A 144,179-nucleotide genomic window follows, 5' to 3' on the forward strand; every position below is an offset into this window, starting at 1 on the left:
GGATTTTGCCTCCCTCCCAGGGGTGAAGTATTCCTGCGCCAGATGGTGAAGTATTACAGACCACTGACATAATCATTTGCAGTGCTGTTAAGACAAGGCAGTTGTCTCTACATATTCATATGCCAAAATGAAAAAAAAAAAAAAGAAGAAGGAAGATCCATGAGCAGAATGTAGGCTTGGCCCCTCTATCACTGTCACTGAAACTGATATAAATCAAGTACATGAAATAATTAAGATAAGAACAAAGAATGGTCTTCTAGAAGGGAGATATGTGATGATCAACCTCATGAAAGCAAGCTTCAAGCTAAGGTGTTTCATCTGCTGTTAATGGATTTAGAGCTTCTGAAACCTCCAGACTGATAAAGTACCTGCCAGCTGCCTCTGCAGCCCTTTGCCGCTCTGCTGCCCTCAGCATGAGGAGGACGAGGCATGCATGCAAGAGGGTACAGCTATTTGCATGTGTGTAGGACTCCTGGTAGATGTTCTGGACTAGGACACCACACCTGCTGAGACCAAGATCTGTGGGATCTGGGAGATATGGCTCTGTACCTGCTTCAGGAGGCTGCCATGTACCTGCTATGACCAGCAACCACTGTAAACTTGGCTGTGGTATGACTTTTGCATCCCTTGTGGCAGCACAGGAGCTAATAGCCAGAAGCTGATGCCATGATGAGCAGAAACGTTGTAGATATCCAACAACGAGCATAATTCTGGTGGGACCAATTTCTAAGGGACTGTGGAGAGTTTACCATCACAAGGAGTCTTGAAATATTAGAATCATAGCATCACCCAGCTTGGAAGGTACCTCCAAAGGTCATCTAGTCCATCTCCCCTGCAGTAAGCAGAGACATCCTCCACTAGATCAGGTCACCCAGAGACCTATCAAGCCTCATCTTGAGTATCTCCAGGGACAGGGCCTCAACCACCTCTCTGGCCAACCTGTTCCAGTGCTCAACCATTCTCGTGGCGCAGAACTTGTTCCTAACATCCAATCTAAATTCCTTTTCTCCAATTTCAAACCATTGCCCCTAGTCCTATCACTGCAGGCCTTAGTAAACACTCCCTCTCCAGACAAATCAAAGCTAGTGTTGTGAAGCTTATTTTTGTGGGACCTATTTTCATTCAGTCACACATTAAACTGGTGTTTAATCCCCAGTGACACCACCAATGTGGTGTTCTCTGTTGCTTCATTTGGGACGCTCTAAAAGTCTATTACAACATTCATAAGTCCCCTGAGAGCAGCAAAGGGCAAGGGTAGGGCAGCTGTGTTTCAGAGTTAATGGCACACCACACAGCCCAGTAGAAGAACAATGCCAATGTTCTACGTCTGAGCACCTCGGTGAAGAAGATTCAGGAAGTAAAATGCCAGTTCTAGCCCAGGACAGAGCTGGGTGAAAGAAAGAAAAAGAAATCACTGCATATGCAACTGAAAGGAAAGTGATGGGCGGTAAAGTGGCAAACACCAGGTGAAGCACGTTCCCAATTAGCAGGTGAAGTTAAGCAAAGGAGCAAGCGTTTTCCTAAATGGGGCAGCGTATTTTTCTGAGATCAGATGAACCACCCAGATATCCTGCTTGTCTGTCAAACTCTGCTGCCTCCTGATTGAAAATTAAGTCTGAATTTTGTGCCCGACTATCTCCGCTTCATCTGAGAACTGGCCCTTGCTGAGTCAGGAAGCACATTTTATTTTTTGCACAGGCAAGTGCACATTTATTTATTCTCTACTAGACTCTTAAATCACTGGTGATTTGAAAATCCTCAGACACCAAACCACACAGTGTATTCGCAATGAGATGCTGCCTCCCAGAGGTGACCAGGTTCTTCTTAAAGAGCTGGATAACGTGGCAGGTTCCTTTTTTTTTCACAAGGATATTTTGCAAAGGTTGGAGATCAGATCCTTACAGCCAAAACTATCTCTCTAGATGTGTTAAAGCTACAAAACCAGGAAATTCAAGAATTACGGTTCTATGGTTCAAGCTTTCGCTCTACCCACTTGCATGTCTTTAGATCTCCAAGTCCAGGATGACATTACCATTTTACTTCTAAATGTACTCTTAATAACTTGCTGATGAGATGGGCTCTTCTGTGGACTGAATTGGGATTATATACTGAAAGCAGATGGCTTTTATGTGTGTCCCTCTCCAACGAAGGAGTAGATAAAGGAAAATAAGAGCACAGGCTGCTGGCTGAACTTATGGTTAAGGAGCTGAGAATATACACAATAATTACACGTTTCTTTCTCTTTTTCTATACACTCAGCCTGGTACCTTGTGGTCCGATTTACACAAGAGCTAAGTGCCTGCACTGTGTGGTGTAAGCATTCTGAAACACAAGCTACATTAGGTCTGTGGGGGGTAGCACTGTGGCAGAAAGCCCAAAGAGGCAAGCAGGGATTTGCAGCAGGACTTGGAGGCTGTGTGTCTTCAGCTCTCCTGCCTCCCTTATTCCATTGCCTCTCAGGCAACAGGTACCACCGTTACTGCAGGAGAAACTTTCAGAGAAATCCAGACCACTGTGGTTTTCACTGCAGTACAAGCAGCAAACTAGCAGCAGAATGGCCAAAGCAACATTTACTTTTGTGTAAGCTGATTCTGTGTTGGGAGCAGATTGACTTTTCCTCAAACCTTTTGTGCAGTTCTTGCCTCTCCAGTATAAAAATGGATGTCACTAAGCTGGGGGAGAAGTTCACAGATAGATTGGAAAGGATGCTTGAAGGTGTTGGAGAAGCTTCTGCATAAGGAACAAACAAGCAAGCTACAGCTCCTCAGTCTGCAAAAGAGATACTGCACTGCAATGGTGTGCTAGGGAAACTGGCTAGGAATGAAATTTCCCCATTCCAGCCAAAGAACTGAAAGAAAGGTTCAAGCAAGATCCAAGTGCAAAACAAGCAAGGGAAAGTATCATATACATTTGCTCAGCTCTAGTGTGCTTTTCTAGGAAGCCACTACTGGTGCCTGTTGAGGCAAGACCTCAGGGTCTGAGTGGCCTGTGGTCTGACCCTGGATGGCTGTTCCAGGAGACATCACATGCTGGATGAATTGTGCTTTCTACATCGTTTAGGTAAAAGCTTAAAAGCTTCTTTTTGGAAATGTGATTTTGAGTCACTGACTCATACCAAATGGCAGTTCAGAAACAGCTGTCGGCCACTTACTCTTTCTTGCCACGTTCTTCTTCAGTCTCAAGAGTTTTCATGTAGCACCTCTCCCTGTCAAAGAGGCACAAGTAGGAAGCCACAGCAAAAAATCTGAGACCTGATTTGCTCTGTCTAGTCCCTTACTGTGCTCACTGGGGTCTTTTGCCAGGTACCCCCATCAGCAGAATCTGCAAGTACTTCAACAGTGGTAAGTCTTAGTGCCAAACACAGAATTAACAAATTGTTTAGGCTGGAAAAGACCTTTAAGATCATCAAGTCATAGAATCAGCCAGGTTGGAAGACACCTCCAAGATCATCCAGTCCAACCATTAGCTAAGTCCATTGCTAAACCATGTCCCTCAGAACCATACCTACAGAGCTTTTCAGTCCTTCCTGGGATAGGGACTCCACTACTGCCCCAGGCAGCCTGTTCCAGGTCTTGATAACGCTTTCAGTAAAGAAATTATTCCTCACATCTAAACTAAGCTTCTGCTGGTACAAACTGAGGCTGTTTCCTCTCATCCTGTCACTTTTTATTAGGGAGAAGTGACCAACCCCAACCTGACTCCAGTTGTAAATAGCAAGGTCTCCTCTCAAACTCCTGTTTTTCAAGCTAAACAGCCCCAGTTTGCCCAGTTCCTTATCAAGTCCTTCATAGAACTTGTTCTCCAGACCCTTCACTGCCTTTCTCTGGACATGCTCCAGCATCTCAATGTAGTAAGAGTCCCAAAACTGAACACAGTATTTGAGACGTGGCTTAAATAGTGCCAAGTACAGGGGGACAATCACTTCTGCAGTGATTTTTGTACTGTTAAGCAGTATCAAGAACAGCACAGGAACAATTTTCCCTAAGACAAATTGCTTGATCCTGTACCTTGACATAGAGACAAAGGAAAGAGCAGAGGAAATCATTCCAGATAAGAGAGACTCACAGTTTCTCATTCTGAAGTTGAGAAATGTCAGGATACACATGTCAGACCTTACAAACACCCTTAACAAAAACAGCCTTTTCAGCAAACAGCCTCCAGCTACCAGGACAGACACCTTCCATCAAGTTTACTGACAAACAGCTAAGTGCAAAGGCTGACATGGGTTCATGTTTATGATGTGACCTCCCTACTGTGCCTGCCTCTGAAATACCTGAGAGCAGTAATAGGTTTTGCAGGCTGCAGAAATCTGCTATTTTTAACTTTTCAGCTCAAGATCACAGCAAGATCTGATCTCATCCTGATCAAGTTTGAGAAGTAATTGCTCCCCAGAATCAGTGGTGTCCAGTATGGAATAGAGCAGCAGGCCTGTCACAACTTGCACTCCAGCCAGCACTGTTACTGACAGTTTTACAGTCAGGCCTAATCAGAATGATCTTGGGATAGTCATCACCTTTAGGACTTTGGCACTTCCATGGTGGGCCTTTGCTAAGTAAAACAGTTATGGCGAAGAGTGAAAGTCTTACTGCAAATTCTCTTACCTGACCCAGTTGTTTCACTCTGGTTTCTGCAGTCCCTACTCCATTGCTGTGCTTAGACTGGCCAGTTCAATCTGTCCTTTTTTTCCTGGACATATCTGTGATTTTTGAAGCTCAGTTATATCCTCCCTCTACTTTTATAAACCCTTCCCTCCTCTTTATCCTTTTATTTCTGTATGTTCAGTTTGGAAGTCTTCTCTTGCCCTCATCAAGCATCAATTTTCTACTGAGAGAATAGATATCACTATATTGTATCTCCACCATTTTCACTGTGCTATTTCACAGTTTACAGAGCCCATACCAACATCTTACTGATCCTCAGATGGGACATCTCAAGTTGACACTTATGTCTTCTCTCAAGAGACTTCATATGAGCTTTGTCACAGTCACACTAAAACTCACAACTTCCCCATCCAAGTTGCCTTCACCATTCACCATCTTCTGCCACACACTAGTTACATATTAAATGCCCTCATCACTCAAGCCCATAAATCTCAGATGTCCCCATCCAAGCATCAGGCTGCATCTTCTTAACCAGTGCCAGGCTCTTCTTGCTGTCCATACAACTTCACTCCTCTGAAGTACCAGTTCCACTAAAGATGTTTCCTGACACTATCAGGTGAAAATACACAATTAAGATTGGCAGAAACAGAAACACTCAGGTTGGAAAAGACCCCCAGGATCACCAAATCCAACCCAGATCCCTACTCTACAAGCGTCACCCTAAACCATAGCCCCAAAAATCACATCCAAACGACTTTTAAACACATCCAGGGTTGGTGACTCAACCACCTCCCTGGGCAGCCCATTCCAGTCTCTGACCACTCTTGATGGGAAATAAAATTTCCTAGTGTCCAGTCTAAGTCTACCCAATTGCAGCTTGATGCCATTCCTTCTTGTTCTATCACTAATTACCGGTGAGAAGAGATCAGCACCAACCTCTCCACAATGTCCTTTCAGGTAGCTGTAGACAGCCATGAGGTCTCCCCTCAGTCTCCTCTTTTTCAAACTAAACACCCTTAGCCCCTTCAGTCGCTCTTCATAAGATCTATTCTCCAATAAGATTTATTCTCCACTCCACAGCTCACTCCAGAGCTATGATTGAGGAGAGGAAGACTATTTTGTTCCAACAAAGCTTAAGCTTTGCTTTTCACCCAAATTGTGACAAAATACATTAATCTTATGTCAAAATTTCGGTCCAAAGTTGAGACACACTTGGTAGCAAGAAGGAAAGGTTGCTCCTGTCTCTGGAACAGGAACAGTTGTGTAATCTTCAAGGACTGCACGGCTAAGCGTGTAGGAGAGACAGTTGCCTGCGGCTTCTTTTCCCAGTCTGGCTAGTTTGTCACAGAGCAGAACACAGAAACTACACTCTGATTAGATTCAGAGGCTACTTCTTTACTTAAAACAGCAATGTAAGTGGCCTAAACAACCTGAAAATCTTGGAAGGGTCGTTCCAGTCACAGTGGAATACACAGTCACTTCTGGAAGCTCCTCAATCCCCTTCTTCTCATGTCACGGGCAAAAAGACAAGGCAAAACGACATCAGTCTCTGCACAGTGTGGTGCTACACACACCCCTCATAATGTTATGCTCTGCCGTCAGTTAGATGAGAAGGAGCTCATATGGACTTTACTTCATCTGAAAGTATATACTTATAGCTTGATCTTCTAAACCAGCTCTCTGGCATCTCATGAGAAAGGAGAAAACCCTTTTGCCTCTGTTTCCACAGAACAGGATCAGTTCCAAACATGGCAAACATCTTTGTCTCTTGGCAAAATCAGAAATTGAGCTTGCAGAATAATCATAGAGTTACATCAGGCTACAGCTACCAGGCAGCAAATTCTGCCATGCTGCACTGCCAGCACAGGACAGCTTGTCACCACTGCCTCTGGTGGCACTGTTGATGGGTAGGGAAGACTTCATTTAGGAACAGGCCTCCTTCTCCATGTCCTGCAATCTACGGAAAGGTGAGGGGCAAGGAAGACAGATGAGAAGAAACTACTAGCAAGCTGAAGGTAGAGATGGCAGTGTCCCATTTTCTCCCCAGCTTTTTTCCCTTCCAGAACTGGCCAGGTAAGCACATTCAGACACAACTGGAGGGCTGCTGTACACTATCAGGATCAGCCTGGTGTTCCCCCTGCCTCCACAAATTTACTTAACAGAAGAATGTACAAACACCATACAGGCTCCAAATGTACGCAGACCTTCATTCCCAGCTTCAGTTCCTGCCATCAGGAAGCAGAGCTCCAAGTTCTTGGCAGCTTCAATGACACAGGGCAGGAGAAGTCCTGGAGAAATGTGGCAGAGCCCCTTCACCCTTGAAGTGTGGGTGGAAGTTGATGGGGATCTCTTTTTGGTGGTGCACAGTAATTAGACAAGGAACAATGAATACAAAATTGAACATAGGTTTCACCTCAACATGAGGAGAAACTTCTTTACAGTGAGGGTGACAGAGCCCTGGAGCAGGCTGCCCAGGGGGGTTGTGGAATCTCCTTCTCTGGAGGCTTTCAAAACCCACCTGGAGCCATTCCTGTGAGGACTACCCTGGGTGATCCTGCCTTGGCAGGGGAGATGGACTCAATGATCTCTGGAGATCCCTCCCAGTCTCTAATGTTCTGTAATTCTGTAACTACCAGCAGGACTTTGGTCTGGGAAAGGAGACCAAGGGGGAATGACCCATTCTGATGTGATCCAAGAGGATATGCACTCCAAGTGTAACAGTGCCTATCACTGGAGAAATACCAATGGCTCCCTTTTCCTGGCCTTGGTTTGTTTCCTCCAGCAAGCAGCTGACAAGAAAGGTGTGTGTGCAAGCAGCAGAATGTGAGGAATTGAAGTGAAAATGCTGTTTAATGAAAGGCTACTCTAGATCATCCTAGAACAGCAGTTACACCATCTGCTACATCAGTGATACACTGGAGTGTGCAAAAGCTATCTTTTTCTCATAACAGCTCGTAATTTGGGCCAACTGCCTTCACTGCCAGTAAAGAACACCCCCATTAGCTTCCATCTGTGAGGGCTTTAGTCAAATGGAATCACAAAATCATAGAATCAGAATCAGTCAGGGTTGGAAGGGATGACAAGGATCATCTAGTTCCAAACCCCTTGCCATAGGCAGAGACACCTCACACTAGATCAGGCTGTCTACAGCCTAATCCAGCCTGGCCTTAAACACCCCCAGAAATGGGGTTTACACCACCTCCCTGGGTAACTCATTCCAGGGTCTCATCATCCTCAGGGTGAAGAACTTCTTCCTAACATCCAACCTGAATCTACCCCTAGCTTTGTTCCATTCCTCCCAGTCCTATCACTACCTGATAGCCTAAAAAGTCCCTCCCCAGCTTTCTTGCAGGCCCCCTTAAGATACTGGAAGGCCACAAGAAGGTCATCTTGGAGCCTTCTCCTCTCCAGACTGAACAGCCCCAACCCCCTCAGTCTCTCCTCATAGGAGAGGTGCTCCAGCCCTCTGATCACCCTCGTGGCCCTTCTCTGGACATGCTCCAGCACATCCATATTCCTCTTGTAATAGGGGCTCCAGAACTGGATGCAGTACTCCAGATGAGGTCTCACCAGTGCATAGTAGAGGGGGGAGGATCACTTCCCTCGACCTGCTGGCCACACTTTTCTTGATGCAGCCCAAGATCTAGTTGGTTCTCTGGGCTGCAAGAACACAGACAGCTCATGTTGAGCTTCTTGTCCACCAGAGAATGCAGAGATACAGAGTGCAGAGATGCAGGTGGGCCTGCTCCTGTGAGGACCTGCAGGTCATCACTACTGCTGTCCAGTGAGTTGCATGATCAGGAAAAGGTGGCAGAGTACTGTGATACTGTGAGTTTTCCTGTTTAATTGGGTAAAAAGGTTAAGTTGATAATTTGATACATGCACTTTTATTTTCTGTCTGCATTTTACAGTTGGGTTTTTTTTTTCAGCTATGTCAACCCCCTTAGTGCTCATTTCTTTGCCAAACCTCAAGAAACCAGAACTGCAATGGTCCTAGAGTAGAGCCATAATTCATCTAATGGCAGGTCACAGAGACTGTCTCTATGGCCCTCATAAATTCTTGGAGAGATGAACTTTGCATTCTCTTCTCCTTTTGATGATGGTCCAAAATGAGTAACACATGGGCCTCTCTCTCTTCTAGATCAGCAAAGATTATCAGAAGAGAGAAAGTGATAAATACTCCACCCTTCTCTCCCCTGCAGAAACCAACAGCTTTGAATATTCCACATCACCAACGTCTTCAATTTCCTACACAAAGAATTTACTTACTTAAAGGAGGAATACAAATATCCTCACAGATCCTGTTTATGACATTCCTTATCAGAGATAGATGGCAGATACATGTAGAAATGATGGGACCAGACCTCTAAGCAGAAGCTTTCTCAGAGTGCTCAACTCACACTGTATCATCTGCAGATCCACAACAGAACCATTCCTGCAAGAAACCAGAGTTGCAGCTCCTATTTTCCAGTACAAATAAATGGTTTTCCTGCATTCAAGCCTGTGAACTGAGAGCCAAAGCTGAGTCCACCAAGAACTGCAAAGACCAACCTGAAGCCAAAAGCCTAGGCCTGAAAGCACTCAGACTAAAGTCTGGCCACGCACACTTCTGATTACACAAATGGAAACCAAGTGACCTACGCAGACAGAGCTAGACTTTCCTCTCCCATAGGAGACCTCAAGGCAGCCTCTGTAATATATTTCCACCGCAAGTTCTCTAAAGAGAGGGGTGTCTCCATCAAGCAACAGAGAGAACATTAAGTGCTTGACACATGGTAATAGTGGGGGTAATGTGGCTGTGTCCCATTAACATGTTCAGTTAACTGATGGCAGAGTCACTGCAGATGAGTGGAAAGAGAAGCCCCTTGGAAGCTTTTTCTTTAATGTAATCACAGCTGTAGGCCAAGGTTAATGCAGGCACAGCTCCCCTGGGAAGCATCAGGGATGGATTGGTCATGGTTCAGGTAGCAGTCATGCTCAGTTCCTGTTAGGTCTCCTCTGCCCCAAGGGAATGGTGAAGGCACCAGACTGGCATCCACCTCCTCCCAGATCCTTCCAGGCCCTGTGGTAAGAGATCCTACAATTCCTGGGTGACCTGAAGCAAAATTCCTGGGTGACCTGGAGCAAACCAGTGAGACACTGGAACAGGTTGCCCAGGGACGGAGTGGAAGCACCATCCCTGGAAGTATTTAAAGCCAGGCTGGATGTGGCTCTGAGCTCTGAGCAACGTGATCTAGTGTGAGCTGTCCCTGCCCATAGCACAACAGTTGGAACTAGATGGTCCTTGAGGTCCCTTCCAGCCCTGACAATTCTATGATTCTATGAAACCATAGGAACCATGGTTTCATAGAAACCCCCACAGATGTGGGAGAGGGTGCATGTGTGTGTACTCATTACTCATTCAGTCCTTATTTCCTTTCCAGATGGGAGTGCTGGAAGGGTAAATCCATGGCAATTTATGGTGCATTCCAACATGTGGATAGCAGGAGCCCTAGAATGCCACAAAGGCAGAGGGTCCTTGAGGAAGAGGCACCTATCAGAAACTGCTGAGCGGACGAAAAGAGGTTTTCCTGTGACAGATGACACTTAAATCTTGAGTTGTAGGTAGAGCTTTTAAAATGTGAATTATTTCTCTGTAAAAGCTACACTGCTGCAATGAGAGGCAAAACAGGTGTTCAGCCCAGACCAAGGCTGAGCTGTGCAAACCACCCCAGGGCTTCTCTGTCATCATTGTGCAAGAAAACCTTCAGCTTCCCACCTACTCACTCCAACTCTGCCAGTGCTCCTCCACCCTCCCTTACAGCAAACCTGCTAGTCCACTCATGTGCCCTTTGTCCCCAGCTCCAATGCAGTATCCGGACACTGCAGGTCCAGCCCAGGGCCTCTAGCCCTGAGCCCCCCTAGCCTGGCTGTCTGAGACCCACTGAGTTAACACACTCATAACAGACAACGAGCAAAACAAAGCTGGTGGCTGTCCTGTCACAAGTAGGAACCCATGCTGCCATCTCTCCAATGTCAATATTGAGTGACTGGAGAGCAGATCTCTTAGGACAAGGCAGGGGCTGCAAGAGCTATGCTTAACTGTTCCTAAAGTGCTTTTCTCTGGATCCAGCTAAAGCCAGAAGTAGCAGCAGAAGGTGTGCAAGCTCTCCTGCGCAGGAGGCTTGAGAGAAGCTACAACTTACCCTCCCAGAAGAGGAAGCAAAGCCATATGCTAACTTGGTCAACAAGTGTAATTCATGGGAGTCTCACACTGCCCACAGAACTGGCATTCATAATTATACAGTCAGACTGGAAACATGGAGAACCCCTCTGAAACATTCAAAACTGCAGAGAGGACAGTTGTGAAGCCAGCAAGTGAGTGAAAAGCAAAAGGAATTACAGAATAACAGAACTTTAGAGGTTGAAAGGGATCTCCAGAGGTCATTGAGTCCAACTTCCCTGCCAAGGCAGGATTACCCAGGGTAGTTCACACAGAACACATCCAGGTGGGTTTGGAAAGTCCTTATAGAAGGAGACTCCACAGTCTCTATGGGCAGCCTGCTCCAGGGCTCTGTCACCCTCACTGTAAAGATATTTTTCCTCATGTTGAGGTGAAACCTCCTATGTGCCAGTGTGTAACTGTTGCTCCTTGTCTTATTGCTGATGACCAGAGAAAAGAGTTTAGCCCCATCCACTTGACACCCACCCCTCAGATATTTGTACACACTGATCAGATCCCCTCTCAGTCTTCTCTTCTCCAGACTAAACAGCCTCAGGGCTCTCAGTCTCTCTTCCTAGAGAGGATGCTCAAGTCTCCCAGTCATCCCCCTGGCTCTCTGTTGGAGTGTCTCCAGCAGGTCCCTGTCTCTCTTGAACTGGGGAGCCCAAAACTGGACACAGTATTCCAGGTGTGGTCTCAGAGTAGAGACAGAGTAGAGGGGGAGAAGAACATCCAAATACCTGCTGGGAAGCAGATGAGCAGCACAGCCAGCCTTTCTGATGAGGTACAAAGGGAAAACCTGTCAGTGGAGTGCAGCTAGCTGATGGTGATGGCAGAGTATGGGAGGGTATGTGCTCCAGGGTGAGAGACAATGGCTGGGATTACCAGTGGACTCTATCGACCAGATCTGTGTACCAGGACAGCAGAGGTGTGCTTTTCACATACAGTCAGCTCCTGTGCATCATCTCAGAAGCACCCATGAGGTGTGTTTTGATTCTCTTAGTTATATCACCAAACCAGTGTTCACCAAGGTAACTTCCATGGCATGCTTCATGTTACCAAAAGCTGCCTCTCTCACAGAAGATAAAACCAAGCCCAAGACCTAGCTGGCATTGCACAACCTGTCACAAGGAAAGAGAGACAGGAGGCCTCCCCAGAGCTGTACGTGTGCAGCTGGGTGTGATGGCATGTCTCCCTTCCACAGGCAGAGGGACCAAAGATAACCCCAGGCACTGCTCCAGCAGCTCAGCACATTACCCCATTGCAGGGATTCCTTTGCAATCAGCACAACATCGTTCCGCAGGCTGGAAACATCATCTAAAACCTTTGATCCCTCCATTCTTCACCTAAGGGCAGCAGACAAATGAGATGGCTTCTTCTGACAGCAGAAAGGAATTTGTGGTTTCTTTCAAGACAATCAGAAATTCATTACTAGAGTTGTCCAAGTTCCAGTTTCATCACCTCCACTCCTCTCCCTCAACTTATGCAATAACTGGATGATTACAAATGCTAGTTTAATAGTTACTACTTATGTTTCCCTCAATCACAGAATCACAGAATGTCAGAGGCTGGAAGGGACCTAGAAAGATCAGCCAGTCCAATCCCCCTGCTAGAGCAGAATCATCTATATATGCATCCAGGCAGGTCATGAATATCTCCAGAGAAGTCTCCACAACCCTCCTGGGCAGTCTGTTCCAGTGTTCTGTCACCCTCACAAGAAAAAAAATCATCATCCTGTTTACATGAAACTTCCTATGCCTCGACTTCCACCCATTGCCCCTTGTGCTGTCTGTCATTGGCACTCACCCTGCACATCTTTATAACCATGAACGAGGCTACCCCTAAGTCTTCTCTTCTTCAAGCTAGAGAGACCCAGCTCTGTCAGTCTTTCCTTGAAAGAGATATTCCATTCCCTTAAGCATCTTTGTGGCTCTGCACTGGACTCTCTCAAACAGTTCTATGTCCTTCTTGAACTGGGGGGCCCCAAACTGGACACAGTTTGGCCTTGAAAGATGATTTTGAAATCAAAATCATCCTCGTTTCAACATTTGCTTTAGAAGTGACCATGTTCTGACTTACCCAATTGTGACTTTACTGGGTTTCAGTTTTGCTAAATGCTTCTTTTTCTTTGGTAAAGAACAATCTATCACAAAATAATAAACAAAACCAAACATAATTTTCTTTATTGTCTCTCTTCTGATGACAGACTGAAGATCAGAGTTCCTAGGTTTGGCTCTTTTAATAGAAATCAATATCCATAATATAAAAATCAATAGTGACTAATCAATAGCACTCCAATGTTCATCATTTACATGAGTTCTCCAACAGAAGCACTGCCCAGACTGGGACTACGGATGGAGCCAGTCACTAATATTATGAAGGATGTGTAAGTGCTCTACCAAGGACTCTGCAGACCATGCAGATTCATTGCTATAGATGGTGTTAGCAAGGAGATGGGAATTCCTCAAAAGCCTCTCAGAAACTGGAAGCACAATGGAATATGAATAGCAATCATGTTGAGCAACTCCAGATCTTCTCTGGGAGGTAGGATCCAAAGAAGTTTGGAGAGAACATGAAGAACAAGTAAATATACAGAGGCAACAAGTATGCTCTGAGTGTGGGAAAATAGCTTCTGACTGCACTTTGCCTTATCTAGAGTCGTCTTTTATGGTACATGTCAGTCAAAAGAATGACATTCAATTGAAGTCTGTGATGGCTACCTATAAACCCCTCAGGAACTGCCAGCGCTTCAAGAAGAGCCACAGTCCTCAAAGTGCAGTGTTGGCTGAGATGAGTTCACCTGAAATTATCCACTTCCCATCGCTGCATTGCCAAAAAGGTGCAGGCCATCCTGGAAGGTACTAATAATGTGATTGTAGAACCAGGAAGAGTTGAATTACAAGAAGACTAAAGGGGTGAAAGTCCTTTAAGCCAGCACTGAAAAATCTTGATTTATATTTGAGAAGTATCTGACAATAAAGACAGCAGAGAAAAGGCCCCAATCCCTGTGTAACAGTGTTCCAACACCTGGAATTGGTGAGAAGGAGGCTAAAAGGCACTGAGCTGGAAGCAGTGTGTGGAAGCAGACTCCCTCGCCAGAGAAATGGGGTTCAGAATCAATGAACCCATATGTGAAACCAAAATTCCTCTTCCAGATCAATGTGAGACAAAATACAGAGATGATGCTCAAAGCAGACATTCCTGAGAGATGATATTGAGCAGTTCTGTCCCAGTAATACATTCCTGGTCCAGACTTCCCATAAACCCTGGACTGTAAATGGAATTGTGTGATGTTTACTCATGTGATATGGACCTACAGCAACTGCAGTTCTGCCTTGTGGACATACCACTGCTTCAATGGTTTGGTAAAGTCAGGTGACTTTAAATGTTCAGGTTTTTGTGACATCTTACTATGAATTGAGGATGGTGACAGAAATGTGTCTGGTTGTATTTTTGGCTGCATTTTACTGCTTAGCAATGAGCAGCCAGTAGTTACAGAGGTCAGCAGTTAACTCTTAATAGTCATTTTATTTCTTTTTGAGTAACTAGCTCTTGATGATTTACATTACATTGTGGGACCTGCTTACACTGAAACACTCCAAAGGGAACAGTAATTGCATAACACATATGACTAAATGGCACAGGCCTGAGCTAAATCCGAACAATGGCTACAGAAGCATTGTGACTTTTAAACATCTGCTGTTTTGGGTTTTGCTGCATACACTCTACAGAGCACTCTCATATGCAACAGAAAACAACTCTGCTCTGTCATAAAGCCATAGGATTATTTTGGCTGGAAAAGACCTCTAAGATAATCCAGTCCAACAATCAACCCAACACCACCATGGCCATTAAACCATGAAACAAAGTGCAATGTCCACATGTTTCTTGAACACCTCCAAGGATGGGGACTTCACTACCTCCCTGGGCAGCCTGTCCCAGTCTCTGACCACTCTTGCAGGAAAGAAATTTTTCCTAATACCCAACTGAAACCTCCCCTGGAACAACTTCAGTCCATTTTCTCTCATCCTATTACCTGATACTAGGGAGAGAAGACCAACCCCACCTCACTCCAACCTCCTTTCAGGGAGTTGTAAAGAGCAATTGAGGTCTCCCCTCAGCCTCCTTTTCTCCAGGGTAAATCACAGAATCATAGAATCAACCAGGTTGGAAGAGACCTCCAAGATCATCCAATCCAACCTAACACCCATCCCTGTCCAATCAACTACACCATGGCACAAAGTGCCTCATACAGTCTTTTTGAACACCTCCAGGGACAGCAACTCCACCACCTCCCTGGGCAGCCCATTCCAATGGCAAATCACACTCTCTGTCAAGAACTTACTTGTAACATCCAGCCTAGACCTCCCCTGGCACAACTTGAGACTGTGTCCCCTTGTTCAGTTGCTGGTTGCCTGGAAGAAGAGACTGATCCCCACCTGGCTACAGCCTACCTTCAGGTAGTTACAGACAGTAATAACCCCAGGACCCTCAGCTGCCCCTCATAAGATTCGTTCTCTGGACCTTTCACCAGCTTTGTTGCCCTCCTGTGAACATCCTCCAGGACCTCAATGTCTTCCTTGTAGTGAGAGGTCCAGAAGTGAACAGAAGCCTTTTTTTGTTCTGCACATAGGTCTTCGCAGAGCAGTCTATGTCCTCAGGAATAACTCCCAAGTTGCACAGAGGTCTTTCAGGAGTAGTGCACTTTTTGCAGGTTATAATACTGTTCAAGTCATTCCTGATATTTGGTTGCTCATTTTGAACACCTGCCAATTATTGTTCCCAGCTGCCAAATCTGTACGGTTTCTACTGCCTACCAGGAAGTGGGACATATAGATAGAACTTGAGTCTGCCCAAATTCCCTATGTGCTTTTCTCCTACACATGCAGACAATTTTTCTTTGTGACGCCCTAGTTTGGCTCCTGAAGGGTGAAGACAATCCCTGTGGGTCTTTGTTTGCCAGAGGTACCAGCTTCACTGCATCTGGTAAAACCTCTGTCCAGTTTTTGCAGATGGTACAGGAGCAAGAGTCCCTCCTGCTCTGGTGGCATGCACTATGCCACATTCTTGATCCAACCAGCAATCTCCCCTGTCATTATGAGTGCCTTATACTTGTTGTTGTGCAAGGGCTGGGTGCTAGGTTGGACTGGATGATCTTGGAGGTCTCTTCCAACCTGGCTGATTCTGTGATTCTGTGATTCTGTGAGTGCCTGCATATGGAACATGTGGCATGTGATCTGTCACCATATTAGCATGCCCAGCACAAACTGGGCAGCATCCTTTTCACCAGCCCAGCTCCCTCTCTCTTTCCTGAGCGTGAGCAGTTAATCAGTCACTCAGAAGGCTTAGTATTTTCCCAACGACATGCTACAAATATGCTGAGGTTACCAGCCTACCTGAATTTTTAACTTTGTTTTATTCCCTAACTCTGGCCCTTCCTTTTACTCCTGGACTTGTTTTTCCTGACATTTCATTTTAACTCTGTACTCTAATGGAAACAGATTATACACAAATTCACTCTGCAGTGTCTTTTTTGTATGGTTTTTGCATAGCAAGGCACCTGGCACCATGGACATTTGTTTTGCCCTGGAATTGAGTGAGAAACCTAGAGAACCATTCCAAAACAAGATGTTTACCCCCATGAAACACAAACTTGAAGAAAGGCATTCAGCATTGCCTAGTGCAAGCATTTCTGCACAGAGAGGACACACAAACTGCCTGTGTCAGCAGTCTGACAATGGCTGCTTGAGCTGGTTTTTCATGGTCACAAGGGCCATGTGCTACCCTACGTTTCACCACCTGGTGCCCAGGGCACACCATACTTCAGCCAGAGGGCAGGGGCAGAAACGGAGAAACAGTATTCCCCTGTGCTGTCTCCCTGTGGGGTAATGACAGTTGATCCCTGGCCTTTGTCAGTCCAGACCTTCCTCAAATACTCAGTAATGTGTGAACTTCCTCTCACTGAAATGAAGAAGAACCCCCCCCATGCAATTCTAGTTATATACCATGCAAATCCTAGCCTTCACTAGGTATAACTTGGAGACAGATAGATGGAAAGCCCTCTGCTGCCTCTTGACTCATCCACTTACATCAGTAACTCCTAGAACACCTTCTTCAATGCAGGAAAGAAGGAATAACAGCATGAGTGAATTTAAAACTTATTTGGCAGGTACCTGAGCACTGGCATGGTCTAGAGAGAACCTGTGTAGTCTGTAATTCAGCTCCCTTTTCCCTGCATGGGAAATGTATTCTGACACAAAATGAGTGTGCATTGGAGACCAAGCAATTCTCCAGCTACAGTACCTTTAGCAAATGGTTCACCAAACAAAGCTTTGCTGCAAGAAGTTGCTGTGACAGGAGGCTCAGTGGCTGGTCTACCTCCTAGAAGCATTTCTTGCTCACTGCCTCCCACATCCACTTCTGGACAAGTGCCCTCCAGCAAGCAGCAGGTCCGTTGAACATTCTCAAAGTGAGCTAAGTGCTTGTTACACTGCTGCTGTCTTTTTTCTCCTTTCCAACCACTGGTCACAAAGCTGACCTACAACCATCAGATTGACAGAGACTGTGGAACACAGGAAAAATACAAAACACAAAAAAGGAAATGAAAACCCTACTTCCAGAACCATAAGCTGAGCAGATGAAGGAAATTGCCTCAGGGAAGACACATACTGAGTGGTGATGTATTGTACATTCCACAGTAAGGTACACCTGTGCCTTCTGTGCCATAAATACAAATGCCACCTGCCACCTGAAATCCCAGCAACACAGTACACTGGCAAGTTATCCTGGAAAAAGTTGGTCCTAGGTGGTAGCAGCCAAACTGAGCACCTCAGGAATGCTCCTCCAAGAAACAGAAACAGCACAGGTATGAGGCTGATCAAGCTACGGACAGTAGTGACTGATGACAGTATGAAGCCAAGGGATGCTGTAGGTCCCAAATCACTGTGACAGTGACAGCACAGCATCAGGATATGCCCAGAGGCTAAACTAGCTGTTGAGGCTGCAGAAGTTTTTCCTCTTGCCTGGATTGCCATTGGCTGGTGCTGGTGCCTCAGCCCTGGCAGGGCCGGCTCTGCTGGTATATCTAGCAGCAGCCCTCCACCATGGGCAGAGATAAGGACCTGAGCTGGAGCTCTCTCAGGCCTGAAGAATGGATCTGAAGATGTTCCTAGTCTTTGCTGCATTTCTGCTGCATGCTACCCTGAGCTTCCCCATTCAGGTGAGAGCAGTTCCATGCAGCCAGGCTGTCTTCTAACTGACCTGGGATGAAGCTGCGGAGACTCATTCTGATATATTCTGAAAATTAGCAATATAATATATAGCAAATCTCACACCTTAATGCCTCTCTTTGGCCTGATACTGACACTCTTGTTGCTGCATTTATGAGCTATGGAAGAGTAATGCCTTTTACCTCTTGGTTTTGCAGGACAACTATGAAAACATCACAGCAAGTAAGTAGCATTTCTCACGTATTTTAAAGGCAACTGTTAATTCTTGCTTGTGTACCACACACTTTGTTGGGGGGTGAGTGACTTGGTTCTGCAGCATGTGAAAGCACTCTCAGGCCTTTTGGGTAACATGCTTCCTCATTTGTTGCTGGAGTGAGCACTGAGGTGTTTTACACATACTTTGAGGCATGACTTCTTAGATTGAGATGTGCTCAAACATCCTTCAAAATAAAACTGTAATAAGCTGTTTTGATGCCTTTCCATTAAGCTGAGTGTTACAAAAGACTGCTGCTCATTTGCCTCCTCAGTGCAGGAATAAAAGGTGTCAGAGGAAGCTCTGCCTTGTGCTGGGACAGAAAACAAGTAGTACCGGCTTATCTGAACAGATTGTGTCAGCTCCTGAAATGGAAAGATAGAACTGCAGATCTTCAGAGAAGATCTGTGGAAATACATGTGGAGGTGTACTTAAACCCCAGCAAGAAAGTGAGGCCAGGGGTGATGTGTTGTGGGAGGAAGAGGCCATGGAAAATTTTGCTTGACTTAGGGAAAACAAATGGCTAATGAGAAGTCATCAGTTCTTCTGAGCTGTCATTCCGCAAGTGCGGAAGCAAAGGGATGGTGTAAAATCAGTTCACTGTATTTGGAGCCAGCTGAGGGACACACTTGCTCAGGTTCAACGTAGCTGCTGGAACTCACGAGTTGTAGACTTGCTGGGTATGCATTGAGTTTGCAGGCTTTGTGTGCTTGGAACCTGGGGGTGAATTTCCACTGACTGAGTAGTCAATCAATCCAGTGCCTCTTGGATGCATGAATTCTGAATCCAGCCAAGCCATCTCAAAAACCTGCTTCCTTGCAGAGCTGTTTTAAATGCCACAGATCTCTCTGATGCAGCTGGTAGGAACTGACTGAGCTTCTCTACCATAAATCACCAGCACTGCTATGGACTTCCATTGCCATGTAACCAAAGAACAGTCTGGACAGACAGACTGAAGCCTTCTTGGCTTAATAAAACGAATTCTGTTGCAGGTTCTAGATAGAGTGTGGCTAGAAGTAAGTCCACTCAGTATGTCTGGGCAATAAAGCAATGTGAAAAGGAAAGGCACTGCAAGGTGTCACAGAGCTTGGCACATCTTCTCAAGGGAAAACAAACAAACAAACAAACAAACAAACAAAAACCACCGTGGTCAAAGAAATAAGAAGCATGGACAGACTTAGAAACAAGAACTACTTGCTTGACTGTTCTCGAAGTTAGTGACAAGGAGGCCTGAATTAGTGGCAAGCTGGAAGAGATTGCCATAAAGGCTTGCAGCATATCCATCATATGTCAGAAGAGGTCTAATTAACTGTGGTCAAAGAATAACATAGATAAAACTGCTTCTGCCTTAAGGAAAGCAAACAGGATAACCTCTGGAGGAATTTCTTGCACCTTCTAAAAGTCTGATAATGGTTACGATAAAGTTTCTGCTCAGAAAGTTATATATGAGGACAGACTTTCCACTTCTGTGTCTGTATCTAGAAATTGACATTTGGTAGAAGAGACCTCACACTAGCAAGAGACTTCAGGACTCAGAACAGTTTCAAACTGCAAAGGTTATTTACCCTATGCTAAATTAGGGCTTTCATCCATTTTATAGCTTTTCACTTTGACACCGTGAAACCATAGAGGGCTGTAGAGCTGGTTTACCTGCACCTGCTGCAAGGAAATTCAGGTTTCTTTGCCATTTTCCACACTGGAGCCGACAAAATCCTTTGCTGAGTCTCAGACAGTGAATAACCAGGATCCTGTCCCTCAGCACCATCTACTGGAAATGTTCAAAGCTATTGCTCTAAACATCACTTCAATTTCTGTGTCTGTGCAATGGTTACTGCATCTGCTTTTCCTTCAGGCAAAGAGACCTGCCAAAAGAGTTCCCATGGCTGAGGGGACCTGTGCTATCGAACACTCTGCAGCTGCATTCAGAATCTAACTTGTCCCTTTCTCTTGTCTTTTTCTTCCTTCCTTTTTGCAGCAACAGAAGCTACTGAGGTAAGGACAGCTAAAGCAGCTCTTTTGATCACTTTGGGGTTCAGGACTATGTAAATTGAGGTCAAGACTCATACTCTCCCCTTACCTCCATCTGTGTAGGAATGTCTTCTGAGATCAACAATGTAACAGGGAACAGTTTCCATCCCCATTGCTCCCTAGAAGCAATAGTGTCCTGGTTTTGCTGGGACAGAATCCCAAGTCAGCAATGGGCTGCATCCTGGCCATTAGCAGTTTGGAGTCAGCCAGGACAGGTGATTCAAGCTGGTACTCAGGACTATCTCATCCCATAAATCTCCCATTCAACGAAGTGAGAAGTTTGCTGAGGTCATCCTGCCCTTGCTCCTCTTCCTCCTCCTTTCCATTTAGCATGACCAATGTACCTTTGCTGGGCTGAGTATAATTTTATACACTGGCATTGGTGTTAGCTTTGCTGTTTCATTAAATCTGTTTTAATTTCAACTCACGGTGATTTTTCCCCCAATGCCCCTTCTCTACTGATGAGGCACTGGGGAGTGACAGAGCAACTCCTGTAGCTTAGCCCCATGTATGGCCTATGCATAGACAAGTATGAAACACAAGGCGAGGTGATACTGAAGGACTTCACTGGTGAGTTCAACATTTCATAGAATTACAGAACAGTCAGGGATGGAAGGGACCTCAAGTACCATTTAGCTCCAACCCCCCTGCCATGGGCAGGGACACCTCACACTAGATCAGGCTGACCACAGCCCCATCCAGCCTGACTTTAAAAACTTCCAGGGATGAGGCTTCTACCATATCCCTGGGCAACCTGTGACAGTGTCTCACCACCCTCATGGTGAAGAACATCTTCCTAACATCCAATCTGAATCTACCCACTTCTAGTTTTGCTTCATTCCCCCCAGTCCTGTCACTACCTAACACCCTAAAAAGTCCCTCCCCAGCTTTCTGGTAGCCCTCTTCAGATACAGGAAGGCCACAGTAAGGTCTCCTCGGAGCCTTCTCCTCTACAGACTGAACAGCCCCAACTCAGTCTGTCTCCACAGGAGAGGTGCTCCAGCCCTCTGATCATCCTCGTGGCCCTTCACTTCTGCTAGTGAGGGCATTAATAAACCTGAAAGATCTGAAGCTCACTCCACACTTCAGATTGTGTCTCCAGAGTCTCCTAGGCTGATCCCTTTATTATATCCATATTTGTGATATTAAAGAAGAGTATCTACCACAGCAGATAGTTACACATGGTGCAGTATATAAAAGCTCAAGATCGCACAGGTAAAAGAGACTTTCAGTAGTAGCCTGCACAACATGGATCCTTTGTATAGTTATGTTAGATAACATTTATGTTATGATGTAAAGTGTGAGATAATCCTAATCCAAGGTAATTCTTGCAGGTGACTACGCAAGAGGATGTATATGGTATGTATTACTCAGTGTGGATGCAGCAGTTATTAGCTACCCAGTCACTCCAGAAGATAACTCACGATTTAACCCAAACTGATCTTAAAGAAGACATGTTAGATGAATGTACTCTCCACAACACTTTGTGCAAAGCAGTCTTTTGGGTCTAATCAGTTGCTCACACTTGCTAAAAATCCTGTTAACTCTTACTAAAAATACCTCTGCTTAGATAATGTTCTGACTCAAGTCACTTCCAAAAGTTAGGAAAAGCCCAGAAGCCACGTGTTTATGCTTTTTATTGAGGTCAAGATTCATGCATAACACTAAGAGCTGGATGATTCTGTTCATAATGCCTATAAGCTCTGGACTCTGGACCTAGCTGAGGACATCAGTCCGACCCATGAAATAGGAATGCAGTTCTGACTTAATTGCTTTCAAGGGGTTTTCAAGAGGCCAAGCACATCCAGCAGCAAGCAGCAGGACTGCTCTCCATCCTTTCTTCTTCCTGGTGATTTATGTTGGGGGTTTAAGTGTCAGCTGTGTGTGCAGAAGAGCTGTGCTGTCTGAGTGTGTAAAAGGAGCCATGCAGTAAGCTGGGACAACACCGACTTACAAAAGCCAAAATATCAGGGATGGCTAGGGTAAAAAAAATGGTGAGAGGCTCTTGGCACTGGATTCATACCAAAATAACTGCAGCCAGAAGGTTCACAGGATGTTTACATGACTGGGCATTACATCACTCCCGAGAAACAGGGTCTGTAAGCTTTACCTCAGCTAAGGACCTGATCCAAGTGAGCTCCTGGAAACTCAGGTTAAAAACCAGGATTCCTCTTATGACAAAGTGTCACTCTTGTATTTCTGCACAGAATCTCCATCACCTACGGAGTCTGATTTGGAGGATGAAGTAATTTTTAACAGGATTCTGGAGGCTAACAAAGGTAATACCACAAAAGCCCGGCTTACAGTGGGGGCCTTTTCTTAGGGGTGATGCAGGAGGCACAATGTCTTGCCACAATCTGTGTAAATATTTTGCTGATGTTACATACTGTCATGTAAAAGAGACAGGCCACAGGGACTACTGCATGGTCTGCTGAAGGCCCATGCCATCTCACAGTGTCAATTCTGAAGATGATACCAGCTGTTGAAGCAACTGAACTGTCCAGGCAGCTCCTTCATCTTTAGTTTTTGACATCTTTTGTCACCCTTTGGACATAAAAAGAGAACAGGGATATCTGGATGCTTTATTTTTTAACTGACTTTGTTCTGAGTGCAAGCATCACTTCCAGTCACATGGCTGTGTAGTACAGACTTACAGATAAGTATGTGGCCTGCTGCAGACTTCCTGTTCCTTGATGCTTCCAAACATTCTCTGCTCTATCAGCTGGTCTTTTTCCCATTTCCCCCTTCATCAGCCACTCAGGAAGTTTCACTATTGTCTATAGAGACAGAAACCAAATATACTTACAGATTTCTCTAGACGATACTCATCCTCTCTTTAGTTTACTTGCATTCTTGGTTTTCCATCTTGGCACCTCCTGCCTTTGCCCCAGCACCCTTTCCCAGCAAATATTTGGTGCCACTTGTTCAGTGCCACCTAATGGACAATGTAACAGGACCAAGATACAGCACCTTTATCACTATTGCTATTGCTTTCAGTTGCTCCCTATCTTCCCTCAACCCCATCCCACAGAGCTCCTCTTAGCTAAGGACACAGCAGCAAAGGTGGGGAAGCAGACAATGTTGATAAAGCTCATGCTAGCCAGAAGCAGGTGCTTAGGGACAAGCAGAGGATAAGAGAGTGACGCTTCTCCAAGGGCACTTAGCAAGCACCTGGCAATCTACAGCTCAGACATTTTTCTCCACTCTCACCACAGACAGCTCTATGTTCTTGCAAGAAGGTGACATAGTTCCACAAAGGACACGCAGTGCCATCAGCTGTCGCCAGTGCAACTGGCCCAAGTCCAGCGATGGGATTGTTCGTGTTCCCTACGTCTTGGATCCGACCTATGGTAGGTATAAATGTCAATCTTTTTTTAGAAGGCATATTATCCAATAAGCTTCATCTAGAAACCTACTTCTAGAGGCCAAACAGATGGATAAATCAATTCTAAGGATTTCCTTGTGCAAGCACATGAGATTTGTAATTTACAAAGACCTGAGCAGAAAAGAGAAGAAATTAAATTTCCCTGAAATCTGCATCCATAATGGTTTTGGTCTGGTTTCCTGAAACCAAGAATGGCCTTTCTCTTTACTGGTACCTGCCAGAGTCCCTGCCTTTATAAGATTCTTGTCTATAGCAGTGCGGTTTCAATGGACTTCATTAGCAAAATAACTTCCCTCAGCTGTCTCCAGTGTCCAGTCAGAAGATACATCAACAATCACCACTTTAATTTAAAACAAGAAGCTGAAGAGAAAAAAGGCTCCCACTTGAATCCGTTTGGACAAATATCTGAATAAATAGGACCTTGTGCCAGGCTATCTGACATCTTGAATGAAATTCATTTCTGAGCAAAAACCATGAGAGAGTCTAGGCTGTCCCTCATCTATCCTGGTTTTGAACCAGAATTTAATGGCAGCAGCCACTGTCCTTGTGTGATCCCCAAAATGAACCCTTTCTTCTCCAGAGGAGAGCCACATAAAAGTGATCCAGGATGCCATGGCAGAATTTGCAGCACTGACCTGTGTAAGTTTTGTGAAGCGCAAGGCAGAGCGTGACTACCTCAACATTCAATCTGCTGATGGGTGAGTTGAATGATAAATCAACAAGTTCTCTCTGCAGTGTTTTTCTGTTCTTCACTCATTCTCTGTGACCTTAGAGTGGAAAGCAGAATGCATTCGGAGGGCAAACTGTATCACAGTGCTTTGGGTACCTTGTTGGTGCAAGGATTTGGCAGTAACATCAGAGACTCAGCCAACACACCAAAGTGATACAGAAAAAAGCACCATTAAGGTGGAAGAAGTATCTAAGATTCTGTATTCAGAGGTAACTGTGAGTCTTATTTGGACAGGTGAACCCAACTTCAGCTTATGAAATAACCTGGCTGTCAAGATCAGAACTAAAGCCTATGAGAAAAGTGTTCAAAACCTATTGGCTCAAAAGTGCTATTCATTGTAGCTCCAGCTCTGCCACAGTGTTCAGTATTGGTGATGAGGAAAATTACTCCAAGGGAGTCAAAGTCACTGCCATGAAGTCAGAATGCAGGTGCCTCCATGCCAGTGTCATCTAGTGATGACAATATTGCTTGTGATTCTTCATGCCACAGTCACTTTTGCCCTTCTGTAGACTCAATCACAGTGGGTAGGAAGAATTCCTTCCACTTCCACAAGACATGCAAAGCAAGATCCTCGGTACTATCCCTTTGCCTTCTCGACAATAAATATCCTCTAAGTCTTCTCTTGGTGTGCAATGTCTCCCTCAGCTGCTGGTCCTACTATGGGAAAGTAGGAGGTGGACAGATTGTCTCTATGATGAAAGGAGGATGCACATGGAAGGGAGTGATTCAGCATGAACTGGACCACGCTCTGGGCTTTTTGCACGAGCATTCTCGAAGTGACAGGGATAAACATGTAAAGATCATGTGGGATTACATCAGTCCACGTAAGTACCTCTGAACTCTTCAATGTAGAAAGTGGTGTAGATACACTCTGCTGTTCCCAGCTCTTCCTTCTTCCATGGAGGGAGTGGATAGGAAGCATGTTCTAAGTACAATGTTATATATTACAGATGACAGACCAGACTTCAAGAAATTTGAGAACTCCAGAAATCTGGAACTTCCATATGACTATGCCTCAGTAATGCACTACGGCCCGTAAGTAGCAGCACACATTGCTTGTGTTGAAAATCAAATTCCAAGCTAGAATCAGTTTCTGTGACTCTCTAAATTCCATTTTCCCTTCTGAGAAAAACACCAAAACAGTTCAGACAAGGTACTCGCTAAGGTTAACTCACTGTCCTTTAGCTTTCCATTTGGGAGACATTCATAGCTGAGCTCAGATGCAAAGAAGGGAATCTCGAGATTGGGTCTGCTTCCAGTATCTGAAGAGGACTATAAGAAGGAAGGAGAGAGACTGTTTACAAAGGCCTGTAGTGATAGGATGAGGGGCAATAGTTTCAAAGTAGAGAAGAGCAGATTTAGATTGTATGCTGGGAACAAGTTCTGCATCATGAGGGTGGTGATACAGGTTGCCCAGGGAGGCAGTTGAGGCCCCAACCCTGGAGATATTTAAGGTGAGGCTTGATAGGGCTCTGGGCAACCTGATCCAGTGGAGGATGTCTCTGCTGACTGCAGAGGGGGTTGGACTGGATGACCTCTGTAGGTCCCTTCCAACCCAGACCATCCTATGATTCTATGATCTTAATCAAACCTATCTGAACAGCACTGTTAGCCACAATTCATGTGATACTCTTGTTCTCCCTCCAAAGCATGGCATTAAACTCTGAAATAATTATACTCAAAGAACATAATTCTTCATGTGTTTTTTTGCAGATACACATTTTCTAATACCACTGGAAAAGCAACTATTGTCCCAATTCCTGATGCATCAGTCCACATTGGACAGAGGCAGGGACTGAGCAACTTGGATGTGGCCAAAATCAACAAACTTTACAACTGCCGTAAGTATCTCAAAGCCCTCTTTCATTTTCCACTCAGATCCTTCACAAGGATGTTTGGACACACTGTAGAGACAGCAGTTTCTCACCCAACCCCCTGAGATTATTCTCCTAAATTCATAGCATCTGCTAGAGTTACTGTGGGAGAGAATGGAAAGGTGAAGCAGAAGGCATGTTGTGATCAGTGAGAAAATGTTTTCTGCTTCCAGATTAAACCAAACACATTTACTGTTGGCCTACACAGCTGCCATGCAACTGGCCTAGCTGCATACCATGTCGTACACTGCACTGCAGTAATCTGGTTTCTTACAGCTCATGAGACAACTATCGACCTCAGAGGGCTGGACACCTCTGTTCCTCATTGCAGTCTGTACTTAAGGCCTGAGTCAAACCAGCTGTAGGCTCCTCTGAACTGGAAGTTTCCTGATGCCTTGCCCCGTTTTCAAATACTGAAGCTATTGTTCTAAATTTGTATTTATCTTTACTTCTTTAACCTTTGCCAGAAGCTCTACCATACAGTCTCACGGAGTTTATTCAAAGGGGGAAAATGGGATGAATCAATACCACCTTTTGCAAAGAGCAAAGCCCAAGTCCTCTCCAGCTTAAAACACTGCAGAGACATCATATCTGCACCTCACTCTTCAGACATCACTTGACTTCTCCATCTCAGTCACAAGCACCATCACCATTTGCATTGAACTGAAACCTCTTACTCCCTTTCTGGAAGTGCAGAAAGATCTCTTGCTGAACTATAGAGCTAATAATAAAAGCTAATGCTTTTTCCTAGCACTGCTTGTGATGCAGATACTTATGCATCATGCAAAGATGAAGAGCACACTGCTCTTCATTTTTATTTAGATGTACCAGTACTCTGGCACAAATGCTGGCAGATCAGCGAATCAAGACAAGCCTGTTCTGTAACCGTGTGAGTGGGAGCTTCAGTAAGCTTGGCTGCTGAAGCAAACTTTGTTTCCTCCTCAGGTCGCTGCAGCACTATTCTTGATGCAGCATCTGGATCACTGAGCTCTGACAATTACCCAAGAAATTACACAGATAACACCAACTGTGTCTGGCTCCTCCGAACCCGATCCAGAAAGGTAAACACAGGTTAACAGTGCCCCTGGAATATGGCTCAACTTCCTTCTGTGTAAAGCATTTTGCACTTTGTCTGCATGCCAGTTGCCAGATAAGATCTTTTCCATGGGAGAGATTTCAGAGCAGTCCGTTTCATGTCCTTAAGCAAGATATGGGCAAAGACAACTGCAGAGCCATGATGTGGTAAAACCTCCTTGTGTTTGGCTTCAGGTTTACAAAATCAAGTCAAAGAAACCTGAGCTTTAGAGCATTCAGTCATAGGCCGCTTAGATCTGACCCCCACAAGCAAGATTGGACAAGCAGTTTCACTTTGGGCTGAGATGCATGCTTGGATTCTGTCTTAAAATACACTCCATGAAAGAAGTCACATACACGATTCTTAAAGGCTGGTTTTTCTCTTCCCTTCTAGATATCCCTGCACTTTCAAGCCTTTGAACTGCAGAAAACCAGTGATTGTCAGGGTGACTATGTTAAAGTTTATGATGGATCTAGCAAGTCTTCTCCAGTTCTAATGGACAAGACCTGTGGATCAGAAATACCCAAAGAACTGGTTGCTTCAAGTAATCTCATGCTCGTAGAGTTTGTCACAGATGATGCTAATACAGCTTCTGGTTTCCAAGCCACCTTTACTTCTGGTAGGTCTGAGGAGAATGGCACAGAAAAACAATCTGTGTCATATTAATCTTCCTCTTCACAGAGGAAAAACACTTTCTGAGGAACTCATCCTCTCTACAAGACCCATCTCTTCCTACTTTGTTTTCAATACAATGGATCATACCTTACAGTGAAATCATTTATTCATGCAGGCAGGTGGGGCCACACTCAGGGCAAGGGTGTTAGTCAGGTGATTCTGTTTGCCTTGCCTCTCAGATACCTGCCATGGCAAAGTACAAGCTACTGAGTGCAGCATCAGTTTAGTGCTGCTGATAGTGAAACTGTATTTTGATTTATTTCTGCTGTGCTGTTACTTAAAGAGATTGCTCCTCTGGAAAAGATGCACTTTGTAGAGACACGGTTAAGAGGGTGAACCAGGTCACTCATCTTCATGACAGTATTTCCATGATCAGGATCCCCACGACCACTTAAAAAACATTCATTTCAGTCTCCTTTGATCAACAACTAAGGCCACGGTTACACAAGTTATCACAAGCTTCCCAGTTAGTATGAATCAGCTGGAATAAGGAATGTCTGTGTGCCTATCTGCACAGCAAAGCAGCTTGCCCTAGTACAAAAGGAAGCCCAGCTATGTCATAAAACTTTGTATTTGCCATGGGACAAAAGCAGGCACAAAGTTTACATAAATCCAACAAAATGGAGTGACTTAACTCTATACCCAAGCAGCAATTTTGCATTGCCACTATGTAGTATCTCTGTCCATTGTAGCTATGGAAGGGAAGACCCTTCCATCCCTGTACCAGTTTGTTTTAACAATCAGTTGTTAACTAGTGGTCTTAACAACTATAAACCAATCCTAAAATGTGATTTAACATTTTCATATTTTAGAGATACAAGAGTTTCTTCAGGGAACTCTGGCAGCTAAATCTTCTCTACTTTCACTTACAGTGAGGATCCAAAGAAAACCCAGCATCCACAAGTGACTTAATGCAGAAGAACCGATCCTGTGGTATCAAAATGATGTGTTTTCTACTTTGCTCTTATCCTGGCTTGGATCAGTATGAAATTTAATTTTAATAAGAATCAAAGTTTGCATCTCCCTGAAGGGTTATTCCCCAAGCCATATAAATGTATGAATTCTCTACATTCAGTTTGCTCATCTTTTTGTCTGCACAGTTAAGTTATTGCCTCTTTCTATTTAACAACTGAATAAAAAGCTTCATATTAAAAAACAAAGCCTTTCAATTTCTGTTTTATAGCAGTCTCTTTCAGTTATACATTATGACCTCTTCAGTATCACTCCTTACTCCCCTCCATTTAGCCACAGGGGTATGTATCTCTTTAGCATACCACCAAGGTCATAATGGGTTTGGTTAGTTGGCTAAGGAGACCACCTCCAAATTTTGCAATTCATTTCATGATCTTCAGAGTCTTGAGCATGAAAAAGTCTTGGATACTTAGTGAAAAAAATATTTGACTGTTGTGATACCTGAGCTCTTACAAAACAAAATGTGATGAAGTAACACTGCAAAGCTGGAATCTCTTGATGGACATATAAGGACCAACATTCAAGAGGCTTTTTTTGAGAGGAATTTCAGATGGAATTCAGCTTTTCCACAGAGTGATGATAAACCAGTTCCAGGTGATCTAGGCTCCTATACTTGAAGGAAGCACAGTGATTTCAGTAGATGAGCTTTGTGAAAAGAGCTCTGAATACCACTGATGATGCCTGAGAATTTACTAAGCTGTGATTATCTATGCACTGCTAAAATAATTAGGAGGTTTTCTTTGTAAAAGAAAAAAGTTAGTGCATGTTAAGATGCGGCCATTTCCCCTTCTAATTCCTCTGGAAGAAGAGCCAATTCCCTGCCAAGAGGCAACCATCAGAGTTTAGACTTGTGTTTTTCTGATCTCTGGGTTGTCCTGATCCCTGTCACACAGGGCAGAGATAAACCTGGTCACAAAGACTGCACTAAGGTTCAGCCTAAACATGTGGCCATTCACTTGCTCCAGGACAACTCTTCACCGATACCAAGGAGCTCAGGACATTGTGAGCAGTCCAGAACAGCCCTGGACCAATTCCACCTAGCCTGGGTAGGAACACAGGAGTGTGCAGCAAACCAGGCAACATGTCTGTGTCTGGAAATGCTTTCATGTCTAAAGAGTTTCACATGCCTTTGCTGTGGCCATAAATGTCCTCCACCCCAGAATGTACTGTGCTCAGAGGGATCACAGCTCTATCTATTATCCTACAGCATATCTCTCTATCACCGATACGCATTAGTCTACAGATAGGGCTGCAGGACTACCACTGAATATCTCAGACTAGGAATGCCTTCATGAGACTATTTACTATTGAGTGGGTCAAGCTGTGGATCCAAACACACCATCAGTCACACACACAGAGCCACGTCTGCATCCTCTGGCTCATCCTTGACTTTCTCCAGAAGAAACATCACAGACACCATCTAGCCACAGAAAATGCCTGCTGGGCAAGGAAGTACTTCAGTAGGGCCAGTAGCGTTATAAACCACAGCCAGGATTACTCCCGACAATCCAAATCCGTATCTAAGCACATGCACAGGCTCCTCTGGGACAGCAGTAAGCATCTCCCTCAAGCAATCCCAGCGTGGAAACTGTTTCAGCAGGACAGTGCACCAGGCACACTGTGAGCTTCCCCAACAAGTTTTTGTTTCTGAGGTGCTGCCCCAGAGGAGACTTTTGGTGCTGGGTCAGATCCCCTTTAGACATACAGGACCTTCACCTATACAAAGTCTCCCGGGGATGTGATGGAACATCTGTCTTAATAAACCAGCTCTTCCCCCAAACTACATCCACAGCAATCCAGTCAAGCCGGGCCCTGTGGAGAGATTCTTAACAGAAATACAAAGATTGGCAGGAATGCTGCAGAGATGGAAATGTGCACGTGTCAGAAAGCACAGGAAGAAGCAGCTGAACAGGGGCTACCAGAACAGCCTGTATTGATAACAAGGGACACTGTTGCCGTTACACTGCTCCATTACACTGCACCTAGGAGGATCACAGAGGAATGCGTTGTTTAGGGCATGACCAGAGGGTCTAGACTCCATTCAGGCAACAGTACAGACACCTGTCAGTGGAAGAACCTGCACTCACGTGCAAGCAGGTTTGCAGCTTCTGCATGTGCATTCCTTTTTCCAGTTAGGCCAGCAGGAAGACAGACATATTTTTCCAGCAATGATGAGGAGGTTGTTTCAACACAAGAGGAATGCAGAGAGCTGTAATTCCCATGCTTACTTCAGCAATAGTTCCCCCTCATGGTCTGAACTCTTCTTCACCAGGCACTATACAGACGCAGGACGATTATACTGTCATTATGAACCCCATACTCCTCACTGGGGTCTTCGAGTTCAGAGTTATGTTCTGCATACAAAGAGCTTGGGATCCCTCATTTACACCCTCAATTCCTTTCCTACTTGGGTGCTTTGCCAACTTCACTGCCTTGCTCTTGTTCACTACCCACCCTCCTTACCACTGAGCTCTCTGTGAGGTCTCTGCAGAGTGGGGGGTTGCATACAGAACAGTGTAGGACACAGAGCTATGTTCAAATCAGGCCTTGAGCACATGCAGGAGTCCCCAGAGCGGAGGCATCAGCCTCAACCAGATCCCTCCAGCCCTCTCCCCAGGTGGAGAAGGGCCAAGCCCCCTGCAACAGTAGCAACACTTTTGCAATTCTCCTTTCCATTCAATTAAGTTAATGCCTTCATTAAATTATGCCTTTCTCTGGAAATTGTTACCTAATTGAAAGCAAATCTTAAGAAGCTGCTACTTGGGTTAAGACATGGTGCTCAAAGGGGAAAATGAAATACCACTTTGTGGAAATGTAGTGTAGTGCTCCATACCTCAGCATCAACATGCAGAGTATTTCCATAGAACTCCAAAAGTTCTGTACTACAAATCAAAGGCTAATCTTCTGGTAAAACCCTTTTAAAGCTAACTGAACTAGGAAAGAACAAACACTGCTCTGATTCATCAAACTGCCCAAGGGATAAAGAAGCCCCGTAAACACAAGAACTCCCTGTAAAACGAGAACTGCAGCAATCTGGATTTCACAACAAAAACTAAGATTGATTCTAAATATATAGATTATATTTTACTTTGAGGTTATACTCCACTTTCTCTGTAATCTTCCCCTTGATTTTTTTCTTGTTGGTACATATTGATGCATGGTGATAGATCCAAAAGAATTTTAGCATGGCCACTGAGGAGAATTTCTTTTACTGGCTCACAGGCTTCTTCCTGTGCCAGGGAGGAAAATTTCTTTGTAACTATTATGTGGAGGATAACCTTTTTTTTCTTCATTTTCTCTCTGGAAAGCACTTTAAGTCTTTAGTCTGCCTTTCTGCTTTTCATTCTAGCTTCAGAGCAATTGGTACCACCCTCTGTCAGGAGAATAAGAAAACAGCTACAGTTCAAAGGACATTCAGAGCTTCATTAAAGAATAATGTCACTCTATAGCTTTAATGAGTATCTGTCCATTTAAATGAAGCGATGGACAAAAGAGTGAGACACTTGACAACGAAAATAAAGCATTAATGGGCAAAACAGATGTTGCTTGAAAGCCAGAATTAGAAGGAATACTCTCCTTGTTTTTTTTTGGTGGTGGTGGATTTAATTATGTTTTCCTTGCTTATACTTAAAGAAATCCCAAACATTTAAATTCTTTTGTTCTTATTTCAGCCTTGATAATACAAGATAGAACCATTTAATTTGGTATAACATACTGCAGGCTAAACAATATTTTTGAGTGACTACTGCTCCTGAAATCTCATAAAGATGCTTAGCCTGTATGCTTACACCTGGAAACACAACTAGAATTATGTGACCAGCAAGTGCTGTAATCCAGAAGCAATCCACAAACTACAGCTGAGAACTATTTTATGAGTGTAAGCTTCATACTTATTTATAAACTCCTGGGGCAAGCATGCAGAAAATTGCACATTTTAAAGTTACCGAGCTAATTCCATTATATTTATCATATATTACTTTTATTGTTCAGTCAAGACACTGTGGTTATACAGTATCTTGACTAAACTGTAGCTCAGCAATCAAAAGGCAAGTCCAGTGAAACAATGGCAAACCTTTTCCTTCAAATGGACTCTTAAAAAGCTGTAAACATGGACGAGCCATTCTGTACACAAAAGATTCTTCTGGAGAAGATTATTTTCATTTTCTTCTGCATTTATTCTTTTTAATAACCTGAAAGTTTGGCTTCTTGGGTACTAGCAGTGGATAAAACGTAAAATCCTTTTCCTGTTACTTTTCAGGAGGTATGTGGAGATGATAATAGGAATATGGACCAATGCACACATTCAATGTCACCTTAATAAAATCATACGAAGTGTTACTTGTGGAGGGTACATATAGAAATAGACAGCTATTTGTCTAAAATGATACAAGCAAAAATTAAGCAGCTATAGGCATGCTAATTAACAAGCAACCAAGACTTCCACACTTGATGGCCACTTGTGCAGAAACCTATTTCGCTGTTTTTAGGATAGAGCTAAGAGCAATCACCATGTTTGCCACCTTTTTTTTCCATTCACACCAGCCTGATGGCACACTGCATGCCACCTGTCCCTTTGCAGGTTCATGTTCTTTACAAGTACACATAAACATCACAATATTTTCCTCTAAAGGTGATTTTTGTGCCCAAGTCACTGGCAGCTTCTCTTCCCCCACCGCCTTGCAGCTGCCAGGGAAAACCTACTTTAAAAATCAAACTGAATTCCACTTGTGGCACAGGTTTCTCATCCCTAACTTCTGCAACATTAACCATGCAGCATCCAATTCTAACCCCTGATCTAATTAAATCACACTGGAAATTACAAAAATACTACTAAAACATTAAGTGATGGGGGGTTTAGGCAGATTTAAACCCTTTTCCAGATGGATACCTCTGCCTCTCTGGGCTTCTGCCCTGCCGCTGAAGGTGTTACTGGCCCCAGTCCGCCCTCACTCAACGCTCCTCACCCAAAACCTTCCATTACGCTTCACGCTCACCTTTTTTCCTTCTTTCTCCCACCACTCCAGCTTCCCTATCAGCTTTGCTTCCCATGGATGCCTGACAGCCAGCGCGAAACTCCCGACACAAGCCGCCCCACCCGACGGCGCTCCGGTGCCGCCATCCCGCGTCCGTCCTCCCTCACAGGAGGGACGCTGTGCGCCGGCGCTCCCCTCACAGCTCTCCTCGAGCGCACAGCTTGGGCCCAGAGGCCGCACGAGCCTCCGCGCTCGGCCCCTACGCGCCCGACTCGCTACTGCCCCCCTGTCATTAACACCACACCGCAGCCACCCTGCGCCTCTCGGCGCCATCTTGGCGAGGGAAGAGCGCCCACCGGTCCTTGCAAGTTTGGGAAGCTGAAGTTCTGAGGTAAAATGAGGCATTTGTGAAAAAAATATTTTATTTTAGTGAAGGTTTTCGTCTAGCTCCAGCCTTTCACGTTTAATTAGCGTATTTTAAGGCTCATCTTTCACTCTAGCAAAGTGTAACTTGCTCATTCCATCAAGTTCTGGCTCAGCACCAACAGAAAGATAGAAACTTCCATACTGTTCCAGTGCCCTGAGCTGATTGTGAAGGGAGCAGAGTGCAGCCTTTCTGCTGACAAGGTCCAGACCCACAGAGCTGCATGGTACAAGGAGGACTGACCCAGAAATGGCAAGCCCATGGCATTAGTGAGGATCATGGTGACAAGGCAAGGCCAGGAGCCCAAGTCAGCAAATCAAGGATCAAATATGATAGCTGCAGCCATAGTCAGATGCTGTTGCCAAGGAAGTTCACAGTGACAAGGTACATCCAAAGTCAAGCCAGGAAAGCATCCACAGGTCAGAATAGAGCTCATGACACAGCTGTGACAGTACTGGAGATGGATTCACCTGCCACATAACCAGTGCCTGAAGGTGTTGGGTTTGAGCTTCAGTAAGGGTCCACAAGCAGAAGGCTTGCAGGGAGGCCTCAGGTGAGGCTGATCAAGGCAATTAAGGCCTGTTAGTGCATGCAGAAAATAAATGGTGCTGGAGATGTTGCTGTTCCTGAGGTAGCAGGGGGGCTTGGGACAAGCTTAGGCTGGTTCTGCAGCTGGATACCAGGCTGACCAGCCAGCAAGTGCCACATTGATTAATGAACACAGAAGTGCTATACTAGCAGCAAAAGAAAAGCTTTTAACACTTACAGGAATGCTTAGGCAGCTGTTTGTTTAATTCTAATGCTTTCCATCGCTCTCAAACTGAAGCCTGAATTACAGGTCAGAGCTGTGAGGTTTTGTTTTAGGCAGTAGCTATATGACAGGAGTTATTTTTTATGACAGCTGAGTGCTATACCAGTATTGAGAGTTAACCTGTGAACATCAACAGGTCATGCCTGATTCTTCTGTGATGTTCTGCTGCCTTGTCCTGCTGGCATTTTGCATGCCTATCAATCTTACTTGTTTTGACTCTTGTATGTCAAGCCACTTGATGGAAGAAGCTTTTGCTTCTTTTTCCAGTCCTTTGCTTTAATGTATCTGCATGATTTCTTCTCCTATTATACAGTTGTCTTCTAGCGCATCTTTTCTGCTGATTTTAATGTGTAGCTGTTTCCTTTTACATCACTGTGTTATGGGGATTGTAATAATTGAATTCAGTCATACTTGCCTGTGTATGATCTGTTTAAATTGAAAGAAATGTGGCTGGAGAGAACATACATTTGGGGAGATTCGTGTTTATAATTATCTTCTGTTGACTTTTAAGCTTCCATTTGCAATATAGTTAATTGTCCTTCTTGTATATGGCAGTCTTAGAGAGGCTTATCAATTTGGTTTAGCCAAAAGGAGTTATGCATTTTAGGCATTTTAAGAAGATGCATCTTATTATGGAAATTCAGAAGTCATTTTATAGCACAAAACAATGCAAAACTGGCTGAAAGCCCTCAGCTTCTAAATATCAATGTGTATTTTTGTCTTGTCCTTTGCCTTAACTACTCTGTATAGATCCAACTGTCAGATGTACTTATGAATATTGTTAATTAGATTTCCTGACATTGGGAGTAATTTGGCACATTCATAAATTACTGCTTATGGGAAAATGGGATGAGGATATAGACCCGTGGAGTGCAAGTGTGAAGTTAGAGGTGGCTGCTGGACTTGGCTTGTGGGAACCCACATTCAGTGCTGTAAAACACAGGATTGTATTTTATGAGTAAAAGGAGAAGCTGTTCACATGAACACACAAAGCTATGTGAGACTCCAAGCATTGAACTATGCAAGGTATTGCAGGTTAGGCTTGAGAGATGTTTCTAGAATCTGAAATATTACTTGTTTGTAGCAGTGCAGTGTGAAATGCCCCTAAGTGAGAAAGAATTGGTGTTGTGGTTACATTTAAACTTCCAAATGTAATCCTTTTAAGATCTTGGAACTAAAATAGCTGTTGGTAGGAATGCAAATGTGCAGGAGAGCTTAAAATACCCTTTTGTTAGCAATACCTAGTTTTAGTTTTCAACAGCAGCAACGTCATCAATATGTTTTAAAACCAAAATAAATAACCCATTAAATGTGATCTGTTTTTAATCCTGCCTCTTTCCACAGGAATTGGCAAGATATTTTGACAGATGTAACACCAATAAAGTAAGATTCAGTGTCTTCATTGACTTGATTCCAGAAGAAGACATTGTTGTGATTATTTTTATCTCAATTTTGTGTATTTTTAGCACAAATCTGGAACTGTACCTAAGCAATACACAGCTCTCAGCTGATAGGCAACACTCCAGTCCAGCGTGTTCCAGAGACTGCACTTGCTAGTTATGTTAAGCAGCCCTTCCTTGGAGGTCATACAGTTCTGCTCCCCAGTATTTAGGAGAGGGCTGCCCCAGGGTAGTAGCAATAGGTCCTAGTCAGCTGTGTAAAATTAGGTAGACTCACAGGTTACAGCACTCCTACAATCTGCATGTTTCCATTTAAATCAGTTGTCTAATGAAATGCTGGTAGCTGGTCCCATTAAACCTTTTGATATTGTTGCTAATCTAGTTGGTGATCGCAAGATAAGAGGCTATTTCTGATGGATGATTTATACATTATTTTCTTCTCTTCACAAAATGCTCACATATCTTTATTGCCTGAGTCTGTAAGGAAATGTTTTCCCTGTGTAAATGTTTTATGAACAGTTTGTGGTGGATATTGGTGATGCAAATGAGAGCATTAATTCAGTGCTGGAGAGGTAGGGTGCCCAAGTCTTATGGGTTCTGCGCTGTCATTGAGACTTGTGCAGCTTACTCACACTTTTCCCATTTAGAATATAAAGTGTGAATTATCATTCTAACATCTATTTGGGGGCTATTTAAGCTTTCACATTTAAATTTATTTGTGCAAGTTAAAGTAAGGTATGGGGTTTTTTTCGTTCTAATGAATATTAGTGGATTTTCCCCCCTTGTTTACTCAGCTCTAGGAATTTTGCTGACCTGGATTTTCCCTGCAGTTTCAGCTGAGGACAGCCTTTTCTCTTCATCTTTTACACTGCCATGAAAAGTTCTTATGGATGAGGAAGGATTTGTTACGGTACACTGCAGATATCTTCATTCCAGTGATATTTTTTTATCCAGTGAAGCCCTTTGAGATACTGGGATGAAAGGTACTCAAGATGGGAGATTTTTTTCCATATACTTCCTGAAGATGACGATCATCCTTCCTTTAATCTAGAAATTTATTGCTCTAAATGACTCATTTCTGGATATATATTTGTATGTATTTACAGGGTTGAACAGAAATATTTCTTTAAAGCAGTGGCTTGACTTTTGGTTCCTTTAATGTTAGTGACAAACATACTTAATACTTGCTAATGTCAATGCAAATTCATTTTTCTAAATGCTATTTAGGAATGTAGTCTTAGCAGGACTGTGTAAATTCCACATGTCTTCATTTCAAGGTAATGGGAGGCTTAAGTTCAAGTGCATTGAGATAATCAATACCAAGGTGGCTACAGGAGTGCAAAGCAGATGCTATAAACATTGACCATGGGCAGAAGCTTTATTATCTACAGTAATAAATATTAATGGTCCTCATGGATAATCCTAGGGCCAGTCCTGTTTGATAGTTTGATCTGTGATCTGGATGCAGGATTGGGCTGGACCATTAACAAGTTGGCTGATGACCCCAAACTGAGAGGAGAATCATCTTGCCTCTTGAGGGACAAGAGAAGATCCCTTGCAGAGGGATCTAGACAGATTGGAGCATTGAACAGTGATTATGGGATGAAATTTAATAAGTCCTAATGTCAGACAGGAGTTCAGGTAATTTATTTTTTGATTAAGGTTGCAACATACCTTCCTAGGCTAGTATGATCTCTTGCAGTACTAGAAATAACCTCACAGGAAGGGCATAGGCTGAAAAGTGCAATTGTACTGAAATTGCCAAGTACAGACCCAATTTACCTTTGATTTCTTTGAAGTTTAACCTGGAATATTTTTGGCCTTTTGGTGAGGGTGATGTAAGTAAAAACAGTCATAGAATCATAGGATGGTAAGGGTTTGAAGTGACCTCTGGAGAGATCATAGAGTCCAACCGCGCTGCCAAAGCAGGATCCTCTAGAGCCAGCCACACAGGAATGCATCCAGGTGGGCCTTGAAAGTCACTATAGAGTAACTCCACAACTTCTCTGGGCAGCCTGCTCCAGTGCTCTGTCACACTTACAGTAAAGAAGCTTTTCTTCAAGCTGAGGTGGAACTTCCTGTGTTCTAGTTTATATGCATTGCCCCTGGTCCTACCACACTGCCCCGTTAAAAAGCGGAGATGGAATGTGACACATACTCCACAGCATAATGCAGGGTGAGGCAGTTTCTAGAGAGCATCTGTATTCCCACAAACTCTGTACGTCCGGTATGACCTCGAGGATAAGCCCCTGCAGATGGCAGCAGTGCTTTACATTTCAGCTTGGTACAACCTGTACCGGTAGGTCCAGCGAAGACCCTTAACTGATTTCCACAGGCCGTGGCCGTGTTTTGCTGCTAGTCAGCATGTTACTGATGTTTTGGTTTTTTTTTTTTCCCCCAATTTGTTTATTTCCCCCCCCCCCCCCCCCCCCTTTTTTTTTTCTTTTTCAGTTTAAAGAGGATAGGGTTTAATACTTATCAAGTAGCAGACGGATGGTTTTGAGCTTTGTGGAATCCCCTCAAGTGCCCAATGCATACGATTCTTACCCTTCTGTTTCAAATATTGCAGGTGATGGCTTTTTTATCTAGAATACTTTGCATCTTTCAGGCTTGCAGCAGGAATTTGACCTTGCTGGCTTGGAGCAGCATAGCACACTGATGCTTCTCTAGTAGCCAGCTCAGCTGTAGCAAAATAGTGGAAAATACCTAACTCTAAAGACACCACGTGAGAAAGAGGATAAACAGATGGGTCCAAATACCTGAAAAGATATCCTCGCTAATCCACTTGGATATGAACTGTTGTTTCCCTTCCTTTTACTAGCTCTGTTGACCTAAGCTGATTTGAGCCTGTCACGCTGCATAGGCTCTTTCTTCCTTGCCCAAATGAATGCCTTTATCTCCTTTTCTCACTAAAGCTAATCCATCTTGTAATTCATATTTCCCATCTTTGCATCTTCATCTTTTCTTTGCTGTTGCTAACATTCAGTTTCACTGAAATACAAGCAAATTCAGAGGAATTGTGATCAAAGGGCACCTTATGCAGGTAAACCTGTCTTTATAGTCCCTAATGTCTTTGTGCTGCACTTCAGTATTTTGGCTGTCCCTCCTCTGTCTTCAAAGAAGCAGCTACTGTCTTCACTAGGACTGCTTTACCTCTGGGCTTATACTGTACTTCATCAAAAAGATGAAGTATTTTACTGGTAGACTAGGTAAGCATGGTCTGTGAAGCTTAAACACGCATTTGATTGGGTGTTAAGAATAAATTATTTACCATGAAAGTAATGGAGCACTGGAACAGGTAGCTCAGGGAAGTGGTTGGGGTCCCATCCTTGGAGATGTTCAGGGTGAGGCTTGATAGGACTCTGGCCAGCCTGATCTAGTGGAGGATGCCTCTGCTGACTGAAGAGGGAATTGGACTAGATGATCTTTGGAAGTCTCCTCCAACCCAGACCATTGTATGATTTCAAGGTGTCTCAGGAGCAATTCTGAAGTCTATGGGTAAGCTTTCTTTGGTTGTTCAACTTTGTTTCTTGAAGATGATAAACTTCTGCTGCTTACTAAAATCTACTCAGGGTATAGCTAAATACCTTCAGACTTAATCTGGGCATGGAATTTTGGTTAGTGTTCAATTTCCTGTGTAGTGTGACCAGGTGCTAGAGATTGCGGTGGTTAACAGTAGAAAAAAACTATCCCAGTAAAGCCTTTGGGACGCTTGAAGATGAAAGGTGTTAGATAAATTGTTGCCAGTTTCCCTGCTTGATGTGCTGTGAACTGACGAAAGACAGTGAGGGAGAGGCAGTTACCTCCCAATATAAAATAAAACTTGCCTGAGGTAGGATCATTCTGTTTACTGAACACTTCATTCATTCCCAGTGCAAAACCAGTAGTGGCATTTGCTGTTTTTATAACAGCCCTAAGAGGATGGTGTGGCTCTGACTGGCTGGCGGCCCCCTGATGGCAAAACAGCAAAGAGGTAATGTGAGAAAAAACAGATGAAAATATCTTCCGCTATCATCACTCAAGCATGTGGATTCATTTCTACTGTAGCTGTGTTTCTCCTGCAGCAAATCACTTCTCCCACAGTGGTAGACTGCTGCCATGGCTCTCCAGAGCATTCCTACTTTCTGGGTTTTACTGTGTAAGAGGGTAAGATAAAGGGGACCAGAGAAGCTGTTGAAGGAAATGTGACTTAACTACTGAGTAAACAGAATAGTAATGAAAAAAAGCACACCAACCAAACCAAACTCACAACAAAACAAAGAAAGAAACAAATGGCACTCAGATATCTGAAATAAGGGAATCCTGGTATTCAGACACTTGGAAGACTTTCTGTCCTGTCAGTGACAGAGAGAAAGAACATAATACTGCACTATATTGTAGCCATTTTTTGGGGAAAGTTAGCAGCCAGAATGGCCAGGGAAAAGTGAACAAAAGCAAGAGTACCAACGGCTGTACTTGGAAGTTTGCAGAGGCCCAGCAATGTAACCCAACCAAAGGCATCACCAGCATCCTCCCAATAGGGGATTACCTGGGCGGACCCCTGGGGTACCCGGGCTGGGCGTGTATGTGTTACACATGTTTACTGCCCTGTGAGTCCTGGCAGAACAACATGTCCAGGCTTGTGGAGGCATAGAGAAGCCTCAGTTTTGGGGCTGCTGCCCCTCCACCACAGCAGCCACTGAGAAAGAAGTGGAGAGCAAGATTCTAGACACAGCCAAGTGTAAAGCATGGTCTTCTTAAATTCCCAAAACACAGTGAAGTTCAGTGCATTGGGCTATGCCTGCTCATTCTCAAGCTGCAGAGATGCAGGCTACCTGCCTCTCCCTCCTCCACTGATGAATCAGAAGAGGTGCAAGCAGGAAAAGAGGGAAGCTGTCTTACACTTCTGGAGACTGATGGTCTGAATTACAGCTTGCTTGATGGATGGACTAATCTTGAGCTTTAAGTGAATGTGATTTTAGCTTCACATAAAGTTTTTCCTACACAGAGAAAAACTTGAGATTCAGGTTTGGTGAAAGCACAAATATTCTGTGTGGAACTGGGAAATACTGGCACCTTGTCACCTGCTTGAAGTGAGCTTGACTACCCTGAAGGCAAATAGTAAATTGAATTAAAATGTTACATTGCATTATAGAATTATAGTGGATATTATTTTAAAACACCTGTCTGTTTCCCTGCTGACCTATCCTGTTCTCACTAATGTGTTCTTAAAGTCCTTTCCCAGGAGATGCTGGGGAGTTTTATGATCCCGGTAAGAAAGGCACTCAGACTCCATAAACTATCTCTTAAATGACTATTTATTTAAGCTACCACTGTAAAGAGATAAAGGACAGTAAAGATAATTGTACATCCCTTGAATGCTGGGAAGCCAGAGTTGCACAGCAACAGCAGGCCTTCTCCCACTAGGGAGCAGTACACTGTGTGGTTCTCATCCATGGGAAGGTTATCCAGCATTTGAGCTCTTAGAGGGTTTTCCTAAAAGAAAGCAACTCTAATTCTTCACTTTTCCTGTCAAATAACAAATTCACTGTACTGTTAGATGAAGGCCAAGGACATGAAGGGGGTCCAGTGACCATTGCCATGTGGGAGCTTCCCACAGGCTACCCATGCACATGCTTGTGTTAGATGCAAAGGAGTGTACAATGGTCTTCTGCTTCTGACCATTCTGCTTAGGATAATTCAGAGAACATCTAATTACACACTTCCCCCTCTCTCTGATACATCTCATCCTTTTCATTTTCAGGGGTTTGGCTGTCGCTGGGAGCATACGCTTTCTTTTCTCCTTTGTTAAACAAGGCTTCAGAACAATTGCACTAGGCAGACTCTTGAGGAATTAATTCCAGGTTTTGTATTGTGTGTGGTGCAAGTCTGGACAAAATGTTCAGTCAGTCCAGGAGAGCTTCCAGTACAGCTCAATTCTAAAGACTGAACAGATTTAGCTTAATACTAAACCCTGGTAATTAATCATGGTCATGGGTGTGTATGCTCACAAATGAATAACCAATGCTATTTCACACAGGTGCTGTAGAGGTTTGGTTTTTTTTTTTTTTTTTTTTCTGGTAACTTCTCTAGAGTTGCTTCAGCTTGTTTATATTATATCAGACTGTGTTAAACTGCAAAGATTTCCTTTTGCTTTGTAATACTCCAGGCTCAAATATACTTAATGAAATAGAAACAGTAATGAAGTAAAAGATGAAAATGTGTCAGTTCCAGTTCAGTTCAGATTTGGGGTCAAAACAGTAGCTGTGATAGAAACCAAGTGGTCCAGAAGAGGTGCTTAGTTCATATTTGTTCTTATGGAATGCCCAAACACTTCAGAAGTTAATCAGAAAGTCTGTCTAAGCTGAATCTGCCTACCCTCAATGTGCAGTACTGATCACAATAGCTGTTCTTCTCCCAACCCAAAATTATCACATGTGCAATGAAACTGTAAGTAGTAAAAGAAGGTAAAACATTTGGAAATCCCAGTCTCTTGCATTCCTGTTTCCTCCCTGCTCCTTTACCTGTGATTTTTCATTTACATCTGACTTCTTCAGCCTTGCAAAAAAAGAACAAATCCTTTGCTCTTCTCTGTCAGTATCTACACTTTCCTGTTTCTGGCTTCCAAGCTTTGCTTCTTTGATACATATATTTATCTGCCTGGCCACCTGTCTCAATGTGAACAAAGCTGCTCCTTTTCCATGGTCCTTTAGTCTCTTTTAGTCTATTCTTCCTTACCAGATGGCAAAGACTTTGCTGTACTGCTTCACTGCCCAGATGTACAAGATGACTCCTTCATATTCTTCTCCAATTTCTGCCATTTTTCACTCTTTCTGCAGTAGATTTTTCTTCCTTTGGTCCTTTCCAAGAAGCAGTAGATAGATTTTGAGAAATTGTTGCCCAGGTTTATTCTCCTCTCCATTTTTTTAACAGTATCTCATTTGCTTAAATGCTTAGTGTGTTTTACAGCAGCTATCAAATGGTGAGTTGTTGGTGCCAAGGAATTGAATGATTTCAGAGTGAAACAAGTAGCTATGCAGTTAAAAAGAGAAATTTCTAAAGCTAGGTTTCACCGAGGTTTGGTGTTGGGTGTTTTTGTTTTTTTACCTGCACAAGTTTTAGCACAGAAGGTGAAGATGTAACAAAAACACAAACTCAAGCATAAAACATTCAGTTTCTTATAGTGTACCCCTGCAACATTAGGTTCAGTACCACACTGCCACTGAGACCTTTGAGAGCTGAAGGCTCTCTTTCACCAAGTCCTACAGCACTACAGCTGTGCAGCCCTACAGCTAGAGGAATAAGAAATAGGATACAGATTGTTTAGCAGAGGTTGACAGGATGGGTTCTAGTGAATAGGTTTAAGAAAAGGAAATAGTTTCTTTGATATTCACGTAGGCAGATACTATCAGAATCTGAAAGCAACCAAGTGGGTCAGAGAAGCTAAATAACTTTTAGAGGCTCTTAACTCTAGATTAGTTACTTAACCTGCACCAGGTGAATAGCAAGATGAATCTTTACCTATAGTTGTTTTGTTTTCATGATGGTTCACAGCAAAACTGCTTTTATAATGTAAGAACGATTACATTATTAGCTGTGAAATTGCAAAATTATTGACATGTGCTTTGTTTTCTTTGTATTAACAAAGAAAGTAGAACATATGTGGCTTCCAGACACCATTACATGCTTCTTGCTCTCAGACACCATTAAATAATTCTTGCCTTCTTTAGGCACAGATGTGAGACAGATGCTTTTTTCCAGTTCATTTTGGATTGAAAATGCTACCAAGTGTGTCATTGTGTTCTGTCCTGTGCAGCATTCCTTCCTCCCTTGCTCTTCAGAGCCACTGAGCCTTAAGTGGCCATTTCTACTCTTTGTGCAGTGTTAAATTAATCCATTTACAGTCAGGTTTTAGAATGATACAGGCATCTCTTCAGCAAACAGATAGGGCACCAAAAGGGCAAAAAGCTAACATCTCTTTCTGTCACAGCATACATCTATTTGACTGTGAGACTGAACTTCTGGGGACCAGCAGGAACAGGAAGACCAGAAGCCCAGGATGACAACGTTGAGGCAGATCACAAGCCCACCATACCAAAGGAAGAAGAGCAGACCAGGTCAGCTGGTGTTAAGGAGGGGTTTGAATCTGGGTTAGAAGTGAATTATAATGAGGCAGACATAAAATTTATTAATAATTAATTAATTTTTATATAAAGAAAATGTCCCCAAACTTATTTACAGTTAATACACAGAGATTCTATTATGCAGTTGGTAAAACTAATTTTGCAGACTGTTTATATACAATCAGATACATTTTAATGATTTTAGGAAAGGTTTTAGAAAATTGAAACAACTGGAGAGTCTTGCAGCACAAACTGCCACTTAAAGGTTAAACATAAACTTTTGCAAACTTCAGAAAAGAGAGTTAGTTTACTCATTGGTCAGAGTCTCAATATTTGTAATCCAAAAGTATATGTAGAAGCATAAACAAGGAAAAATATAGTCCCAGCCATGTGGTGGCCTTCCACATAGTGATGGTGTGGCAGGGTTTTGCTGCTTGTGTAGCTCAAATTGAGCGCATTGTCTGAGAGGATCCGCAGATGCGAGGCAAATCCTCCCTGGGTTCTCAGGAGGTCATCGGAGTGGTCAGCCACCTGGGGAAAGCAGGATTCAGGTTTACAGGCTGAAACAGTCCAATCAGGTGCTGCCTATAGCAAAGAAGTTTGCCCTTGGGCTGGAGCAGCGGGCCAGCTGGTACTGATCACAGAATCATAGAATCAACCAGGTTGGAAGAGACCTCCAAGATCATCCAGTCCAACCTAGCACCCAGCCCTACCCAGTCAACTAGACCATGGCACTAAGTGCCTCATCCAGGCTTTTCTTGAACATCTCCAGGGACGGTGACTCCACCACCTCGCTGGGCAGCCCATTCCAATGGGAAATCACTCTCTCTGGGAAGAACTTCCTCCTAACATCCAGCCTATACTTGCTCCGGCACAACTTGAGACTGTGTCCCCTTGTTCTATTGCTGGTTGTCTGGGAGAAGAGACCAACTCCCACCTGTCTACAACCTCCCTTCAGGGCACAACTCATTGCTAGGCTGTTGCTAGGTCGTCACCTAGACTCAACCAGAGTTAAACGGACTCTGTCACAGCTGAGCTCAGGCTGGCAGCTGTATCCCAGCGTGGGGCAAGTCATTTGGCTCAGTGCAAAAGATGGGCAGGGTCAGGTCTTCCTTTCATAGGGAAAGCAAGTCCTCAGCTACACATGGTGCAAAGGCATGCGAGGCAAACAGCAGACAAAACAAATGCAGCAGCAGCAAACAGGTTGGCTAGTTTTAAAGCATTTTAACAAGTGTCTTTGGACAATGGCAACAGATAAAAACATCCCTAGAACCAATCTTAGGTCTCTGGATTTTTTGAAAGTTAGCTGTGTACTCCTGAAAATACACAGTATTTTTGTAAAGTACTGTGAAGTACTAAAAGCTCTCTAAAAAGAGCATGTGGCTGCACATAGAGCAGCCACTGCACAGCAGCTAATTGTAGATGTGTTTTAATTAATGTGGAATGAAAAAAAAGCAAACATAGGACCCATTAAATCTGCTTAATCTTAACTTCCTCATCATTCAAAGAACACTAACCGCTGGAAAAGAAACAAGAATACTGAACCCTGTACTTTGTTGATTTTTCTTGTTAACATTTTAATAACCAAGGATTCCTCTTTGCTAAAGCATAGCTGCTCTTTGAAAGCTTCTCTTGAAGCATGCTGCATGTCTCTCGGTAATCACAGTAGTTTGCTGCAGTGTGCAGCCAGAGCTGCCTTTGCTCACTGTTTGGAACAATGGTGTGAACACCAGATGCTGTAGACGTAGCTACGTCTTAGTAGTGCTAAATGAAACATGTTGTTGCATACTAATTAGTTTAGGAAATTCAATTCCTTTTAAAACTGATTCATTCCCTGTTCACTACACTCTAGGGGAAGTTTGGATTTATCCACTTTTGGCTTCTCCTGATGCTATTTACACTGCTGAGCTCACACCCTGTCATATTCTACTGGTTTTACTAATCCTTCTGTGTGAGTTGTGTGCTGAGTAGGACACCCGAAAGTCTACTGGGTGTTAAGTGTTACCTGGGACAGCTTCAGTCTTTGAAACTGTGATTGCTGTTTTACCAGCTGTCTGAAAAGGAATTTTATGTCACACTATTTCAGCATCTCTCCCTTGGGCAAACATGCTCCTGTCTTACATCATTTGAAGCCACCCAGAAAAATCTTCTAAGAACTCATCAAAATGCTATATTTTAATGTACTTAATTTACCAAGTAAGGTGTTTTAAGCTGAGTTGTCTCTTGTAGTGTCTTTGTAAGATGTTATATCTGTTTCTCTAGTTGGGAATTTAATGCTAAATTTGAGGTAACAAATGTTGTCATTGAAAGACTTCATGTAGGAGTTACTTCCATGGTATCACTGTGTTACCAGAAACCTTTTGCAATGGAACTCTACAGGGACTCAGGACTTGTGACTGCAACTTTGGAGAAGACTCTCTGCAGCAATGTAATTGCCCTAATGCCTGGAGCTGTTTGCTCTGGCATTTTTCTTGCAAAGGAGGTAACAAGAATGTAAGAAATTGTTGAACTAAGCACTAAAATTGTCAAGAGAGGCTGACCAGTGAGGAAGGCACATTTCAGTTTCTTGGCTGCAACAAGAGATGTCTTAGGTTTCTAACTCACCGCCCTGATTTCAGACATTGCCTGTTAGAAGGAGAATTGGCTTTTGACAGCTGTCTTTCATCTGAACGTATGATGAATTGGACTGTAGCAAGGCAAAGGCTTCTAAGTGCCTATGGAGCACGCTGGCAGGGAAACCTGGTGCACCTTTGTGTAAGCTAAGGAAGACTCGACCAGAGCAGCAGTTCCTGGGTGCCGCCTTTAGAGGGAGTTACACACGAAGAGACAGAACATGAAATGGTGGGTTTCAGGTTTAGTAGGCGGGCAAACAGTCCTGGTGAGGATTCTCATGAAGAACTAAGCACAGTTCAAGGAAGGATGTGGGACAGAGTGCACAGACAATACATTCCTTTTAATTTTTAAATGATTATAGGGCAATAACGGAAAGACACCTCAGTACAGAGCAGAATGACACCATTTTAGACAGTCATGCTTACTCCCAGAACTTGTCTGAGTTACAAGTTGGCTTTGTGATCTGGATATTGTCCACCTGAAGTACTTTAATAGCCCACCTGGTATATTGAGACTGTGTCTGGTCACTAAAAGGGAGAGTTTTAGCTCTGGTCACTGAAAGGGTAACATCTTGGGTGTAAACTCTTTGTGAAGTAGCACAGTGTTCTCTTTCCAGACCTGCCAAGTGGCTCCAGTAGTGATTGAAAATGGTGAGCCTCTTGTTCCTTATGTTGATGAATGGGTTCTCTCTCTCCCTGTCTTTACAGACATCTATCTTTCTGAACCTTCACTATGAATTTTTAAAACATAATGTTGAAATAACCTTAAAGCTTCAAAGTCAAGTCCTCAAATATTAGGAAACTTGACAGTTCAAGTTCTAGATGAAAGCTTGATGTAGCCTGAGTGCATATACATTATGATTGAGATGTCATAATATATGCTGTCAGGCATAGATTTTAGTAACATGATTGTGCGATTTTTTCCCCCCAAAGAGCCCTTGTCTCATTTAGGTGATGGAAAATAAGGGAAACAGGGAAAAAAGAGACAGATAACAGAACTGAGGCCTGATGTTGGAAGGAGGGAACACAGAAAAGGATGTACAAATGGGAAAGAAATATAAAAAAAATAGGGCTGATCCTAAAGGTAACTTGGTGTTTCTACTGAGTAACAACATTTAAAATGACTGGAAGGTTGTGATAGTGTAGGAAAGTTAGTTGCATTCTTCCCCTTGATTCTGTGTGAGAAAGAAGAACACGGAACTTTGTTGCTGCAAGTTGTAACTTCCCTTATTAATGTCAGGTAGAACAAGCATTACTCTCTGGATTAAATCCCGGCTCTGACAAGGACAGAAATTTAGAAGAGATCATTATGAAGAACTAGTTAACTGTGTACCTCTGATCAGCTGCAGTAACTAGCCCCTAGAACTATGAAAGTCTTGAATCCCATCTACAAGGACACAGAAAAGTGTACCCACCATTATTCTTATTCTAAATGAGTTCATAAATACACTGATGAGCTGCCCCACTTTTCCATCTGCATGTTTAGGAAATGATAATTCCTGTCAGCAACAACAGTACTTGTGTTAAAGCACCCAATCTACTTTCTGCATGGCTCTGGCAAGGGGACTAGAGATTATAATCTGTTTATTGTTTAAACAGTAACACACCTTCCAACAGATGAAGCCAAGCAACTGTCCTTTGTCCAAAGCATTGGGTCCTAGAAGCTCAAGAGAAGCACAGCCTCGGTCATTTATTCTAATCAATCACCACAAAATGAAAACGTAAATGTTTTGTTTTGTAAAGATGGATTTGAGTGGCTTAAGGCACAATAAGCAACAGTTAAAGTGTATACAGAACTGCTTATTTCACTCCAAATGGGCATTGGGCTAGCCTTCTGTACACTACTCAAAGAGCTGACTGTCTTGAAACCTTGGTGAGATGACCCAATTTATTGTTGCCACCACTAAGTGATGGTGAATTACATCTTTTTCAAAGACATTTTAGTGGCCCACACAGTCAAAACTGTCTGAAGGGACAACCTGTGACCTCATTAGCAATTAGTGTTCCCTGAGATCTTACTGTTCTGTTTATCCTTGTGTGCTTGTTTTCATATCCTATGCTCAATATTATAATGACATGGGCCCTACTCACACCACCAAAGAAATTCTCTCTTATACTGAAAGAAGCTAGATCATGTGACCTTAACAAAGGAAAATTGTTTAAGCAGGCATCTAAATTATAAAACAATCAAACTAATAGAAAGTTATTTTTGCCAAGATGAGGATATAACAAAAAGAATCAGCTTTGTAAGTGTTTTTGCCTCTCTTCATGTTGCATTTTCTTTGAGCGTTATTGAAGTGAGCAGATACCATTAAACAAAATTTCACCTGCTACTGCACAGAAGTTTTAGCAAATTCCCATTGAGGACCAAGATTGCCAGGTATTTAGCATGGCTTCTGCTTGAGGAAGTTGTTCGTCATTGAAAGTGACCTCTGAAGGTCATCTAGTCCAACCCTCTCTGCAGTAAGCAGGGACATCCTCAACTAGATCAGGTTGCCTAGAACCCTGTCAAGCTTCACCTTGAAGATCTTGAGGGATGGGACCCCAGCCATCTCCCTGGGCAACCTGTTCCAGTATTTCACTGCTCTCATGGTAAATATGTATTGATTTGTGATGTCTGCTCCTTTGGTGAATAAATGATCTGTTCTGTCAGGCTACTTTGAGACCTGGGGGTATTGGTTGACAATCGACTAAATATGAGTTAGCAGTGGGCTCAGGTAGCCAAGAAAGCCAATGACATCCTGGCTTGGATTAGAAACAGGGTGGCCAGCAGGGACAGGGAGGTGATCATCCCCTGTGCTCAGCACTGGTGTGGCCACACCTGGAGTGGTGTGTTCAATTCTGTGCCTCTCACTACAAGAGGAACATTCAGGTTCAGAGAAGGGCAATGAAGCTGGAGAAGAGCCTGGAGTACCTGGGCTATGACAAGGGGCTGAGGGAGCTGGTGATGTTCTGTCTGGAGAAGAGTAGGCTGAGGGGAGATCTCATTGCTTTCTACAACTACTTGAAGAGAGGTTGGAGCAAGAAGAGTGCAGCCTCTTCTTGATGACAAGCAACAGGGCCAGAAGAAATGGTTTCAAGCTGTGCCAGGGGACGTTCAGGCTGGGTATTAGGAAATATTTCTCCACTGAAGGGGTTCTCAAACTGTGGAATTGTCTGCCCAGAGCAGTTGTGGAGTCACCACCCCTGGAGGTGTTTAAGCAGCCTGTGGACCTGGCGCTTAGGGACACAGTTTAGTGTTGATCCTTCAGTGCTGAGTTGAGGGTTGGACTTTATGATCTTGGAGGTCTCGTCCAGCTGGATGTTTACTGTGACTCTGTGACATTAGCAAATCTTGTAGAGCACATAAACAGAACCGTAGCACACCTAGATCCTTTTATCTAGGACACATCTCCACTTTAAAAAGAACCCAATGTCAGTCATTTAACTTCAGGAGCATGTTCTCCACTCTAAGTGCACTTGAGAGTATGCTTTTGTTAATGCCAGTCTTCTTGAAGGCTTGTTGCATTTGATGTGAGCAGTTGTGACTCTGCAGTAACCTGTGTATGATTAGCCTTGTGCAATAAACATCAATGGCACACTGCTCACCAAGCACCGTGGCAATCATCTGATTAGTAGTGGATTTCGCAGATTACAGAAAACTTTGCTATCAGGGAAATTATTCTTAGTAGAAATCACCTGCAAAACATTGAGGAGTATTGTAACAGAAATAATTTGCTGTTTTTTGTCACAGAGTCAAGAAAGCTTGAAGTGATGGAAATGAGCAACACAGGACCTGTGATCTGCATTCTCCGTAAGGTGTCCAAGGAACCAGGTAGGATGTTGTCACACCTAGTGAATAAATTGGTGGGTCTTCCTAAAATCATGCTCCTCTTAGTGATCTGAATATTGTCTTCTTTATGGTACTAACAACAAATAACCCTAATAGTGATGCAGTCTTAATGTAAATGACCTTGAGTCTCTAACATTTTCAAAGTAAATGGAATGAATCATACTGAATAGATGTCCTGAAGATGTCTGAAACTGAAGTTTGCTTTAGAATGTGCCCAGAAAACAGTCATTTTAGTCATGATGGTTTTTAATTGTAGTTTTTAAAAAAAAAAATAGTCTTTGTGATCCAGCCTTTAGAAATTCCATCTTGTTTTTCAGCATTTCAGTGTAATACTGCTTTATTCTGTGTAAAAAACACTTTCCCAATGCAGTGGTAAACAGCATGTGAAGGTTTGGGTGTTACCTCCACCCCACACACTTTGGAAATCACCTAGACTAGACTCAGCCATCTCTGGAAATTGAATGAAGCTTTAGTATTTACAGCTTAGCTCAATATACAAGCAGATATTTACAATATTTATAGTTATATACAGAAATATATAAGGTAAAAGGTGATATAGAAACACAACAGCCCTTCCAGAAACCTGAGTCCCAGGAGGGGCTCTCAACCACCCTTCCACCTTCTCCCACTCCTCTCTACCCCAGACATAGCCTTGCGCCCAAGGAAGAATGGAGGATCAGCCAGGAGGGTTAGGAAGCAGGTGGATTAATCAGGTTAGGTTAGAGAGAGAGAAAAATAATACAGCCCACAGCCCAGACAGAAAGTGACTCCCTTATCTATGATTGGATTCTTGCTCTTATACCTCTCAGCAAGCCTATGAATGAGGTAGACATCACCATTGTTTCCCTTTCACGGCCTGTAATCTAGTTCTTCTCACCAAAACATTCTAGCTAGCTTCAAACTAACACACAGCACCAAGAGTATGAGTCAGTAGTCACCAGGAACTTTAGTCCCAGAGACAAAAACTACCTTGGAAATTACTCTAGTTCTGGAATAATTTCATAGAAGGAAAATCTTTTTTTGTTGAGACTGAGTGAATTTTCCTAGACTAAATAGAACTGATCTGAATGTTTGTGCCTACAGAAACCAGAACCAAACCCCTGAAATGTGTACAAACTCTGAGGGATTCTGGTAAACGTGCAGGAAGTTCTATTCCTCTGCTTAGCTGTGTGATTCCAAAATATGGAAGCACTGAAAATAGCAAAATGCCACAACAAGGCAGGATTTGAGGATCTGAGCCATAACAGAACTATGCATAGTCCTATAGTTAAAGTATGGGACCTTAAAATGACATTACTTCCATGCTCATAGCATTCGTCACACCAGGTGAGATGTTCAGGATAAGCTCTACCACCGAGAAGAAGTTAAAGTACACAATCTCCCTCAGTTGTCTGCCTGCCCCTCTGTTGCCGTGGTCACCTTCAGCTCAGTGATGGTGGAGGAGCCTTTGCACCATAACCAAAAAAGAAGCACAGCCTCCCTACAAGAAGCTGTCTCTCTCCTCTCTTCCTCCACAAAGCGGAGATATATAGCAAAACCATTACATCACATTGAGTACTACTGTGCACTTTGATCTGTGGTGTCACTTCATATCTCTTTTCACTGAATATTTCTAGATGGTTTAGGCTAAAGTGTTCTGAGAGAGGATTTTGTGTGGTTCTCACAAAGCCATTCCAGTGTGGTAATTCCCCATTCACTGGACTCTTCAGAGAGCTCAGTGTGGCTCCAGAGCACAGCAGACATACCTCAAGCTGATGCAGAATTAACTCAGGAATTATAAAAGCAGTAAATGCATGATTACTCTTTTTCTTACCACATGAAAAAGGAGATGTGTAATTGGCACTTTAACAAGCTGGCAGCAGCAAATTAAAATTTAACGTGGCTATGAAATGACAATTACTGTTAGTAATTAATTGGTATCACCTTTCTGTAACCCTGTTCAGCACTCCTTGTGCAAAGCTTATATCAGTGAGAGAATAATTATCTAATTAGGTGAAAAATTGAGAGAATGTGAGCTTACAAAATACTGTAAAATATCTCTTTTTTACTTTGGGATCTGTGCAGTTTGTGGTTGTTAACAAGAATCACTTACACCCCATAGATTTTCTTCCTAAAGGAATCTAAAGAACTTTGGAACTGCCTGAATTTGCAGGTATTCCTGTACCCATAAATAGAGTTAACTGGTTTTGTACTAAAGTGGGAAGGAGTGGTAAATGAGTACCCCTCTTTTTACATGTCACATACAGTACTTCTAGCAAAGAGTTCCTCTCCTAGGTGGAACAAGGGCTCAGTAAAGTCAAGTGTGATTTCTTGAATGACCTTTGTTCTTTAGAATTCCAGACCTCACCAGTCTGTGTGGTTTGAACTCATTTTCCAAAAGAGGCAGCAATGTGCTTCCCTTGTAGACTGATGCCTAAAATGGGCTTTGGATTTCTTTCTTTTCTCTCATGTGTGACACAAATGGACAAGAACTTCCAGGAGTTCAACTTCTCTATGTCCATTGCGTTTTCTAGACAGGCAAGGAACAGAGAAGCTCTGTGGGCTACTCCAGGAACATCTGTGTGCTGTCATTAGACAAGTCAGAGACCTATTTCCCCTTTCCAATCTCCCACACTCCCACAAGGCTCCAGACCTCTCTTCACTCATTTTGAAGAACCTCCTGAAGGAAGAAGCACAATTCTCTACATCAACAGCCAGCAGCTCTTAGCAAGAGCAGCATGACAATGAAAAGGATAAAACTGCTTCCAGCCACCCCAGTTCTGCTTTTGTAATGTCACTAGGGATCTCCAGAAGTAGACTCTTACATTGCAGGAGTATAAACATAGGTCAGCATGTGTGAAACTTAATTTAGGTATTTCAAGTATGGAATGGAGGAGACTGTATTGTGGTAGGTCTGAATAGGCTAAAATAGGCTTGAACATGTCCTGGCTTGCCCAGACGTGTTTTTCTGATTTCCCTTCTGCTATGGGGAGAAGCAATTGTGAAAAAGAGGACAAAGAACCTGCAGCCATTGAGTCTAAGGATCCTGGCTTGCCCAGACTTGTTTTGCTCCTCTTTGCATCCTGTGATAAACAAAGTACACACACCTGGCTTGTGCCTGCCTTGTGCAAGGCCTATGTTTTCCCCAAATTTGGTTAAAGCAAGCCTATGGCTTCACCTAATATGGTCAGGCTTGGATAACTGCCATTCTGATTGGCTATTCTGTGTCCAAAGTCCCATTAGTCTCAGGCTGTATTGATAAAATGAGATGCTGCCTGCTTCCATTGCTCTCTGCTTCTGGCAGTGTTCTGCCTCATTGCCTTATTGCATCCTGAACTGCCTGGAAACTGCCTGCTTCAAGTTTACCAGGAACAGGCTTTAAGCACCTCCGCATGATAGGCCTGCATAGCCAGTGTGACATTCATGCTACGACTGCTCATTGCAAGACATCCTGCCTACACCTGCCAAGATGAGGAACCCTGAAAGGGACACACAGATCATCCACAGAAATCAAGACCTGGCCAGAGATCATCTGCTTCTTTTCCCCAGCACCCTGTGAAGCCTGGGAAGAATCAGAAGTCTCGGTGGCTAAGAAGACATCAACAGAACCCACTGCAAGTGTTTGGGTACTGTCTCCCTGTGAGTCAGGAGATAATTTTTGTGAGTAAATACTTAAAATCTCTTGTAATTCAGCAATTGCCTTCTGCTATAAGCAGAAAGGAGCTTCCCAAGTCCATGTAGTGGGCAAGCATATATTGACCACAAGAACCTTCTCTTCCAGATCAATTAATGTTATATTATTGCTAGTTATTTGTTCTAGATCCTATGTTATCATTTGTATAATGTTTCCATGACCATTGCAGAAGAAAGTGATTATTATTAAAAATAGTGGGGGGGGAGGAGGCAAGACTCCTGAATACCAAAATTAATAAACAATATTAATTTTTAAAAATACCATCTCACATTAGTTAATTACCCCTGCGTTACAGACTGCAAATGGGCAAAGTAACACTGCTGGGTAGAACTTCTTAAAAAAAACCCTAAAACCCAAAAAACCCAAAAACAAACTACAAAGAGGATTTTTGTAAATCATGGACAAGAAACTTAACTCTTCTTTCCTCACTTCTTTGAATAGAAAAGTAGGGATTTTAAAATAATAGTTTACCTTCATCAGCTGGGACATTGAGTAAGATATATATAAAAATCAGATGTGCGAGATATTATGATGGATTGACCCCAACCAGCAGCTAAGCACCACTATGCTGCTTGTTCACACTTCCCACACACAGAGAGACAGGAGAGAAAATAAGAGAGAGCAAGAAACTCTTGCATCAATCTAGAGAGATAGTTTAATGAGTGAAGAAAAGAGGAAGAAAACCAAAGCCAAGCAAGTAATGCAAAGGCAATCACTCAGTACCTCCCACACACAGCCTGATGCCAGTCAGTTTCTGAGCAGTGGTTGCCTACCCAAAATGTCCTCCTCACAGTTTTAAGACTGAGCATAACATTTTGTGGCATGGAATATCTCTTTGGTCAGTGTCAGCTTTCCTGGCTGTGTCCCCTCCCAGTGTCTTACTCACCCCAGCCTGCTCACTACAGGGGTATTACAAAGGGGAAATTAATCAATATGAGATGATATTTTTTCCAAAATTAATATTGTTAATTAATTTTGATATTTAGAACTCTCACCACCCCTGACCATTAATTTGAATAATATTCAGGTTCTTACGTGGTAATGGAAACATTCTGTAGATAATATCTAGATCTAGTAATAACCAGCAAAATATATAAACACGAATTGAAGTTGAAAAGGAAATTCCCATGGTCAAATGCCACTTGCAGTCAATATACTGCTTGCCCACTAGATGGACTCAAGGAGCTCTTTCTGCTTATGGCAGAATTCAATGGAGAATTACAAACAGGCCTTTAAGTGTTTACTCACAAAATTATTACCTGAGGCTAGCCACAGACCCAGACAGTGCCCAAGCGCTTTCAGGGAACTCTGTCTTGTTGGCTGCTGAGACTTGATTCTTCCCAAGCTTCTGGAGAAAGGAAGCAGACAATCTCTGACCTTGTCTCCTGGCTCTTCTGGATGATCTGTGTATCTCCAGGATTTCTAGTCTTAGCAGGAGACTTTCAGGTGCAGACAGGATGTCTTGAGATGTGCAATCTCAGCACGATGTAACGTTCGCTCTGCAGGCCGATCACATGGAGGCATTCAGAGTCTGTTCCTGGTAAACTCACGACAGTGGAGTTTACCAGCAAACAATAAGGCAGTAAGCAATGGCAGCAGGCAACAGCAGGCACGAATACAATGGCGGAGCATGGCAGAGCATGTTGTTTACCTGCATATCTCTTTTTATCAGTGTGGGCTGAGATTAATTGCCCTTTGGACACAGAATAGCCAATCAGAATGGCAGTTAGCCAAACCCAACCATATAAGGTAAATGTATAGGCTTGGTTTACCCAAATTTGGGAAAAGCATAGGCCTTGCACAAGGCATGCACAAGCCAAGTGTGTGTGCCTTGTTTACCACAGGACTAAGACAAGTCTAGGCAGGCTGGAGTCCTTAGACTTAGTGGCTCCAGGTTCTTTTGTCTTCTTTCCTGTGTTTGCCTCTCCCATGGAGCAGAAAAACATGCCTGGGCAAGCCAGGATATGTATTAAGCATATTTTGGGCCTATCAGGCCTACCATGGGAAGGGGGCAGGTGGCAGAGAAAGCCTTGGCACAGCACAGGCACTGTTATCAGTGTTCTCTCTACCTGATCTGCAAGTTTTGCTAGTTAGAAGCTAATTCCATCCATTTAATGATCCAGATCAGTGCAATATATCCACAACACTGTATCTAGTAAATGTAATGTTGCCCTTTAGGCTAGATAATTTTACATACTAGACTAGGTTGGGGCAACAAGTGTAGGCTGTCAACTGATCTGAGGGACCATCAGGAGGCTCTGGCAGTGATGATTAGATGAAGTTGGTGCCTCTACCCCCTGTGTAACTGCATTCAGAGAAGTTCTTATCAGTCAGTACTATCCTACTTTGCTTTGGGAACCTCCTCCTAGGTGTGATCCCTTCCCTGGTGCTAAGCTCTGAAGTTCTCTGTCTCTGACACACAGCCTAGACGCAGCTGCCACTAAACCCACCTTGAGCACTAACCTCATTTTTATACAGAATTATCTAATGCACCTAAAAAGCTGGTGCAAAAATTTTGAGTAAAACCTTTCTGAGCAGATCGTACTTCTGTATGAGTTTCATTTGGAGGACAGAAAGAACCTCTGTGTTCAGCAGAAGCTGACATGTGAAATCCTCTGATGTTTGCAGAATGAGTGGTGACAGCCTGAACATAACACACCTCTCAGAGTTCAAAGTATCTGCGCTGCAATTAATTACTGACTCTGCTGTTCACTTGGCAGGAAACTCTTGTCTCAATAATTGAACACATCACTGGGGGAGACACAGATGCAATTTGCTGCCGCTGACTGAATTTGGTTGTGTCTAGGGCCTGTCACTCTCTTGGATCCAGTTTGGTTTATCCTCTGCAGAGCTTTTTCTGGCATTTTCACTTTTCTCAGAGTGGGAGCCCCATATTTTGCACCCTGTGTTTTTAACTCAGAAGTTTATGCTTGTTCATCAGTTTTGTTACCTTTCTGCGTAATTCCTTTACCAGAGCCTAGAGAGATTTCTGATAATTCCCAATCTGAGGCCTAAGCTGCCCATTACTTTCAGAGTGCAACTCCTATTACATCAGTATACTATTTGGCTAGCACAGGGTTCACTTTCTTCAGAAGCTGAGAGGGGCCACAGCCAGGATAGCCAGCTGAACCAGACAGTGGGGTGTTCCATCCCATACTGATGTCATGCCTACTATACAAGGGGAGGGCTGGAAGCAATGCAGATGCACAATGGGAACAGAGCCAGGCATCGTGGTGAGAATGTTGTGTTTTATGTCACTTGTTCTGTGGCGTGCTCCCTGTTGTTTCTCCTCTCTTTGTGTTGTTCTGCTTAAATACCTCAACTTCAACCCGTGGCATTTTGCATTTTGCTCCCAATTTTCCTTCCCATCTCACTGGGAGGTAAGAGCGTAGAGGGGCAATAAGCAAGCAGCTGCATGGGGCTCAGCTGCTGGCTGGCTCTCAACCACTACAATCTGTAATAAAAGAGTGTTTACATTTGCACTTTTCATCCCAAAGGATCCTTATTCATATTGATATATGTTGGACAGTGGCTTGATCCAAGGATAGACAGGTTATCAAAGACATAACCTCCTGCAACAAACCCCATCTGGATCATAGGACAAAGCATAATGCTCAGCCTTCTGCTCTTTTTTCAACTGTGTGAAACTGGAATTGCTGCTTGTAGTGTCACAACTTTGACAGGAGAAGCAGAGAGGGTTCTGGCCCAGCATGGCAGCTGGCAAAGTCTCTTGCCCATGGAGAAATGGATCAAACTCGCCCACCACCTGGGTGAGTACTTTAACTACATGGATGTTATATAGGAGACAGGCATGACCTCTTTCATTTGTATTTTCAAAGGAAGTTACTGCTGTGTTTGATGAAAGGAAGAGTTCTGGTGTGGCAGTGTGCTCTGAAACTGTCACCAAAACAAGACACTCAAGGATGGAGGAATAATGTCAGCTTGACCAAACCAGGACACATTTGGAAGCAGAAGTTTTTAGGAAACTTGAAGGTTAAACAAGGAGATAGCAAGTTAGTTTGGATGCTTACAAACTGGGAGAACAGCTCTCTGTGGCTATTTTGGGTTAAGGAGCTGCACTTCTGCTCAGGTCTTGCCTCAGGCACCCAAGTCCTTCATTGGAGCTAGCCCCAGAGCCCCAGCTGACGTACATCACTAGAGATCAGTTATACTCAGGAACACCATAGCACATCATCCTGCTTGCTGCGGGCAGAAATAATTTCACTTGCTGTTCTAGAATGAGCAGATAAAGATGCCTAATGCCACAAAGTAGTAGTGTGGTGACATTCAGATCTGGGACTCTTTTATTAGCACACTTTAAAAGGCCCAAGGTGATGCTTGACTTAGTTCTTTGATTTTGTACTTATCAGAATTTCTACAACCTACAGCTTCCAATATTAACAGATAATTTCTGACCATATCATCTCTCTTGCCCATGCCCCTTTCTTTGGCTTTTTTTTTTTAATTTTCTGGGATCACCTAGGGTAGGATAGGAATGAGTCCAAGCGGATTTTGAGTGTCTCCAGAGAAGGAGACTCCACAACCTCTCTGGGCAGCCTGCTCCAGGGCTTCAGCACCCTCACATTGAAAAGGGTTTTTCCTTATGTTCACATGGCTTTTCCCCATGGCTCTTTGTCCTATCATTGGACATCACCAAGCAGAGCCTGACTCCATCCTTGTGACACTGCCCTGCACATCTTTATCAACATAAATGAGGTCACTCCTCAGACTCTTCCAAACCAAAGAGACCCAGCTCTTTCAGCCCTGCCTCATATGGAAGAGATTCTTGGATTTATAGGGAATTCATCACAGAAATCCTAAGGCTGTGGTGGTAGCAACTGTTGCACAGTGTTAGAAGGAATCAAAAGGAATGGGCTAGTAGAAGGAAGAGAGGTTCTCCAGGCCTCTTACACTCTTATTCCTCCTGAAAATAAAAGCAGTGCAAAGTGCTGTGAGGGTTCAGTTGTACTGAGTTGACCACAAAGCACTTCTACCAAGTGGCAACTTTCACAGAGAAATTAATTAGAATTATTTAATCTTTCTGGAATAATCGAGTGCCTTCCTATCTTACAGATCTAATCCAAACCTGTTAGTTCTTTAAGATGTCTTTCTTGGACAGCAGCCCAGGACAGCTCTATTTTCCAGGGCCAAGAAATAAAGCTTGAATAATTTACAGTGTGAAAGATAGGGGGTGGGAAACTGTTCAGATAGTGCACTATAAATATGAGGAGTATCATCAGGCTTTCAGCCAAATGCTATGGTGTGCTAGAAGTGCTTATGCCTCATACGCATCGTAATTCTTGTTAACACTAAATGGAGCTGTTGTTACTGATCATATTTAGTTTGGGAGAGATCAGCAGTGAGTAACTGTGCTCAAAAAAATGCCCAGAGCTTGGTCTTAGGATTCCTGTATTTGTCAGAAGTTCAAACAGCAGCTAAGGTTTATCATGTGGGATATTTTTAGGTTTGTTGGTTTGGGGTTTTTTTTATGGAGAGGAATTATCTTTTTTTCCACTGAAAAATGCAGTTCCTTAAGTCAATTTCCTTTTATCAAGTCCTTCTCTCAGAACTCATGTGGTTTATATACATAGTTAAATATTCTTTAGCTTGGGGTAATTTGATAGTCTGCTGCTAGAAATCAGTGGCTGGGTTAATTACACAACGATGAAAGCCACAGGTTCAAATCTCGTGTAATAATTGATGCAACTTTTATTCCATGCGGGTGCTGCAACCACCACATTTTCTGAAACCATGTTTTTGTGTCAACTTCCTCTGAGTAGAACTATTTCTCTAGCTCATTCTGCTGGTAGTGATTCCTCCCCTGAGGAAGAAATTCTTCTGAACCCTTCTCCTCTAGCTTTGCAGTACTGGTTTCTGACCTTGGATTGCAGTAGACAGGGACTTTGTGCCCAGCAGGATAGAACAGGGATGTTGTTCCATCTGAAGTATTAGTGTGAAACTGGAGTAACAGAAATGTAATAACTGTGCTTAAAACAGAGTACAATGGCAAGCATTTAGGGACCAGTGGAAGGATTTACTGCTGCTAACTATAGCCTGGAGACTCACAGAGGAGGAGAAGAACATTATTTCAGATTTTTCAGACTTTCCACATTCTTTGTGAGAATTTGTACAACCTAGGTCTCTGTATCCCATACTCCTTGCACCCTGAACTGTAGTAAACCCAACAGTGACCTCACTAGGTTGAATCCTATCCCCAAATTGTCCCACTTTCTCCCATGTCTTGCTCCATGCCACAGCATTCCTTGTGTTCTTGGGGCCATTTTCTCACAACTACACTCTGGGACAACCATCTGAACAGAATAGCTAGTTGGACCTGTCTCTTTTTCTGCAGCCTGGCTCCATGACAGCTTTTCCACCACCACCTTCTTTCCTAAGGGTGAGTCTGGTCTTGTTGTGGTACTAATATAGCTGTATAATCCATATTATCCATCAGTCCTTTTCTTGACATCCCAGAAAGTGAGGGGAAGCAATGGGAAAATCCTCACACCTAAGCACTGCTGCCACTGTGTCCATAGCTAGACTGCCATTTTTAATCCTTCTTGCCTTCTACACTACTGTCCTTGATGGCTCAATCTGAAAGCTGGAAAAGAGAAAGCTTCCATGCTAGGTAAGAAAGGGAAGGAAGGAGAAGAGATGACATTTCATGGTTTTTTTCCTCTTCTTTCCTCTCTATTTGACAGCCTCAGGTTTGAGAAGAGTTGCTCATTTTTTTTGAAAGATGGCTACTAGGTGGCTGAAGAGGAGTCAGGTTTGATTTTTGTTATGTCTTAGGGGCATGGTGTTTCCAGCAGAAGTAGAAAAGACCTAATGCCATTGTTCAAGAGCCTGCTAAGAACTTCTACACAGAGTGCAGCCATGGTCACTCATGTCAAAGAGGGGCAGCTTAAACTGGAAGCAGTGTGAGCAAAGACTAGCTAGACCCTCAGGGGAAGAGAATATTCTCTCCAGGAGGATGCTCAGAGTATGTGCGCACTGTGCAATGTGCACTCTTCAGAGACCTGAGTAGCTGTGGGAAAGCTGGTTCTAAATATGGAAGCAGTACAATGGTGTCAGCATTCTGCTGAAGCCAGCTTGGCTGTGCTGAGTGGCAGGACTAATGAGCACAGGAACAGTGCTGTGCTGAGGCAAATGTGCAGGACTAGGCAACTGTGAATGAGCAGAGCCCAGTGAGTACGCAATGATCTTGAAAGAGCTCAGCTTGCTGACCCTTCCAGGCATGGGGAGGAGAATTGTTTACTCTCAGAAATACTTTGGTGGGAAAGCATAAGAAAAAGAGATTAAGGAAGCAAGAGAGAGGGTTTGGCACAATAGCAGATTGGGACAGAATTTTGTTCTTTGAGTTTGTATTGCAAAAGGTGATTAAGAACCCCAGATGGTGACTTTCGTGAATTAGTATAATTATACAAATTCTAAGGAAAAAAAAAGTCTAAGAATTCTAGAAGTGAAAGGACAGAATGCTTTGATAATATCAGTGGCTCTGTTCACATGAAAAGATGCCTGATGAAGTCTAAATCAGCTGCAACTGGTGCTTGCTTTCTCCCCTATTCAAGTGTTCATCTAGTTCAGAAGGTGACTTTCCTAGGAGGAACTGAAGACGGACTTTTTGGTGGTATATACAATAAGCATCCAATCTGAACCAGCAGTTTTGAAATATGAATGTGCTGGTTCCCTATTTGTCTCTTGTGGAAGTAACACTAATTAAAACTAAACCATGGAAATTTAATGGCTAATTATTAAAGAGAAAAATGAGTAAAAGTGTTGTGGGTAAAATTGCTGCAGGGAGGAAAATGAAAGGGCAAAAAGTAGCAACAGTCAGGGAGAAAGGAGGAGGGGAAGGAGAAAGTGCAGAGCTGTTACTAGTCATGAAGTCATAGAGTCATGGAGTCATGCAGTCACAGAATGGTCTGGGTTGGAAGGTCATCTAGTCCAACCCCCATTGCAAGTAAGCAGGTGCATCCTCAACTAAATCAGGCTATCCCTGTTGAGCCTCACTTTGATTATGTCCAGGATATTCCCTCAACAACCTCCCTGGTCCTAAAAGCCTTCTCATTTTCAGTGTGATCCTGAGTGCTCTAATAAGGCACTTAAGAGGTTTGGAATAAAATGACCTTTCACAGTTAAACACTGAAGATAACACAAAATGAAGCCTTTCTGCATAAAGAAGTGTAACCTGCCTTTGGGTAGTCTTCTGAAGTCTATTGCCCTAGTTTTGTACAAAAGCCAGCAGAAAATGATTGAAATATTTGACATTTGGGCTTGTGTACTGGCTGTGTTTGACACTCTGAATGGGCATCCTCTGCTCTTCTTGGAAAGCTGAAGTTTGTGGCTCTTCTCCAAATAGGTTTCCAGTGATGGCAAACAGCAAAGACTTTGGCATTTCACTTGATCTGAAGTCTTCATTTATTAAGGCTGCAAGGTGCCTTCAACCACCCAAGGTCATAAACGCCCAGCAGAAATACAGCCTACATGAGTGCTGTGCTCTGCGGGTACCAGAGCAGATCTGTCTGACAATCAGAAATAAAATGGTTCACTTGGTTATTATTATCCATATCAAAAAGCTTTTATGTGTTGTAGCTTTTAATGTGGGGCTGTAAATCAAGTTGGAGAAGGGAAAGTGATAATCCAACTGAGATCAAATCTCCTACAAATTGCCATGACCCCATTTTGATGCAGATTTGATTCCATTTTCCCATCTTTGTGCAATGATGATCCACTTCAGATACTGTGTAACCAAAGATTTAGTTATTATCTGCACATCATTTGAGAGAGGGCAGAGGTCAGAAAAGAGAAATTCTGTTGGTTTTCTTCCTTGCATTAAAATAATTCATACTTCACTGTTCCTAAAACTCTATTTCAAAAAGAAAACAGCCACATAACCAGTTACCTTTTCATACACAGGTAACTGCAAAGGAGCTAAGTCAGATCCTTTTTAGCAAAATCAGCATCTGGAATATTTGCTTTCTTCAAGGCAGAGATAGTGGTATTTCAGACACAGTGCAATTTCTGCCTTTTTGTCCCTTCTCCCCCTGCTTTGTCAACAGAACAGGTAGAACAAGATTAGACCTAAAGAAATAGGTAAGAGTGGTGCTGATGAGAGCATGCTTTAAAAAGGAAGAGAAACAGAGAAGAATATTTAGAGTTCCCATCTCATTTGCATGCTTCTCTGCTGACGGCAAGTCTAGGATTTTCTCCTGAGCAATGGATAATGGTGCTGGCATAGCTGTGGAGTGTTTGGGCTCAGTGGTCCTTGAGAGAAATGTGACTGATGCACGCCTCTGTTGGCACAGAAAACAGCTGTGTTCTCATTTGCAGAACTCTAGCAAAAGGTCACTGCGCACTTCCCTTGTTTTTTTTGCTACCCCCATGATATCTACCCTGGCCTTGGCTGGAGAGAGGGTAGTGGGTTAGGTGAACCTATGGTCTGATCCACATCCTTAAATACCAGCTTATACACAAGGCGAAGTAAGAGGAGCCTGAACCCAGTCATACCGAATGGGTAAGGATAGAGCTTGATCTGGAAGTGAAGAACTGTGAATTTCTACCTTGAGGTGTGTAAAACCACAAGGTCCGACACCTAAATTGGCAGATTCAGAGACAGCAGAAAAGGGAGAGAGGTGTTACCAGCCCCTTCGTGATGTTACTTATCTCCCCAGGCTGCTTGAGAAATGTACCTGTCTGGATGTAGAACACACCTAGAGGTTTTGAAAATGTACAAGGACAGACTTCTCCAATCTTCAGTTGTACAGGGTATGTTCGTAGTTCTTCACTGCCTCTAACCCATAATAGTTCAAAGTAGCTATAAACTGCTGCAGAATCGGCTTGGTAATAAGTGACTCCAGAGCATTCAGAGGAGTGGAAGATCCAAGCTTTTGTCTTCCACCTTTATCAGCACAAAGGACTTGATTGTACCAGCAGAGGGGGAAATGTCTCGCTGACCAACATGCTTAATCTCTTCCAGAGAGAGGGTTTTGTGAGTGTTTCTAGTGACCTTCTCTCCTGGATGAAGCTGGGCATTCCATCAACTTTAATTCTTCATGATTTTCCTGTGAGTGCTTGACGTTGTCAGTTCTAGGGCTTTCTCCCACACTGCTTAAAGCATGCAGTGGCCTCTTAGGCCACACTTTCTGCCACGTTTTCACTCCTCCCAGTCTCAGTAGTGTCAAGTTGTCACAACGAATAAAGCTTTTGTAACACCTCACTGCAGAGGTGTTTTTTGCCTTTTTCTTCCCCCTCTTTTTTTCCCCCTAACATTTGAGGAAGGTTAAATCGGGTAACAGCTACAACAAGAGAACTGCTTAACAGGCCATTAACTGTTTTCTAGCATGGTTGCAAGGCATGGCTTGGCTACACATCCTTTTAATTGCTCTCACTAGGCACAGCTGCTCACTAAGATATTTTACCATGCTTATTTTTTGTTCCTGTGATTTTTGGCCTGTACTAAGTAGTGTCATTAGGGCTACAAAGGCGCCTAAGACCTTATATCCCTTATTCTTTAAGGAAGATTTAGCTGACACTGAGGTTAGGGTCTCATTAAATTAAGCCCTTGCTGTTTAAATCTTTCTTTCCCTTCTGAAAAGGGAATCAATTCCATTCTGTTATCCCTGGCTTAATCCAGTTGGACAGCAGATCCAGTCAAAATCGGTTGTAGACTTCATAGAATCATTGAATTGTCAGAACTGGAAGGAACTTCAAGGATCATCTAGGTCCACCCCCCCCTGCCATAGGCCGGGACACCTCACACTAGATCAGATTGCTCAGAGCCTCATCCAGTCTGGCCTTGAAAACTTACAGGGATGAGGCTTCCACCACCTTCCTGGACAACATTTTCTAGTGTCTCACCACCCTCATGGTGAAGAACTTTTTCCTAACATCCAATCTGAGTCTACCTGCTTCTAGTTTTGCTCCATTCCCCCTAGTCCTGTCACCTCCTGACACCCTAAAAAGTCCTTCCCCGGCTTTCTTGTAGCCCATGTCAGATACTGGAAGGCCGCAGTAAGGTCTCCTTGAAGCCTCTCCTCTCCAGACTGAACAGTCCCAACTCTCTCAGTCTGTCTCCGTAGAAGAGGTGCTCCAGCCCTCTGAACATCCTCGTGGCCCTTCTCTGGACACACTGCAGCACTCCTTTTATTTTCATCTCATCTTACAGTTGCTAGATCCTAGATCTAATATCCGGATCTTCTGATGGTTGCTTCTGTTGTTTAACTAGCTTGCACCTCACTGAGAACAGTCACATTGCAACTTCTCAGCTGCCTCGCCTGCTTCTGTGTCTCAGCAGCCCCCCAAAACAACTGAAATGGCATGGAGGTGAGCTGTGAGGCTAGATCACCTTATGATTCCCCCCATGGACCTCTGCCTATTCCAAGTTTTCCTCTGAGCAGAAGACTCTTCTGACTACTGCAACTTGAAAAATGCTTGTGTGAGCCTAATAGGAGAACACAGGGAAATCTGTGTTGCTACACAGTGGTAAACATTGTGTGTCTATTTAAAACTGAGGATTACTTGTGTAACTCTGACTTAGCTAGTCTGTGGGGTGAGCCAGAAGCTGTTCTGCAAAGGGTAGAAATACTGAGAATGACAAGACAGGATTCCTATAGTGCAATGAGTTGTGTGGTGGGCTGCATTATTCCAGCATGTACAGAAACATCTTTGATATGTGATGACACTCTTCAGGCTAAAACTCCAACATAGACTCTATATCTGCAGTTTGGGAGAAATAAAATCATGGTAACAGTGGAGGCTAGAACCATCCCACTGCTAATAGGCACAGAGAGCTGACTTGTGGGATCACCCACTTTCTGCAGCAAGCTTCTAAACAGCTGTGTTTGTGTGTGCCAGCCCTTGGGAATTCCTCCCTGGTACCTCTGGGCACTTCTGCTGCATCCGCCTATGGCCCATTGAGTCTCAGGAGCATGTTTAAAGATCTTGCTAAAATTCTCCTTTGGGTATGCTCCAGAGACAGCTCTCAAATGCTCACAGCTTCTCAGATGCTCAAAGTAATCTGCTCTGTGCCTGATGATGTTTATTTCTGTGCCATTTTGCAAGTCTGACCTACATTTTTGGCTCTATTTTTAATAGACAGAAATTCAGAGTTTCTTTAAACTGAGGGGGCAGGGAAGTAGTAGTTTTATTTACTGTCTTTTCACTCAAATATCTGTTAGAAAAATATTTTTAAAGTATGTATGAAATCAGCCCTTCAGAGTTATTCAAACAGCTAAACCTGGCAGGAGAGAAGCCATTGGCTGTTCTGGGAATCCATGATTTTCCATGATTACAGTGATGAGACAGAATCACATGGGAGAATCCCATAGTCAACCGCTGGGACTTGACACGTGTCTGGGACACAACCAGACTGACCATAGGAAATTCAAGAAACTTTCCATGGTACATGCTGAGAGTGAGATCTGAATGGTCTTGAGGGGCTGGGTTTGATAGGGTTTCAGCTTATACTGGGCTGGGTTTGGATTATCTTGGCTTCACCCTTAACAGAGTTAGCCTTTCCCGGTGATGCTCCTTTCTAGTGTGACCTATAGTTGGAAAACCACTTGTGATGCAAAGTAACATTGGAAGAAAACAGATAAATATAAAAATGCTAAATATTTTCTTGCACAAATCTCAGTGTTTGCCTTTCTGTGTTTTGGTTTATGTTATTTACAAATTTTGTTTCCAGACACGATGGAAAGAACATCCTTTCCCATCGTTAGTGGTGTGGAAGGCTTGCTGCTATCGCTCACACTGCCAGACACTTTCTCTGTAGAAAATGGAAGGCAGTCAGTACTTCAGGCAGGCCACAAATCTCTCCTGGCAGCAGTGTATCACTCACAGTGCACTGATTGCAAAAATTAGTTAATTCAAGAGGAATATTATATTCCTTGAGTCCTGGCATAAATCTCTCCAAATTCTGCAGGCATTATTGCCACCAGGTTAGAAGATAGATTTCTGTCAGCTCACTTGGCTATATATGCTGCTGATTTAGATGCTGCTCATTCCAGCCCCTCTTCTAAAACTGATTTATGTTGTCTATTAAGTCTGCCAGAAGAGACTTTAAATGGCAGGATTCGATAATATTGGGCTAATCTCTAGCTTTTATTTACCGACCTTCTTAGGGCTGTAGATCCTTAGCTGCATGGTGTTCCCTCAGCCATTGCCTTTGTGAATGGAAGCTAATGGAGGGCAGTGGTTATGCAGCAATGAGCGTTGGACCTTCTGTACATATGAGATGGTCCTTATTGACAGTGTCAGGGAAATGGGGTTAGACATTTCGCTAATCAAACTAGGGAAAGTTCTCCATGTTCACCCAGTGGGAGTGCACCTGGGCTTTGATGTAGTGTTTAGCCATGGCAATAAAAAAATGACAAATATAATGATTTCCCATGGAAACCTGTTGTGTTTATCAGCTGTTACCAAATCTTGTACATAAATTAATGGATTCACAGAATGGTTTGGGTTGGAGGGGGTCTTAAAGATCATCTAGTTCTAACTCCCCTGCCATAGGCAGGGGCACATTCCACTAGACCAGGCTGCACAAGGTCTCATCCAACCTGGCCTTGAACATCTCCAGAGAGGGGACATTCACAACCTCCCAGCACAACCCGTTCCAGTGTCTTACCACCTTCACTGTAAGAAATCTTGTTCTGATGACCAGTCTAAATCTCCCCTCTTCCAGCTCAAAGCCATTTCTCTTGTCCTATTACTACAAGCCCTTTGCAGGCTGTCCCTGTAGGGAAGATTCTCCAGGCTTCTGATCATCTTTGTGGCCCTCCTCTGGACTCACTCTCTAAATACACGATGCATTAAGAAGAGTGTGATCAGGAGATTGAGAGAGGATCTCCTTCCCGTCTAATCTGCCCTAGGTAGGCCATATCTGGAGTACTGGGTCCAGTTCTGGGCTCCCCAGTTTGAGACAGGGGAGTGCTGGAGAGAGTCCAGTGGAGCCTACAAAGATGCTGAGAGGCCTGGAGCATCTCTGTGAGGACAAAAGGCTGAGAGTCTTAGGGCTCTTAAGCCTGGAGAAGAGAGCAGCCTGAGAGGGGATCTGAGCAATGCTCAGCTCGAGCTAAAGAACCCGTGGGGGGCAAGAAGATAGGGTCAAACCCTTTTCAGTGGTGCTCAACAACAGCACAAGGGGCAGTGAGCATGAACTGGAAACCAGGAGGTTCCACCTGAACATGAGAAACTTCTTTGTTGTGAGGGTGCTGGAGCCCTGGAGCAGGCTGCCCAGAGAGGTTATGGAGTCTTCTTGCTTGGAGAGGTTCCAAACCCATCTGGGCTTTGTGATCCTGGGCAAGCTGCTGTGGATGCCCCTATTTTACCAGGGAGATTGAACTAGATGATGTCCAGAGATCCTTTTTAATGCCCTCCATGCTGAGCTTCTGTGGTTCTGTAATATGACAGTGCAGCATACTTTGTAGCTGAAGTACAGAAAATGGGGAGAGCAAAGCAACCTAGACTGCAGGAGTATCCTTCTTCCTTTCAGAGAACACTACTCTATCTGGGACAAGATGACATAAGACTCCAAATACTAATGCTGAGACTCGAGAGCCTGCTAGATGTAACTGGAATTATTAGCAGCATGAGATCTGGAAAATTCTGGGCCTTCTTTAATATGTTTATCAATAATATCTCTTTAACATCTTTATCAGTGATCTGGACAAGTGAATTGAGTGCATCCTGAGTAAGTCTGCAGGTAACACTAAACTGCATGTGAGTGTTAACCTGCTTCAGGGGAGGAAAGCTTTGTAAAGGGATCTGGACAGGATAGATCCATGGGCTAAGGTCAGTTGCATGAGGTTTAACAAAGCCAAGTGCTGGGTCCTGTGCTTTGGTCACACTGACCACTGGCAATGCTACAGGGTTGGGGTAGTGTGGTTGGAAAGTTGCCTGTCAGAAAAGGACCTGGAGGGACTGGCCAGCCATCTGGACATGAAACAGCACTTTGCTCAGGTGGCCAAGAAGGCTAACAGCATCCTGGCCATCAGCACTAGTATGGGCAGCAGGAGTAGGGAACTGATTGTGCTCCTGTACTTGGCATTGGTGAGGCCACACCTTGAGTGCTGTGTTCAGTTTTGGGCCACTCACTCTTAAAAGGGCCTTGAGGTGCCAGACTGTGTCCAGAGACAGATAACAATGCTGGTGAAGTGTGAGGACAAGTCTCACAAGGAATGACTGAGAGAACTGAGATTGTTTGGTCTAGAGAAGAGGAGGCTGAGTGGAGACCTCATTGCTCTCTACAACTCCCTGAAAGGAGATTGGAGTGAGGTGGGACTTCTCTGTAGTATCACAGTAGTAAGATCAGATAAGATGAGGAAGTAGCCTGTACCTGTGCCAGGGGAGGTTTATGTTGCATATTAGGAAGAAGTTTCTTTGCTGCAAGAGTGATCAGACATTGGAACAGGCTGCCCAAGGAGATGGTGGAGTCACTGTCCTTGGAGGTGTTCAAGAAAAGTGCATGCATGGCACTTTGGTACATGGTTTAATGACCATGGTGGTATTCGGTCTGTGGTTGCACTCAATGATCTTAGAAGTCTTTCCCAACCAAAGCAGTACTATGATTCTATTCTGTACTTGTTAAGGAGAAGAATTTTCAGGACTGCTGTGTGATCATTAAAGTGTTACACAACCAACATTGAAAAAGTTCCACAAAGATCATCTGAAGTTCAGAAAGTGAGTAGAAGAAGAGCAATGCTTAGGAAGCTTTGAAGCCTTGTTACCTGCAAAGCCACAAGTGGAATACAGCAGAATTTCTGAGTTGACAGCATAACAAAAATATGACCCTTGAAGCAGAAGAGTCTCTGGAAGACATTTTAATGTCTGTGAGGTGGCCTTTGCAGAGCAGGCCACAGTTAAACAGGTGCTTATGCACATCCAGTTTCTCTAGAACTGATACACCTCAAGCAATATTTTAGAATGGGGTGCTAATTTATTGGCAGTGAAGTAAAGCAATCTGCAATTAGATATATGTATGAATCTATTACTGCTGATCTGTATTATCTCCACTTCAGTGATCCAATGGGAGACAGTGTCACAGTGTGTATTGGAAATTACTAATAGTTTCAATGTATGAATATTAATTTCTGTATGAATATTAATTTTTATTATTAATATTCAAATTTGGGAGAATTCCCTGAGATTCTTTGGATTTTCAGTCAACAAGAAGTAATTGCACAGAATGAAGCAGTTTAAACAATCAGAGCTTGCAAAACCAGGAAAAATTCTAACTATGCTTATGGAGCCTTGGCATTCACTCCAGCGTATGTACTCATGATGCTTTGGTTCCTGAGTAAGTCTCCTGTATCAAAGACGCTCTCAAACTCATGTTAATGATCCCAGGGTAAAATATAAAATATTCCAGGCAGAGGAAGGAGATGCTGCTGAGTTGCTAAGCTGGCTGGTGTGAGCTGTATATACATGGCTGCCTTTAACGAGCCACAAACGATGAGAGGCAGGAAGGCTTGGTGCAGAAAGACTGAATGCAAAATGGCACCATTTTCTAAATCATCCTCCTTTAAATACTTCATTTTGAAAATCAAACTGGACAATAGGCACTAGCACCATTGTTCTGGCCAGTGAATTCAAAGCTTTGTGCCTCCTTTGGCCATGCAGGCACATTGAGGGCATCACAAGACACCTGACACATGGTGCTAAGCCCCCTAGCCCTCAAGGCTTTGCTGGGGCCAAACCCTTATTGTTTGCTCATCTGACTCCACTCCTAGAACCACGAAACAGGAGGAGGAGAGCAAGGGTTAAACCAGCCTAGCAGAATTTACACCCTACCAGGACACAGTGTTAAGTGTGGACAAAGTATTGCCGAGTCAAGATGGCTGAACTGCAGGACATGTCTCTGCTTTGCTCTTGTCTTACTGTAGCCACCATGGGGAAATACAGGATGCACTATCCAAAGTATTCTCTGGACATTATTTGTTACTAGGATTTTTTATAGACTGAGAATTCAGTCTTAATGTTGTTAGTATTATGGGCAACTCCAAGATTTGGACAGACAACCCAAGAAAGACACCAATGAAAGAGCTGAGCCCAGCATGCAGCAGACCTGTTGTGCAGAAGCTGACAATGACTGTGTAGAAGCCAGCAGTCACAAACACCCTGCAGGTCCCTATAGCAGTGACCAATACAGCATGAAATAAAATGATGCTTTTGCTCCAGCTTGTGTCTTTGTATAACAGAAGTGTTCCTACATGCTGACAAATAGTAAAGCTGCGAATCACAAAAAGGACAGACTGAGAAGCCTCACAGTTCACACAGTCTGCCTGTGCAGGGACAAGTGAATTCTTGTCTGGCAGGATTATTGTATGCCAGGTTCAATTTATGCCAGTTCTGCCGTATTAATTCTACCACTCCAAAGGCCTTGCTGGTCTCCAGATTGAATCCCAGTTGCTTACTCCCAGCTCCATCAATTGTGCGCTACCCCAGTGTTCACATTCTTAAAGTCTGCAGAGGTACCTGCAGCTCCTTGCTGTAACTTGCTTAGATGTTTTTAGTCCTGAATACAAATCCTGCAAGAAACAGCAGCCTCTTTGCTCCTTAAGACAAGCACTGTGTTTTAGTTTCCTTGGGGCAGGAGAGGAACAGTTGATTGCAATTGCACTGGCAGATGCCTTTCTTCTTGCTTTGAGGCTCCTCTTGCTTTGTGGCTGGAACTCAGTGAAGTGAGAGGAATGTCTCTTCCAACACGCAGGTTTCCAGTGCTTCAGATGAAGCCAGTGAGCAAACATGCACTTCAGGGTAAATATTGTCTTCACAATACATGTCAGGTTTTCTCTTTCATGTGCAGAAACCAAAGATGAGGTGGCAGATTGGCTAGACACTCAGAATGTGCCGATTTCCTCTGCAGCCTGAAAGAGCAGAGCCAGGCAGCAGGACAACTGCAGTCAGTTGTAACAGGAACACCACAGAGCTAGTGCACAGATTGTTTATTCGTATGCTCCTCCTTAAGGTAGTGCATCATAGAATACATTCAACTTTGCAAGCTGTTTTCCTCCCTAAGAGTCAAAAAGTATTTGACATTCAGTAGATACTTCAACAAACAAGAAGGCAGCCTTCTCTGGAGTGGGAAATGAGAAGTCTTTAGAGCAGGTACCAAAGAAAACTGCTGTACCCAGGTGAAGCTGAAGAGTTCTTCAGAACTCATAAAGATAAAGCTCTGCACAGCAGTGTGTTCATGTGTATTAGAAAACTATCATAACAGAAGGCTCATTTCAGTGTTTAAAAAGCTGTTAATCGAAGGCAAAAAGAAATTACTATGGGATTCCTAAGCATCACTAGATTGTGCTAAAGAGTTCTTCTTGTAGATGTCAGTTAGTCCTGCGCCTCCTGTTACAATCCAGGTTAGGTGAGGCACAGCTTATTAACCTGAACAAAGTTATAAGAAGCAGCAGAAGGGAAAATGCCCCAAGGCCAATTGTCCTTCAATTACGCAGCTTTCCTGCTAAGAGTAAAATTAAAAAGATGAAAATGAAGTTCTACCCATGCCAGGAAGCTGAAATGTTTACTTGGAATTTTTCCATTGACTTTATTATTCAATCAATATAGTTTGGATCAATTTAATTCCGGAGACACTTATTTAACTAGCAAATCTTGCATTATCCTGATTTCCAGCCACTTGCTTCTTTTTATAGGCTTCCTCAGGGCAGTCGTTGAGTCACCATCCCTAGAGGTATTTGAGAGACAGAGATGGGGGACGTGGCTTAGCATCAGACCTTGTAGAGGTAGATATTGCTTGGACTTTATATGTGGGTTGGCAGCATTAGTGCATTCATACTGCTTAATGGCTTTGTAAAGCTAGTGTTTACCTGCCCAAGCACTCCACCCTTTACAATGCTTGTCAGCAGGAAAGCAAAAGTTTGAAGAGAAGATTTATTTATTATTATTATTTAATTTGAGTTGTTGTTTTGTTGGGGTTTTGGTTGGTTGGTTGGTTGGTTGATCTGTTTTTAAGTCAGTTACTTTAACATTAGTAGCAAACATTTTGCATCAAGGAAGCTTTTGCTAAGGACTTAACTTTTTTTTTTATATTTCTGGGAAAAAAAAAAGTCTCAAAGCCTAAATCTTCTTTCAGAATCTGGTTGAAAGAGTTTCACTATCAGGCAGAGGCACTCTTTTTGCTGTGTGGGCTCAAACCAAAATAGCATGTTCTGATTCCTGTTTCCTGCATAACCTGTTTAGTGTAAGCTAGGCTGAACCCTGAAAAGCTGAGTGACACTCGGTCAGTGCATGGAGCTAAGTAAATCTATCACGGTGACAGAGTGGCATTGCACTGCAGTGTTGGCCTCCTGATGTCCACCAAATCATAGTATTCTAGCCTTGTTCACCTACAGTACTCTGCCACCAGACTTCAGGATGTGACTTTTAGATTCACACCTGATTGTTCGCTTTTCTTTCCTGTTAGGCTGTGCGTCCTCATTCCACAGATTGAAGGGGTTGCATGGATATCCATCAGCTGAAAGTACAGGGCTCACCTGATCTCCCGTGAAAGCTTCTTGACAGGGGTGAGTGATGTTGCTGTCCTACAGCACACTTTGATAGCAGACACACATTTAAGCATTAAAGGTTAATAAGAAGCTGTGATTTTTGTCATGGCTTGTTCTCCTTCCTGTGATAAACATTCTGATCAGATATTTCTGCTACCTAGCTGTAAGAATGAAGATTCCCTAACCTCTTATGGGATATGGTTTCTGATTACTGTATACTCCTTAATTATTAGCCATGCCTTTTTAGACTAAAATGTCTTGTATCTTCACTCTGTGACCATATTCATCTATCCTAACCAGATACATTTCATTTTTAGGCAAAATATATAGTACCTGTTAGAAAATACCTTCTTTGGAGTATAAAATGGGAAAATTACCAATATTGTCATTGGTTTAAAGGGCCAGAGCACACATGAGTACTGTCTTGGTTTGGCTGGAACAGAATGCTGGGTCAGCCGTGGTCTGCAGGCTGTTAAGAGTTTCCAGTCAGATACCATCTGAAGCTGGGAAGGACACAAGCCAGTGCAGTTGTCCTGAGCTGGCTCACAGGTGTATCCCATCCCAGAAAGATCATACTCAGTATAGAAGGAGGAGTTGTTAAAGGTTGAAGTTTCTCCTTCTTCTTCCTGCTTCTTGCTATTTCTGGAGGGTACTGGTCACTTTTCTGCTTCTGAAGGCTGCTTTCCTGTTTATTGTGGCTGTTCTGCACTTCTTAGGTGAGTATAACTTTCTGTACTTTATATTGACCATAGTATTAGCATTGCTTTTGCTGTTTCATTAAACCTGCTGTCATTTCAACCCACATGCCTCCTTTTCCTGATTCCCCCTTCTATGCCAGGCAAGAGCCATAGAAAGATGGAATGACCACTGTAGCTTAGCATCAGATATGGGCTACATGTAGATGAGTACAAAAAAACACCCAAGGGATGTGGAACTACTAATAAAAAAGTGCTTACTGGACAAGAGAGCACTGGAAGTTTGTCGGCAACTGATTCTAGAGAACTTCTTGGTATGCATGAAATGTTGTTAACAGTTTTACTTCTCCAGAAGGCAATGCTGTGAGCTGGGAGGGCCTGCTGGGTGGATGTGCAACCTAGATTAAGATAGAGTAGCACAGTAATTTGAGAACCTCTGCTTTAGTTGTGAGAGCATTTTGCTTCTCGGTGCGAATGGTCTTAGGAAACATGTTGGGTGTGAAGTCCAGAAAGAGGAATTCAAACAAAGCTTGAGAAAGCATCAGTTAAATAGTCCCTCATCTGGGAATGGAAACGATTATGTCATAGAATGGTCTGGGTTAAAAGGGACCTCCAAAGGTCATCTAGTTTAACCCCTTCTGCAGTGAGCAGGGACATCCTCAGCTAGATTAGGTTGCCCTATCATTAACTCCAGGTTTTCCCCAACACTAAACAGTTACATTAAACCACCAAATTAGAAATTGCCTGTTGGAGCTCAGCTGAAAAGAAGAGGGAAATGGTTAGTTATGTGAACCTTGTGTTTGTTTAGCAGCTAGAGCAGTGCAGGAGTAAAATCAGGGTCATTACTTTAACTCATTCTTCAGTGTAAGGTCTGAAATGATCCCAGTGGTTGTCTGACAACTCTTCTCTGGAGAGATGACCTCACATCCAGCAGCTCTCGCTGTCAGGAAGTACTCTTTGGCCATTTAATCTGTTCCTGCCTTAAAGGAGTTGTGTTCACAAACACTTCTAATGCAGAGAAAGGCAACTCAAGATAGTAACTTAGTCCCTCTCATTTGCTAACTGGACTAGCCTTGAAGGAAAGACTGCTTGTTTAATTTCAGTTTTTGCCTACCACTTGTCTTGTGCATATTTATTTCAGTGCTCAGTAATGAATTGTGGAAAGCAGGCAGCTTTTCAGAGAATGAGTCAATGGTTTATCATATTTTACCCCTTAAATGTGTGCCGCTGAGTTACTGTGGTGCTGCAAATTGTATTTGCCTTCTACAGTTCTGTTTCCAGTACAAGCAGCAGCACATAGGTGACATGGCTTCATTAGCTAGAGATACTCAAGTTAAAGGCCCTAATTGTGCTCTGCTGGAAGAAAAGGCATAAACTGGAAGCTGTTGGCTTCACTGCTGTTACTGGCCACATTTTATTTTGTCTCTGCAGGTCTATCACCCTCTGCTCAGCTGCTGAGGTTCTGTTTCAGTCACTGTTGAGATGAATGAAATGGTTTTTAGTATTTGGTAAAAAGAACACAATTCAGGCAGTACCTCACATAAATGTCTGCAGAGATCTCAAAGTGCCTGAGGAACCAGCTAGGAATCTGGCATTAAAAAGACATGTTTTTTAATTTTAAGCAGATGAGGTTAGTTATGTGCCATGTCTACAGAGCAGCTCTATGTAGCCCTGTGCTGTGAAGCACTATGGCCTATGAGTGATACTGCTGTGGTATTTCACTGTTCTTTTTCCTGAAACACCAAATGTGGTGTGTCGTGTGCTGCAAAACCATCTTTGGTGATGTGTAATAAATCAAAAGTGAAGGTAATGTGTAATGCTTCTTACTGCTTTGTTTAAAAGAAAATTTCTGTCAGTGCTTCTCAACTCTTCTCCAGGCATATGCTCCAGTTCTGTTTATAGTCTAGTGTGTGAGAAAGAACAGAAGTTTGTGAAGTCAAAACATCTTGCTGCTGTGATTTGGAGGTTGCAAATTATGTGTCCACAGTGAATCAGTACTTGGGAACCTGATCTCCTTGTGTTGTCTTTATGATGCTGCCAATATTTCTCACATTGAAGAAACCTAAACAGGATGTTGTGTAAGCCTGAGATGTACTGCAGAATAAGAAGCATTAAAACCACATGGACTGTGGTGGTTTCCAGTGTCTTACATAGCTATTTCTGCATTAAATCTGTAATACTATATGTATTTAGCATGTGTTTTAATGCTCATGTACATAATGTGTGTGTCATCAGAAGAGCTAATGTGAGGCAGGACATAATGGGAATAGACTCTTTGTTTCAAAAAGGAGAATAGGTTTTGCCTAATTAGAGGCAATGGTAACCCCACACAGAGTAAGATGACATCTGATTACATCTATAAATGTCAGACAGAACATGATAGCTTATTAATTTTCTGACAGACTTTCTTTACTCAGGAAGGTGAAAGATATGAGATGTGATGAGAAGTTCTTGCACTCATCTATCCAATAGTTTAGGTATTCCTTGTCTGCTTGAATCTGATTTACAATGAACTATGAGGTGGCATTGTGCTGTAGCTCAACAGTCCTCTGTGATATTCTTGCTGTCGCTTATTTTTTTCATACAACTGCTTTATTTTAATCTGTTCTGATAAGTTTTTCCAGTGTGTACACAGGACTTAGGAGTGTTTAGAGTGCTCTTACTTATATTGACTGTTGCCAAAGCCTTTGGCTGCTATCTTGCACACAAATAATTTACAAGATTATAAACAAATAAAGGCCTAAAGAGCAACCAGTGAGTATTGTTCTAAAACTCGGGTGCTTGCTGGAACTCCATTCATTTAAAGCTTTTTCTGTTTGCTTGTGATTTATACTTGGAAATAGCCATTGACAGGACATGTGACAAATGTCATTGTGAAGAAACCTTAGAATTTGGGATTCTGGATAAAGCAGAACAGTGCAGAGTGCCTGTGGACATCCTTTGGGTGTAGTGGCATTCTGTCACTGTGGGTGTGGAATAAGTAAGGGATGTGATGTGCAGAATTTGAACTAATCTGTGAAACATCTCAGCTTCTGCAGTTAAACAAAGCAAATGATCTTTAATGTTATATACTAGTTATTGCAGGCTTATGAATGACTGGGATTCCTAATTAATAATGAATAACAATCGGCAATTAATTTCTGGTGGCAATTAGTGATGATTCATCCATGCATTATTGCTGGCCTGTGGTCAGTAATTGCTCAGAACTGATTCATGAATGCTCAGATGTGGCAACATCCTGGGAGTGTCTCAGTGATAGATGGTTGTTGCCTTAAACTGTTGCAAGTGCATCATTTCCAGGGCTTCTGTGATTGCTGACTTTCAGAGGTAGGCTGCACAAAATGCCTAGTGCTAGTAAGCATAGCTTGGCTGGATAGAAGACCTAACAGCAAAGCCTTCTCTTCCCCAGGCTGAACAACCTCAGCTCCCTCAGCCTATCCTCACAGCAGAAGTGCTTCAGCGCCCAGATCGTTTTTAAGGCCTTGCACCAGACTTGCTCCTTCTTACAGAGCTTGGACACAGTAATGCAGGTGGGGCTCTCAGGAGAGCAGCGGTGCAGAATCTCCTCCACCTACTGCTGAGGATGCAGCCCAGTGTACAGTTGACTGTGGGCTGCAAAGGCACATTGCTGGGTCAGGTTTAACTTCTCATCTGCAAGGCTGTACTCAATCCATTATCTGCTCAGCCTGTATTCGTACTTGCTGTTGCCTCAATCCAGATGCAGGATCTTGTACTTGACTTTGTCAAGCCTCATGAACCCTGCACAGGCCCACCTCTCAAGCCTGCCCAGGTCTCTCTGGATGGATCCCATTCCTCAAGTGTGTTAGCAGCACCACTTATCTGCAAACTTGCAGAGGCTGCACTGAATCCCACCATGCATGTCACTGAAGGTATTGAACATCACTACTCCTGCTGGACCCCTGAGGGACACCATTTGTCACCAGTCTCCATCTGACATTGCACCATTAACCACTACCCTTTGGATGTGACCACCCAACAAATGCCTCTTCATTTTAGAGAAGAATGTTGTGGAGGACAGTGTCAAAGGCCTTGCAGAAGTCCAGTTAGTTGACATCCAGAGCTCTTACCTTGTCTACTGATGTAGTTGCTCCACTACAGGAGGCCACTGACAATGATGAAATGACCACCCATTTGTGGAGGAGGTCTAGCTAGTCCTGAATTTTTTGGGGAAAGCTCACAATTTTTTAAAAGCTTTGTGTATTATTTGGTCTCTTAATAGAAATCAAAAGCTAGAACCAAGGAGGGGGTGTCAAGTTATAAGTCTGTCTTCATTGTAACTACCTATTGCCTCTCTCAGAGCAGCCAGAATGCATTTAACTGACCAGAATTTGAGGGCAACTTACCATTCATGTTACTCTCTTGGTCCTTGTTTGCCCAGGTGCATATCCCATGGTTCTTTGAGGGCTTTTTATTTTTCCTCCCAGCTTTTGTGAACTTTTCAGCAGAGAAAATATTTGGAAAGGCATCAAAAGTATATCAGAATTTCAAGGGTATTTTGCATGCTCCTTTACTCCAGAGCAGGCAGATAACAGCTGAAGTTAAAAATAAACAACAAAGAGCCACTCTCTAATCCTTGTGTGTATCTGACAAGCCATCTAGAGATTAAAGTACTTTGAGACTTGAATATTGGGATGGCTTGGGCTGAAATCCAGGAAGAGTTGAAAATAAGATCAGCAGAGAAGATATACCTTAAGTCACTTCTTAAATGGAACATAATATATCAAGGTGCTGAACTCAAAATAGAATTTAGATAGGATTTAGGTATCCTTGTCTAGGAGCCTGAATCCACAGACCCTGCCTCACAGCTGAAGTGCCTAAGAGCTGCTTGCTTTAGCAATTTCCACCAGTACAGTTGCCTTTTCAAGCAGTTTGATTTTAAAAACCAGGCACTGTGGCTCAGGGGTCCTATTTTAATTTTGCACCAGAGAACAGCTTCGCTTAGGGCAAGAGAAACCCCCAAAGGGGTTCAAATTGTGCTGTTTTGCCACCTCTCAGTAGAATGTGTGATGAAACCAAACACAGCAGCAAAACCAGAAGCTGAATGCTGCATTTTTAAGAATTTAGCCCCATAAAAGAGATTAAGAGTTTAGTTACAGCCCACACCCTGTTGCCCACAGCCTTAGAATGGGGCTAATTGAGGTCTGTAGATAGTGATCTGAACACTAATGAGAAGAAAACCAAAGTGTAGATGACAACTGTTCTGTATTCTGTTTGGGTAGAAATAATCACTAGTGGCAGGCTATAGTTTGCAATTTGCAATTCAGAACTTTGAGACAGTTTCAGGCATCTTAGTCTTTCTAACCAGCACATACACAGGAATGTAGCTACATCCTAAAGTCTATTTGTGTGCAAACATATATGGTCCTCAGCTAAAAGAAATAATGGAACTTTGAAGGGTCAGAAAAAAAAATCTGACCTGCCACATAATTTTATCTGTCAAAGTGGATGTGGTGTGTTTGGTAAAAGACCATCCTTTGAGAAGTTCTGACCTAGCACCTATATTTGTTTTGAGGAACTGCTTGGAAGAGCCCAGCGCAGAGCCACAAAGATGCTTAAGGGGGTGGAACATTTCCCTGCTGAGGGAGACAGGTCTGTTGATCTTGGAGCAGAGGAGCCTGAGGGGAGGCTTTATGCATGTTTATAAAGATGTGAAGGCATAGTGTTAGGAGGATGAAACCAGGTTCTGCTCAATGAGGTCCAGTGATAGGACAAGGAGCAAGCAGGAGCAGGGGAGGTTTCACCTGAACATAAGGAAAAACTTTTTCACTGATGGTAACAAAATACTGGAGCAGGCTGCCCAGAGAGGTTGTGGAGTCTCCGTCTCTGGAGACATTCAAAACCCACCTGGATCTGTTCCTGTTCTGCCCTATTGTACCCTGGCAGTAGTGTGGATTAGATGATCTTTGGAGATCTCTTCCAAACCCTAACATTCTGTGATCTCATCTGAGTGTCTTTTCTGGAGGAATTCTCCAGCCTTACAAGAGGAAATCAATTGTGGACAGGAACTGTGTTAATATTTCTGTCTGCACAGAATGTTAGGGGTTGGAAGGGACCTCCAGAGATCTAGTCCAACCCCCCTGCCGGAGCAGGATCACCTCTTTTGACAGCCTGTACAAGTGGTCTCTCACTATAAGGAAGTGTCTCCTCACATTAAGATGGAGCCTCCTCTGTTCCATCTTCTACACATTGTTCCTTGTCCTATCACTGGGCACCACTGAAAAGACACTGTTACCTTCATCTTGACATCAGCTGCAGGTGATGTCAAGCAAGACATGGGAGCTAGAAGGTCTCTAGGCTGAAGTTACCCTGCTAAGTGGGAAGCAGATTAATGTGGGCTGTCTTTTCAAATTTGCTTCATTTCTTCAGATGTGGTTTATTTCAATCTCCTTTATTGCCAAGTGTCTTATCTCATTTTGACACTTTCATTCTAACAACCATTTTCACTATCTGTGCCCCCTCGATCTGATTTGCACATGGTAAAAACTTTTGGGAGAGCTTGCAGAAGGAAAACACAAGTGGGAAAGTAACTTCCAAAAGAGCGTGAAGGTTATAGGTTCAGAGAATGAAGTTGTGGTGGGAAATGGTCTTTTGCAGGATCTGAGCCAGAAGGGGTAAAAAAAAAAGTGAAAGCCTGTGCAGAAGAGGGGAAGCAGTTCAGCATTGGAGTTAAAGCATAACAGTTGGGCTGAAAACAAAACAAGGACATCAACATTGCCATGTTTCTTCTGCCTGGGTTGTTTCAGACCTCCCTTGGATCAAGTGTCATTTCTGTTCAAGAAGCTGTAATTACTTCCCTCTGAGATTGAATCCTGTAAGACCTGGGCACCCTGCTCTAAAAGGCAGTGAGGATTTTTGCTTTCTCTGACTCTACAGTTGCCTTAATTTTCTAGGTAGTCTAATTAGAATCTATAATCTGATAAATATCAAGAGTGTAAGCAGGAAATCTCACCTTTTACCAGCCATCTTCCCCAACCACTCTCTTCAGTTGCTTGAGCGTAATTTGAGTTCTGGCTTTGGAGCAAGTCCTGGCTTCTGTTCTTATCTAGTGTAAAGATGTAGTCTCCACCTCCTTATGCTACAAGATCCATTGCAGCCCTATGGTAACAGGAGGCTGCCTGCATTTAGAGAGACAAAGGTGAACCTAAAGCTTTGCCTACTTTTTTTTCCTCCCCTGTGAACTCTAACAATGAGTCCACTTTGAGAAAACCCTGTTGGTCTTTGTCCTTCACATAAAGTGATGGCATGAAACTCCTCTGGTGCATCACTGCCACTTTAGTTAACATCCTTCTCTTCCCTTGTGCTCCCCCACCAAAAATACACTATTTTTTACAGTTAGAGCTATGTGAATTTTACAGCTGCTGGAATTTATTACTGTCTTGACTGCCAGCTTTCACCTCTTTTGTTTTGCTGAATATTCTTGTTTCTAAGGATTATTTTACTAATTTCCTGCCCTTATCAGGGGACATCTCCTGTGACTGGATCCCTTTCTGATCAATTTAGTATCTATTCAACTCCTTCAGCATGAATTTTAAGTACCTTTTAAAATATGCCAGCTAGATCCTCTGAGCAATGTTGCTACCTATTTATTTAAGAGTAAACCCACAGGAAAACATCTCTGAGCAGTTTGATTTAATCTAAACCAAGCAGGATAATTTACAAAACAATCTCTGGAGGTGCATAAGCAAAACTTATTAATCATAACCATAGCAGAGTAAAGAACTCCAGTGCAAATATTTGCACTTCTGTCACAGCCACTTATCTGATCTATGCCAAATGCTGACAGATTTTAAAGACAATCATATTAAGAAGTAATCAGGCTTGAAAGATGCAGCTGAGTAACGGCATACTAAAGAGACATCCATCTCCAAAGACAACTGCATGCTCCAAATGCTCAGCCTCCTCTTGCCCTGAAAAATGTTTAAAATCTCTTTCAGTCCCATGCTGTTTCCTTGAATCTTTTTTGTGTCTGTCTCTGATGTATTTTCTCAAAGCTTCAAATATCCCCCACTCTGTGAAATGATGAAATGTGTGGAACAGAGTTTCTGTCTCAGTGGTTTTGCTTCATAGGGACAGCAGCAGAATCAACCAGCCAGACGTGGTTTATTTAAACACTTCTCTGCCCCCCTGTACAACACTGATCACATTTCCACCTACACGTTCTCTCTTACTTGATAGCATACGTCTTTTTCTTGTACTTGCATAGCCTCTATTCTCCTTTCTTAACTCTGGGGGGGGTTCCACACCATCTGTCAGACTGGGAACAACTTTATGTAAGCTCTGCTGACACAAGCTCTTCAAGTCCCTGTTTCATATTTTCCCGTGATGCCTTCCCATGTTGTTTGCTGTGGTTTCACCCCAGCTTACATCGTGTCTCATGTGTTGCCTGGCTTTCTTTTTCTGCAGGACTGATCCTGTTTGCACAGCAATCAGCAGGTGCTGCTTTAGACCATTACCAGCTGTATTATCTCAATTATGCATCTGTCTGCTCGATCAGATTGTTGCCGAGGACTGCACCAGTGACAGCATTCTGCTCTGCTCCCTCAGGCTCTGTCTGGGCCCATGTCCCATACAGATCCATTGCCAGCATCCATTCTGACAGTCTTTAGGCTGTTTGAATATCTTTGTGGTTCAGGGTGGATTTTCTGCTTTGCAGATGCTGAAGCTGGAGTGCACTGACATGCATTTTGTCTTAGTTTCCCCAAAGCTGATAATGTCCAAACACTATTTCCTCTGAGAGACCTTCATTGTTGAAGGATATGGCACAGGCCACTAGTTAAGATTTCTGTATGCCAGTGGAGTAGCATTTAATCAGGAAGCAAAATGTGTTGTAACACATAGAAAGAGCTCGGATTTGCTGCTGCTATGAGAACACCTTCACTCAGTCTTGGATTTGTGTAATCCACGACCAATGGACAGGTCCTTAGTTTCCAAAGAACACTTTCTTGGCTGCACAACGCAGGGAAACATCTTCCTGCTGAGGAAAGGCTTAGGGAACTGAATTTCTTGAGCCTGAAGAGTGACATCATTCATGTTGATAAAGATGTGAAGGCAGTGTCAGGAGAACAGAGGCAGACTCTGCTCAGTGATGTCCAATGATAGGACAAGGGCCAAAGCTAGAACAAAGAAAATTCCACCTGAACATAAGGAGAAACTTTTTCAATGTGAGGGTGACAAAACACTGGAACGTACTGCCCAGAGAGGTTGTGGAGCCTCCTTCTCTAGAAACATTTAAAACCCACATGGATTTTAATTAATCACTGACATTTAGACCAAAATCTTCAGGTTTAGTCTCTATAAAAGACATTGCTCTGAGAGAAAGTTTGAATGAGGAATGTTGCTTTTAAAATTCAACTGCAAGACTTGGGAAGATCCAGCTGTCGAGTGATTTTCAGAAAGGCTTGTTCCCATCTCTGTTCTACAGTGCTGTAGTTCTCCAGGACTGTCTAGCCATGCCTTGTTCCGATGGCCTTTTTTCATGGTTTGTAAAGGTACCAGCCTGGAATTGTCCAAATACCAGTGAAAGTGTCCAGAAAGTGGAGTCTTCAGGTCTCCAGAGGCAAAGCATCCTGTTCCAGTAAAAATCACTGTTACTTCTTAGCAGGATGTGGGTTTTTCTACACAGGAAAAACATCTGCCATGTAAAGCCAGCAAAATCGAATTACCTGCAGTCAGAACTGAGCTAATAATAGGCTTGTTGTGGAACTATAAACCATAGAAAACCTATTCTGTTGCTGGTTCATTTGAAAAGGTGTGAAGGCAGTATTCAAACTGCTCAAAGTCAAGAGGAGCTTCTTTAGAAATGTGAGGTGTTGCTAGTTTGTTAGGGTTTGGGAGCTTTGAAGTTTTAGTTCAGATTTTCCCAAGAAAGAAAACATGAAAAGTTAGTCTAAGAATAAATAGATTTTTAAAAATTCCATAAAATTAAAGTGGATCTTACTGCATTTTCCTCTCATATGTACCCTGGGAGAGAGATCAGTATTGGCTTTAATTACCATCACCAAAGTAATTACTCCATTTGACAAGGTCAATTAAAAATAATTTAATAGGGCTGTCTACTATTACAGTAGGGAAATTGGAGATGTAACAACACCTTTGAAGGGTTTGCCAGTGTTTCTCTGTCCTCTTCATGTGGCAGGCCTTAATTATAGTTCAAACTACAAATTTATCAGCCTTAGTGTGTTTGATGGATAAATCAATAGAAAGTTAAAGATTGAATCTTGCATACTTGCAGCTCCCTTCAATAGTTTTGAGATACTATGCTATTTTTTTTTTCTTGAGTCCAAAAAATGTTGTTTTGTAGAATCATAGAATGGTTTGGGTTGGAAGGGACCGCCAAAGGTCATCTAGTCCAACCCTTTCTGCAATAAGCAGTGATATCCTCAACTAGATAACGTTGCCCCAAGCCTCACTGAGCATCACCTTGACTGTCTCCAGGGATGGGACCACAACCACCTCCCTGGGCAACCTGTTCCAGTATTCTACTACTCTCATGGTAAATAACTTGTTTCTGACATCCAATCTAAATCTGCCTTTTTCCAGTTTGAAACTATTGCCCCTAATCTTGTCACCACAGGCCTTTGCAAACAGTCTCTCTATAGCCCTCTTGCAGGCCCCCTTCAGGTACTGGAAGGCTGCTATTGGGTCTCTCTGGAGCCTTCTCTATTTCAGGCTCTCTCAGTTTCTTTGTAGCAGAGGTGCTTCATCCACCTGATCAGTTTCATTGCCTCTTCTGGATCTGCTCCACCAGGTCCATGTCCTTTCTGTGTTGAGGGCTCCAGACCTCCATGTGAGATCTCACCAGAGCAGAGCAAAGTGGCAAAACCATCTCTCTCAATTTGCTGGCCACAGTGCTTTGGATGCAGCCCAGGCTGCCATTTGCCTTCTGGTTTGCAAGCTCACACTACCTACTCATGTCCAGCTTCTCATCCTTCAGCACTCCCAAGTCCTTTTCCATGGGACTGCTTTCTATCACCTCATCACCCGGACTTTATTAATAGTGAGGGTTATTCTAGCCCCTGAACTTGCTCTTGTTGACCTTTTGTTGTTACCTAACCCTGCAAAACCCTGTCTGTTAGAATCATAGAACGAATCAGCCCTGTTCAATCAACTAGACCATGGCACTAAGTGCCCCATCCAGTCTTTGCTTGAACACCTCCAGGGTCGGTGACTCAACCACCTCCCTGGGCAGCCCATTCCAATGCCAGTCACTCTCTCTGTGTGAAGAACCTCCTCCTAATATCCAGCCTATACCTACCCTGGCACAACTTGAGACTGGGTCCCCCTGTTCTGTTGCTGGTTGCCTGGGAGAAGAGCCCAACCCCACCTGGCTACAGCCTCCCTTCAGGTAGTTGTAGACAGCAATGAGGTCACCCCTGAGCCTCCTCTTCTCCAGGCTGAACAACCCCAGATCCCTCAGCCTCTCCTCATAGGGCTGTGTTCCAGGCCCCTCACCAGCTTTGTCACCCTTCTCTGGACATGTTCCAGTATCTCAACATTTCTCTTCAATTGAGGGGCCCAGAACTGGACACAGTACCGAAGGTGTGGACTGATCATTGCTGAGCACAGGGGCAGAATAACCTCCCTTGTCCTACTGGCCACACTGTTCCTGATGCAGGCCAGGATGCCATTGGCTCTCCTGGCCACTTGGGCACACTGCTGACTCATGTTCAGCTACTATCTATCAGTACCCCCAGGTCCCCCTCTGCCTGGCTGTTCTCCAGCCACTCTGTCCCCAGCCTATAGCACTGCTTGGGGTTGTTGTGGCCAAATTGTAGAACCCTGCACTTGGCCTTGTTAAACCTCATCCCATTGGCCTCTGCCCACCCATCCAGCCTATCAAGGTTTTCCTGCAGGGCTCTCCTACCCTCCAACAGATCCACACCTGCTCCTAGCTTGGTGTTATCTGCAAACTTGCTGTTGCTGGACTCAATCCCCTCGTCCAGATCATCAGTGAAGATATTGAATAGGACTGGGCTCAGCACTGATCCCTGGGGCACACCACTAGTGACAGCTGCCAACTGGATGTGGCTCCGTTCAGCACCACTCTCTGGGCCTGGCTCTCCAGCCAGTTCCTAACCCATATCAGAGTGAATCTGTCCAAGCCACGAGCTGTCAGCTTTGCCAGGAGCTTGTTGTGGCAGATAGTGTCAAAGACTTTGCTGAAATCCAGGTAGACTACATCTACAGCCTGCCCCACATTCACCAGGCAGGTAACCTGATCATAAAAGGTGATTAGGTTGGTCAGGCAGGATCTGCCCTTCCTAAACACATGGTGGCTGGGCCTGATCCCTTGGCCATCCTGTAGGTGCTTTGTAATGGCACTCAAGATGACCTGTTAGAAGTCCTCCCACTGGGATTGAGACCTCTCTAGGGACTGCTGTCTAAGCTCACACTGAGTTTTGGTCAATCTTTAAGAGATCTGGAGAACAAAATGGAAAAGGAATGCATCTGCAGATGACTCAGTGCAACAAGCATGATGTACTCCCTCAGCCTCAGGGAATTTAAATCTCTAAACCACATGACTTTAGAAAGTGCTCTACCCGGTGTGACTGACTATGGGGCTAAAGGCAGGCTTCCCCCAAAGCCATGCCTTGGTGCAGAGCTTCCCCGTGAGACTATGGGGAGCAAAAGGAGGTGTGTGCTTGACTAGTCATTAGCATGCTCACTGACTTAGGTGGGAAGGAGTGTGGGGTTCTTATTGCCAAGCTTGTTTCTATGTTCTATTATTACTCTGTAAACAGTGCTTAGACAGTGAGCCCAAACACTTCCCTCCCTGGAATGTCTCCCAGCTACTTCAGCATTATCAATTACTGATCTAATATTGCTGAATCTTGCTAGGCTTTCTGACAGCTTCCCAAAGGAGGGTGGCAGACACTACTGCCATGAGGAACTAAGTCTGCTGATTAACTGTTGCACGAGGAAATAGGTCATGGGGATTTTAACCTCCTCAACAGAAACAAAAGTTTGCATCTGCCAGCTCCTGCTGTGTGCCAGGCTATTGCATGAGGTGTAGCTGCCATCTCCTCCATTTCATGGAGTTTTAGAAGATGGCAAGCCATGGTTACAAAATGTAGTTGCTATGAGTCTGATCTTATAGTACAACAGCTGTACTGGGAGCATTTACTGCAATTAGTCAGAGAAACATCTAGTTCCATTTTCCTTAATTGGCCATAGCTGAGTGCTAAGCAGCAAAGAGACCCCTTCCCTGTGCAGAATGCCAGCCAAAGAGACTGCCATTCTCTGTGCTCATCATTACCCACTCCTCCTGCTCATTGCAATTATTTACTCAACCTAGTTGCTGAGGACCTATTTCCTTCTCAGCCTAATTCTGTGAATCACAGAATGTTAGAGATTGGAAGGGACCTCTGGAGATAACATTGAGTTCAACTTCCCTGTCAAAAGCAGGAGCACCAAGGGCAGTCTGCACAGGAATGCAGCCGGGCAGGTTTTTAAAGTCTCTAGAGAAGGAGACTCCACAACCTCTCTGGGCAGTCTGTTCAGTACTTTGTCACCCTTCCAGTAAAAAAGTTTCTCTTGACGTTGAGGTGAAACCTTCTATGTTCAAGTTTGTATCCATTGTTTCTTGTCTTATTACTATGCATCACCAAAAAGGGATTTGCACTCTCCACTTGACACCCACCCCTCAGATATTTATACACATTAATCAAATCCTCTATCAGTCTTCTCCAGACTAATAGCCCCAGGGCTCTCATTCTCTCTTCACAGGGGAGATGTTCAAGTCTCCCTGGTATCCTCATGGCTCTCTGTTGGACCAACAGGTCCCTGTCACTCTTGAACTGGGGGGCCCAAAACTGGACAACATACTCCATGTGTGGCCTCACCAGGGCAGAATAAAGGAGGAGAAGAACCTCCCTAGACTTTCTGGCCACACTTTCTCCTGATGCAGCCCAGGATACCATTGGCTCTCTTGGCCACAAGGGCACGTTACTGTCCCATGCAGAACTTGCTGTCCACCAGCACTCCAAGGTTTTTCTCCATGGAGCTGTTCTTCAAGAGGGCAGCCTCTAACCTGTACTGGTGTCTGCTGTTATTCCTCCCCAGGTGCAGGACCCTGCACTTGGCCTTATTGAACTTCATGAGATTTGCCTTCGCCCAGCTCTCCATCCTGTCCCAATCTTGTGAAGATAGCCTTGATTAATTTATACACTTCTAGCAGTGAAGGTTTCCCATGGCCTTGTTTGCTTTGCCAGAAGTAGGCTCAGGAGCAAGCACTTGCACTCAATTGAGAAGCTACAGTGACCAGGGAGTTTAGGTGCTTCTAGTATTACATGACAGCTGATTGGAAGTTTTCACTAGAGTATTTTTGAACATAACCACCAGAAATATGTAAGTTAACCCAGCATGGTGGAGATTGGATGGAAGATCTAGTCCAACTCCCCTTATAAAGCCAGGTTGTGCAGGATCATGTTGTACAGGTGTATGTGGAATATCTCCATAGGAGGACACTCAACCTCTTTGGGGAGCCTGCTTCAGAGCTCTGGTACCTTCAGACCAAATAAATTTGTCTTCAGGTGGAAACAGACATTACAGCTTTAAAAACAAAAACTAGGCAACAGTGTGGTTAATAACTCTGCCCTGTTCCAAGAGCTGAGGTATGGCTGGACAGTGCATTTCACAGAATCACAGAATGCCAGGGCGTAGAAGGGACTTCCAGAGATCATTGAATCCGACTCTGCCAGAGCAGGATTGCCTAGGGCAGGCTGCAGAGGAACACATCCAGATGGGTTTTAAAGTGTCCAGAGAAGGAGGCTCCACAGCCTCTCTGGACAGCCTTCTGCAGTACTCTGTCATCCTCATCACAAAGAGGTGTCTCCTCATGTTGGGGTGAACCTTCTGTGCTCCAGATTGTGTCCACTTTTTCTTGTTCCCTGTCCTATCACTGGGCACCACTGAGAAGAAATCATTGCCTTCATCTTGATACCCACCCCTCAGATATTTATTGGTAAGATGTTGATTTGTACCTTGCAGATGGGGACAAGAGGAACACTACTTTAGTCTCCTGTTTCTAGAATGCTGAATGCTGGGAAACAGCAGACAGACTGATGAACGCATTTGCAGGCTGAGTGTGCTACAGTATGTGGACATTGGAGGACTCTCTGACAGTAGGACTGTACTCCAAAGCAGAATTTTTACTGCATGTATTTCATCTGTATGTAATCAAGATATTTTATTGTCTGAGTCTATTTCTCCACTTAAACGTTGCTGTTCAGGAACTTTCATGTTAGGGTGCTGCAACTTAAGCATCTCTGGTTTTGTTGTCAGGTAGAGGTATTTCTCTCCATCGCCCTGAAGTAAAAATTGCCCAGAGTTCAGTTGGAAGACATTTGCCATTTAGTTTCATTAGGGTGATTTGGCTCGTTGAGAAGTGGTTGCCTTTAGTTTTCTGCCCTAGCCTTTAAAATAAAAGGAACTCATGTGATGAGTTTTTCTGTCTCAGCTTCTATTCTTGTTCTTTATTTCAACAGCATTTTCATTAAAATTTACTAGCAATTGTAATCTAATTACCTGGTACTTTACAGAACACAAGGTGGGGCTGTTAGACGTGAGCTGAGGTTCTTCACGGAGCCTCTCCTGGATAGATCTGTTCTAATAAATCCCACAAATGGGCAGCAGATGTCAGCTCTCCAGCTCTGATGGAAAAAGCTTGAAAATCCTGTACTGCTTCAGATTCCCTGTGCGTCTGTTAGTGCTTTCCTGAACCAATCATTCCATTTTGTTTTTCTGAGTGTCCTCAGGAAGAAAGTTCATAATGGTGAGCGATCAGCCATGGGTTGTCTTTGTTTATAAACGAGGGCAGCTGTTGGAGGAGAAAGCTACCAGGCATAGAGATGGGCAAAGAAGGTAGAGACAAAAGCAGAGAAGCAGGAGAGGCGTAGAAGAGGGCAAATAACTAAGAGTAAAAACTTCACATGTCTTCCATCAGGTCATTAGCTAACTACTAAGACCCAAATCACTCTTGTTTAAAGTGGATAGTGATACTTGGTATTGTAGAGCTTTTCATAATCCACTTTTAACTGCTTGAGACTTACTTTCAATGTAAATGAGCCTTCTGATGCATCAGCAACACACATTAAAGACCCAGAAAAACTCAGCCAGATAGGAACACACTTTATAATGTGTAGATCAAAACAGCTGTCTTCTCCTTTCCTTCCTCCCTTCACACACCCTTCCATTCCTCAAAAAGGAAAGAAGTTGCAAGACAAAATCCTCAATTCATGCATGTCTCTGCTTCAATAATTATCAGTCCTGCAGCTCCAGGAGCTTGACTTTTCCCAGGAAAAGCAGCTCAAAATTCATCTTTTCTCCGTGCAGTAGCTGGGGCAAGTGGGCTGAGATTGTAGGCTTCCCCATCATATAATAAAAATTCCTTAAGGAAAATAATGGGAATGCTATTATGTAAAACACTTAAAGTTAGGCTGATCAAAATAGTCGTGCTATAGCCAGAGAGAAAATTTGTACTTTGTTCATTAGGCAGAGTTGGATTCAGAAGCCTTGTGATTGATGTGTTTTGATCATCCATAATACTTACCTGAAGCTGATAACAAGTATCTGCTGTGCCACAGACATACTGCTCAAGAAGGCAGTCATACCTACTGAGCCACTCATGGTTACCACTTGGGCCTTAGTGTTCTCAGTGAATACTGGTGAACTTTGTGGAGCAGGGTTAATAGTTAGACTTAGTGATCCTAAGGGTCTTTTCCAACATGAATGATTCTATGATTTGAAGTGATTTGATCACAAGTCCTCTGTGGGTAGCTTTTTTAATGCCTATCCTAAGAACAGAGAGAGTGAATGGCACAGCCAGGAACAGAACTCTGAAATTTTGCTCTGCGAGTCTTGGTGGAACCATCACGTCTTGTACGTAAATAGTCCATGTATAGAAGACTGTCGCTGAGCTGGTGAAGTTAAGGTAACTGTGTACAGGCTTCTGTCTGTAGGGGATTGTGCTTGTACATGCCAGTGTTGTGTAATGGAGAAACATTACTTTGTATAATTGGTTGCAGAACTAGAGAAATCCCCTGAAGTTTGTGCTTTCTGGATAAATCCAAGCTGAATAGAGTCTAGGAAATTATAATTATGTCCCCTTTCACTCACTGCCTTAATCCTCCCCTTAATAAGTGAGCAATTACAAGGTCACTGTGGAATCCTGTAGCAGTAATGCACAGAGTTTGTGTTAGTCTAAGTGTGGCTAAGGAACAGTCCTGTGGGCTACTTGTAACAGCCTTTGTGTGTGTGAACTGCATGTTTGTACAAAGAACAAGCTGAAAAGTGCACGAGCAAAACTATTGCATCCCTGTAGTCCAGTTATGGACCAAGAGGGACAGAGGGGAAGTAGTGTGGATTTAAGCAGACCTAGCCTCACTCTCTACTCTCACCTCTGAAGAGCATCCACTAAGAACCCCTTGAAACAGGAAATACTCTATGGAATAAATTTGAATCAAGAGCTACAGTGTGTCCTCTAATCTAGGCAATCAAGTTAAAATCAAATTAACAAAGAGCAAAATGAGGCCCCAAATGTTCTTTGAGTATTTTTTTAATTAAGTCTGTTTTCATTACTGTTTTGCAGCTGCTTCTGTACCTTCAGGTTGTGAGTGGAACTGGAGGCAGAGAAGTAAAGCAGAACAGATCTAATGCAAGGCACAGTGATGGTGTGCATTTTGTCTGCTAAGATTCGGTTTCAAATACATGTGCTGATGTGGGGCAAGGGTGGAACATCTCTGACATGTGACATGCTTTTCAGAGTTCAGCACTGTCAGGGTAGGCCTAAGCAGGCCAAAATACGCTTATACATGTCCTGGCTTGCCCAGACATGTTTTTCTGCTCTTCCTCCTTCTGTTTTGGGGAGAAGCAATTGTGGGAGAAAAGACAAAGAACCTGAAGCCACTGAGTCTGAGCACTCTGGCTTACACAGACTTGTTTGCATCCTCTGGTAAACAAGGTACACACACTTAGCTTGTGCCCGCCTTGTGCAAGGTCTATGTTTTTTTCCCAAATTTGGGTAAAACAAGCCTATGGCTTCAGGTAATATGGTCAACCCTGGCTAACTGCCATTCTGATTAGCTATTCTGTGTCCAAAGACCCTTTAGTCTTGGGCTACATTGATAAAAAGAGATTATCAGGTAAACACAGTGTGCTCTGCCATTGTATTTGTGCTTGCTGCTTGCCTGCTGCCATTGCTTACTGCCTTATTGTATCCTGGAAACTCCACTGCCTCAAGTTTACCAGGAACAGGCTCGAAATGCCTCCACACGATTGGCCTGTATAGCCAACATGACATAATGATAAAACTGCACATTGCAAGACATCCTACCTACACCTGAAAGTCTCCTGCTAAGACGAGAAGTCCTTGAGGTATGCAGATTGTCTGGAGAAACCAGGACCAGGTCAGGAATTGTCTTCCTTCTCTCCCCAGCACTCTCTGAAGCCTCTGAGGCTGACAAGACCAACAGAATTCCCTGAAAGCATTTGGGTACTGCCTGAATCTGTAGCTAGCCCCGTGAGACGGGAGATAGCATTTTGTGAGCCTCTTGTAATTCACCATTGCTTTCTGCCATAAGCAGCAAAGAGCTCCCTGATGCCATCTAGCGGACAAGCAGTATATTGACCGCAAGTGGTGTGTTGACCACAACCTTCTCTTCCAGTTCAATTAACGTTTATATATATTTTTGCTAGAAAAGAAGAAAACTGATTATTATTAAAATTAGTGGTCGGGGGTGGCGAGAGTTTCGAATACCAAACTTAATAAACAATATTAAATTTGGAAAAATATAACCTCACATTAATTACCCCTCCATTACAAGCACTTTATAACCTGCTCACAAATCTCTGCAGGAACTTCATGTCAAAGGCTATTTTTCCCATATTTCCTTTTTCATTTTCAAACGGGTTCTGGCCACGGTGTAACTATTCAATGTGAGAATTACAGAGCAAGTTTGAACTCTTAGCAAGTGACACTGAGAGGTTGATATTCTTATGTTCTTTAGGAAGTCTTGACCTTTGAGGCTGCCTAGAAAGAGCACAGCACTGAGAATTCATTTTTCAAAGCTTGCTGTCATTCTGAACATCTGGAGAGAATCCAATGTTTTATGTTATGCTTTGAGTGAATATTAGGGAGAACTAGTTGAACCAGTTTACTCGTTTCTCATTTTAATTACCAGCTTGAATAATTTATTAATACTTCTGATTTAAATGGTGGTATTTTCATCTTTGGAGAAATTGAAAGCACATCTGAATTGGTTCTTGAGCAGCCTACTCTACTGTACCCAGCTTTGAATAGTAGGTTGGAGCAGGTAGCTTAAGTTGTGGAGTTGCCATGGTACATTCGTGATGTGTGACTTTGTTTCCACAGAATGGAGGGAGAAGCATTGTTGGTACTGAACGAGATACTGTTTCCATGCTGAGTGTTACTGTTCCTAATGTCAATCGTTGGAAGGAGATGTTCATCATGTATTTATCCAAAAAGTCAGATGAGGGAGCAGCAGAGCTGACAGACACCCTTCAACAAGTGATAACAGCCCTCTATGTTTAACATTTATTTCTACTCTGATCTAAACTGGGTGGTCATATTTAATTTCAAAGTATGCACTGTATTCACAGCCTCATTTCATTGTTCTTCCATAGTAGGGTTAGGAGATGCAGTGGCGCTGTCAGCATCTATGGGGTGCTGAGGAGATCAGGTGCCTCTTCCCTCTAAAACGTTAGTCTGGAGGAGCATATCTGCATCTGTTTAAGGTCAGCCTGAAACACAGGTGGATTTTAAAGTTGCAGCCTCCTCTCTTGCCTCTCTGACATCCTATTGTTAACTGAAACCACTACTGGCAGTGTTCCATGTCTCTGTGTTGCTGGAATGGATGAGTGAAAAAGCAAAATGTATGGTAAAATTAGGCTAGTCAGGTACTTTCCTTCTTGGTTAGATTTAAGGAAGTATTGCAGATTAATGGGATTTTCCAATTGAGAAATCAGCTGGTCACGCTGCACACGTACTGTGTTCATCTAAAGGCAACCAAAAAACCATTGGGTAAAGTTCTTGTGAGGGTATAATACTTAGATGGTCAGTCACTGTCTGAAGGGCAGTGGGAGTTCCTCTTGGGAGGGTCTGTAGCTTTAAATGCTGCAGTTGCAGCCTTGATACCAAGCCACACTAACATTCTAATTGAATGTTGTTCTTCTGTCATAAACATTACTCAAATTCCATGAGTTTGCCTGTGCTGAAAGTGTGTCCTATTCCTTTTTAACATGGTTTCTGATGCAAAGGAATTATTATTAGATCTGCCAACAGAGGCAAATCCAAAAGCCCTGTAGTCTGCATCAGGCTTGCTGTAATGGATCTGCACGTCTCCAGCAAATTTTGGGTGCCTTGAGCTTGCAGCTCAATACTGTGTATCCTGGGCAAGGCAGGGTATTGCTTTGGCTTCATGTACAAAACAGATTCACTCTTCACATGTGTGGTGACTGCCTGACCATGGAATTGGCATCAGAAATTCAGACGATGGATCAAAATGGCACCAAGCTAGGAGCAGGTGTGGATCTGTTGGAGGGTAGGAAAGCCCTGCAGAGGAACCTTAACAGACAGAGGCCAATGGGATGAGGTTTAACAAGGCCAAGTGCAGGGTTCTACAATTTGGCCACAACAACCCCAAGCAGTGCTACAGGCTGAGGACAGTGGCTGGAGAGCAGTCAGGCAGAAAGAGACCTAGAAGTACTGGTAGATAGTAGCTGAACATGAGCCAGCAGTGTGCCCAGGTGGCCAGGAGAGCCAATAGCATCCAGTTCTGGGCTCCTCAATTCAAGAGAAATGTTGAGATACTGGAACATGTCCAGAGAAGGGTGACAGAGCTGGTGATGGGCCTGGAACACAGCTGTGTGAGGAGAGGCTGAGGGAGATGGGGGTTGTTTAGCCTGGAGAAGAGGAGGCTCATTGCTGTCTACAACTACCTGAAGGGAGGCTGTAGCCATGTGGGGTTGGTCTCTTCTCCCAGGCAACCAGCAACCGAAGAAGGGGAGGGACCCAGTCTCAAGTTGTGCCAGGGGAAGTATAGGCTAGATGTTAGAAGGAAGTTCTTCACACAAAGAGAGTGTTTGGCATTGGAACGAGCTGCCCAGGGGTGGTGGAGTCGCTGTCCTTGGAGGTGTTCAAGCAAAGATTGGCTGGGGCACTTAGTGCCATGGTCTAGTTGATTGGACAGTGCTGGTGCTAGGTTGGACTGGATGATTTTGGAGGTCTCTTCCAACCTGGTTGATTCTGTCATAGAAGTATGCTTTACTACCAAAAGTGGCATTGTGAGGATCAGTAGTGCCAGAGCTGTCAGGTCTCTGTACCTGAGGGTTTTAGCTTGGTTCATCAAATCAGCAGTCACTGTGTGGTAGTAAAGACTATAGTCCATTCCCATAGCCTTTTGAAGAGAGGCTAAATATCGTGGCTTCCTGTTGAATTTAAGTCTATCCTCAACAGGAAACAGCTTCCTTTGGGGTGATCCTCCCCATTTGGAGGTCACTTAGAGAGGTCCTATCTAACCTCCTCACCTTGGCTATTCTGCTGTGACAACCCGTGAACATGTCCCCTGTACTCCGTTCCACAACAGTAGCCTTTTTAATGACAAAAAAGGTTATTTCATTAGTGGGGTAACAGAATCCTTTTTCCTTCCTGCTGGTTATTCCGCTTAGTGTTTCTGGTAATGCACACTCCACAGTTGCTGTGCACTGCATGTCATGTTAATGTAACTTTTTGTCACTCCTGTTTTGTTTTCTATTGGTTATGTTTTAAGGAACCTTCATCCCACGGCTGCTGGGTAATTCAATTACAGATGGGCCCAGACAGACTTCTTTTCAGGAAGTGGGATGTGATAATGAAGTCTATCAGATCCTCTTTTAAAGGTCAAATAGAGCCAGCTCTAGAACAGGTTGGTCAGAGCTCACCAGTGGTAAGAAGGTGGTATACTCAGAGTAAGCAGTCTGATGTGCAGTGTCAGCTCCATTGGCAATCTACGCTGGACTGGGACCTTCTTAGCAGAAACATCAGATAATAACTGTCCTTGAGGTGTCTTGTCTGCTGGGATCTAGATTGACCATCCAGTATTTTTTCCCACAGCCAGTGATTTTTACCTTTAGCTCTATGCTTTAGACATTTAATGACACTTAATATCATGATTCTGAAACATGAGTGGGAACAGCAGTTTTGTTTCTTGGAAGAGAGGAATGTTAACACAGTAAGTGCTAACAAACATAATCAGCCATTCTGTCTGGGGAAAAAAAAAAACCACAAAAACATTTTGAAGTGAAGGTCAGCTTTTTCTGGAAGGAAGTGTTGTGTTGAAGGAGACTGGTAGGGAATAAATACATCTCATATTCTTTTAAACAATCTTAAAAAAACAGGGTATCTAACAAAACAATATGGAGGAGAGCAGTATTTCTATCTCCTAGAGAAATCCTCTGCATCAACCCCATCCTGCCCTTCTCCAATCTGGCACTAGTCCCACTATCACATTAGTTCTGAACCTCAACCATTTGTTGCCATTACCCTATCTGTCTTTAGTTCTAACACACACACACACACACATGTGACTTTGTTTCTAAGTCCTTCTCTCCCTTCTGAGTAGTTTTCTGAATCTGTCACTTACTTAACTGCTGTCTATGCCTCTCTATTTCCTTGCCAGCTATGAAAAACACAGTTCTTTCATGTGTCCTCTCTGAAGGACTACAAATCTACTACTTTTGTTGATCTTCAGGATGTAGGAAAAGGGAAGAGTAGTATTATTGTGCCTGGTAATACATGTATTCATGCAAGGAGGAGGAGAGGGAATACAAATTTTGAAGTCCATCCCAGGAGCATTAGAGTTTGCAAGAGTTCAGGTACATGATTTTATTAGCTGTAAGTCAAGTCACGTTTTCTCCTTTGAAATATAAGGGGGATACATTTTTATTAGGAATTTGGACTGTTTTCAATGTACCAAGGAAAGAAGAAATTTTTTTTCCCCCCCATTGTTCCAAGTACCCCACTGCTCTTATTGTGTTCTCAATCATGGAACAGTTGGAGGACAATCTTAATAAAAAGACCAAAAAATGGAGAATTTTCTGTTCCAGCGTGGGGTATAGATGTAATTTCCCTGCCTGGCTTCTTGATTGTAGTAACCTCCTCAGGGTAAATTGAAGGACTTCTTGCTGGGGAGCTAGAATTGAAGAGCAAAGCCCTTTCCTTGTAGATACAGACCTCTCTTAGGCTGCACACTACAGAGAAAAACCTGGAGTAAGTCCAGACCTTGATGATTGGGCTGTCAGAAGACAATTACTTGGCAAATGTTCTTCACATAGCAAATGCTTTCCATGTATCAAAATCAAGATTTGTCAAAATCTGCTGTATTGTTTGTCCTCCATCTGCAGTTCTGGGGCAGCAGACCATGTATCAGTACAGTAGATGTGTGATTTGGGCACTTGAGGAGCCTGCTCTTCTCTCTGCAGCTGATGGTGCTGAGATAAGGTCCACAGTGTCTTAGCATCAGGTCAGTGAGAAGTTCTTGGCTCTTTAAAAACAGCACCAAATTGTCTTAGGATGTATCAAGCAGACAAAGTGTTCTGTGCTGCTATTGAGTGTGTGGGTCATTTGTGTTGGGGTATTTGTGCTGGAAAGGATATATCACCAATGCAGGCTCATGTCCTGATATTTGACTGTGGCATGACTATGAAGTGAATCAAACTGGTACAAGAAATTCTATAATTCAGTTAAAAGGCAATCAGTGCTACTCCAAGTTTTCTCATTGCTGCCATCTTTATTACCTAGCAGTATATTTGTTTGGAATATGGCAATGTGTGCCTCTTCTGCTGTGTTTTATCCTTCCCACTGTCAAACACACAAGGCACAGAGATTTGATACTATGTAGCCTGGGAGCAATGACCACAGCACCCTGCTTGCTCTGGGAAAGCTAAGTGTGGCTGTAGCTAAATGAAATCGAACTACTTAACCACCTGGAAGTCTAGTTCCAAGCCTTTGAAATATCAGGAGGGAAAAAATAACAAACACACACGCAAACAAAATCCCTAACACCCCCTATCCCAAAACCACAAAGAAACAAAAAACCTAAAGCAAAAATAAACTAAACCCTGTGCATATTGATTCAGCAGCAAGTTTTAATGGAAGAGTACAACTCAGGAGACACATTGCCAAGATAGTTTGTCAATTTGATTATCAGTTAGAGTATCAATTGCTTTTCCTAGCAAAATTAGCAAACCTCTGATTTAGTTTTAGCTTCACATACTGCTGCTCTGTGTCGATATTGCTCAGGGTCAGGCACTAAGATGAATGGCTGTGAAGAAACTGCACCTGTAGAATGGCAAACCCTGGAACCTGCTGGTGAGACTTGATGTGTTTTCCATCATACACAGCAAATCTGATTCCTTTCCCACTGTGACAAAGGCAGTCAATACAGTGTCATTCCGTTAAGCTCGAGTGGACTAAACATACTCAGAAAAAAACTACACCAAATAATGAAGTAACCAGTGCACTTTACATGGGCTGTCCAACTCTCATTTGACTATGCTGAAACCCACAATCTTATCTTGGTTTTTCACAGTTCTGGCTGAATGTACATTTTGACAGGTCTCTTAGCTGACAACTCCCCCATACGGTGTGGTGGGTCAAAATTACCCCCCCAAAAAATAAATCCAAACTATCTCAGAAGGCTTCAGAGCAAAATGAAGCTGTATTTACAAGCATGCTAAAATCTAGAAGTGTAAAATGCGACTAATATGTACAAAATATATTTGTATATATCCACAATTATTTACAATTCAGAAACAACACAAGGACACACACTCCAGCCCCCTTGAATTGTCCCCGTGCCCCTCTGAACAAGGGAAAATGAATAACTCTCCTCCCTAGAGAGGAATCAAGCCCCACTGTTGCTATCTACTTAGCCATAACAAGTGTCTCAGCAAAGCTATGCATAGGCTCCAGCCAGAGCGAAGAAGAGAAAAGGCAGAAAGAATAGTTTGTGCAGCACACTTCATCCTAGTCTGCAAACAGATGGAATGATACAGACTTATCCATTATTGTTCTTCTGTCCCTTTCTTTTATTTACCTTTTATTCAAATATGCCCAGAAAGCTCCTACTTTTTGTTTGTAACTAAGAACTAAGTTAGAGTGTTAGCTTTAAAACCACCATGTACAGCTTTCTGTAGTTTATTGACACTTAGAAGTCTCACCCTGAAATGTATAAGGCAAAATGCATGCATATACACCACCTCAAGCAGGTAAAACACACCTATATCCTTTTCCCAGAAGTCTTCCTTCAGTTCTGTGGCTTATTGCATCCAGTGAATTCCCAGATGTTGTCAGTTTCTAGCACTTTCAATTTCAGGACCAACAGAATTAGTCTATAGTTACCAGAAGAATGTAGAATGTAGAATCAACCAGGTTGGAAGAGACCTCCAAGATCGTCCAGTCCAATCTATCTCCCAGCCCTATCCAGTCAACTAGACCATGGCACTAAGTGCCTCATCCAGGCTTTTCTTGAACACCTTCAGGGATGGTGACTCCACCACCTCCCAGGGCAGCCCATTCCAATGGGAAATCATTCTCTCTGTGAAGAACTTCCTCCTAACATCTAGCCTATACTTCTCCCGGCACAACTTGAGACTGTGTCCCCTGTTCTATTGCTGACTGTCTGGGAGAAGAGACCTACCCCCTACCTGCCTACAACCTCCCTTCAGGTAGTTGTAGACAGCAGTGAGGTCACCCCTGAGCCTCCTCTTCTCCAGGCTGAACAACCCCAGCTCTCTCAGACTTGCTCATTACTTATGTCAACATTTAATCCAAGATGGGTCTTTGTAGAATTGCTGTAGATGATTTCACATCTCTGTCCTTACCTTATCCCATTTGGTGTCTTCCTTCTCTCTGACTCATATTTGTGTAATCCAGCTGTTTCTCTACTGAGCAGCACCCAGTCTTCCACCATTTACAGCTCCCCACTTTCACTCTTCCTCTTGTTTCAAATCTCAATCTCAAACCAGAGTTTTCTTTTTCTTTGATGCTAATGAGCTTGATGAATGGCTATTTTTATGTGGTGTACTGGTGGTTTTATATCTCTGATTTCAGTAATTTAAATTCAATTATGTTTTATTTCTGTCAGCTATCTGAAAGCTTTTATAGTCACTGTCCCCTTTTAGAGCTCTGTGGCAATGTATTATCGTGTGGAAACACACTGCATCCAATTTGTAAAAACAAGCTTTTGTCTTTCTCAGTTCTGCACAGCATAGTGAATCTGCTTCAGAAGTATTTATATTAAATGAGCCTACTCTCTCATTAAGCAGGCAGTTTGCTCTTGGAGGAAATTGTCATCCGTTGTGACTGCCATTGTCACAGAGCTCTGAGGTGTGACCCAAAAGGGGAGCACTGCTGGGGTGCACTGTGATTTTCATCTCTCGCCTTGTAACTTGCTGACCTGGCTCTGTGTCACTCCTTTGGTAGCTGGAACTGTTAGTCCCAAACACTAGAGAACTGGTTCTTCTGTAAGACTGCTCTCCATAAGTATGGCTCTTCAGCTAGACAGGGTGACCTATTAGCACACAGATGAGGCAGAAGTGGGTTTAACACACTACTGAAGTATATTCCACACATTGTTCCCACTCTAAGGCAAGGCGCTTGGAAATGTATGAAAGGCTCTTTCAATAATTATCCATGGTGTTCCTTAATATGCCTGAAAAAGTGCAAGTCTGTCAGATGTGGTTTCAAACAAAGCCCTAGGATTTGAACAACTACCCATTAGATCAAGGACTAAACTTACAAATTCCCATGCACAGCCCCAGAGCTCAACAGCTACTGGAAACTACCTATTTCTTCTTCCCAAAGTCTATCTGAGCCTGTGGTGACCAACCTCCAAGGGACACCAGCGTGTCTCTTGCTTAGGTCTTTGCCTGGGGGACAGTTCAGTGACAGCTGGATTGTCATGCTGAGAATTTGGCTGGCATCCTGTCAGTTTTGCTTCACATCAGCTGCACCATCTCTAGCTTTTTGTGTCTCTCTGCAGTGTGATAGGTGTATTATATGTGTTAAATGAAAACAAAAGACAGCCTGGTTACTTTGACCACAAAATTGTGTAAATGCCAAGTGAAAAGCTCTTCCCTACCACTAAGGATGAGAGTTTGCATCCTGGGTTTTCACCATCCACCCAAGAGTCATATTCCCATGGTCATATCACACATATGCAATCCCTTTCCTTGTGTGCAGAGACACTCCAGTGATTGCACAGGGTGAATGGAAGGCTCAGTACTTAGAATTAATTCAGTTTCTACTAGCTATAATGTTTTCCTGATAACCACACTTGAAGTAATGTGACAAGGTACAGTACTCATCAGGCAACTCTGGGATCCAAAAATATGGGATTTATCATTAGAATGTTTTGCCAAGTGATAAAGTGAGTTTGGGGAAAGCAGGTTATTGTGCAGTGTTAATTCAAAAGCAGCTTCTTTTCAGAGACTTTCTTGTAACCATACATTGAATAAAGATGTAAGATTTGGCAGGAGGCTAGTAGCATTTATAACAGGGTGTATCTGCTGTGAAATTAATCTTTAAAAGAGCCTAAATTTGGCCAAATTACAGATTATAGACTTCTGAGAGTTTTACAGCTATGGTCTTCAGCCTGCTTAATCCTTTTATAGCTCCTTCTGGTGTTCAAACCACATGTTTGTTGCTGAACAGAAGGAATGTGTGTGACTCACTCTCCGACAACTATGTTACAGGACTGGAGTGTGCACACAGAGCCATGCAGTCACCTTCTGCTTAGCTTGAAATGCAGTCAGGCACTGAAAATGAGAAAATCTGCTACATGTGGGGAGTTTGTGAGGAAAAGAACCCGTGAAACTAAAGGAAGGAAGGTGATGAAATTGGAAGTTGGCAGATGAAATACATGTATACAGGAGGGAGACTGGGCTTGGGTGGGAGAGGAGAGGCTATGAGACTCATCCTGCAGAGAAACATGTTGGGGCAAACATGGTGTTTACAGCTCCAGTACAACAGGGAAGGACTTGGAGGTCTCTTCAGTTAATCATTACTGACTGGGCAAGGAAAGTGGGGAGAAGAACATGAATGCTGTAATGTGGGTAAACTGATCTGATGAGGATAGCAAAGTCTTTGGGTGGTAAGAAATTGCCTGGTAGGAGACAGAGCTATGAGGATGACCTGCTCTGACTGGGGCAGGATATTGACCACAAGCATAATCAGTCATTTGGTGTGTGTGGGTTTTTTTAATTAATTTTTTTTTTTTTTTAAATTAGACAGTAGGGAGCATCCTGTAAAGTATCTGTGAAGCTCCTGCTGCTGTTACTTACTCCACAAGCCCAAGCACTTGAGGTCTGTGTGGTGTCTCTGATAAGTCCAACCCCAGAGATGCCAGCTGATGTTACAGGGACCACTTTCTGGTTTTTAACTTACTTAAAGATACTAAAGATGCTCTAGAGCAAAGACTTTTGTAGTCTACAATAAAAAATTAATTTTCCCCTTCTGCAAGGCTTGCTGTGTTACTGCTTTGGCTTGGTCACCTAACTGCCTTGCCATATGATACCCATATCTGTTAGTCTGCTCTGTGACCTGTGCTTACAAAGTGAACAAACACTCAGTGTTTGCTTTCACTCTTAATGCTTGTAGCACACACTGACTTATACACCCTGTGCTGTTCAACCCCTTGCTGTGAGGACAGAAATTGTTTTCCCTCCCTTTGTAATCATGACAAATTCATCTAGATGCATCCTGAAAGGTAATGCTTTATGTAATTCATAGTGTGAAGGGTTCCCTCTTCCAGTTGATTGATGGAGAGCCTGCTGACAGAGGTGAAGGTTGAGAGTGCCCCCCACAACCGTAGATGTCCACTGTGTGCCTGTGCTCTAGTTTTTGAGAGCTCTCTACATTATGTAGCCTATTACATGTTCAAAGCACAATTCAATTCCAAGTGGAAATGCTCAGCTTTTAGAGTGAGCAGGCTGGGAATGGCAAGGCAGGCACTTCAAAAAATGAGGGAAAGAACATGCAATAAGTGTTCAGGTGCCAAAGGTGCACTTCGAGTGACTTGTGTCTGATGCAGAGTGTTTGGACACCATCAAACAAGTCCTGCTTTTTATTGAACTTCTTCTAATCTGAGTTTTGCTTCCTATGCTCCTCTGTCAAGCATTCTTGTCTTCTGGCTAGTCTGGTCATCCATTTTGGGGGTAATTTCAACCCTTCACACATTTACTGTGCTTAAAATTGAGTAAATGAAGTGAACTATTACTAAGCCTTGTTAGTGGTAGTGTAGAAGACTGAAATGCTTTTATGTTACTAATCATCTTGAAAAAGCTGCAATAGATCATAAATGGTGGTTGCACTGAACGGAAAGTGTTGCTGGTAATCCTGTGTTTTGAATTCTGAGTTGCAAGGAGACACTACTGGGGAGAGAGACACCTAAAGTAAGAGTTGTGAGTGGCCCCTCAGTTCAGCTCTCATTAGCACTGGGGAAATGCCATAAGGGAGTTTCATGCCTCCAGAGAATGGCAAGAGGGAAAAAAATTCTGTTAACATTTCCTGTTCCTCAGATAAATGCATCTTAGCTCTCCTATGTAACACTAGGAAGAGTGGAAATGAAGGTCTGAAATGAAGCAGTAGGATTTCACTTTGACAGGTCTGTAACACAAGTTTCTGAATCCTTAATTTATCATCTCAAAAAAGTTCAGAGGATTGCAGTACATCTTAGAGTAAAAATGACCATGTTGAGTCAGGCCTGTCACCCATCTGCCTTGGCTAACAGCCACTGCCAGGTACTCCAGAGAGTAGGGCAAGAAACCCTTAGATGGGCAGTTATGAAATAACTTACCCATGAGGAAGCTTATTCCTAATTCTCAACAGTTCAAGATTTGCTTGTGTCCTGATACATGAAGACTTACAAACGTTTTCAGATTCCGTTGGTTTGCTTTTGTGTTTTTTTTTAAAACCTACCTGGTAGACTCTGAATATGTCAATTTTTCATGTGAAGTCCTACCTAGAATCCTAAGCTTTTGGCACCAGTGATTTCTTGTGGCAGGTAGTTCTATGTCTTGACTAGGCAGCGTGATTACAAAGTAAATGGTTCTAACTTCATTTTACTTGGTACTTGCTGCATTTCAGTTACACTGAAGGGTACCAGGGCTGCTCTTCAGTTATACCAGGGCTGCTCTTCAGTTATCAGAGTAACTTTCTGTATTCCTCAGTCACTGAAAAGTAAGTAGGGACACTTGGGCTCTGCATTTCAGCATCAAACTGAACAACCTGTTTTCCCCATTGGGAAATCTCTGGTTTCTCACTTTCTAGTTACTGAGGTTTTTGAAGAGTAGGGACCTGTTGGTTTTTGGGGGTTGTTTTGTTTGTTTGTTTGGGGGGTTATTTATTTATTAATGCTTAAAAATATGATGTTGAAGAGGTAGGGATTCCCATTAATTCATCTGAGTTCTCATTGACTTTCAGTATGGTGTATCAATTCCCTATTGGCCAGTCCAGTATAAGCGCTGGTTTTCCCTAGGGACAACTCTCCAAAGCAGTGGGAGTTTGGGAACATCTTGTCTCCACCTCCTAGAGTGTTCCTGTAGATGCTATTGCACTGTAGATTATTTTCTTCTCTGCTGTGAAAACACGGAGAACAAGCAGCAGACGGTCCCTCTGTCTCTGCAGGCTTGTGGCTGAAATTCAAAGACTAAACATTCCGTGTCCAAAACTTTCAGAGCTTCCCCCTTTTTCCCCACAAATTCCTGGAATTTACATTTTTGAAGCAAAACTGGTCTCTTAGCTGTTTGTCAGCTTCTGGAACTGAGATCAGTGAAAGAGAGTGCTTCCGTATCAGCTGTATAGCACCATCTGCTCTGGCAGTCTGTCTTTTAGTCACTGGCTTGGACGAAAAGTGGTGGTAGGTGAGGAAAACTGAGGCAAGGAATGCCTGTGACTTGTCCCAGTTCAGTTAAAGCAGCAGTGGCAATGCCAAGCGTGTCAGTTCTCAGTTGAATTCAGCCCTGTCTTTTAGAGTCTAGACTGTTTTTTCTCTGTAGCATTGTGCACTCCTGGGCATTGCATTGTCACTTTGCATTAGGATTGCTTTTATTTTTATAATATACAAACACTTTTTGTTCTAGTCCACTTCTTGAGTAGCTCTTAGAACAGTTTCCTTAAAGAGGGCATTCTTTGTTAATGTAAACTATTTGGACATGTTGAATGGTACTGAGAAGACAGAGGAACAGAGCAGCAAATCAGAGTCTATAGGGTTGGAATTTGGTGATCTTGAAGGTCTTTTCCAAACTGATTGATTCTGTGATCTTGCTAGTCTTTGTTTCATAGATTCATAGAATGGTTTAGGTTGGAAGGGACCTTTAAAGTCATCTAGTTCCAATCTTCCTGTATTGGGCAGAGACATCTTCCACCAGACCAGGTAGCTCAAAGCCTTGAGCACCTCCAGTGAGGTGGCGTTAACCACTTCCCTCAACAACCTGTTTCAGTGTCTCCCCACCCTCACTGTAAAGAATTTCTTCCTAATATCCAGTATAATTTCCCATCCCCAAGCTTCAATCCATTCTCTGTCATCCTATCTCTACAAGCCCTTTCTCAGCTTTCTTGTAGGCCCCTGTTCTCTTCAGAAAGTAGAAAGTCATTCAGTTTTAAGTGTTTCTGTTGAAAGAACTTGCCCTTTAGAGATTTCATCTCATATCTATATGCTTGAATTTCCTATTCTGCTGGCATGATGATGCTTACAGTAGTCTTTTTAGATTGTGCAAAATAATTGTCTTTGTTCAGGAAAGAAGGATCCTAGGAGATGTTATTGTGGCCTTTCAATGCTTAAAGGGGGCTTCAGGAACACAAGCCCTATGAGGAGAGGCTGAGGGAGCTGGGGTTGTTTAGCCTGGAGAAGAGGAGGCTCAGGGGTGATCTCATTGCTGTCTACAACTACCTGAAGGGAGACTGTAGCTGGGTAGGCTTGGTGTCTTCTCCCAGGCAGCCAACAACAGAACAAGAGGACCTACTTTCAAGTTGTGCTGGGGGAGGTATAGGCTGGATGTTAGGAGGAAGTTCTTCACAGAGAGAGTCACTGGCATTGGAATGGGCTGCCCAGGGAGGTGGTGGAGTTGCTGTTCCTGGAAGTGTTCAAGAAAAGCCTGGATTAGGCACTTAGTGCCGTGGTCTAATTGATTAGATAGGACTGGGTGAAAAGTTGAACTGGATGATCTTGGAGGTCTCTTCCAACCTGGGTGATTCTATGATTACATGATTCTATGTAGACAATGTGGTAAGGTTAATGATATTGTAAGTTTGATGACATCATGTGATTGATGATGTCATAAAATTAATGATGTCATACAGTTGATTATATAATAATGTTGTTGATGTCAAAAAGATGATGCTGTCTTTAGGTTGGTGACATTGTAAAATTTATGATGTTGTAACTTTGATATTGTCATAAATTTGATGATGCCATAAGATTGATGACTTTGTAATGTAGATTATATCGTAAGTTTGACAATGTCATAAAATTGATGATATCATAAAGTTGATGATGTTGTAAAGCTTGATGACATCATAGGATTGATGTAACAAAGTAGATAAGGTCATTAGGTCAGCAATGTCATAAGGTTGATGATGTAAATTCGATATTGTCATAAATTTGATATCGCAAGGTTAATGACATTGTAATGTAGATTATATAATGAATTTGATGTTGTAAAGGTTGACATCATAGGATTGATGGTGTCATAAAGTAGATAAGGTCATAAAGCCAATGTTGTAGAGGTGATACTGTCATAAAGGTGACAATGGCGTAAGGTTGATGATGCCAAAAAGTAGACAATGTTGCTAGGTTGATGATGTTGTAAAATTGATGATGTTGTAAATTTGATACTGTCATAAATTTGATGATAAAAAGTAGATGATGTTGTAAAGTTGATATTGTGAGGTTGATGATGTTGTAAGGTTAATTATGTCATAAAGTTGATGATGTAATACAGTTGATGATGTTGTCAGGTTGATGATATTGTAAAATTGATGATATTGTTATTTTTAAATCATCAGGGCCCATGGACTTGTGAATATTCAATTTGTGCAACCGATCCCTAACCCAGTCTGCACTGACCTGTGGGGAACATTTCCTATTCCAGGCTTCCTCTCCTTCATCCGGGGTCTGGAGTACATAAGCTGTAGTTCAGCTTTAGGTGTAAAGACTGAAGCAAAGAAGGTATACAGCAACTCTACCTTCTCTGCATCCTCAGTTGTCAGGGCTGCCCCCTCATTCAGCTGTGGCCCCACAGCTTCCCTATTCTCCCTTTTCCTACTGATATAATTGAATAAGCCCGTCTTGTTCTCTTTTACTTCCTTTGCCAGTTTCAGTTCCAAGAGGGCTTTGTCCTTCCTTGTTGCCTTCCTACATGCCCTGACAACTTCTCTATAGTTCTCCCAAGTGACCAATCCCTTCTTCCATGAATTGTAAGTTTCTTTCTTCCCTGAGAGTTCCTTTAGGAGCTTATTGTTCAGCCATGCAGGTCTCCTAGCACATCTACCCAATTTTTTACTCGGGGGAACACACCTAACTTGGGCTTGGAGGACATCTTTAAAAATTAACCAACTTTCTTGGGTTCCTTTACCCTCTAGATCCTTAGCCCATGGGATTTCTGCAAGCATGTTTCTGAAGAGCACAAAGTTAGCTCTGCAGAAGCCCAGGGTTGTAATTCTACTTGTTGGTCTGCTTCTACCCTGTAGAATACTAGACTCCACTATATCATGATAACTGTCCTCAAGGCTATTCCTGACCTTAATGTCCTCAGACAGTCCCTCTTTATTAGTTAATACAAGGTCCAGCAGTGCACTTCTCCTTGTTGATTCCTCCACTACCTGCATCAAGAAGTTATCATTGATACACTGCAAGAGCCTTATGCACTGTCTGTGCCTGACTCTGTGATCTTCCCATCAAATATCAGAGTGATTGAAATAACCCATGACTATGAAGGAGTTAACTTTAGAGGCTACCTCCAATTGTCTGTAGAAGGCCTCATCAATATCTTCCTTTTGGTTTGGTAATGTTATGAAGGGGACTAGTTGAAATCTGAGTTTGGGGTAAAATGCAATGAGGCCGATTTAGGTGCTCTATAGTGAACACTTACAACAGTTTCACCTCCTTTCCCACATCCTTTAATTCTTACCCACAAGCTTTCCAACCTGTTCTGCCTCCCTCTTTGGATAGAACTCAGCACATTTCAGTTGCTCTTGCACATAGAGAGCAACTCCACCACCTCGTCTTGCTGGTCTATCCTTCCTGAATAGGACAGAGACATCCATGACAACATTCCTGGCATGGGAACTGTCCCACCATGTTTCAGTGATGGCAATTATATCATAGTTATTCAGCCTAACGCAGATCTCCAGCTCCTCCTGCATATTCCCCATGCTCCAGGCATTGGTATATAAGCATTTCAGGAAGGGAGTTAATCTATTTGCTTTCGCTCTTGCAGTCTGACCATTCCCAGCCACTTCCATGGCCACCAGCCTAGCAGTAAGTGCTGAATGTTCTGGTTCCTTATTACTTGATCCCTGCAGTACATTTCTGTAAGGCTTTTAGAGTTCTTATGTGTTCCCAGTATTGTGCAAGGTAACAGGCTGAAGGCTCTTACTAGCCTCTCACCCTGGTGGGCCATCTCTCAGCTTATACTCATTGCTAGCCCTTGCATCTTCTCCAACACACAACTCATTACCTATCTCCCCTGATATAGCAGTGGAGCTGACACATCACCCCAGAATTGTCTCAGGCTTGCTTACAGTAAGCCTGGCTTTCTCCCTCGCCCCCTTCCAACCTAGTTTAAAGCATGATTAATAAGCCATGTCAACCCCTGCGATATAAACCACCTTTGACTTTGAGAGGGATCCAGCCCGTATGTTGCCAGCAGACCTGATGTCATGTGGGGTGACCCGTGGTCAAAAAAGCCAAAGTCCTGCTGGAGGTGCAAGATGATTATGTATGTTGTGTAATAAAATCACAGAATGGTTTGAGTTGGAAGGGACCTCCACCTCCCCGCAGTCAGCAGAGACGTCTGCAACTAGATCAAGTTGCTCAAAGATTTGTCAAGCCTTACCTTGAATATCTCCAGGGATGGGGCCTCAACTACTTCCCTAACAAACCATTTCCACCACCCTCATGGTGCAGAACTTATTCCTAAAATCCCATCTCTTATCTATCCTGAGTAGTCCAAGTGGAGCTCATGCACCCCAAACAGGGAAGCAATGGTAAATAATTATTTCCTGTTGTATAATATCTTTAGTTTAAAAGCACAAAGACTCCTTGAAAGACTCTGATCTGGTTTCTGAGAGCCAGTGCTGTCTGTACCATACAAATCTATAGAATTTTGTGCAGGAAGATGCATCTGGTAAAGAAAGTTAGGAGGTACAAAATGCAATCCCACTGTCCCAGTAAGGTCAGCCTAAGTGGATGTCAAAAAGCTCAGATGATTACTTATCCTAGGGAGCCATTACAGGCAGCAGCCAAGATTAGACTCTCAGCTGAGACATTGCTTCTGAGAATCAGAAAATGAGGCATTATTTAGGTGAAAAGATAATGGCAGAAAAAGCATTGTGAAACCTCAGAGTGGGAGGAAAAAGGCCAAGGCCAGAGAGACAGAAGTGAATAGATTAGAGGAGAATTGTTAAGATAAAAATGACATCTTGAAAAAAATATATACCTATGTTACTAAAAACATATGGGACAATTAAAATAGAACCCATTGCAGAAATCTAATTTATCCTTCATGGCTTTCAGATAACAGTGTTCTCTCCTGTTTCATTTTGAGAACAGGAGGTTCTGTAAACAGGGCTTTAATAACTGTTTAAACTTTCTAATTTGAAAGGAGAAAAAAAGATATTTTCTTTATGAGGCTTTAAGGTGTTTCATGATTGAACTTCAAGTAAGAATTGAGACCTCCAAACATGAGTCTTGTTATGAACTAGGTGTACAAGCTGATTTGAACAGTTGGTATTTCCAGGTCTCTTTGCCTCTGTGAAGGGAAAATGAGGTTTGGATCAGCCTATTAGGGGATCTAAGAAAGAATTTTAAAAAGTTATTTCTGTAATAGTAAGAGATAACTCCAAACAAAGGAGAAACAAATAAAAACCCAAGGAAACCAAACTTCCTTACAAAGGGAGCATGAGTAAAATGATGATTTATTGTGTCTAGTATTAACAAAACAGTTAAAGGAACATATCTTAAGCAGTGAATAAAATATTCCTCTTCAAAATGCCTGGCAGTGATCTGTCTCACCTGTCATCACGACTGTCCAAAAGATTAATTCCCTCAGTGCATCAATTCTTCTTTCTCTGATAGTTACATCTCACTCCCAAATTCATATCAGTGTTAGTCTCCAGGTTCTGAGATGCCAAGGGCAGACCTGACTCCTATTCTCTGGGAACGGCAGTCCAGGTCTCCTCTGCCTAACATTTTTGAGGTGACCAGTCTTGTTAAGTAGCAGAGTAGGAAAGAGCTGCTATTAGTACATACAACAGGCAGTAACTTTGCGTGGCATTTAAGAAGGGCATCTACAGTTCCTTCATTCTCTGCTGCTTCACAGCAGCAGCTGAAATCAGAATGATCCCAGCCTGGCTGTTTGTCACTTTGGGTGACTACTTTGCAAGGTCACCCTAATCCTGCAGAACAGGGTAAAGAATGAAGGAAAAAATGCATTATTTCAGTGCAGGCTGAAGAAGCTGCACTTGCTTTTCAGTTTCCCTGCAGAGTGCTTTTGTATATCGAAGAATTCACACAGATGGCCATGAATGTTCCTTCTTGCAGAATCAGTTGTTCATGAGCATTTCCATATGGCCACACTGCACAATTACTGTTTACTTGTATTTATGCTCACTCCCAAGAATCAGCACTGAATTGCAGGAGTGAATTGCATGAGAGGACAAAATTTAGAAAATAAAAAGCATGGATTTGTTCTGTGTAGCACTTACTGGGTATCAGCGGGAAGATTCCTGTTAAAAAATCATTTTAGCCTTGGACATGGTTTGCAGAGGACAATGCAACAGATTCCACAACAAAATAGGATTTTGTGAGCCATGAGGAATCTTTATAAGCCATAAAGGAGACAGCAAAGAGGCAATTGCATTGAAGTATGTAGACTTAATGGCATCTGTAATGTCAATATGAATTATTAGAGCAATTCTGGCCCTGATGGCAATGTGGAAGTGAGAGGGGGGATCATGGAAACAGTGGTGTTACATGAATTAAAAAATTAAGAGTTGAAATGCTTCTTACTCAGTGTGACAGATGAGATGAAATGAAATGCTGCTCCAGTATAAAAACATCTGTTTGTTGGAATACTTAAAAAAAACATAACTATATTATTAAAAGCAGGGAAGAAATGGTGCTTTGGGAGCAGACAAGCTGCTCTCAGAACAGGAATTTGATTCTTTCCAAAGGTAGTGGGAGCTTTAGCAGTCTGAGACAAAGCCTTTCAAATGGGAGTCCTGGAAACAAGAACTGTATTTAGGTGGTTCTCTGACAGCTCAGTTTAAGGTCAATACTTCCTGGTTTTGGCCTCTGGTCAATGCCAGTTTTTAACCTCTCTTTAGAAATGAGGCAAACAATGCAGGGTGAAGTGACCTCCTCAGAATGCTAGGAGTAGATATCATTAGAGGATTTGAAGATGCTTGCTCTGACTTTGGATATAGCTTTGAATCCAAACTGATAAATTCTTGGAGTGTGAAATAAACATCATCTTCTAGCATTTATTTTTGGGTTTACTTCCTTTTAAAAAGGCCTGAAATAGTAAGATAAAGCAAAGTACTCTGCCAGTCTGATCAGCAGTGTTAAGGTACACGTGCTGAAGATTGGTTCTTCTTCAGAGCAGGGAGAAATGTCACAATGCTAGTGAGCAGCTAGGGCTTTTGTCATCACCTGCAGAAGAGCGAGCTTTGAGAAGCCCTTGTATTTTTGCTGATTCTCAGACAGTACCTAGTCTCTTCTTTACTTTGCAGGAACGTGCTGGCAAACCTTCATTACATCACACAGCTATGCTACAAAAGTGCACTAAGCAGCATGATGTTATTTTTACTTCCTTATTTACTGGTAGCTCTTGCCTTGTCATCAAGCTCCTCCTAAGGAAGGAGATATTTGATCCTGTCTAGATCACAGAATCACAGAAACACTCAGGTTGGAAAAGGTCCTCAGGATCACCAAGTCCAGATGATAACCCTACTCTACAAGGTTCATCCCAAACCATATTCACAGGCACCACATCCAAATGATTTCTAAACACATCCAGAGTTGGTGACACAACCACCTCCCTGGGCAGCTCATTCCAATGCCTGATCAATCTTGCTGTGAAGAAATTTATCTTAGTGTCCACGATGTTGTACTTTTAATGTTGTGTTTTGTTGTTTTTTTTTAAGTGAAGACAAAGAGAAGGCCCACAAAGTGATTCCCCAGGCTTTAAATGGAGTATTCGAATGAACAGAGAATCATCAGGTTAGTGAGAGGGCTGAGAAGGTAGCCACATCAAACAATTTAGATGAAATCAACATTCCACATGAGACTGGACTGCTGGGACAGTCAAAGATTGTGTGATCTTCTGAACTTCGAGTGACAGGGCAGGAAAACACCAGGAAAGGTTTATACATGGGTTATTCTTTTATCCTTTGTGACTCAGTAAGACACTTCAGCTGCATCTTCTGTCTGGTTTTGTCCTCACATTCCCAAGCTCTGACCCAATGTAATGGCAGTTGTTGTATGATCCAAGGCTTTCTGTGGAAGGAGTGTGCCTGTGTGAGCAGGTACTGCAGGAGCAACTTCCTGCTATACATATGTGTTTTTAGAATGAAAAGGATTGCAGATTTGAAATTGTCAGGGTGAATTTTGGTCCTTGACAATTGATAAAGTAAGTCTATCTTACAGAAGAATTTTGCTGCTTCATTTTAACTCTGTTAGGGAGAAATCCATTGCAGTATTAGTGGTTTAAGATCTATACTAAAGCAGTCAGTAATTAGGGTCCTGTCCAGAAGAAGATAGTATTCTGCCTGTTCTTTGGACACTAAAGTATGTGGAAGTAAGTGGGAATATGGAGTTCAAGGTCAAGATCTAAGTCATGTGTGGCAGGAGAATGGGATGAGGGGAAACATAGCCTTGGAGCTGATAGATGTTTGTAGGGGAAGATGTATGATGGAGAGGTGTTTGTTTCCATGTATGTGTACCCTTGCAGGACAGTTGGGACCTGGTCTTACTGCTGAATTACATCAAAGATAAATCCTTAAATATTTTATAACAGGGCAATGCATCTGAAACTAAGAAATGGAGACCTACACCCACTGTGCAAACACATTATTCGTTACTGGAAGTGTTCAACATCATTTCTAAGGCACAAAAGACTCCACTCCCAAAGCGCGTCTTTTCATAAAAATATTACTTAGCTTGGAAGAGTTGTTGCTTATTTGGGGGTTTTGTTGCTTCATCTGCACACCCTGAGGGAAAGAAATTAAGCTCCCCATATTTTTCTGGCAAAACGTCATAGTTCTGTTTTTCAGTTTGATTATTTGCTTTGGAAAAGAAGGGGTTTGAAAACCAGGAGTTCTTGCTGGGCTTTTTAATAAAAGTTCCAGCTAGTTAAAAATCAATTTCCCTGAAGGGGGGAAAAAACCCCACACCACCATTTTCTGAAGATCTTTAATTTCTCAGGCTGTACTTTTGGAGAACACAGGAAAATAATACAAACCTAGAAAATAATCATCTATGTTGTCTAAAGTAAATGGGGATTTGACTTGTGTGAATTTTTGGGAGATTGCTTTTACCATTTTCCACACCATCCTTCTGCAAATGAAGCTTCATTATGTTGTCATCTTGGGTACCAAAATTGTGTAGAACTTGATAACCAGCTGCAAATTTAACATTTTAAAGGGAAATGTTGATTTTTCTCTTTCCACTTCAGTTTTTTTTTTCATGCCATCTGATAGCTGATGAGCAGAACATGCTCTCAGATGTTTATACTGCTTGATAAATCATGTATATGCCTGTGGAATGTAATTCTTAGAGTCAGAGAACATAACACCTCGACACTGATAGCAATGGCTTCATCTTTAACCTCTAAGTGAAGACACACAACTTCACAGGATGTTTTTAGTGGCCATTTCAACACTCTTAACACTGAATTTTTCAGGAGTGCTGCAGGTACATGTTTATGCCATATTGCAGGGTTGGATTTGTGTTTTTTGGACTGTACAGTGCTCTGTTGTAGAGAGACAGCCAATTCTGTCTTTAATCAGCTAGCTGAGGTATTGGAAACAAACCGTGCTCAGCACATTAACCCTTGTATAGCTCTGTCTCATGTGCTTAGCCCACAGTCCAGAGCAAATGCAGTTAAAAATGACAATTTGAAATAACAGATCACAGAAGGCTCTATGGGCAAGCACTGCAGTTCTGAAGCCTGGGAATGCTGGTGGATGTGAAGGTGAGAGGTACCAGCAGCAGCAGTACTGGCTAGAATGGGCATATCAATTGCTGTTACTGGTTTGTAGGAATAAGAACTGCTTTTGGTGGCATCAGTACTACCTGTGAATGCATTAGAACAGATTGTGTGAGAACACTGCTTGAGAATGGATATTGGCTGAGTAGCAAGGAAGCCCTGAAGGAGATTCTGAACTCAGGGTGTGCTGGTTACACTGGTTCTAGATTGAGAGAGCTGCCCTGATGCCTACATAAGTGTAGTGACAGCAGTTACCAGTTTGTGAAGTGTGAGAGCAGCAACAGGCATGCAGCTGTGCCGGTAGAGCACCAGTCATGCAGAGATGCTTAAAACCATTTTTCTGCATGCTTTTGCTGCACTGTCCTTCACCTGCCCCCTTCATCGCTAGAAGAGCTCATACATATTTCTCCTTAATCACCTCTGATGTGCACTTGGCTTCTTATCTGTGAGAAGAGGGTTCTTAGAGGATGCACAATTCCTGCTTGCAGGAGATTTGGAAGTATATTCACCAAGTACCTTTTAGATAAGAGAGAAGTTTGACAGCCCAAAAGTGTAACCATTTTCCTTTGCCGCTTGAGGCCTGTAATCTCTATAGTAAGGGAATATTAAAAGGGTTTTAATGATCAGTGTGATCCTCCTTTTATCAGCTTCTGACTTCCTTGTCACCATACTTAACTTCTGCTGCTGGAGCATGCCATTAAAACAAACACTTTTCTCATACAGTGCGGGAAATTCATTGCTCGTAACAAGATTTGCCTTACTTGACTTAGGCAAACATCTTACTGTCTTCTTGTATGTTCTAGAATATGAATATAATCCTTCCCCCCCAAAAAAAACCCAACATGAGCAGCTTTGCTTTTACTGCACAAATATAACTCCATGTTTGTTGTCAAGAGTTTTTATTGTTTATTGAAGAGGGTTAACCAAAACAAAGACAAGCAAACTCCACACTAAAAGGCCAACTGTTTGACAATGCTGAACTGAAAATACTTTAATAAAAGCAAACAATTGTTTAGGCTGGAAATTACTTTCCTGATCATCAGGTCCAGCCATTAACACTACCAAGTCTACCACTAAACCATGTTCCCCAGCACCACATCTACATATCTTTTAAATCACTCCAGGGATGACGATTCAACAACTTCCCTGGGCAGCCTGTGCCAGGACTTGACAATCTTTTTTGGGAATACATTTTTCTGACAAATTTTAATCTACTCTTGGTAAAGAAAACAAAAAACAAACAAAAGGAAAAAAAAACAACCAAACAACAACAAAACACAACCAAAACTCAGTGAAATGACTGGAACTGAAACCTCCTTGTGAAGTCCACATAGCATTAGTAAGGGAAGAATCCAGAAAATCTCAGTGGGCTGCCACAAGCAATATTGGAGATTTATGGGTTTGCATATCTGGAATTCAGTTTTGATATCTTGTAATTCCAATAAGGATGCTGGTCTTTATTTTCTAAAAGTACAATTCTAGCCTTGTAAAGAAATGTCTGGAAATATGGATCTCCAAAAACAACAACAAAAGCCCATCTAAAGCCCCAGAGTAAATCTCCTTTTTCATTCATTATGTAACACAGGACTTCAAAGCATCAGAACTTCTAAGGTCTCATTTGTGTTATTTAATGATAATGACAATGAAGTTTATATTGCTGATGGAGTTATTTCTTAGGCAACAGTGAATCAAGGAGCACATAGTTTAAAAATCAAGGTTCCCAGTTTTGCTGCCCAGCCCATATAATGCTGTAGACTCTAAGACTAGAAGAATATCTTGTCTTTTTTCCTGTCCAGATCTTCAGGATCCTGCTATTTCAAAAAGTAGGAATGAAACTATTTTTTGAGGAAAGTATTTAATTTAAACCTTCTATGCAGCTGCAGATCCCTGTCTCTCTGATAAATTACTCCAGCTTTCACTTGTTCTCACTCAAAAAAAATATTGTCTTATTTCTTTACCTGACTCCAGTTTCCTAATATTGGGAGTTACACTTTGTCAGCAAGCTTAAAGAGCACTACACCATCTCAGCTATTTAACAGGACTTCATGCAGAAGTGCTGTAAACTTAAAGCAAAGGCGTAAAAAGCTGCCCAGGTTGCAAGCTGCTGTTGGAAACCAAAGAAGCAGGCAGATGGAGAGCTAAGCTAGCTTTCACACACAGGGAAGGGTAGGGAAATAGCACCCTCTCTAGTCAGTATGTTCTCACTGATGGCCAAACATTACATCTTGAGCATGCTCTTAAGGACTCAGCCTAATGATTGTGGAGCCAGATGGCTTGTAAGAGCTGGAGAGGAGGTTTTGATCCAAGAACAGTGTATAAGAAAACACCCTTTAGTCTGTGCAGAACTTCCCAGGAAACTCTTGCTTTTGGCTATTTTTCAGGCCTCATCCTCAGCCTTTTATTGCTTTGGCTCTCGTCTGCGCCACAGGGATGGAGGAAGAAGCTCAGCAGCTGTGAGTTAACAGCCAGAAGCAATTTTCATTGATTTGTCCTTCTCTTTGCAGTCTTCCACCAGAGGCATCTCTGGGGCATGGTACCGATTGTTTGCCCTTTACTTTGGGACCATTGGATTGATGGTGTTATATAATTGCCATTTCTTCATTGCTAATACAATAATGATGTGATGAAATTTCACAGACAAACAGCCCATGGCTCTCACTGTGGGGATACAACCAATCTTCCCACGCAAAAATTCAATGATCTCTTTTTCTTTCATCGGTCCCATCCAATGGCTTTGTTTCTGAGCTTTTGCAGCCTAGGTGTGCCTCTCAGAGTTAGTAACATTTGGGAAAAGAGAGAAAATACAGGCACCGATGAACATGGCAAGCATTTTTATGACTGACTCTTGAAAGGTGCTACCCAGCTAGCAGAATGTGCCCACTTAGATCAAGTGAGAGGGATCTATGTTTTCATATCACTGCATAGGCACACAAGAGCCTGGGTTTGGGCAATTCCTTGTAATCACCCTCATCTGCAAACTGTGGGCAGGTTAGTGTGACAGTTTGGTATTGCTGTCCCATAATGACTAGTGCTTTGCCACTGAAGTGTGGATAAGGCACCAGAGCTAAAGCAGGCCTGTGGACATTCCCCATCAGCAGCTGGATAATGCAGACTGGTTTTGGATCCCAGGATAACCTAGTCGTGTGCATCTGGACTGAGCCAAGAAATGTTATGCCAGTTCAGACCTAGAGCATGGACCTGTAGTAATCTCTAAGGTATTTTCATGACTTGTAGATTAGTCTTGGTTGCAGAGAAGTGGGAGACAACATTGATGTTATGTTCTATCTCTGTTCATCCTCATTTGGGAAAGAAGGACAGGACCACGAAAGCTGCAAGTTGTTGTAGTTACACCTTATTAGCTGTGAAATTGCTCCTGCACAGGATTCTTCTCCAAATCCAAACTTGTACAAATCAAGGCTTCCTCACCTCATTCTAAAGTGTGACATGGTACACGGTGTTGAGACAGAAGCATTACCTTCAGCTTTTCCAGATACACTGTCATGAAGTGGGCAGGACCTGCACTCATTGTGAGGTCTGGAAGTAAGGCTAGCAGAGAAACAGATGTCAACAGGTAGGTACAGTTTGCACATCAATAGCCTGGTGTAGATGCTTCCAACTTACTTTTTGATGTTGATGGAGAGCTGCTAAAAACATCTACACACTTTGGAGTGCAGAAAACTCAGGAGAATTGACTTCATGTTGCTCACCTATCCTTGGACAGCCAGAAGTGATCTTCTTTCCCTCATATTTGCCATGGGGTTAGGGACAGACGGCAAAGTGAGGTATTTGTGCAAAGGACTTGCAGGTGGCTCCATCCAAGGAACAAGTACCTGAACCTTGGGTAAATCATAAAATTAATCAGGTTGGAAAAGACCTTTGAGATCATCAAGCCCGATGAATCACCCAACACCATCTAATCAACTAAATCATGGCACCAAGTGCCACATCCAGGCTCTTTTTAAACACTTCCAGGAACAGTGGCTCCACCCCCTCCCTAGGCAGCCTATTTCAATGCCAATCACTCTCTCTGCAATTTTTTTCTTAAGATCCAGCCTAAACCTCCCCTGGCACAACTTGAGACTGCATCCTCTTGTTCTGTCACTGGTTGCCTGAGAGAAGAGACCAACCTCCATCTGGCTACAGCCTCCTTTCAGGAAGTTGTAGAGAGCAGTAAGGTCTCCTCTGAGCCTCCTCTTCTCCAGGCTGAACAACCCCAGCTCCTTCAGCCACTCCTCATACAGCTATACTCCAGCCCCCTCATGAGCCTTGGTGCCCTTCTCTGGACACATTCAAGCATCTCATTCTAATAACAAACTTGCAGCCAGAGCTATGACTGGGAATTACCCAGTGGATAGCTGTAGAAGCAGCCTGGAGGGTGCTCCAGCAAGTGTCCAGTGTACAGTTAGTGTCTCTGACCAAACTCAAGACCTTTCCTGCCGAGAAGTGAGGACCCAACAATTCTGTTACTCTGCATACCTGCAATGTGGCTGTGAATGGTAGTGGCCACTTAGTTTCGATTAGAGTAGGAAGAGATAGACAGTGGAAGTTGTTCTATTTATTATTGTCTTTTCCCAGTGCAGAATTATTGATCTTGCCTCTGAGCAAGATAATTTCTGGTCCCTTCATTTAAAGTTGCAGAATTACAGGAAATAGATATGTTGCTTGCTCTGCAGAGGTGGCAGGATAATTTGTCAATTAGGAATAATCAGTTCTAGAATGACTTTTATGTCTGGGCTATTTCTGAAGCCTTTTTAATTAGATCTGAGTTCATCCACCTATCAACTGAGGCAAAAGGTATTAACTATCCCATGTGTGGATGTTGGAATGAGATGAAATCAAGTTTGCATTGGATTGTAAGCAGTGGGGAATCCTGAATTTTACAGTCAAAACATGCCTGTTGAAGGGGCTTTTTTTATTATTATTTTTAAGCTTGCATTTGAAAACTAATTTGGTGCTCCACTGCCAGCCTTGGATACAGCAGCTCTCTGTTTATCTCCTGAATGGGTATCACTTGGCTTGACAGCTTGACAGTTGCAGTCCTTGCCAGTATGCTTCAGTCTTGCTGAGAGGAGGAGATCACATCTGTTCATGAGGAGGATGAAGGGCATGTAAAGGCTGCTCAGCCTTTGGCCTCTGGGCTGGTTTGTCCAGGTTTGAGAGGTCATCATCTAGTGAAAGATCACATTGCATGGTCAAAGAACAGGAGCTCCTTACACAGGATCAGTGTGTCTCAGGGTGTCCTTTCAAGTATCTGAAGACCTTAACTGTGGCTAGCTGACTTTGTGTTTCTGAAGGGAAATAATTTGGGGGAGTATTTCTGTTTAGCAGAAGCACTTAATCTGCTACTTTCCTCACATTATTTCTGTCCTGATTTAGAGACAGAGCTTAGAAGGAAAATACTTTTTCTTTGCATTTTAAATTACAAAGTAAGTTAAATATTAACACCTTACATTTCTTAAAGGTTTCTGTTTAATTTTGCATGCTTTCTATGAATTATCATTTATTGCTCAGTAAGTTACAATTACACAGCAACTAAAATGAAGACAAATTCAAAGGTAGAAATATGGGAATTGAGAGGCTTCCTCAGCAGCCATGCATTTTCTGGGCTTGTTACTTTTATTCCCAATCTTTCTGCCTGTCACTGAAAAGGAGTTTCCCATCTTTGTCTTAGAGCTGGCTTGTCATGCTTGGCTCCCTGTGCATCTCTCAGGGAGAAGTGATTGTGCCATATTTAACCACATGATGCATGTCAAATGATATGTAGAAGGTCTTTCAAAAGCAGCTTTCTGAATGAACAGCCTAGTGTGAACGAGATGTTTTAGAGGAGTCAAAGGATTCCCACAAGACATTAGGAAGCCTAAAGGTCAACCATCACTTCACAGGATCATAGGATGTTAGGGATTAGAAGGGACCTACAGAGATTGAGTCCTCCCCACCTGCCAGAGCATGACTATAGAATCTAACATAGACTGCATAGGGACACATCCAGACAGGGCTGGAAAGTCTCCAGAGAAGGAGACTCCACAACCTCTCTGGGCAGCCTGTTTCAGTACTCTGTGACCATTACAGTATAGAAGTTCTTACTCATGTTGAGGTGAAATTTCCTGTGCTGTAGTTTCCATCTGTTGTCCCTTGTCCTATCACAGGGCACAACTGAGAAGAGTTGGTTCTCTCTCTCGACACCCAGCCCTCAGATATTTATAAACATTTATTAGATCCCTTTGAAGTCTTCTCTTTACCAGACCAAACAGCTCCAGATCCCACAGCCTTTCCTCACAGGGAAGTGCTCAAGACCCTTCATCATCTCCATTAGCCCTCTGTTGGACTCTCTCCAGTAGATCTCTGTCCCTCCTGAGCTGTGGAGCCCAAAACTGAATGCAGTATTCCAGGTTAGGTTTCACCAGGGCAGAATAGAGGGGAAGGAGAACCTCCCTGGATCTGCTGGCCACACTCCTCTTAATGCCCCCCAGAATCCCATTGGCCTTCTTGGCCACAAGGGTGCATTGCTGTCCCACGGAGAACTTGGTGCCCACCAGCACTCCCAGGTCCTTCTCCACAGGGCTGCTCTCCAGCAGATCACCTCCCAGCCTGTACTGGTGCAGTTTATTGATCCTGCTCAAGTACAGGGCTTTGCATTTATCCTTGTTGAACCTCATCAGGTTCCTCCATGCCCAGTTCTCAGTCTGCCCAAGCCTTGCTGAACGGCCACACAGCCTTCTGGTATCTCAGCCAAGCCTCCCAGCTTTGTATCATCAGCAAACTTGCTGAGCAGACTCTGTCTGTGCCCTCGGTGTCATTGATGAAGATGTTGAACAGAACCAGACCCAGCACTGATTCCTGAGGGACTCCACTAGTTACAGCTCTCCAGCTGGACTTAGCACTGTTGTTCACCAGTCTTTGCACTCTATTGTTTAACCAGTTCTTAATCTACGTGTCTTTTGACTGTTAGAGTCACAGATGTACCCTCAGCAGAGGGCATCATCATGAAATTATAACTCATTCAGTAGTTTTCTGATGCTTTGAAAGCTTTCCTATAAAGGTGGAGTATCAGCAGAATTCTGAGACTGTAAAAGATCCCTTATGGCCCTTCTAATTTGAGCACTGAGCAGTTCTTAACCTTTGCTTACTGTTTTCCTGGTGCCACAGGGGAGAGTCACTTGTCCTTGATTCTCTGCCTCACTGTAAAGCTTTCACCAGGTTATGAAGTCTTCTGTAATGGAGATAGCCATTATCCACCTATTATGAGATTGGCTGAGGTTGTGATGGTGATCATAAGGAGTCTTTATAAACCACACCAGACTCACTGAAGTGAAGTGCTGCCTGAGAGCAGTGGGTGTTAACAAATGGGATGTATTTATCATTATATAGACTGCCCAAACCTGCCTCAAGGACCACATGATGTTATATCTCAGCTTTGCTTTTCAGTTTGGCAATGGCTGGAGGGCAGCCACTACTGATTCCATTAGCATTACACTCACTAAAAATGCTTGGGAAAGAAGGGAGACCAAGTCATAGAGCCTTACCTGTTCCTGATAGAGTATCAAGGGGGATTGCTGCATTTCCATGGGCTGGTGCTCAGAGATAAGGCTTTAAAATATTTAACTCTTAAAATAATTATTTCATATTATTCTCACACCCTTTTCTGCTTCTGTCATTTTTTCTACTTCTCTTTGGTTTAGCCCTCTAATGCGTGTGTGTTAGCTTTCTTTTGGTTTTTCCCTCCAGTACCCTGTGAATCTTCTTTATTTGATCAACAAAATACTGATTCAGGGTAAGTTTGTGGCCTCTCCTAGCAAAGACTCTGTGAGCCTGACAGGTGTGCTTCAAGAGGCACTCATGTCACCCATGAAATTGTTATGAGATGAGATAGTCTGGAGTGTGAAAACTGGGATAGGAATGTCTGAGCTTCACAGTACAACTGAAACAAGGATAGGAAGCCTGAGACAGGGAAATGCACTTGCACAGCCCTGCAGAAGAACCCAAGAAATGGCTGGTGGGGAGAAATATGCTTAATTGGGGAAGTGAATACAGAATAGCAGGTGCTTTTTCCTAAGCTATTCCTACAATCCAAAGTATTCTGGTCTCCCAGCTTACCTTTTCTCATCTCATTTCTTGTACAACAAAGCACAAGTAGATTTGTCTTGAAATGCTCTGCAGAAGTTAGACCTATACTGAGAGCTGTACAGACTGGAAGCTGGGTAATCCTATTTGTGGCAGTGGTCTAGGACAGCAGTGCTAGAAGGAAGGTTCTCTCTTTCTCTGCTCTAATCTAGGTGATGTTTTTCCTTAAGCACAAGAAGTATTTTTCTTCTTTCACAGGTAGGGGAACTTCCAGTGATTTCTTCCCCCTCCCCTTGTCTGTCTTGACTGGTCTAAGAATTCAGAAACCTGTTTGGTATCCCATGCTGCAACTATACCAATAAAAAATTATATCCTCTTTGACTGTCTTTTCTTGGAATAAGAGATTTTGTACACAATGGATTTAACCAGCCAGATGCACAAACACAAGCTCATGGCTCAGCAGTTAATCCAAACCCACTACAGTGTGATACAAGTGTTCTCAGAAGGGTGTCCTAGCAACCTCCTCCACAGCACAGTGTTTGTTTCTTGTGTTCACCTTACACTCACTTTTGCTTTTGTTAAAGGATACATCTCCATGCACTGCCTTTACACAGGTCAATCTATTGTATATTTCCCTCATTAATGTAGTCTTCTATCTGTTTCAGATCCCCACTTTTTGGGCTCCCCTTGTGACCTTTGTATATTCATTATAAAGCTTTTAATTTAATAGTGTAAACATGAGTCTCTTCTCTCCTGTGCACCTGAGATCCTCTCACTGGAATCTGAGCTATAGTCAGAACACTTCCAATTCAGTGCACTCTGTTCTCAAAGTCTGAGTTTTCACCAGCAGCTCCATGAGGTCCTCTGTTGTAGTGTTCTGCCGTATTCCACTTTGGAATTCTTTTTCCTTATCTAAGACTCACAAGCTGTGGTTTCTCTTGGAAAGATGTGAATAGAAATTTCACATGTAACATTTAATTTACTTACAATTCAATCTCTTTTGTAAAGGATGCAAGAGCAGGGCTGTTAGTGAATAGGATTTCTGAACTTCATTTTGGGTGCAGTTTTATAAGCAAAGGAGATGGAACAAGGGGATGCAGCTGTACTTGAACCTCTAATATAAAGTTATTCTGCACTGGTCATTTGTGCCCTCTTTAGAGGACCATAAATTCTACTACAAGGTAGAAGTTAGGTTATTATGTTATTTCTGATGTTCAGGAGGCCTTATTTATGGTGAATTACAAATTTAGTACTTCATGGGTAGTTTGGTATAGATCTGAGAATCCTTAGCAGGAAATGGTGTTTTTAAAGAGTGATAAAATGATATGGTGTGAAGAGCATCCCTTGTTCACTTTCACAAGGCAGGCAGACTAAACCATAACCAGTAGCAGCTCTGGATACTGGTGTTTAAGAACCAATGGGCTTCAAGCTTTTACTGTACTCCATTATCTCACTTGTTCACTCCCAGCTCAGTATTAATTTCCCTTGGTGCTTCTCTTCCCTGTTTGCAGAAGGGAGATCTCTTCTGACCCCAGAAGATTAGATAGAAAGCTGTATCAGTTTGTGCTGTGCAGCTGCTCACAGTTACCAGTTTGAGGTGTTATCAGCCTGTGTCCTTCATCACCTCCATGCACTTCCTGCTCTGCAGGGTCCTTCCCTACTTCTAAGATCTTTCCTTAGCCAGGATCTCACCTTCTTTTTAGGCTCACTACTTTTTTTTTCACCCCAATCTAAATAGTCTATGTGCAGAAGCACAACTTCTCTATTAGCCTGAGGATTTGGGATGTGCCACTTTCTAGTCCAGCTGCCAACCTCTAACATCTGCAGCAAGTAAGTGACACATTCTTTCTTTGGAGTTCAGACATTCACTGTCACTCAAATACCCAATTATCTGCTGCCTATTGGCATTTTAAGTATTTTCTTCTTTGCCTACAACATTCACCTGCTGGTGAAAGCATCAAGCAGTGCCACTGCCGTTCAGTGTTGTGGGCCTTTGAAATCCTACAAGGATGATGCAGCCAGCAGCTGAAAGAGCCACAGAGGAGCTATAGATGCATGCAGATTAAAACTGCTTCCAGGTAGAGTGGAACTGTGCTTTGAAGTTCTCTGGGTAAGCCCAGGCAGAATATATTCTGTGTATGAGCTTTAGGAAGGTATCATCATGATATAGCAGCAGCATCAAGTGGCCAGTTAAATCTTTCATGATGCCATGCAAGTGCACCTTTGGGAGTTAATACCTAAGGTCAGATCATACTTCATTTAATTCTTTTGGACGAGGTGACTGAAATGTGAGGTCAGACAGGAGGACTGAGCCCAGTTAACTGGGAAGATGGATTATGGGCATGAAGTAGGATAATAAAATTAGTATTTGGGATGAGAAGATAAGTGTCAAAGACTAATGTATACTGCTATTCACTTGTATAGATACTGTTCTTAAAGTAGATGATTAGTATATGAAGAGGGAGACCTGAGATTAAGACTTGACAACACAGAATAAACATTAGCAGACAGTCGCTCCCAGATAGGTAAGTCAGGAAGCAAGGGTGGTGGGCAGCCAGGAAGAAATGACATACTGTCCCAGGAAAGTCTGCTAGGGAAAGAAGCCAAAACTGCCACTACTCTGTCTGACTCTGCTTTGTGGAAACTTCCACTGTCAGGTGTCCTTGAGAGCAGCCAGTGGGATTAGCCTTCATATGGCATTGCTAAATGGTGCGGCACAAGAGCCCTGAGGATGCCCCAGAATTAAACTATTCCTCCCTTGGAAGTCCAATTTAAGGCAAAATACTCCTCCCACTCCTTAAAGACAGAAACAGCCTATTTTGTCATTGTTTTGCTTTCTTCTTATCTTAGATGAGCAGAGGCAGGCTTTGTGAGTGGTGGAGGAGGGACAGTTCCACATCTGAGTGATGCTAAACTCTATTTTCCCTTCCTCTTCTCTCATCTTGATCACTCTTATCATTATTCTCTCCTTCATTCTCTGCATTTTAATGATCTCTGTGCTCTATTACTATAGTTAAATGCCCATTCTTTGTTTTTACAGTTGATTTTTCTAATCCTTATTTTTGTTTTTCTCAACCTAACCCTTTTAGATTCCCTCATCTTTCTTTGTCCATCTCGTGGCTTTCCAGTTCTTCATCCTCATTACTTCCTTCTCTCTAGCCTCTGGCTTCCACATCGCATCTTGTGTCAAAAATACTCTACTCTTTTGATGGATCACTACTTCTTTCTTAATCCTATTCTGTCATTTTATTGCTGGCTGAGATTGGCTTTCAGCTCACTTACCATCATCATAAAGTGATTTACCCTAAGGCCTGAGCTCATCGAAAGTGCCATCCTAGGTAGGAAAATGGCTCTGTGGAAATGACACCTTCTTGCCCAGCAAAGCTGCTTCCTTCCTCTATCAGATTTCATATGGTGATATTAGCAGTAAGTATGTGTTTCTGCATCTCAACCCCACAGAGCCATCACCAGTGAGAGCAAGGAAAATCTGCTGCAGCCAACAGTTCTGGAGCACTGGTTTGGGCTGATCAGACAGATCCAAGCATAAGTCTGGTATAGCAGGATGACCGACAAAGCCCTGTTTGGGCCAGTTGTGCCCTTGGAAGTAATTTGGGGAATGAGGGAAGGACTTGGTCATGATTTTGCTTCCCACTGGCTTGGCAAAAAAGGCAGCTTAAGTCAGATAATCTTTAGCTCAGCTCATCTGGAGACAAAGCAGCACGATAGACACAGAAGCCTGCAGTGGCATTTTCACACTGCCACTTCTTGGCATAGAGCTGCAGTTTGATTGCTACAACACCCGTGGCTGTCTGCAGGGCTGCTTTTGTGTCAGTTGGAACTAGGCAGGCAGAGGTTGTCCTTTGGGCTGTCAGATGGGGGCTGTGATACAGAGCCTGGGACCTGCAGAGCATCTCTCTTTTGAAAAGGTTATGTTGGTGAGATACTGGTAGAACTGCAGAAGCATGAACTGATTCCTGGGGCTCTTCCATTAAACACTCCAGACCATGAAAGTCTGTACAAGAGAGTTCATGATCAAGATGACTTAATAAGATGATAGGACAACAGAAAAGAAGGTGAGAAAGAAATCTCCAGTCATTTCTAAGAGGAACATAGCTTATGCGGGGAGACAGAACTGTTGTGGGGTGCATTTTTGGAATAGAGATGAAAATAGCCTCTAAGGAGGACTGCAAATGAATCCCTGTCTACTTGGTGGCCAGCTCTGGTGCAAAAATGTTCCTTCTGAAGGAAAATGTTCCTTCTGAACTTTTAGATGGTCAGGAAATAAAGAATACCTCCCAGATACACATATGCTGCAATTCCCTTTCCTCTGGAAAGTGCATGGCACTGGGAAGGATGCAAAACCATGAGAAGCAAATAGTGCTAAGTGAGTAACTCCTTATATTTCAGCGTTCTGTATCTAGTGGGCATTCCGGATCCAGTTCTGCTTTGGAGCAGGCTGAGCTGGATCTGCTGAGATTCTGGAGGTTAACTAAGGATAACTGATACTCATCTCTTTGCCTGACTAACATCTTTCTCAGCTGCAAACCTTCAGGTGTGAAATTGCCTCCAAAATGGGCTCCAAGGGTGTCTGCTGATAGCTGATTTCAGACTACATAGCACCTTGCTTCAGGAGCAGAGAAATTATACTCATAATAGGGCTCTTCCCTCACGTGTTTATCTGCTCCTGTTGTTCTTTCTGTTGTTTATTTGGAGTGCACTATCTGTAAGCAACTGGTTGCACTTAATTGTACAATTTGCTTTTATTTTCAAATGTTGCAGCTTTTTGGGTTTGCTGTCATGCTTTTAGTTTTTATTGCTTTGTACTTAGACACCCCTAAGTTAATGTTTTTATGAATAGGCTAAATAAATTATCTCTCTGTCCCCTATTCCCTTTCTGTGGGCAGAAATAACCTTGGCACAGGGTGTTCCAAGGATTATTGATTACTGGAGTTGTGCCTCAGGCCACTGGCTCCTCCAAGCCAATTATTAATGTCCTGTATGTCAGCAATTATTGGAAAAGCAATGAATGCCTCTGCTGTGCCCTCTGAACACTGAGGTGTTGGCAACAGCGGCTGGCAAAATCACAGAGTGGAGGGAGAGTTCCCGGTGATGAGTCACCCCTCTGGGCCAGGCCAGGAGAGAGGTGGCCCAGATGCTCACCTGTAAGGTTAATCCACAATGAAGTGTGCAGGAGAAAGTTGTCCCACAATCCACAGAGCTAATGAAGGTTGATTTCCTGCAGATCCGTGAGCTGCATTCTAATGCTCATTTATTGACCTGCTGGAAAGCAACTCTGCAGAGAAGGACTTGGGAATGCTGGTGGATAGGTATCAAGTTTACCATGAGCCAGCAATGTGCCCTTGTGGTCAAGAAGGTCGGTGGGATCCTAGGGTGCATGAAGAGAGTTTGACCAGTGTGTTGCAGGAGGTTCTCCTCCCCCTTTACTCTGGAGTAATGGGTCCAGTTCTGGGCTCTCCAGTTGAAGAGAGACCAGGAATTACTGAAGAGAGTTCAAGAAAGGGTTACAAAGATGCGAAGGGAACTGGAGCCTCTGTGTGAGAAAGAAAGGCGAGAGACCTGGGGCTGGACAATAGCATCCTGAGAGGAGATCTTCTCAATACCTAAAGGGTGGAGAGCAAAGGGATGGATGAAATGCTTTTCAGTGGTGCCCAGTGACAGGGCAAAGGGCAATGGGCACACACTGCAACCCATGAGGTTCCATCTGAACATGAAAAAATTCTCTGCTGTGGGGCTGCCAGAGTCCTGGAGCAGATTACCCACAGAGGTTGTAGAGTCTCCTTCTCTTGAGAGATTTCAAACCTGCCTGGATGTGATTCTGGGCAACTTACTGTCAGCGACCCTGCTTTAGCAGGGGTGTTGGCCTGTATGACATCCTTCCAACCCCTTTGTGCTGAGATTGTGATTCATTTATAAATACACTGTAGTAATGTATTCAATTTCCTTCGTGTTCCCTGAACACTCCTGCGTTCCCTGCCTCTATGTGATTGCATGGCAACCTGTGCTGTAGACCACGTATGTGTTGCTGGACTGATGCCTCAGGGTGACAAAGCTTTAATTTTCCTTTCCACCACCAGGCACATTTGGAGTCTTTCTCGTGTGTTCAGTTACAGTCTGGCAAATTTGGCTGAAATTAGTGAAGGGGGAAAAGTGTAACAGGAGGAAACTGAATAGCTGAGTCATCAGTTGGACAGAGAGCAGTGGCATGTGAAGTATTTTAAGAAATCTGGCCATGATGTTTCTGCTTTACAAAGAGTGGAAATCTGGTAATAAATGACCTCATGTTGTGGAGAGAAAAACAATCTCTGCAGGCATCTGGACAGCTCTGCAGAACTTTGGTGTGGCTGCAATAGGGCAGCAGAACCAGCTCTAGAGTGCCATTTGTTTTCTGCCTGTCCCACACACAGCCTCTTATTTCACTGCTGGTGTTCTCCAGACACTAAAGCCCACACATCAGCAATAAGCTGTATGGGTCAGAGGGTACAATTCCCTGCAAGCTGCTGCTGAAGAGATAATGGTATGAGCCAAGGGGTATGGAAACACTGGCTACAAGACCCTCCACCCTGGTCTCCCTAGAGGAGCTCTTTGAAAACAAAGATGGTATAAATTAGTTCAACACAGCAGCAGGGCCCACAGCCACCATGTGATTTTCATAGAATCACAGAAATACTCAGGGTGGAAAAGACCCTCAGCGTTACCAAGTCCAACTGATAACCCTATTCTACAAGGTTCACCCTAAACCATATCCCCAAATGACTTTAAACACATCCAAGGTTGATGCCTCCACCACCTCCCTGGGCAGTGCATTCCAATGCCTGACCACTCTTACTGGGAAAACATTTTCTTTCATACAAGGCTCATAACACTTCTCAGCAGAAGTTATCTTTGAGGTGTCTATAACCAATAAGGTCAATCAAATTGAAAATACAAGTTTCATTACACATTTTTATTATAATGATAGTAAGTGCTAGGGGTCTCCACTGCTTCTTAAGATTGTCTGCTTAACCTCTGAGTGTGCTTACAAGTACAATGTCCTTGGCCTTCAGTTTAGCAGTTTCATTCATCCAGCACAGAATGGTAAGAACTGGAAAGGACCTCAAAAGGTCACCCAGTCCAACCCACCTGCCACAGCAGCATCACCTATACCAGATCACACAGGAACACATCTAAGTGGGTCTTGGGTATCTCCAGATAGAAAGACTTCACAACTGCTCTGGGCAGCCTGTTCCAGTGTTCCATCACCCTCATGGTGAAAAAATTCTTCCTCTTCTTTCAATCCAGTGATTTCTCTGTCATGCACTATCTAGGCAGAGTTCTGTGGAGTTAAAACTTTACTGTCAGTTCCATGTTCAGTGCTGTGATACAGTAACTCCATGTGTTCAAAATCCTCCAGTGGGACTCAGCCTCAACAAACATCAGGTAGAAGTTGTGGTATGGGCATATAGGACAGATACCTACTGAAGAAACCCTGGATGCTCTAAAATGAACAACTCATCTTATCATTCTGGGGCTATCAGTCGCTTGTTCTCCATGATCCTGTTCTACATCGTGCTCACAGAATGTTTGAAGAGTGCAGATAATCTGGCACATGCAGCTCTGGGAGAGCACATGCTATCCACTCTGATAATCTGTGATGGGTTTTAACACATAAGAATGTTTTTTTTTTTTACTGGAGGTCCAAGCTCCTCCTTGGTGCTTTCCAGCTTTTCCAGATAACCTATTTATTCCTGTAGCTCAGTGCTTCTTCCTGAGCCTGGCCTGTGTAAGGCTGGAATGGAGAGGAGAAAGCAAGAGGCTGGCTATAGTCTACATTTTTCCTATCAAAAGCAAACTGAGAAGAGAGCAAATGCAGAAATAACTACACTGCCCAGGCAGCTGCTGTACAGGCAAGATTCAGACCTCCTGGAAAAGGCAGGTTTGTTGTATGAGCACTGTCTAGTTAGAATTTTTTTTTGACTAAGTTACTGGTTGTCCATCAGTCATGGGTGGCCAGTGGTGTTTTGTCCCATAAGCAGCATGTCCTTGATCAGAGTTCAGACAGTGTGGATCTGATTCATTGGTATCCTCCTGGCCTCCACAGCATGTCAGTATGTAGGAGAAGGCTGTAGCTTAGGCACGTAGCACATTGATTTGATGCACTACTTGTCTGCACAAACACAATTAACTGTTTTAGAGGTAGTTCTGTTCCATGAACTGCTTTCCCCCCTCACTAATTAGTGGAAATGCAAATGAAAGATTAATTTAATTTACAAGCAAGAGATTCTGTTCTTAGTCTATGCTTCAAAACTATCCCAGGGGTAATAAAATTAAAAGGTGTGAGCAGAGCACGTTCATTCCAAAAGCACCTTGAAGGTGTATGGTGTAAGTGAAGAAAACAGAAACAGGAGCAGCAGCTGCCTTGAGTCATCTCATTCTCAGGTGTGAAATAAAAACAGTTTTCATGCCTCAGGAACATTTTCACAGACTGAGGACAATCAGAGCTATTTGTTTGGGGGGAAACCTATCCTTATAATCCCAATGCACATTGGATGGGTGCTGTGAGTCTCTCTTCTGCACCACTGTAGCACGGGGTCTTTTGGGTGTAGTTGACTGTGATTTAGGCCAAAAAAATGTACTTTTCTGGTATGAAACAAATGAAAACTTGTTTGCAGAGCCTCGGTCCTGTTTTCCATGGACCTAAGTGTGGCTATTTTCTTTGCAGGACTAAACCATATCTGCTCACATGTAGCTAAAAGCTGGAAGGGAAAAGGCCTTGCATACATTAACCCTGCACCAAGAGGAGTACAGTGAAACACCGTTCAACAGCCTTATTTCTGGTGGTGTGAATATTTAGGGTGCCCACATTCCACTTACCCTCACTAACCAACAGTGGTGGCCAGGTGGGGCTAGGCGGCCTTAGATGAGAAGCCTTCTTAAGCCTTTGAGATTTGAATCTGTGAGAGGCTATTAATCTAATGCACTCTGCTGGCACTTAACTTCTTGTCAGGGAAACAGTTGAGACAGGTATTCTCAACAGTCAGAGTGATGTATGTGGGTTGATGGCTTTCTGAGAAGGCAGTGGATTTCTAGGTGTGAGGTAGGACTTGTATACATCTGAAAACTCCATTCTAACAGATAACATCACGTTGTGCTGCATTCCACAGTAGCTTAGTTACTGGTTTCTGAGCATTGCTGAAGCTAAGGGCTTGATGTTTGCAGCTCTGGAATCTTTCACTCGGGCTGTAGCAATGGTTTCCAGAGCCTCTGTGGAAATACTTTGCTTTTATTTTTCTCTGCTTTTATTTCCATGTAGTTTTCTTCACGGTCTCTCACTTGCAGCCACAATAAAGCTGCTACATCAGGTTCTACCATGGGAAGAACCACTGACATGAGGATCAACCCTGCTTTCCCTCCTTTCCTTACTTCTTGTTGTATAGATATTGTTCTATATTAAAGAAAATGGGCCTTGCAAAGTAGGTAACAATCTCTCCTTAAATGTTGCCGCAGCGGGAAGCCAGGAGTTCCTACAAAGAGTGGTATCTCAATCCCAGAGAACTTTAAAGGAGTTTTGTCTCTACCAATAAGCCTTTTCTAATGTGAAACTGAAGTAATTAGACTCCAATGGGTTCCAAATTATTTCCATTCTACTGCATAAATTCAGCAAAGGTTATTTATAACTCAGCCTCAGGTTTATGCAGAAACATGGCCCAGGTTTGCTAGAAGTTTGCATACAGTAGATAAACAGTTTCTGACCACTCCAGGCATCTTTCATCTTAAAAGAGCTTTAGCTCTGAGGCAACAAATAATGTCAGATGTCTTGATGTCATTTGAAGCATATTAAAAGAGCAAATTAGATCAACTTCAGTTTTTCATCCTTTCTCTACCTGATGAGCTGTTCATCTACCTGCCTTTAACAGTTCCTATTGGATCCTTCAGTAAACTTGCTCTTAAGATAAAGCATTTTTACAATTTGAAAACGTCTGGAGGTGTTCCCATGCAAGCCTTTAAAACTTACCTCAGTTTGTACTAAATGCAATGAGGAACTTTATCATTAGAAAAGGTTTAGAAACTGGTGTCAGGGATACCAGAATGCAGAGAGCTGCACATTCAGACAAGAAGGTAACAACTAAATTGCTTGTGAGTTTGCTTTGTGATACTCTTTGGGCACTAAGCAAAGATACTTCAAGGACTGGTTTAGGTTTCCTTTAATCAAGATAATGAAACTTTTATCTGTGGAATAGGGTAGAAGCAGCATCCATCTAGCATCTAGGGAAATGAGTCCAGCTTTTGAAAGAGGAAAGCACCATTATCTATAAATAGTCTGTCCTTCAGACATCAAATCATGCTGTTTACTTCCTGAACAAAACCTCTGGAACTTCTGGTTTGAGCTACAGACTGTCTCTTAGAAATACAATCAAATTCAGCTGCTGGAAACTGGCACAACTTGAACTGAAACATGTCAGTACACAGCTACTGTTAGAATAACTCCTACCTTCTTCCCAGCGTTTTTCTAATTTCCTTGCCAATATTTGGATTTTAGCCATCAGTATTTCTCTGCTTGATTAAAGAATGTTATGGTGAGTTTTAATCTTTGCCCACATGTCTTTGGATCTGCTCTAAGACATCTTGGTAACCTTTTTCAGCTCTTGAAGTCACACACCATAAACACCTTTTCTTGACTTCGAATCATTCTTTAGAAGGGAAATGAGGAATGAGAACACTGTTACACTTCCATAACCCTGACTACTGGGGTTTTCTAAATAACTATTGGCCTGGAAATTAATAATTGCCTAGAGAAAAAAATAACTATCCAGTGGAGAGTAGTCTGAGTTCGCTATGTCAGTGGCCACTTTCCCACAGTGGTCTGCATAGCACTGATTCATCCTTGCACTGTTTTTTAAAGCAGAAATTGTCCCTTGCTGTTTTGTTCTCCCTGTTCCAGCTATATTCTGACCAACAAAATATTCAGACCGAGTCATATTCCTAACTGGGCAGGATTCCCTGTGTTTTACTTGCTAGCTTGTCTGCTGCTCCCTGTGTCAGTAGAGATGGCTATAAAGGTTTCCATATCACATTTAATAAGTTGCAGAACTCTTCAGTCACTCTTTTCTAGGACATCCAACCCAGATGGTGTATGTACTGGAATAAGCTGCTCTGGAGGTGTTCTTATTTGAGCTCTGCAGGCAATCAGTGAAATCCTTGGACTGATTGTGATAAACACAATGACTGTGCCACACAATTAGCAGCAACAATACTGCTGGTTCTACTAAATATAAAGCAATGCTGGAATCTATAATTACTCATCTGTTTTTAATCAAAATAATGTGATTCAAGATACTTAAATTTGAAAGTATTTCCCAGAGAGCGGTTTTCTTCTGAGTTTATTTAAAGCACTGTTAAACAACGAGAATTTTCTATTCATCTTCCTACACAAGGAGATATACTGATAATAATATTAATGGGATTTTATGTTGTTCCTATGCTGGAATCCCAAACAGAACAGCCTTCAAGTTTCTTTCTAAAGACTGAGTGCCAGCGATGCAGCCAGGTCTCTGCTCGGCCTTAGCTTGGTGTGGCTGAGCTGCCAGTCATGGGCTTGCTGTAAGCACCCTGAAGCTTCCATGAAGCACAAGATAATGTAAACAGGAATGAAAAACCATGCATGTTGTGTATACAATTAATACATATTCTTCTTCATCATCTTCAAGGATCCACCTGGACATTAAAAAAAAATCATTAATCATTTCAGTCTTCACTTCAGTCTAAGTGTGCAGTACCAGAACTTCTTCAAATACAAGAGAAAACTGCAACTAGCAGTTACACCTAAATTTTCACAGAATCACAGAACACTAGGGGTTGGAAGGGACCTCAAATGATCACCCAGTGCAAACCCTCTGCCAGAGCAGGATCACCTAGAGGTGGTCACACAGTAATGTGTCCAGGCAGGTTTTGAATGTCTCCAGAGAAGGAGACTCCACAGTCTCTCTGGGCAGCCCATCTGTTACCTTCACAGGGAAAAAGTTTGTGTAATTTCCTTCTTTATTTTTGATTGTCACATAGGAAAGTAGATCTTAGTGTGCATGAGCTGGTGTCTGAGTTGTGCTGTTCATTCTTAATGCTCTTTCCATGTTCAAGGGGACACAGTATCAAGTTGTGCCAGGGGAAGGTATAGTCTGGACGTTACGAGGGAGTTTTTCACAGAGAGTGATTTGCCATTGGAATTGGCTGCCCAGGGAGGTGGTGGAGTTGTTGTCCCTGGAGGTGTTCAAGAGAAGACTGCATGAGGCACTTGGTGACATGGTCTACTTGACTGGATAGGGCTGGGTGACAGGTTGGACTGGATGATCTTGGAGGTCTCTTCCAACCTGGTTGATTCTATGATTCTATGATTCTATGATTCTATGATTTGGGTGGGTGGGTTTTTGTGGGTTTTTTTTTTGTTTGTTTGTTTTGTTTTGTTTTGTTTTGTTTTTTTCATTTTATCCCAGCTTTTAAATTACTACTTCAATAAAATCTTGGAGAGGTCAGTGTTGTTGCCAAGTGAAATTTCTGCTCTGCCTCCATTTCTTACACTTCTCCCTGTCTTCCTTCTCAGTAATTAATGCTTTTTTGCCTAAACCAGTTTAATCAGTTGTCTGTCACATTTATTCCACTTCACACCAGAGTAAGTACCAGTCAATTAAAGACAATCACCACTGACTTCCAGATGTTAGATCAGATTTTGCCTCTCGTTGTTAAGGCACAATTGGAGCAGGCATCCTTCCTTGGATGTCGTGAGAAAAATATCTCACTGAATATTTTCATTAAAAGCTAATTCCATCTAATATTAAAAATCCAAGTCACAGACAGATATCTTCAACATCTGATGTGCCTTAAGGTCTCTCATAAGCGATGAAGAAATTATACCTAATTTATCACTGAGTAATTATATAGATGAAGTGTTCATTGGCACCTCAATTGAGACTCTCAAAACAATTTTATAGCTATGTTTCTGTATGATTATGGTCATTATTATGTCATTTACTGACATGTAGGACAAAGAAAATAGAGCAGAATGGGACAGTCTCTTCAATATCTGTTTTCATTTAAAAATGGAAGTGTCACTGATTTTTTTGTTCAGTGTGGGCTGGCTCTCTTGAAATGGGTTCAGAGATGGTAAGACAGCCATATGTGTTAGCGAGGCTTCGTCACTGAAGTTCTGCCATCAGTAATTACCAAAGAAGAGAGCTTCTTAGGATCTGTGTTGCTCAGGAAACAGATAATGGAGTGCAGAGCTTTTGCCTCTGAAATGGTTGGGGTTTATCTAGTCCAGGTTCTTGCTTACCAGAATTTGCTTACCTTCTGACAGTTATTAATTATTTTGCTTTTAAATCTTTTTAATCTAGTCTAGATGTAGTCATGTGTATCTCTAAATGAAAAGCCTTCTTCCAGTGTCTGCTCTCCTTCAATCAACAGTTGTAATTCTGTTTGCTGGGAAAATAAAAGAGTTAGAAGCTGATTGACAGTCACTTTCTATGTGGTTTCAAGACCTGTGCAGAAACATTTTTTGAAATAGCTAAATTACATCCATCTGGATTCCAGCCATGAGAGGTGAAAATGGCTCTGCTTTGCTTTGGTGTGTGCAACCCTACTACTATAACAAAATGGGCAAGGGGCTGGCTGGGATTAACTGGTTTAAATGGCTTGGCAGAAGCTGTGTCAGTAAGATTCTGTTGGTGAAGGCAGTTTGAAGAGTTTGTATCTGAAATGCAGTCTCCTTTGAACACTCACAGTTGCTCAGCTGTACCTTACCTTGTGAAATTAATGAACTATTGGCAAGTGCTCAGCTGTTTGTGGAAACGGTGTACACTAAAGTGTGGCTCCTTCTGGATCCCAGTAAGTGAAGATTGCACAGAGAACTGTGGAACATCTGGCACACTGAGTCGTGTTTATGCATACTTCTCCAGCAAGGCAACAGTGGTGCTGGGCTGTAAAGCCTCCTGTTGTTCAGGGAGAAGTTCTGTATTGCAAAGCTGACAAGAATTTCTGTGTGCTGAGACAAACTAGCTGAAATATCTTCTTTCACTGGTGCAAGAAGTATTTTTTCTCTCTTGATGAATTTATTTTCATTTTTGTTTTCTATGATGGTGACCTCTGGTATGATGGATGATGTTGAAGTTTTAGTTTGTGTCTGGTGTGGCAGAGGAAAAATGTTCATGCTAATATGTAGTAGGCCTCATTTTCTGAACTAATAACGAAACACAGGTACAACCAGGACCTAAAATCCTTGAGGATTATATATGCAGTCCCTTGGACTAATAGGCTAAAATAGGCCTGAACATGTCCTGGCTTGCCCAAACATGTTCCCCTGCTCCCCCTCCTGCTGTAGCTGGGGGAAGCAACCGAAGGAAAGGAAAACAAAAGCCCTGGCTTTACCTAATATGGTCAAGCTAGACAAAGCGCCATTCTGATTGGCTAATTTGTGTCCAAGGGTCCACTAGTCTCAGGCTACATTGATAAAAGAGATGAGCAGGTAGAGACAGTGGTCTGCTGCTGCAATTGTTCCTTTTGCCTCAATGTACTTTCTGTGCTACTGCCTCATTGCATCCTGCCTGCCCCTCTTCAAGTCCTCTGCTGAATCAGGAGTCAAGAGGAACCAGAACTAGGTCAGAGACTGTGCTAGACCCCCAGTTTCCTGAGAGAAGAGCCAGGGAAACTTCAAAGTCTCTAACATCTTTGAAACCACCAGCAGCAACCCCTCCATGTGCTTTAGCTGCTGTCTGATACTATAACGCAGCCCCGGAAATCTGGAGAGACTACTTTGTGAGTAAATACTCAAAACCTCTTTGTAAGAAATTCTGTAACTAGATTCTATTGTGCCTTCTGCTTTAGTAGCAGAATGGAGCCTCTCAAGTCCCCTGGCACACAAGTGGTATAACTGAAACTAAGAAGCTCTCTACAGTTTTAAGTTTGTTTGTTGGATTGTTGCTAGTTGTGTTTCTTAAGTGTTCTACATTCCTTGTTTATTTCCCTCTGTATAATGTTTTCATGACTATGCAAAGAACCATTTATTATTAAAAATATTGTTTGGTAGTGTGTTTCTGAATAGCAAAATTAATAAACTATATTAGTTTTCAAAATACCACCTCGCACTCATACCTAACCATTACAGGGACTTAGTGGTCAAAGGAACTTGTCTGATTTGGAATTTTTCTGGAGTAAAACATAAGATAACACCATCACAGAGACAGTGTCCTTCCTTCACTTCCTCAGTGCCCTCAGAGTTTCTCCATAGCAGAAGAGGTCTGTGAAAGGGTTTGTCTCTTCATGTGAAATGGAGAGCTTGAGATTTTTTCCACTATACATTCACCAAAACCATATTTAGATGGCTTAATCATAAGAGGAAAGTGTTTTTTCCAGAAAAGGCAGGAACAGATAGATGAAGTTATTCACTAGTGGTATGAGAGTTCTGAATTACATAGAGACTTGAGCTGGATCTGTCTCACCACCCAGATCCCAAGCTGGAGCTGAAAGGCCTTTATTGGAGGACTCATTATAATGTTTCTTTCCTCAGTTCATTCCTTCTCTGTTCCTGTGCCCTTTCACTGTTGGAATAGTCAGATAAGATCAAGACACAGTTCAATCTTGCCTCTACTCCTGCCTTGAGCAGTAGTCAAATCCTGGTGTTTCAGGCAGCCAACCCCCACTGGAAATAGCATTGCCTAATTATGGCATTGTACATGGAAGAAAGATTACTTGGGATGAACTCTGATGTCTTCAGCATCTGTGGCAATCAGCTTATACCTGGTGAATATCAGCACAGCAGAGAGCAAATAAACTACACGTAGTCATAGTTTGCCATTCTCCATTCTCTTCCATTGATTTTATTCTTCCTGTAGAACAAGTAATTGTATGTATGTAATAAATTAATAGAAGGTGTATAGGACTCAGCAGATGCCCTCCCTTCCCAACCTCACCTCCAGTGCATTTTCCTTTATAGTCATCCTGAACTGCCAGTGCTCAGAGGCTGTAACATCTGTGTTGTGGAACACAAATTCTGGTGCTTAACAAACAGGGATGTGACATTCTCTCAGGCTGATACTTAAATACATGATCCTGAGTGGTGCAGAGCACTACAGGCTGAGATTAAACTGCCTGATGATTTGCTGTCACTAGAGTTAAGCAGGCTCCTTTTTACTCTTTATGAAATGTGCTTCCTTCTCTTGTTATGCTTTCCCAAACAGTTATTTGTTCAGACATACTAACTAACAAGCCTGGAATTTTTCCAGAGCATAAAATTTGATATACAGCTGGGAAAAGGTCACATCCAGTCAGCTGTTTAGGCAAAGAAAAAAAAATAAGGGGGGAAAAAAAGACATTCCAGAAAAATCAAAGCATTCCAATGCTTCCAAAAGTGTTCTTTTTTTTTTTTTTTTTTTTTTTTTTTTTTGTGATGATTAATAAAGGTAATAAAGGGGAAAAAAAAAGGGAAAAGTAATTTAAAATGTGATAACTAAATATTAGCTGGAATCATTGATTTGAAGTTGTTTGCTCTATTTGCCCAGTAGAGTAGGAGTGAAGAAATCATCCACAGAATGTGTAAATCACAGTCTGTTTTGTAGTTATACCACTTAGTTCTGCTTAAAAATCCCAGTTCAAACATCCTCTTTGTGATTTACAGTCAGGATGTCATCTCTATCCATGAGATATTCTGATTTTCACCTTCTTTCTGATTAATTACAAGGGGGTTTTGCAGTAAATTGGAGCAAATTGAAACTTTTTACTCCTTTAAATTGCATCTCTCAAGACTGTTTCACATGTCATATGGTGCTATGAAAAGAAGTGAGGCCAGCAGATCCTGAGAGGTGATTCTTCCACTTTGCTCTGGTGAGACCTTATCTGGAGTATTATGTCCAGCCTTCTAGTACCTAAAGGGGGCCTGCAGGAAGGCTGGAGAGAGATTGTCTACAAAGGCCTGCAGTGACAGGACAAGGGGCAGTGGCTTCAAACTAGAGAAGAGCAGATTTAGATTGGATGCTAGAAACAAGTTCTTTAATATGGGGGTAATGGAATACTGGACTAGATTGCTCAGGGAGGTGGTTGAGTCCCCATCCCTGGAGATATTCAAGGTGAGGCTTGATGGGGCTGTGGGCAACCTGATCTAGTTGAGGATGTCCCTGCTTACTGCAGAGATGGACTGGATAACCTTTGGAGGTCCCTTTCAACCGAAACCATTTAGTCATCTCTAGATCTCATGTTGGTGTAATTCCATTACATGGTGGAAGTTGACTTATTCACAGTTTATTGCTTAAATGACAACAAGGCTGGTGAGAGGTCTGGAGCAGCTGAGAGAGCTGAGATTGTTTAGCCTGGAGAGGAGGAGACTCAGGGGAGACCTCATCAGTGTCTACAGCGCCTGAAAGGAGATTTCGGCTTGGTGGGGGTCAATCTCTTCTCCCAGGCAACCAGTGACAGAATGAAGGAATACAGCCTCAAGGTGTGCCAGGAGAGGTTTAGGCTGGATGTTAGGAAGAAATTCTTCACAGAGAGAATGATTGGCACTGGAATGGGCTGCCCAGGGAGGTTGTGGAGTCACCATCCCTGGAAGTGTTTAAAAAGAACCTGGATGTGGCACTTGGTGCCATGGTTTAGCCCATTAATTGGTGTTGGGTGATAGCTGGGCTTCATGATCTCAAAAGTCTTTTCCAACCTGATGAATTTTGTGATTCTGCAGTTATGGTGTAGTCAACCTCTGTTAACATTCCAAGTATGGCCAGCCTTAGTTTTTACTTCTGTGATTGCTTCTTTGGATAGCTGAGATACAGCCTTCTCTAAAATGAGATGTGATGTCTTTCTTGCATTATTCTGCTGCTGCAGTTTAGCGACAACAGGTCCCAAGAACTTCAGCAGACATTGCTGACAGTGCTGGCTAACCACACTTGATGTGCCATCAAGAATTCTGGTTCCAATTTGGTTGTTTACAATTAGAACAGAAGCTCAAGAATGGGCAGGTTTCCTTCTGGAGATATGCAGATTGATGCAGATATCATTAATAGGCTCATTTTTACCTAGTCAGCCTTAGTCAGCATAACGTGTCACTAATCTGTGACACTGCAGGCTTGCACCCCAACCCTCCCACACCACTCACTTCTCATTGCAGCCAGCCCTGCTCATCCGCCACACAGACACAATTAACCCTATTCCTAGCAAATCAGAGAGCGGTGTTGCTTCTTAATACTTCATCCTGCCCTAGCTTCTGGGCTGCCTAGGCTGAACAGCTAAGCAACAAACCTTTAAGCATATGCAAGGCTGGGGACAGATGATGTGTGTAGGGCAGTTCGGGGTTTGGCATGAAAGGGGGAAATAGCCAGAATGGCCATTTTCCAGTGTTCCACATGAAACTGCAAAATCAGAACTTCATTCTGTTCTTCCCTCCTGTTTCAAGGACTTCTTTAGCTCTCCACTTCTCATGTTGCTTCAGTACACAGTGATTTGTATTCCTCCCTCTCTCTTTCTCTCAGCCTGTAATATCTGAAGCTTAACCTTTAGACCTGTCCCTCTCTCTAATAATTCTGTTACAAACTGTAGCTGTGGCATAGGCTGTCAGATTAGCTCTCATTCTGGGTTGCTGAACAAACACCACCACTATTAACTGCTCTGTGAGAAAACAGTGGGAGCACAGAGACAAGGAAAGAGTGGGCACAGAGCTGTGTACCTGCTTTACGTGGCATTCACACGCTGTAGAGGGATGGCGAGGACAGTATGGAAGGGCAACGTTTTATTTTAATGCATCAGTGCCTCAAATGCACACGACCCACAGCTTTGCTCACAGAGAAATGTTTACAGTTTTTAATAGGGTTGACTTGTGCTGTCTAGCTGGTTCTAGGCTATATTCATCTCTCTGTTTTTTAGCAGCATGTTCATGTCTATGTGCTTCATATCTATCAGCTCACTTAAGTAAAGAGGAGCAGGGAGACCTTATAAAGATGGGGCCTGTTGTGACAGGGCAAGGTGTGATGGTTTTAAACTAAAAGAGATTCAGACTGGAGAGAAGGAAGAATTTTTTTACATTGAGGGTAGTGATATCCTGGAGCAGTTTGCCCAGAGAGGTAGTAGATGCCCCATCCCTGAAACCTCTCCAGGTCATCTGTGAACAATATTATCTAGTCTCCGCAACAGGGTTGGACTTATTGATCTTTAAAGATCCCTTCTCATATAAACCTTTCTGTGATCATATTGGGAAGGTCACATTTTGGAGGGGAAATTGCAGGTCTAGGAGAAGAAAAACATGGCTTTATACAAAACAGGATGTGTCTTATGATGTGTTCTAATTTAGTTCTCTTTTTGTGTCCTGAACAGCTGGGTCTAGGCTTGAAAACTTTCGCTTCCATGCACTATTTCATTTTGCAGAAGCTTTTCTTGTTTGCCTCTTCCCTGCCTAATTTCACATTATGCTTGAAATATCAAATGGTTTTCTAAACAAAAATGCCATGAGAGCTTAAAGCTGCTCTTTTAACTGGGAATATTAAATAGACAGTTGGGACTGGCATTGAAATTGGAAAACCTCTTCCCAGAAGTAAAAATAAACTCGTTCCAAGTTCTGGAATCTCCTTTGTATCTTAGACTACAGCCAATAAAAGGTGTTGGTAGAATAGAGTGCCTAGAAAGTAGAAGAGAAGGGAATTCAAGGAGTGTTTTCTGTGTGCTTTTCTACAACTGCATTGGGTTTCCATATTTTTTAATTTGTTGTTTAGAATTTAGACACATGTAGGAACCTAATGATGCATTTCAATCTTCCTTCCTTCCTGATCAGAATCTTCTTTCTTGGGCTTCTTGCCCCAAGCAAGGCTCAGCACTAGAAGAGAATTTGAAGCACCTTGGCAAATGGCATGTCAAAAATGACACCATGTTATTTTCACTTTCCATTTTTAGCTAGGGGCTTTCCCCCACTTTCTGCTAAGAGCTCTGCAGATGGTTATATGCTCATTCGTTTTTGCTTCAGGGGAAAAAAAAGATACTCTTGAATGTAGTGTGAGATTTAATGCTAGTTTAGCATATTATTGTTCTGTTAATAGGCCCTTTTTCTGTACACAAGCCACTGTGCATTCTGCTAACAGCATAAGCCTGCTCTCCTGAGGCATCTACCTGGAGTGATGCTCTTCACCTCTGTAAGGGCTTCAGCCTTTGGCTGTGCCAGGTCTCAGTTCACTGGTGCTTTGTTTCCTGGAAAAGATGCACTGGCCAGCAAAGCCTCCGTCCATGGGGAGAGGAGCAGTCCCATGGTAAATAGGGAGGCATTTACGGCAAACACTTGTGGTTGTGGGGAGGAGATGGTCATAGGGTGGGCTGTGAGCACCCGACAGGACTCTGCATAATGTTCTCTTCATTTACCAGGCCATTAAACTGGAGCTGATTTTATTACCATAATTTTTTCCCACTGGCATCTGAAGAAGTTTTACGGCTTTCAATAAAGCCTTCTCTCTACTCAGAATCCTCTCTGATTCTTACTATAACATCTTCTAGTGAGATTTATGTTCTTGTTTTGCTTAAGATTCACATTTTAATGTAGCCATAAAAACAAGCTAGAT

At 43.0% G+C, this 144,179-nt stretch overlaps 1 protein-coding gene and 1 long non-coding RNA gene across 8 annotated transcripts; both read left to right on the forward strand.

Moving 5' to 3' along the window:
- The first annotated feature begins 17,871 nt into the window (after positions 1-17,871).
- On the forward strand, positions 17,872-29,142 carry LOC135175927 (astacin-like metalloendopeptidase). Its single transcript, XM_064144402.1, has 13 exons — positions 17,872-18,022; positions 18,230-18,254; positions 20,261-20,277; positions 21,648-21,672; positions 22,521-22,592; positions 23,529-23,663; positions 24,279-24,396; positions 25,074-25,252; positions 25,379-25,463; positions 26,142-26,269; positions 27,248-27,363; positions 27,771-27,996; positions 28,925-29,142. Exons 1-13 carry the CDS (start codon positions 17,954-17,956, stop codon positions 28,957-28,959), a joined length of 1,230 nt encoding a protein of 409 aa, XP_064000472.1. The 5' UTR covers positions 17,872-17,953; the 3' UTR covers positions 28,960-29,142.
- Positions 29,143-34,062: 4,920 nt separating this feature from the next.
- Positions 34,063-90,476, forward strand: LOC135175948 (uncharacterized). 7 transcript variants are annotated; one of them, XR_010302516.1, is made up of 5 exons: positions 34,722-35,259; positions 44,602-44,728; positions 51,080-51,160; positions 74,272-74,371; positions 90,058-90,476. It is a non-coding gene; the product is annotated as an uncharacterized LOC135175948 (long non-coding RNA). The 7 variants fall into 7 exon arrangements; XR_010302523.1 differs by lacking the exons at positions 74,272-74,371; positions 90,058-90,476 and adding exons at positions 37,427-37,615; positions 63,214-63,453; XR_010302525.1 differs by lacking the exons at positions 74,272-74,371; positions 90,058-90,476 and adding exons at positions 37,463-37,615; positions 63,214-63,453.
- Positions 90,477-144,179: the final 53,703 nt, after the last annotated feature.

Source organism: Pogoniulus pusillus, chromosome 1, assembly GCF_015220805.1.
Source record: "Pogoniulus pusillus isolate bPogPus1 chromosome 1, bPogPus1.pri, whole genome shotgun sequence".
In the NCBI taxonomy this organism is placed as follows: Eukaryota; Metazoa; Chordata; class Aves; order Piciformes; family Lybiidae; genus Pogoniulus; species Pogoniulus pusillus.

Excerpts from the sequence above, each read along its gene's own strand:
- LOC135175927 (XM_064144402.1), top strand. The coding sequence starts at position 17,954 with ATGGATCTGAAGATGTTCCTAGTCTTTGCTGCATTTCTGCTGCATGCT. Across the intron at positions 21,673-22,520 it reads TACGCAAGAGGATGTATATG|AATCTCCATCACCTACGGAG; the intron begins GTATGTATTACT and ends ATTTCTGCACAG. Across the intron at positions 26,270-27,247 it reads CAACAAACTTTACAACTGCC|GTCGCTGCAGCACTATTCTT; the intron begins GTAAGTATCTCA and ends TTTCCTCCTCAG.